General features: G+C 38.9%; 2 protein-coding genes across 2 annotated transcripts; one reads left to right on the top strand and one right to left on the bottom strand.

Annotated features, from left to right (window-relative positions):
• Positions 1–62216: 62216 nt before the first annotated feature.
• EIF3H (eukaryotic translation initiation factor 3 subunit H) lies at positions 62217–138578 on the bottom strand. The gene is made up of 8 exons (XM_007422448.3): positions 138415–138578; positions 130071–130227; positions 83749–83916; positions 81391–81490; positions 74751–74900; positions 70327–70447; positions 66895–67027; positions 62217–62495 (listed from the first exon to the last, which is right to left on the bottom strand). Exons 1-8 carry the CDS (start codon positions 138529–138531, stop codon positions 62398–62400), a joined length of 1044 nt encoding a protein of 347 aa, XP_007422510.1. The 5' UTR covers positions 138532–138578; the 3' UTR covers positions 62217–62397.
• An 860-nt stretch (positions 138579–139438) lies between these two features.
• On the top strand, positions 139439–143843 carry UTP23 (UTP23 small subunit processome component). Its single transcript, XM_007422447.3, has 3 exons — positions 139439–139737; positions 142737–142911; positions 143365–143843. Exons 1-3 carry the CDS (start codon positions 139550–139552, stop codon positions 143755–143757), a joined length of 756 nt encoding a protein of 251 aa, XP_007422509.1. The 5' UTR covers positions 139439–139549; the 3' UTR covers positions 143758–143843.
• The last annotated feature ends 336 nt before the right edge of the window (positions 143844–144179 follow it).

Raw genomic sequence — 144179 nt, 5'->3', positions numbered from 1 at the left:
AAATCAGGAGCAAGAAAGCCACTGTTACTTAGACAAAATCCCAATCCAAATAGAGAACTCTTGATAGAACTTTCTGTCTGGTCAATATCCAGAAGAAGTCCATAAAAGCTCCATATATATCTGTGATGCCTCCCAATGAAGGGGAAAATAAATCCAACAAGAGCGAGAAGTTCCTAACAGTAGCTAAGTAGCAGAACTATAACCCAAGTAGCCTCCAGTTTATATGACACTTCTTCCCTAAACTTACTAGAAGACTTGAATCCAGTCATCATCCTCTCAGCTCCAACTCCTCACTCAGCAACTTTTACTCAGTTCTTCACAGAACTTAATGTTAAAAGAACACTATAGTGCTTGTGGGTGGAAGACCTCTTTCTTACTGTGATGGATCCTGAGTTTCTTGGACCAAGAGCCTGCTACACAAGTCCATCAAGAAGAGAAAAACATGTCAATCTTCCATGGTTGTAAGAATGGAATTGGAAGGCGTCCTGATGCTTATAATGGCTTTAAGTGATATTCTTCCTGGCAGAGTAATCCCTCTTCTTGACTGAAATCTAGGTCAATAAAGGGTTAACATACAAAACAGAAATGCAACACATAATCTCATATGGAGCAGTAGGTTAAACAAAGATTGAGAGAAGGCCTTATCTTCAGGCTGTAGAGCAAATAATTAGATTGAAGTCATGATTCCTTTGAAAAGAAATGTAGCTAGCATGCAAAAGGAGTTTCCTGGAGTGAAGTCTGGGAAAAGCGAAACCTCACCATGACAAGGGGAGGTCAGTGTTATCCTGTCCTGGATTCTTGTAGCATCCTGATCCACTTTCCTCATGAAAATATTGATCCTTTTAGGGTATGGGAAGTGGATCCCTTTGGTGATCACCCTGCCTCCTGTGCCAGGATACCCTGCCTGGGGCTCCTGGGTTTCATGCAGTCCCACCTAGCTATGGCTGTGGTCCCTGAAGCCTTCGAAGTTGAAGTAATTTGTCACCAAATTACTATTTTAGTGTAACTGAAAGGGGAACATATTATGTACAAGGGGAATAACCTTATCATCTATTCCTAGTTACTGAATTATTACATTAAGTACATATTCAATCAAGTGTAGTACTTGCTTTGATTTTATGTTTTTTCTTATCTTACTCCCATCTATTATGTGGCAGATTCCTCCCTAGCATTCTCAAAGAGCAAGGGCACACCCTTTGGTGTACAAATTATTATGTACTTCTGCCCTATAGCATTTCACATTTTGGCTGTTGAGTAAAGATGCAGGTTCTCCTTAATCTGGTTGATTAGTACAGCAGCCATTTAGGAATCCAGCATCTTCCTGTAGGATGGATGGCATCTGTGATCATTATGAATTCAATCAGTAGGGTTAAAGGAAAGTATTCCTTCAGTTTTTTCCCCTGCTACAAATTCTTGCTTCTTTTCATTTTATGATCAATTCAATTAATATTATCTAAAAAGCATCTCTATATTTCAAACTAAACTATTGTATTGTTCTCTGTATGAATGACACGAACCATCATATCACTGGGAGGTATCTTTAAATGTTTCAGCTGCAGACTTTCATTACTAAATGGCTATAAATGTTGAAAATGGATTATTTCATCAGCATGTGGTATAAATAACTTGCCTCTTTGACAATATGAAAAGTACAGTGAAAACTGTTTCTACTTCATCATTTTCCTAAGCTACTTTATTTGTGTTCACAAAGACCACTTGGAAGAACAACAAGGATTCTTGACGGTCTCCTGATCTCAAATTAACAATTACTACTTTGCAAAAAGCCAAATATTAACTATCTTACAATAAGAACACAAGGACTCCTAGCTCTTAGGAGAAATCAGCAAAAGAAAATACAGTTCCAGGTAAAGCATCAGTCAAAGAATATTCAGTTGCCATAAACGAAAGAGTTAATGAGAGTATTAATGGAGATTTAAGGCAAGCTAACTATGGAAGATGTCTAGCAGATGTTAATGGCTTTACTGACTGATGCTAATATGCAGGCCTTTAGTAAAGACCTATTGCTTTTTTGATATGCCCAATTGTATTGTTTGAGATTAAGAAAGCATTACTTCAAGTGGGAATTAAATAAAGGTAGAATAGCAGGCAACCTTGACATCAAACTATTTAAAATAATTGCTTTGTCCATAAAAAAAATAAATTGTTGATTAATGCTACCTATCTTTCTTGGTTGGTGAATTATAATAATCACTTCATCATAAAATGTACTGGAACAGAGGCAGAGAACAAAAAAAAATTGCTCTGTTCCAATTATCCCCAGAAGAGTGATTATTTCACAAGCCATGTCACTTCTATTCTACTAGGTTTAGTAGCACAAGGATGCTTTTAAGGTTATGGGACTTCCTACTGTGTTAATGTAGCTGTCCTCATCATGGACAGCTTTCAACCCTAAAAGCATGAAGGAAGTAAGGCTTTAAGATTTGTTACACATCACAAAGTGAAAAATCTGACTCCTCCTTTCAGGCAGATCATTTTCGCATGGGCTTTGTTATCCAATTTGCTTTTAATTTTCCAACATATTTTTCTGCCAGTTCTAATTCAGTTTCCTGAAACAGAATTTAATGCCAAAATTTGTTGAAAATGAGGAAAAGATTTCAGCAAAATTCTCATGAGTGGTTGGCGTGTGGTGTTCTTGCAGTGGTGGCCAAGAGGCAGATGTGAATGTTCACTCTTGAATTGTTAAACCATCTCTTTAGAAGTCTGGAACTTCTCACCCTTCAATTAAATCCAAAGAGAAATTACTCCCATAGTGGTGGTGATGTTTTCAGCCTGGCTTACATGGGGAGCCAGGAAGGTTTCAGAATGATGGAAAGATGTATAACAGAACATAACCAAATCAGTAGCAATACTGGTCATCATCTCCAAAAATAAGCATGCTCAAAAATATCACCACGAAAAATGCAGAATAAAATCTCAGATATTCTGGTGTAGGTTTAGTTTGGAGATGGTGACAGGCTCAGGCATGAGGCAATATAACTCTTGTGAACAAGGACTTTCCATTATCAAAATGTTCCCAGATAAAGGTTTGAAAGTAAAATTGAGATTCCAGCCTCTTTACTTCTAGAAACTTTTCCCTACATTTGCTTATTTTCAGAGCTCCACCCTATTTTCTATCCTCCTTATCATTTTTCACCTAACACAGTCACACGCTGTTCTATTTTCTTTATAGTTCTATTTTCTATTTTAAATCTCTATCTTATCACTACTTCTAAATCCTATCACTTAACCTATACCTTAAATGACACCCAACTTTTATTTTAACTTATGTTTCTTGTCCTACCTTCCCCCTTCCCAGCCCTCCCAACTCAGACCCAGGGAATTTGTGTCCCCAACTTGCATGGCCTTGTAGCACTTGAACTTCAGCATTGGAGGCTGATGCTCAGGCTCACAGCTGAGTGGAAGCATTGAGGTGTTGGCAAATTCTCTTTTTGGGACTGCAACTTCATGTTCAAGGACTTTCTGGCTGCTGCTGGCACCCTGAGTCTCCAAACATTTATTGTCAACCTCTAATTGCTTCTAGCCAACACCCTCACCATCTTCAGAGTACCTGGCAGTGTCCCACACTCCAGTGTAGCATGGCTGGTGCTCTGAACTCTTCCTGGGACATTGCCATTGGTGCCATTCTTGTCCAGCTTCCATGGCCAGTCTTGATTATTGCTGCCACTTGTTCCTCAAACTGCCCATCACTGGTGTTCCATGGTTATTACTCTGCCCCACCTCTGATGCTGCTCTGGACCATACCTCTCTGCTCCAACCTGCCACTGCTGCCTAGGCTGTTGCACTTCTTCCTTCACTGCCCAGCAATACTGCAGTCTGTCAACCTCCCATCCTCCCTGGTGCCATCAGAACTTCAACTAGATACCCCATTTCTTCATTCTTCACTCCTTCCCTTCCAGCTCTCTTCTTTTTCCTTCTATTTTTCCAATGACAATATCATTCTGTCCTTCAGCCAAGCCTCTTTTTAAAGGCCAGTTCATTTTGCAGCAAGGCAGGACCTTTGAAAGGTGCCAGTTGGAGGAAGGACTTTGGTGCTTTTGCCACCATGCCTCTGTCTTCCCACATTCCTTGAGAATAAGATAGAAAAATGGAAGCCTCTTTCGCAAGACTAAAACATTTTTGAGAAATTCCAAGAGAGATTTCAGCACAGCATAAGTTTTGAAATGTGAGATATCACCACTTCTGGGAGTTGTATTTTAAGAAAGACATTCGTCTTGTTAGGTTATTATTAAAACCAAAATGTTCATCACATGAACCTTCCAGAGAAGCTCCACCTCCTGCCAAAATTGCTCAAATGTAGTTTGGCTGCTGGAGAATTTTCATATTCAGCATGACTGCACTCAGGAAGAAAATCTCCCAATGAATGGTAATAGGTACGTTGGCTCCCACTACAAGCCAATCCCCTGTAATCAGGATCCAGGCTCACATAGAAGCCAATGCATAATGAATGTTATCTTGTTCTGGACTTAAAAAATGCTTCAGTTCCTTTTGCCTAGATAACAGTTCCTGAATATCTCCATCAAGGTAATCTTCCATACTCTCTGGAATGGCCAAGGTGTACAAAATCATGGGAAGTATGAAGAAAATGGACAGGGGCGGACAATACATGCGGAGGCTTTCTTATTTCAGATGGTCCCACTGAACCTGCAATTCTCATTGGCAAACTGACATCATTTGTGTCTCATTGGCAGAGCCAACCTTACTCAGAAAGCTCACATCTTGGATCATAATGCTCAAACAGAGGCACTGACAAAATAGACTTATGACAAGAACATAAGAGCAGCCTTGTGGATTAAACCAAGATCATTTCAGTCCAACTTTTTGTTTCTTACCATGAATTTAATACTATCCAAGTTAGTGCCATCACCCATATCTTGCAGTAATAGATTCCACAGTTTAATGGTGTGAAGAAGTGTTTGTGTTAACTGTTTTAAATTTCTTTCCCCCTATCTTAACTATATGGTCCTTGATACTAGTATTTTTGAGAGAGGAAGAAAAACACGCCCCTGTCCATTTTCTTCATACTTCCCATGATTTTGTACACCTTGGCCATTCCAGAGAGTATGGAAGATTACCTTGATGGAGATATTCAGGAACCGTTATCTAGGCAAAAGGAACTGAAGCATTTTTTAAGTCCAGAACAAGATAACATTCAGAAGCAGCTAAGCAGCTAAGGAGGATGTAGAGCACAATCAGACTTACAAGATTCTCTTATTATAGCCAATCTCAATAAAAGTAGTTTTTGCCTTCCTGTGAAGTTGATTTCCTGGTCTGGTCTACCTAGTGGGGCTGACATCAATCATGCAAATCTGATTGTGCTGCACCTTCTCTTCCTTTTTAGGGTTCAGTGAATTAGAGCTTAAGAGATCAAAACTATCTTCAGATATTTATATTACATGCTGCTATACCCATGCAAATAAAACATCTCCACTGGATATCAAAATTATATCAAAGTCACTTTGAACCTTACAGGGTCTTACAATGAGAGCATCTGTAAATGAAAATAGGGCTGTCTGCATTTTGAAAAACTTTTAGTGAATTGATTGGTTACATTCACTCATTCTGTTGTGCTCTGAAAATTATGCATTAAATATTGGTCTGTTATCCATAATCTATCAAGTATTATTTGTATGCATATAATTGCCATAGAATATTAGAGTAGACTACTAATGAATAAAAACAATCTGCTTTTAAAAAAATCAATGGTACCATCATTTACAGGTTAGCTTAATCTTATAAACACATAATTTTCATCTAACCTGAATTCCAGAATGCTGGCAGTGCTATAGTTCAGTTTTCATCAGTAAGATATTTTCCCAAAGAAAAGGAAAGAGCATAAATGCATCTAGGCTGAAGCACTGAAGATCCTTTAAAAAGCCACAAATTCTGCTGCTGGGGAAGTTTCTTTTCCAGAAGATACAATTTCTTTCATAACACAATTTTGTGGCTGGGATATATTTCTTAGAAGGAACTGATCCTTTTGCAACATGGCTTAATAGCTAGCCTTTTTATTGTGTTTGTCTTTAAAACAATTAAAATCCTTTGCAGAAATAAACATTACTGAAGATCCTATGAACCTTGGACGGTGTTTCTCAGTCACCAGAAAATCAGGAGTGATGTTAGAGGGACTGTCAACATTTTCATCTTTGAGTAAGAACCACAGCTATAAACATCAGGGGGAAAAGCTGACAGTTTGCAAGAACAATAGAAGAAAAAGAATCTACCAAATCTTTGTGGTAGCATTTTCAGAAGTTACTGTGGGAATCATTCACCAGGACCATTTTTGCGTTATATGGCTCACATCTTTAACATCACACCTTACTGTTCATTTGTTGGCTTTAAGAATCTGATGGAGAACAGAATGGCTCCTAAGAGCTCCTCCACTTGCAGTTTTAAAAGATTATCCTCTATCACTGTGCAATAATATGCAAAGCAGCTTCTCTCAATAATGCATTTTCATAACTACCCAGTTTCCTTTGGGAAGGAGGACTGGAGAAAATCCATTCCATTTAATAGAACTCTTAGTACTAAAAACTAAGCTCCAGGACTGCAAGACTGCAAGACTTTGAGTACTTAAGATTTAAAAAACATATATTTCCCTCCCCTCCCAGGGAAAAAAACCCACACAGACATTGCATCCAATTAACCGTGAAGTCATCTCTATCAAAGTAGAGGTTATGCTCAAATTCATCTTCCAGTTCATCTTTCCCTATGACAGGATGCTTTTGGTGGAGTTTTTGAGCTTTATTACGGGAAGGTAGTGGAAGGTTATTACCCTGTTCCCTTAAGATTTCTGCGTGGACCCTCTCTGACTCTTGCGATTTACACTGAACAATGTCTGATAACACAGAATGCCTCCGCCCTGCAGGAGATGCTATGGGATCACTTGCCCTTCCTTCAGTCCCTGAGAAATTCAGTGAAAAATAGAAGACTATCTAGTTTCTTAGGGCTTCAAAAAAGGATTCAGTCCCTTTTGCCTAGTAACGGTTCCTGCATAATTCCATCAAGGTAATCTTCCTTACTTTTTATACCAGTTTTCCCTTATAGATTGGGCAGTCTTAAAGGCCCAGCATAGATTAAAAGCAGAGTAGAGGTTAAACCAACTTCCTTGGCCAAACACATCCAAACTGTTCTTGAACTGAATCCTCCATGTTTCTCCTCATGATGCGGAGAAGTCACTGAGTCACCAAGCCATGTGCTGGCATTGCCAGCTCTGAATTCTGTTTCCCCACTCTCCAGTCCTGATCATCTAGGTGTGCTTTCTTTTCCATGAACTCTGGTGGTTGACTCCACTGCTGTACCCCTTTGGCCAACTTCTACTTCCCTGTGCCTTATTTGGTCCTTCTTTCTTTCACTTCAGAGAGTGAAATCCTTGTCTGGCTACTCTTGTTTCTTCTTTTTTCCTCTTGCTTACTTATGAGTTGCCTTTCCTCCTCTCCCATTTTAGAAAATGTCCCCTGCTGGTTCCAGCCTCTCTTTCTTTCTCTTCTTCTTTGCCATAACACCATTTGCCTGACTGGATTTCTGCTCCACACCTGTCCTCTCATGCTGCCCTCACCTCATCTCCAACTATCTCCATCTGCAGCTTCATCTCCCCCTGCTTAAAAAAATGCTGTGACAGGAGTTTCACCAAGTCATCATGTTTTCTTTGGGGACTGAACTTAAACTATAGGAAATCAGGGAAGCTGTAGATTGGTTCAAATAAATAACTGTAGAATGAAAGGCAGGCTGATCATGCAAGTCCTCAGCAATTATGCAACCAAGTAAGGCATGTATAGGAACCATATTCCTTTGAACATAACACTGATATATTGGGAGAAAATAAAAAGGAAAGCAATTTGTTTTTAAACAAAATCATCAAATGGAAATGATAAAAAATGTGGAATTTTTTTTGGAACAACACTAAAAACAATAATTAGGTATCAGAAAGATATATAAGAGAGATAGGGCTTTTCCACAATGTAGCCTTAGACTGTTCAACTAAACCAGCTGAAAATGAAGATTGCAACCCCTTCCTTTGGCCACAGTGTTGACCTGGTGTTTCGTCCTGATCATGCTTACCATGGGTCCTGATTGATAGATTCCCATACTTCTTTACCTCTCCCACCTATACCTGGGTTATTGGAGACATGTGTCATCCATTGATAGATCTTTCATATGAGCTCCCTCCTATTGATTTCCCTTTTTATTTGATACTTTTCCATCTCCTGTGTCCATTGGTGGATCAGGAGGAGGAGACAGTTTTTCTGTTTTTCCTGTCACTTGGGTTATAAGGGGAAACTGGTAGAACTCTTGTTGGTTATTGGTTAAATAGTTGTCACTGATTAAATAATAGTAATAGTAATAAAGGGAGAGCTGGTTTGGTGTAGAGGTTAAAGGCACCAGACTAGAAACAGGGAGACCATGAGTTCTAGTCCCATCTTAGGCATGAAGGTGCCTGGGTGACTTTGCACCAATTACTCTGTAGTGAAAAGCTAGTCTGTTTTTACAAGTTTGCAATGAAAGCGTGGGTTTTCTTCCTTTTTAACCAAGTGAAATTGAGAGTTCTGCCACTTTCCCCTTCTAGCCCAAAAGACAGGAAAAAAGGTTAAACAATAGTGCCTTTCTTTCTTTCTTTCTTTCTTTCTTTCTTTCTTTCTTTCTTTCTTTCTTTCTTTCTTTCTTTCTTTCTTTCTTTCTTTCTTTCTTTGATAAAGCATCAGGGAAATCCACCAATCAGGGACCATGATAAACATGTTCTGAATAGTGATCAAAGCAGAGGGAGGGGTTTGAATCTGGAAAGATATTGCTTAAGCCAGTTTTTATTTACAGCTGGTTTATGCATGGGAAACAGGTTTATGGCTGCAACGCAGAAAATCCCTGGGACTGGTAAACTAGTCTAAACCTTACATTTTGAACAAATATCTTTCTAAGGCAGCTCTTCCTGTAACTTTTCACAGTAATCCAACCTTGAGGTTAAAATGCTGTTATATATACTCTCAACCCAATTCTTGTTATTTACCACCTCAATACACTGGGATTTTAAATGATTTTCATGTTTCCCAACAGAAAACACATGCTTCTACAAGCTGCAGTGTCTGCCACCTTGTTTCACATAACGTATTGGAAAGGACTTGGAAGGGAATCTGCTTCAGATTAATTTCTCAGCCACCTCCACCTCTCAGCTTTTGTTATCTCTTATATTTAACATGTTCTGCTGTTCCCTTATAATGCTCTTTTTTTCCATTGCTGATAGGCTCCTGGTCAAATAGGAATCGACTGCAAGGAGAAAGCTTTGAAAAATGATATATTTTTTTCATTCCTTATTTTTCTGTGTAGTGTTTCAAAGCTAATCAAAGGCAAGGATAAGTTATTAGGAAAACAGGAGTGTGGGCTCCTTTTAAACAAAAGGAGAAGGGAAACCAATTTCACTGAGCAAAAATAGGCTTATGCTTATATGTTGCAACAACCTAGCTGGGATCTTCTTGCAATGAGTGTAATAGTAGACAATCTCAAGAAGCAATGGGCCAGATTTCTAGTCACATTCCTGAGAGCTTATATCGCCAGTTAGCACATCAGCCTCAATAACTGATCCAAGCAATCACATTGATTTGGGACACCATGCGTGAATGCTGAAATCATAAATGCCTTTGTTTAAAAAGAATGGAAAAGAGAAAACAATAGCTGATAACTCCCACACATGCTCTGAACCCACATTTCATTTCAAACGTATGTATAGCCAAGTCTTCGGAACTTGCCCTGAATTTTCTCCTGCCCTTCCAAGAAATTTAAAATGGATCTTCTTGTCTCTGAAGGACCACATCTAAATGTGTGCATGTCAGTTTTACAATGAGTTGAACAATGATTGCGGCATTCAGTAATGCAGGCCTTTTAGATCTAGACCGGCTTGCCAGAACAAGCTGTAGAAGACACACTGCAAGACTATCCAAAGCCATTCTTCAGTGATCTGACCTGTGTGGCTGAGTCCTCTCCAGCATTGGGAGCCTCCCTGCCTACCTGGGTGTTCCCATCCCACAGACATTGCTACCCAAACCATTGTTTTCTCTGGCAGCAGCGGATGAGTTTGAGAAGCACACTCCCCATTGTTTTAATTTCCTAAACTTCATACCAAAATCATCATCAAAAGTGGCCTTGATCTATCTGACAAAAAGCTAAGCAGGCACTGGTTAGTACCTGGGAGTACTATCCAATATGTGAATGGGATACCACCAGAACATTCTAGAACTGTAAGCAGATGGGAAAATGGGGGTGGGGGGGGGACAGCCATTAGGCAACAATGGCAAATTACTTCTCCATTTTTGCCAAGAAAGCTACATGATGTATCTATGTAGTCAAAGTCAAGACTGGCTTAAAGAAATCTTTATCTTTCTGTCCCCAGTGTCATGTCAGGTGATTCCAGGTGGGTATCTTTCTAAACTCTGTCATCAGATTGTCCATGACCAGAAGGCCAGACAAATTTATGATCATTGGGAAACCCTGCCAAGATACTTTGCCTCCTGAAGCTGTTCAAGCTTTCAACCCCATCTGGATAGCATTTTGAGCTATGAGGAATAGAGGGCCCAAAATGTTTGCAGTGGGATCATGTCAGGCTATAACCTCCTTCTAGACAATTCAATGTTGCCTGCTCCCAAGCTCAAAAATCTAAAAGAAAATTAGAGCTGTGCAGAAAAAATTCTACTGCCTAATTTCCTACCAATGTGATTAAAGAGAACTTGCTTTCACAATTTATTTCAAAAGAGAAGAAAATTTCAGTGAAATTCTTGTAGATGGAGTGTTGCATTTTTGAACTTACTAATTATGAGTTGGTCAAGAAATATCTGTGAATGTTCTGTGTTTCACTGTTCATTTCTCTGGCCAGATGTTTCCAGACTTTCTGCCTTTCTACACTTCCTTTAAATCCCAAGAGATTTCATGAAGAAACTCATCCCATGAAGCTTTTTCAGATAGGAAAAAGGGCAACATCTGATTGAAGGCTGTTTCACAGAAGTGAAAGCAGAAGTGTTGATGGAACATGAGCATGCATGCATGGGGGATTGTGGAAGGCCTTGAAGTAGCTAGTTCATGGTGGCTGAACCACATCAAGTGTTCAGTAAATACTGGGTGCTGATTCATTTTGCACAGTTCCCTCAAAAAGGATGCTTTAATCAAAGCAAAACACCCCTTTGAGACGTTGCACAGTCCTAGATTCTAATGCAATATATCTGAAAAGTTATCAGGTTGAAGTAGGCCGGCTTTGAGACATGGCAAATAGATATATAATCCAGATGTCGTGTCTGTTACATCTTCAACTTAGTGCCAATGTGCTCCTCATAGAGATTCTCATGAAATTTAACTGTTGAACTGCTCAGCACCCAACACCACTTCCACTGTGTGTTCTTTTAGGCACTGTGATATCGTGTGTAGCTCACTTTATGTTTTGAGAATCAGCTGGTCCCTTAAAGGGACTCTCATAAACTTAAATTCATTACATTAAAAAGGGTAATGAAGCAATTAAAATTTAGCTGAACTGCTTCAAACAAAAACACTTCTCGTTATTAGATAAAATTTTAGCCACTGAAATGATTTCGAAGTCGATGCCAGGCAGTGCATCTGGGAAATCATCCCATGACTTGAAAGCTCACCACTGCTGAACTCAGGTGGAGCTTGGACATGGAAGATCCATACATGATTGATATTGGATTAAGGGATGCTCATAAGTTTATTTATGAAATTTAGAGGCCACTCAAAGCAGCTTACATTAAAAATAATTGGAAAAGAGTTGGAAAATGTTTCTTAAGATACTTAGGTCTTAAACTATTAGTATCACAACTCTGGACCAGAAGAATTGTGTTGAAGACCCACTTAACCCATGAACCAGGTGACTCTGGGGCAATCAAGGCTGGGTTCACGCACTGAGTAAAGGCATAAAGTGCTTTCTTTAATTGATACTTTAGCACATTACTTAAATCAGATATGTTTCCCAGTAAACTATATTCTAGAAAACCAAGGCTTAGCATAATCTGTTAATCCAGTTTCAAATCTTTCAGCCCAACCCACTTCACAGGACTACTATACTGAAGCAAAAAATAAAGAGATTTCCATGTGGGCCATCTTCAGCTCTCACAAAAAAAATGTAGGATATAAATCTAATAACAGTTAATGAAATAACTCTAAAACACTGCAACTTTGGGGGAAGGAGGGAACCACAAGTCATATTGCAAGATGGCTATCTATAGACTGCAGATAGGATCTGAAGCTGAAAAAATTATAGCTTTGATTATCTAGAAATGAACTGGTGTTTAAAAAAAGGTATTGACAAACAGAAGTGTATCCAAGGAGCATGATCACAATAGTAAGAGGTCTGATGAAGTCATTGAGTAGGTGCATTTAGTCTGAAAAATAGTTGATTAAGGGGATATATTAATTGTGGCTTTGAGAACTGTGAAAATATTTCCCATGTTCTCAGCTGCTCCAGAAAGCAGGGCTGGAACCAATAAGTGGAAACTGTAGGGAAGCAATTTTTAGATAAATAGGAGAAGTAATTTACTAGCAGCAAGAGTGGTTTGATAGTGGAAAGTATCAAACTGGACTGCTGGATTCTCCTTAACTTGATCTATGTAAGTCAAGGGTTGGTGGTCATCTGATAGAGATACCCCATTAATATTCTGCATTGAGCAGAAGACAAGATATCTATCAAACTCTAGGATTATATGAAGTCCATGAGGCAAGAGCTCTTACTCTTTGTGTCTTCACTTCTAACACATGTTCAGTTTTACAGAAATTTGTCTGTAGAGTGAAGATGTCCCCCAGAATTCCCCTCAGAACCAAGTTAAACATCATTTGTCATTTACATATGTTTTCACTTGATAGAATAGTTTTAAAGTCCCCACATTTCATTTCATTTCATTCCAACAATAAACAATAAACAGAGTCACATATATCTCCTGGGTTTGGCTGAAAAAAAGCCTCTACTACAGATCTTGGGGCCTTTAAAAAAACTGATATGTTTTCAATGTTGAAGGGTTAACAGAGGACACTCTGGGTTCATCTGGAAATCATTAACGTTACAAAGCTCCGAGAAGATAAAAGTTTCCATTTTCTAAAATGTAAATCAAAAACATATTCATTAGTATTGCAAAATAAACATGCAAATCTTTGCCACTTCAAGAGCCTGGCTAAATATGTACAAGGGCAAAACCCAAAAATACATCTGGTCCTCGGTTAAGAAACTTGCCTTTTCAGTTTTATCTAAAGAGCTTGTCTGTCTTCCACGGTTGGTTTCTTGGAATATAACAGTTCATAATAAGCATTTGAACGAAATGATGGAATAAACAATGATAAAGTCTGTGTCCTGGTATATGTGTATGCCTGCTTTTTGTTTTGTTTTTCCTTTTTAACAGTCCCAATGAGCTTATTCTTCCATGGGCCTTCACACACTCCAAATGTTTATGAAATATCTCATGCAGCATTTTTGACAGTCTCCAGAGGATAAGTTATATGGTTTGTGTATAATTACCACACACCTTTTTAATCTTGCATTAGCCCAATGTTCAGCTTGTGAGCATGTTATAAGGCAAAGAAGTTTCCCCCAACTGTGCCCAAATTTGGATACAATATCGGGCATAGGGAATGTCTTACATCATAACAATGACAATAAGAGGAAGGGTTGGCAGCAGTTGACTCGTTCCCTTTACAATGATTTACTTACTGTCTGGCAATCAGCTCCTTGCATGATGTTTGCTTCTCATAAACAGTTTCAGCACAAAGGACTATGGTGTCAAGATAACAGGAATCTCATCCATCAGGGCAGAATACCAACCCGAGCTGGCGAGAAAGCAATACCCTGAAAAGCCTTGGCTTTTCAGTCAGTATCAGTAAGAACAAATGTTTCTTTACATCTGAATGTCACCTTTTAGACCAAAGGGCATAATTTTGTGTGGCCAAAGACCACATTGAACTTTGAATAATCTAATGCAGGAAAACATGCCAAGAAATGGGCAAAGCTAAGATAAAGAAGTGAATAGAGACAGGTCAAGAGCTATGTGTGATTTAGTTTAATTTTAATTTAAGCTTCATTAGAATTAAATTGAATTAATGCAGTTAATATTTATTTATTTATTTATTTATTTATTTATTTATTTATCTGCAGCCTAGAATTTTCACAGACAGAGGAGAGCTTGGCTTGCTTCTAGTTTCTGAAGCAATAACAATAATAATAACAACAATAACTTGAACATTAATAAACAAAGCTGCAAGAGGCTAAAATTGAGGGATGCTTTGAGCTTATGGCCCAAGCCTGGCTCACCTCTGTTTGGCTTCCTGTTGCTGTAAGAGAATAGTGCTAAAATGAGAGGTGACCAAAAAAAAAAAAAGCAAACATAATCCAATAGTTCTAAAAATGATGAGATGGTTGATATTAGAACTAGCTAGAAGGAAGCATCCTCTGGGATGTGTAAGGGTGTATTGCTACTTTTGTGAACTTGATGTTGTGTTATACACATACTTTTGGCTTTGACTGGAGCCATCTGCAGCCCAGCATGTTTTACAAGATGCACATGTAACTGTTGAATCAAAAAAGCTTGATTAGAGTCTAACCATTTATTAATATTTGACTGCGTGCAATATACCATTAGCGTTAAATACATTTGAAGTATAGTATGTCTGATTTCCAAGGAAAAAGAACTTCAGGAGCTGGAAACAGTCAGCAGCAGTAGCCATAGTGTTGGTCTCCTATTCATTGTTGATATGAGAAAATGAATATTGGCAACTAATCTTGGCGAACTGTATCAGGATCTAAGGGGAGCTGAAGACAATTATATTCAAATCTTGACTTTAAAAGTATATTCTTCAACCAAGGCTCTTTCTGTTGGCAAGACAAAAAATAAAACAGGTTCCTGGTCAATGCAATTGATTTAGATGATCTTCCAGTCAGAGAGGTTGATATTTTGCAGAACATTTTCTTTTATATCTAAGGATTCCAAGGCCTAAGTTCCCACCCTCCACCATAACTCACCAACTTTAGTTAGGCTAGATCTCATGTCTGAGGACCACTGGTAGCTGTGGTATTCTAGATCATCTATTTGTCTGCCAAACCCATCTGGCTTCATCAATAGCAGAGTGGGATAATGGATGCTGGCAGCAGATGTCAGGTATCAAGAAAGAATATTATTGGTGGTTATTGCGTTTGGATTGATGGTTAGAGAGAAGTGCTTGTCAGATTTGTTTCTTCGGGTGCCAAAATAATTTGTCTGGCTTCAGAAACGGTACACCAGAACTTGGATGTCAATCTTTTGCTCCATTTTTTGTATCAATATGTCTCGAATCTTTTTGACTGGCAATGATTCTCCAATTTCATGGCAGAGGTTTATTCCACATCACCAGCTTCCTATTCTTTATAGAAGAGGTGTCAAGATTGATTCTGGGACCTTTTGTGTGGGGGGGAAAAAGAAGTGTTCTGCCTTTGAGTTGCAAATCCTGCTCCTCTAGACATATTGCTACATATGCAGAAGGACCCAAGTAATTATCCCGCTCTACTCTGCCTTAGTCATGCCTCACTTAGAATACTGCATTCAGTTCTACGCACCCCAGTTTAAAAAAGATATTGATAAATTGGAGCAAGTTCTGAGAAGGTCTACCAAGTTGGTGAAAGAATTGGAAACCAAGCCCCAAGGAGGAACAGTTAAAAGACCTAGCCGTGTTTAGCTTGCAGAAGGGAAGGTTGAGAGGGGACATGATAGCTGTCTTCAAATATCTGAAGGGCAGTCACATTGTAGAGGGTTCAGATTTATTCTCACTTGCTTCAGAGGGTAAGACTAGATAGAACTAATGAGATGAAACTTCAAGGATGTAGGTATAGATTGGACATGAGGAAGAACAGTAAGAGTTATCAGTCAATGGAACAGGATACTGCATGGAGTGTTTTCTTCTCCTTCACTGGAGGTTTTCAAATAGATGCTGGATAGTGTATAGGGATGGTGTAGTGAATCTTGCAGTGTGCTGGGTGTTGGACTTAACAACCTCTTAGGTCCCTTCCAGTTCTATGTTTCTATGATGTCCACCAGAAATAACAAAGAGAATGAGGCAGAAAATAAGATCCAGCTTTCCCTAACAACATCATGTTAATTAGGATTTTTGGGGGTGAACCAGGTTGGAGAAAGCTATTTTCAGTAAGCCTATGAGAAATCCATGGTTACAAATATCTGTGTAAACCTGGGTGGTCTTGCCATTCTTCTGAAAAGAGCTCCTGATGTTCATGTTCCCTCCTAGTTCAGGCTTTGAAAGAGGAAAACTATGGAATAGATTCATTCAGTGTGTGTGTGTACACACACACACATAGACATACAGTGTGTATAGTATGTATATATAGTATCTCATCCATGGCTTACGACAAAGCACCCACAGAAGACCATATGTGCACACAGTTTTAATTTAATGTAATTTAATCAAGTTAATCTTTTCTTTTTCTTTTTCTTTTCTTTTTTTTAGGAACAGACTGCCCAATCATTTGGGGACTTTTGACATTTCTGCTTAAAATTCCTTGGCAACATATTGGCATCACAATTTACTTCATAAATCCTCATAATCTTTCCCAGGGACTAAATATCTAAGCCTCATAGGATACTGAATACGATAGCTTCACATATGACAGCCAATAACACTTTTTGCAACAGAAAAGGGGGAGAGACAGGCTCACATCTTTGAAAAAATTAAAAGGTGAGTGAAAATCATGGACATGTGAAATATTTCTGCTTTGTTCTTCTTCATGAAGATAATGCCAACAGATTGAATTGGGCCTAGAAATCTACTAACAGCCAATGCAGCAATCTCAGGAGAAAAGTTAGATGGTACAGCACATTATAGTAATCTAAGCACAAGACGTTAAAAGCATGAGTCACTCTCACAAGGGCTTTTGGTCCAAAATGTGTCACAGCTGGTGAAACCACCAATGCTGGGCAAAAGCTTCCACAGCCATGGCTTCCATCTGCTGCTCAAGCAAGAACGGCAAGTCCAGGAGAACCTCCAGGTCTTGGGCCTGCTCCTTCAGGGAAAGTGCAACCCCATCCAGAAGTAGCCTTGGACCTGCTAGATAGATAAACTATGAATAATACCTCCATTTTGTTACAGTTCAATATGGCCCCATTGCTTTTCATGCTATCACCATATGCACATAAAGATGGCAAGAACAGCCTAGAAACTATCAGTGGTAGATAGGTAGGTAGGTATTTATATTTATAGGTAGGTATTTATATTTCTTTCCAGTCCAAACTTATCAGATAGAAAGAAAGACATTCTCAGGATCAAAGATAGATAAAAGGAATAAATATTTCATAGGCTAATTATGATATGTGCTCCACAAGGTCTAATAATGGCCACAAGCTTGGATGGCTTTAGAAGGAATGAGGCCAGGAGTGGGGAAACTTTGGCAATCAGGAAGCTGGGAGTCTGCAATATGGATGGGTCATATCAGACATGTAAGCATGGCTTGTTTTTCATGGAGTTTGAGGATATTTTTTAACTGTGATATGCGAGTTTTCATGCTTCTGCTGTAATTTGCATCTGTTACCCACATCCAAATGGTAGGAAATGTTGCCATCATTTTTCAACAATTGTGGAATTTAACAACATGTGCAGCCTTGAAGCCACAGGAGGGATCAATTCATGGAGGATAAAGTTACTAACAGCTGCTATTTTGATGGCTATCTATTATCTCCAGTATCAGATGCAGCGTACAGTACCTGTTAATACCTCTTGTTGGGGCAAAATAAATATGCTACCAGTCTGGCCAAGATGATGATTCTTATGTCCCTATGATGGAAATTGGAGTGACATATATATTTAAGGGCTGAAAATAAGAATCCCTTACACTTTCTGTAATCTCTTTTTTGCAGTTTTACATGTTGTTGCTATATGGTCTTGCTTTACCTTAAAAAGTTAAAGTCTTCTTCAGGATAAGTTCAGTTCCTGGTGACTTCATGGACACATCCATGTAGTCTTCCTGGCAGCAATATAATAACAAGCATAGTTGGTCATTTAATGCCCATCACATAAAGCAATGTTATTCCTTTAAATACTTAGGGTTTTTTCCACCAGCCCCTTGGCTGAAAAATACACATATCCACTGTTTTAGCAATTGCACAACACCTAGTGGGGCTTATCCTGAAGGTTTATTTTTATTTTTTTTTAACTGCAAAGGAGTGCAGTTAGTAGCACCTGCATTCAAAATATTTCTACTAAGGAGATAGCTCAGATGTTATATGGGGCTGAGATGTGGGGGTGGGATAAGAAGGTCATATCCAGTTGGAAGTACTCCAGAACAGTTTTTAAGGAAGATTCTGGGCCTCCCACAGGGTACTCCTGCTGCCTCTCAGGATGGAAGTGGAATCACCCTCAATCTGTGTTAGAATTCACCTTGCATTGCTTAGGAAATTTAAGAAATTAGAAAGCCCCCAAGATCCCCACTGTTTTTTCTCTTATATGAGTGCATATCATTGGAGCAAATTCCTACCATTGTATTCCTTCCTCTTTTGGAGGAACTTAGTTCATGGAACAGTGAAAACCCCAGATGAACTTTTTGCATGGGATCCCTATAGAGATGCTATTGTGGTACCCTCCTCCAAGTTTCCATCTTGATACCTCCATTATAAGAAACATCAAAGCCTCTCCCAATAACCGCTCAAGATTGCTAACGCTTCACCGAGGAAGGCTTTTACATCTCTCCACTTTCAGACCATACCTGTTGCATACTTTGAGGGGAGATTTTACAAATGCCCAGTGAAACAATCCCTGTCCTTGTGGTGTTGGCCAAGTGGAGGACATTATTCTTTACATCCCCTACTGTCCTCTCTACTATGAAATTGGGGGAAGTATAGTCAAATTTAAGGGGGTCAGATGCTAAACAACTGAACTACCTCCTTTATCCATAAACACATCATATATCCTTGTCTTACTCCTCACTCAGTGCTGAACCATTTGCTAAGCATTCCATTTATCTTCACACAAGTCCCATCACATATACAGTCCATATCACATTCAGCAACCAACCTTCAATTTCATATTCCTGCAAAACATTCCATAATTGAAGCCTGTTCAATTTTATCATATGCTTTCCCTAGATCAACAAATACGCAATCAGTGTTCTTCCTTACATTCAATTATATAATCTGTGAGGTCAGAGAGATGCCTACTCTTTTAGCCTTCCAGAGAGCTGTGAAAACCTGGCTCTTCCCCCAAGTATTGGGCTAGGATGGGGGTTGAGATGTGAGGATGTTTGGTCTGGGGCCTGGGGGGAAGGGTAACTTTGTTTTTGACCTTGTTTTATGGATTGCTATGAGCTGCCTAGAGTCATTGTATGAGATAGGCAGCCACATAAGTCCCGTAAATAAATAAATAAATAACCTGTTGAAAAATGAAAATTAAAAATATCTGCACAACCCCTACCTGTCCTACAGTTCCCAAATATTGCTCATTGTCACTTCTTGTATCCTTTTAATCAGAATTCTGCCACTTTTCCAGGCTCACTTAATAAACTTACAGTTTTGCATTGATTCTTGATATTTTTTCCCTTTATATACTGACAACAGTATTTTTCCAATCCTTAGGGACTGATACAGTCTTTACACACACATTAAAGAAGTCACATGGCTATTTCATAAGCCAATCACATCCATATTTTAACATTTCTCCAATTACACCATCTAGACTTGCATTCTGATCATCTTCAACATTCTTTCAGCACTTGTGACTTCCTTCTTGCCATTTTTTCTTGGTCTCTTCATTGCTGGCTTTTGTTTCAGTTCAACCCTTCAACATATCCATATCATTCCCATATATATTTATAAAATACTTCTTCCGGGATTCTCACTTTAGTTTCCTCACAATTCATGTCACTGATTTTATTTTTAATTCAATTCATTCTACTGATGGCTCCTTGTTTAGCCCTTTTTATTCATGTCTAATACTAAAAAAAAAAAAAAAATTAACAAATTCACTTTGCATTTTCTCTACCCCTTTAATCTTAACCGTTCTTTGCTTACTTTCAATTCTTTGTGACTCTTTTTGCAGTGTTTCTAGACACATTGTACAATTTGTTGTTGTTGTTCAGTCGTTAAGTTGTGTCCAACTCTTCATGACCCCATGAACCACATCGCACCAGGACTTCCTGTCCTTCACTGCCTCCCTGAGTTTGCTCAGTTTCATGCTCATTGCTTCAGTGATGCTATCTAACCATCTCATCCTCTGCCATGCCCTTCTCCTTTTGCCTTCCATCTTTCTCAGCATCAGGGTCTTTTCCAAAGAGTCCTCTCTTCACATGAGGTGGCCAAAGTATCTGAGCCTGAGCTTCAGTATCAATCCTTCCAATGAGCAATCAGGGTTGATTTCCTTTAAGATTGACTGGTTTGACCTCCTAGCAGTCCAGGGGACTCCTAAGAGTCTTTTCCAGCATCACAATTCAAAGGCATCAATTCTTCGGCGCTCAGCCTTCCTTATGGTCCAGCACTCACAGCCATACATTGCTACTGGAAAAACCATAGATTTGATTATGTGGATCTTTGTCGGCAAGGTGATGTCTCTGCTTTTTAATATGTTGTCTAGGTTTGCCACAGCTTTCCTGCCAAGGAGCAAGCATCTTTTAATTTCATGGCTGCAGTCTCCATCTGCAGTGATCTTGGAGCCCAAATAAATGAAGTCTGTTACTGCTTCCATTTCCACCCCTTCTATTTGCCAGGAATTTATGGGTCCAGATGCCATGATCTTAGTTTTTTTAATGTTGAGTTTCAAGCCAACTTTTGCACTCTCCTCTTTCACCTTCATCAAGAGGCTGTTTAGTTCTTCTTCACTTTCTGCCATTAGGATGGTATCATCTGCATATCTGAGGTTGTTGACATTTCTTCCTGCAATCTTAATTCCAGCTTGTGATTCTTCTAGCCTGGCATTTCTCATGATGTACCCTGCATATTAGTTAAATAAGCAGGGAGATAGCATACAGCCGTGTCGTACTCCTTTCCCTATTGTGAACCAATAGGTTGTTCCATGACCTGTTCTAACTGTTGTTTCTTGGCCCACATACAGATTTCTTAGGAGACAGGTAAGGTGGTCTGGTACCCCCATCTCTTTAAGAATTTGCCAAAGTTTGTTGTGTTCCACACAATCGAAGGCTTTTGCATAGTCAATGAAGCAGAAGTAGATGTTTTTCTGGAACTCTCATCCTTTCTCCATGATCCAGCGAATGTCGGCAATTTGATCTCTAGTTCCTCTGCCTCTTTGAAACCCAGCTTGTACAATCGGTAGTTCTCAGTTGCTGAAGCCTAGCTTGTAGGATTTTGAGCATAACCTTGCTAGCATGTGAAATGAGTGCAATTGTGCAATAGTTTGAGCATTCTTTGGCATTGCCCTTCTTTGGAATTGGAACGTAAACTGACCTTTTCCAATCCTGTGGCCACTGCTGCGTTTTCCAAACTTGCTGGCATATTGAGTGCAGCACTTTAACAGCATCGTCTTTTAGTATTTTAAATAACTCAGCTGGAATACTGTCATCTCCACTAGCTTTGTTGTTAGTAATGCTTCCTAAGGCCCACTTGACTTCACTCTCTAGGATGTCTGGCTCAAGGTCAGTGACCACACCAGTGTGGACATCAGGGACATTAAGATCTTTCTTGTAGTGTTCTTCTGTGTATTCTTGCCACCTCTTCTTAATCTCTTCTGCTTCTGTTAGGTCCCTGCCTTTTTTGTCCTTTATCATGCCCATCTTTACACAAAATATTCCCTTGATATCTCCAGTTTTCTTGAAGAGATCTCTAGTCTTCCCCATTCTATTGTTTTCCTCGATTTCTTTGCATTGTTCATTTAAGAAGGCCTTCTTATCTCACCTTGCTATTCTCTGGAAATCTGCATTCAGTTGTTTATATCTTTCCCTTTCACCCTTGCTTTTTGTATTCCTTCTTTCCACAGCTATTTGTAAAGCCTCATCAGACAGCCACTTTGCCTTCTTGCATTTCTTTTTCTTTGGGATGGTTTTAGTTGCTGCCTCCTGTACAATGTTACAAACCTCTGTCCATAGTTCTTCAGGCACTCTGTCTACCAAATCTAATCCTCTAAATCTATTCATCACCTTCACTGTGTACTCACAAGGAATTTGATTTAAGTCATACCTAAGTGGTCTAGTGGTTTTCCCTACATTCTTCAATTTAAGCCTAAATTTTGCAGTAAGAAGCTCATGATCTGAGCCACAGTCAGCTCCTGATCTAGTTTTTACTAACTGTATAGAACTTCTCCATCTTTGGCTGCAAAGTACATAATCAATCTGGTTTCGGTATTGACCATCTGGTGATGTCCATGTGTAGAGTCGTCTCTTGTGTTGTTGGAAAAGAGTGTTTGCTATGACCAGCTTGTTCTCTTGACAAAAGTCTTTTAGCCTTTGCCCTGCTTCATTTTATACTCCAAGGCCAAACTTGCCTGTTATTCCAGTTACTCCTTGACTTCCTACTTTAGCATTCCAATTCCCTATGATGAAAAGGGCATCTTTTTTTGGTGCTAGTTCTAGAAGGTGTTGTAGGTCTTCATAGAACCAGTCAACCTCAGCTTCTTCGGTATCAGTGGCTGGGGCATAGACTTGGATTACTGTGCTTATCAGTTGTCCTTCCTGTACATGAATTTTCTCATCCACACCCTCTTACACATCATCATTCCATCAAATACCCTTTTTCATATTTCCCATTAGAATAATTCCACACTCTACTGTGGCCCTCAGTAACATTATTTTTACCCTGTTCCAACATCTTCCATATCTTTTTTCCTTATATTCATGCACCATTCATACATTCTGTTGGATGTAATTTGTCTTCTATACCCATTCATACAGACCACATATTTTCTCTTCCTGGAGCTCTTTTATTTTCACTCTAATTTCTTTAACTTCTTTTCCTTTCTTGCTTGTCCATTTATTCCCAAAACCCATCCTTGGCACTATGAAAAAATAGTGTGTGTCACATTCAGAACCTTGTATCTTTGACATATTCTCTGTCTCTCATCATAAACAATCAAATCAATCATGCTTTTAGATTAATATTCTTTCCTTTCCCATGTGTATGTATGATTAGACTTATGTTTAAACCAGATATTTGAAAAAAACAGACTTTTTCTAAGCACATATTCACTTTTTCACTTTTTGAAATATTCATATTTCACTTTTTCTAAGCACAGTCACTGTTCTTATACATTCCTGGGCCTCTGAAAAAGAATAGTTTTCTGTTCCAACCCATCCATTCATGTCATCTAGAAGAATGATTTTTCCAGTACATGATGCCAGAGAAATTATCTAGAATGTATTAAGGGCACTCCAAATGTATGTTGGAAATGTGAACAACATGAAGAGACATTTTATCATGCTTGGTGGACATGTAAAAAAGCTAAAAAAAAATTGGATTCAAATACATACATTGATACAGAGTATTTTAAAGATTAATATTCAATGGAAGCCATAACTTTTCCTTTTAGGTTTGATGGATATACAGTTAGAAAAGAGTCATGGAAGATTATTTCAATATATGATTACTGTGCCAAGATTATTATATGCACAAAGATGGAAAGATTCAGCGCTTCCCACTATGGAGTAACGGTTGGTGAAATTCACAGATCTTGGCGAGCTCTTTAAACTGACTTCTTTGATAAGAGAATAGACAATTTCTACATTTATTGGTGACTGGCAACCCCTTATGGACTTTTTGCATAAAAATGAAAAAAAATGAACTTGTGATTTATGATTTTGATGATTAGGCAGGATAGATTATAGAAATAAAAGAGTCATGATGTAACTTTAGAGAGAGAGGTTAAAATATAATTGTACTTAAAACTGCTGTGAAGAATATCAGAAACCACTTCTTTATGTCTTTTTATTTTTCTTTATATCTTGCTCTTTTTTCTATTTTCTTTTTCTATTGCACTTTTAGCTTTTTCTATTATTCTTTCTTTTTCCATTTTTCTGCTCTAATTTAGTTTGTTATAGTTCTTATTGTTTTTTAAACTTTTAATAAAAATTATAAAAAATGGAAAAATAATTTTTCCCTCGATTACATATATTTGGAATGTAGCATAATTTTTCACAAATCTCATCTCTTATCTCTGTTCACTGGAATGTAACATGCAGCTATCACCAGACAATGGATTTCTACTTTCATATACATCTACAACCTAGATGACACCAATTTGTCCTTTCTGACATACATTTTGGCCCTTTCATTCATAATTAAGCCTACACCTTCACTTCCCTGCATGTATTCATGTATTCTTCTCTATAAAATAATCAGATTATCTTCATTCAGACCTATTACATCTTTTTCCTTTCTCTTATTTTAGCAGACAAACAACATTCCTATTTCCATTCTTTCATTCATTCATTCAGATCTTTACAAATTACTGCTGTTACATTTCAAGTCACAATCTTCATATGCCATGGTCATCACCAGATGGTCATCAGTTCCATAGAGATATAGAACATAATATCTTATGGAGTATAGTTTTCCATGTAAAACATAACTTTCAAATCTCATTGTTCCCAGCCCAAATCATACAAACCCACATTCTAATATGCAACCTGCAATCTGCACATCTTAAATTTAATGCTAGCCCTCTGATGCTTGGCCAAAGAAATGTTTCCTTTAGGCAACTGTGCCTTTATCTTTGACTTGAATGAATCTCACTCTATTCATTCCTTCCTGCCAATAATACCTCCAATTTAAAACATATCTGATTGCTATCAGGAACAATTGTCAGTTTGCATGCAATCTGGGCTCTTAGTGTTGCTGCTGGCTTACAAAATAATCCCTGTGGCATCCTTAGATTGATAATAAGCAGAAGAAGCTAATCTTTTTCAGATAAAATTAGTAAACTTCTCCTTCCCACCCCACCTCCCTAATGCTGCTATGGGGGTCATTTGCCTTCCTTCCTACTCTTTCCCAGATATAGAGCCCACCATGACTCTGAAGGCATATTTATATTATTATCCCATCCTTATCCAACTTGGTGCGCTCCAGGTGTCTTGGATTTGAACTCCCATAATCTCCAGTTAGCATAAATACTGCCCACATTGGCTAGAGATTCTAAGAATTGAAGTGTAATATATTTGGCCAAGTTGGGGAACTTTGAAGTAACTCAATGTAAAGCATCTAATTGAACTTTCCCCTCAGTCACAAACACATGTACTTTATCATCTATCTATCTATCTATCTATCTATCTATCTAAAAAAGTATATATACAGTGCATTTGGAAAGTATTCAGACCCCCTTCACTTTTTTCAATTTTGTTATGTTGCAGCCTGATACAATCATTCAAATTCATTTTTTTTTCTCATTAATCTACACTCAGTACTGCATAATGACAAAGTGAAAACAGAATTTTAGAAATGTCTGTAAATTTATTAAAAAGAAAAAACTGAAATATCACATTGGCATAAGTATTCAGACCCTTTACTCAGTACTTTGTTGAAACACCTTTGGCAGCAATTACAGCCTCGAGTCTTTTTCGGTATGACACAACAAGCTTTGCACACCCGGATTGGGGGATTTTCTGCCATTCTTCTTTGCAAATCCTCTCAAGCTCAATCAGGTTGGATGGGGACCATCAGTGGACAGCCATTTTCAGGTCTTTCCAGAGATGTTCAATAGGGTTCAAGTCAGGGCTCTGGCTGGGCCACTTTAGGACATTCACAGAGTTGTCTGTAAGCCATTCCTGTGTTGTCTTGGCTGTGTGCTTAGGATCGTTGTCATGTTGGAAGGTGAACCTTCGGCCCAGTCTGAGGTCCTGAGCGCTGTGGAACAGGTTTTTATTGAGGATATCTCTGTACTTTGTTCCATTCAGCTTCCCTCAACCCTGACCAGTCTCCCAGTCCCTGCTGCTGAAAAACACCCCCACAGCATGATGCTGCCACCATGCTTCACTCTTGGGATGGTATTGGGCAGGTGATGAGTGATACCTGGTTTCCTCCAGATATAATGTTTAGAATTAAGGACAAGCAGTTTGATCTTGGTTTCATCAGACCAGAGAATCTTGTTCGTCACAATCTAAGAGTCCTTCAGGTGCTCTTTTGCAAACTCCAAGTGGGCTTTCATGTGTTTTGCACTGAGGAGAGGCTTCCGTCTAGCCACTCTGCCATAAAGCCCAGATCGGTGGAGGGCTGCATTGATGGTTGTACTTCTGGAACTTTGTCCCATCTGCACACAGGATCTCTGGAGCTCAGACAGAGTGACCATCAGGTTCTTGGTCACCTCTCTTACTATGGCTCTTCTCCCCCAATTGCTCAGTTTGGCGAGGCAACCAGCTCTTGGAAAAGTCCTGGTTGTGCCAAACTTCTTCCATTTGAGAATTATGAAGGCCACTGTGCTCTTGGGAACCTTCAGTGCAGCAGAAATTTTTTTGTAGCCTTCCCAGATCTGTGCCTTGCGATAATCCTGTCTCTGAGCTCTGTAGGCAGTTCCTTTGACCTCATGGCTTTTGCTCTGATACAGTATGGATTGTCAGCTGTGAGGTCTTCTATAAAGAGGTGTGTGCCTTTCTAAATCATGTCCAGTCAATTTAATTTACCACACATGGACTCCAATCAAGGTGTAGAAACAGCTCAGCAACAATCAAGAAAAATGGGAGGCACCTGAGCTAAATTTCAAGTGTTGTTGCAAAGGGTCTGAATACTTATGCCAATGTGATATTTCAGTTTTTTCTTTTTAATAAATTTACAGACATTTCTAAAATTCTGTTTTCACTTTGTCATTATGCAGTACTGAGTGTAGATTAATGAGAAAAATAATGAATTTGAACTATTGTAGTATCAGGCTGCAACATAACAAAATTGAAAAAAGTGAAGTGGGTCTGAATACTTTCCGAATGCACTTAAAAAACAAGTGACAGGTTTAATTGCCGTGTCTCCTTTTTTCCCCAGAACTCTGGAAACCATGGTTCTGATAATTATTTATTTTTCTTATTTATTTAATGAGAATGAGATGTCTTCATTAGACACCAAGCTACAATTCCCTGAATTCTATCAAGTTCAAAAGCCATAATATTTGTTTTCATGAAGTTTTCTTGGCAAGGTTTCAGAAGTGGTTTGCCCTTGCCTTCTTCCTAGGCTGAGAGAGAGTATCTGGCCCATAATCACCCAGTTGGCTTCCATGCCTGAGACAAAATGGGAACTCATGGTATCTCAGCTTCTCCACCAGCATCTTTAACTACTGCACCAAACTGACTCTCATAAACTATATACATGTCTGCATATTGGCAAATGATCTATATAATATTTGTGCTGAAGACATGTTTTCTCTGGCAAGCTGTCACTATTTACCATCTTACTAAATATGGAAGTGATATTATCCCAGCTCAAAAAAACAAACTAGATGAAGCCTCCCTGCCAATTTACTGGCCACTTTCTAATTTTAGCTTTATGGTGCAGATGTAAGGCAGGTGTAGGCAGTCTTCTGGCAATCATGGGACATACTGAATATTTAGGAGAAAGGGCTAAGGACTGCATGGGAATGACCTATATGTGGATGTGACTGAGTCTTTAGAGGGATTTCCCCCTCCCCCCACTTTTTTTTTTTTGATATGCATATTTTAAGGCTTACAATACAGTTTTCAGCTACTTCCCAGCTTGAAATGACAGGAAATCATGCTGTCAGTTTTCACAGTACTTAGAAGGGTTCCAAAGATCATAAAAAGGATGTTTAGGTCCATGGGTTGCCTACTCTTGTTGTAAATAATATACCTCAGGAAAACAGATGATGTTCTGGTCCAGAAACCTCTGTAGCAGGTTTGAGTGGTTCTACACTAGCATTCCTCTGCCTTCCATATGTATGGACTTCTTCTCCCAGAATTTCTTAACAAGCATGGCTGTTACAGAGAATTTGGGGAGTAATGTCCACACATCTGGAGAGCATTCAGGCTTGGGGAGGCTCTTTTTCTATGTCAGCCACTGTGGCAAAGCTGATCTAAGAATTTTTCTATTAACCTAAACCAAGATTAGTTCCTCTTCTTCCCACTCCAGGTATAGAAGCAAACTATACTGGCACTTGAATCTTACCTGAAAGTTGGCAATTTCTTCATGATAGCTTTCCTTGTACTTTAACAGAAGCATAGGAAGTCACAGACCTTTGGAAAAATTATTCACATCTTTGACACTTCCTATCTAAAGAGTTGCAACAGTATGATGTGTTGCCCATTCAACAATGTTCTGTGCCCCGCTGAAAGTTTCTCTTTCATCAAATCAGGAGGAAAAATTACAGTAGAACATCTCTGCCCAAAACTAGCTAATGTTGGACTAGGACTAGGGAGAGTCAGATTCCAATTCCTGCTAAGTCACAAAGCTCAGTGGGTCAATTCCTTAACCAAATCTACCTTAGAGAGGTATGCGGGGAAATGCGAATGAGGAAAAGAATCATGCACATTGACCTGACTTCCTTTGAGGAAAGATAGGATAGAAGCAAAATAATAATAATAATAATAATAATAATAATAATAATAATAATAATAATAAAAAAAAAAATTGGGGGAAAGAGGAAAACATCCAATTTTCAGATGTTTTCATTCTTGCTCACCTAGAAGAAGTTTATTTATTTTATTTTATTGTATTTATTTATATTAAATTCTTATTTGCCTATGTTACAGAGCAAAAGTTCCTCTCAAGTTGAGCTTGACTTTTGGCAATTACATGGGCTCATCCATGTTGTTTTCTTGGTAACAATACAAAATGCTACTGCTTCTTTTGGGATGTTTTTCAACTTCCTAGTCTAGCCAGCAGCTGTGGGATTTCCTAGTCCCCTTTGTTCCAAGTGTTTAGCAGATTCAATCCTGCTGAATCTCAAAGCTCATAAAGGTCTGCACTGTATACAGATTCATTCTGTGTCTATGTTTTCAATCTATTTTCATGCAACCTTTCACGGTCAAGGACACCATTGGAAGCAATTCACAACTAAAACATAAAATAAACATAATTAAGAACATAAAACAATTATCCATCTAACATAGTATTGTAAATAAAGCCGTCACAGGAGAGAACACTATCAATTCTTTACTCTGTTAAAAGCAGCTTAAAGGAAAAACAGGCTATTTTGTCAAGAGCGCATAGCCACCCCTAAAAAAGCTGCCAGCCTATAGATCTTATTAAGATAGCTCTTAAGAGCAGTTTTCTTAATCTGGTCTTGAATCAGTGGCATAGAAGAAACATTATTTAAGACAGAATGTGTGCAAATAGGGAATAAGTAAATAAAGCAACAAAGATACATTTGGAGGCGCTTTGTTAAAAAAAAGAAAAATATTGTAGATGACAAGGTTCAAAGCATCGGGGGGAAAGAGCAAATGGATTAAAATATAGGCTCTTTGAGAAATCTTGCTTTGCAGTATTCTTGAAACTATGAAGTTTTTGTAGGAAATATTTCCTGGTGAATTCCAGTTGAAATATGGCCAAAGATAGAGGGTACACATCGGGAAAGCAAAAATTACAGCAAAACAGGAAATGGATTAAAATAATGCCTTATGCAAAACTATCCTCTTAAACTCCCCCCATTTTTTCCGACCATAAAACAAAGGGATTTCTTTTAATTTTCACCATGCTTCAGAATAGCCTTTGAATTTCTTTCAATGCTGTCCTGAACCTACATTACCCCTGTAAGGAAGAAGATAGCTACTGTTCCCCTAGCTGCCAATGGGAAGCGTTTCTTCCTGACATCTTCTCTTGGGTCTACAGGAAGATGTGGGGAGGCAGGATGGCTGTAGACTGCTTGGGTTAAAAGAAAGTAGGTGCTCACAGACGCTCCATGGCCCCCGCATAAGTTCAAAAAACACCTGCAAGAATTGAACAAAGAAAAAAATTAATCAAACTTAAAGAAGATGGGGGGGGGTTAGACAATGCATAAGAAATGCTTGGCAAAGCAAGAGTGTAAAGTGGCCACAATTTTGACCGATTTTAGTTTACTTAGGGCCAGAGGGATCCACAAGAATGTGAAAAAAAGTTAAGATGGCAGCCACAGCTATGTATGCTGCATTAAAGAAGAGGGACTTTGCTCACATGATTGTGGCACTATCCTGAATTTTTTTATTCCCTCTGATGGTGTGATGGAATGGTGTTATGAAAGCCACGCTCAGGGAGATAAGCATTTCCTTAGCCCTCAACGGGAGCGTGGGAAGTTTAAGAAGATGAGACTGGCACCACCCTAAGGAATTCACGGTGTTGTGGCTTGCTGGCTTGGGAACTTAGGTTCAGTCTGGAGAGATTTCTCTCTTGAGGTGGAAGCTAATAAATGCAACAGAACTATATTTGTACTGTCTCGTGGAGTTCTTTGGGCTGAACCTGACAGATGGCCCTAGTAAGCTTGGCCTGGAGCAAGGTTTACATCACACCTTTAGCACAGAATGTTGTTTATTTGGGGCTCATTGTGATGTACAAACCCAGCCACGATGGCTTGAACAAAATCAAGCCAAATCATAGCTTAGTAGGATGCGTGAATTGTACCCATTAAGCCATGATTTATTTAACTTGAGTAGGTTAGTGACAACTGGTCATTTGAAAACATTCCAAGTCAAAACTAAAGAAATCACGTATGGACTTAATCTGGTACATGGTTCTGCTAAATTTCTAAACATAAAACCTATCCAGACATTGAAAGGAAGAATATTGGAAAAGATTTGCCTATGAACATCTTCCTAGCCCCAATTCCTGGAGCAGAGGAAAAATTCTGCTACATCTTGTTCTAATGAGCCATGACCTTCTCATCACATGACATACTTGTGAGCAAGTGTTATAATGATATGATAATGCAAATTATCTGAATTATGCCATATGTGTCATTTGCATGATGCTTATTCCAAATGCTTAGAGTTTCATATCAACATAGAAAAGTAATTGTAACTAGAGAAGAAGAGAAACTTTACAAATGAAGGAGGCTAACAAATGAAGAAGAGAACCAAAACACATTCCTTGGAGCTGAGAGAGTGGACATTCCTCCTAGGAAAGTGTTTTGCCACTCATAAATTCTCTGTATATAGATTTAAATGTAATTCATATACAGGACATTTTGAAATATAGATCTCAACAGACTTACTGCCTAAACAGATACTCTGTCTGCCTACGTGCTATGTGGATAGGGAATTTAGGCCCATTATAGCACAGGCTGATATTGTGGACATCACTGCTGACCTGACATTGTGATAGCCCTGCAGTTTCCAAATCTGTCCAGGTCATGAACATCCATTTCTACAACAGTGGCCTCAAACAGACTTTGAATCCCCACAATTTCTGTGTTTCCAATGAGTCAAGCAGACAGCCAACTTGCAGCTGTAGAAGCTACATTACAACACATGTGTTCAGCTATGCACTACTGCGTATAGGTTGCAGTCATGCTCTGATATGCATAAGTGTAAATCCTGCCCCTCCCAGTCAATAGAACATAGCTGCATGGAATCTGAAACAACCATGAAGAATCTTAAATGTCCTAATGGCAATGGTGTGGTGGGGAGTGCAGAACAGAGAATAATGTCAACCGTGATGCAGACCATATGATCTGCCTGTGGAAAAAGGGGTTTCCTTCAAGGAGGTACAGCAGTAATGTGAAACATGTTCTTCCCCATCCTGATGGTTAATGAACTAACCACAAAAATACTGAGATTTTTGTTTCCCCCTCATTAATATTCTATTAGTTAAATGTACACCAGAGACAGGCCGTTTTGGAAGATTCCTCCCCGTGCTCCTGCGGCCTCTTGGAATGAAAGCAGCCCCAGAGATACCTTTTTTTTTTTTTAATCTGCACTCAATCAGTACCGATTCTGCGGCGACTGCCTGGATGAGTCCCTGCAAGTTTTCAAGGCAAGGTGTTTTGGAAGTGGTTTGCCAGTGCCTCCTTCCTAGAGCAGAGCCCAGCTGGTGAGCGCAGGAGGCGGGGTTTCCGTTGCTTCGTGCCTTTTTCGGGCCTGCGCGGCTTCCGCGTTACCGGCAACTTGGTCCCGTCTCCCATGCAAGTGCCACCAGCATTTTTCCTCCCACCGGGGTGAGAGTACCCATTTATCTACTCACGTACGTTTTCGAGCTGCTGGGTTGACAGGAGCTGGGGAAGAAGCAGGAGCTCGCTCTGCTGCGCGGAGCTGGGCTCAAACCGCTGAAATGTCCACCATTTCTGGCTGGCAACTTTCAGCGTCATTAAATCACTGTGCCACTGTGTCCCCAGAGATACCATAGTCAGTGGCAAGTATACATTTTGCATATATAAGGCCCTGGCTTTGCATTGGTTGCAAAGAGATGCCATCACTGAACTGAGATAGATGCTCCAGGAGTGTTCATGCAACATCCTAAATGGACTTAAATGAGGTAGGGTAGGTTGTGGGAACTCAGCCATTGTCTTAGCATGCTGTCCTGATCCAGGCTTTTATATTTTGCCCTAAGTTCCTTTGTTTGGCTATAGTATCTTATGTAAGCACAGGACCTGTGCTTTGGTAACAAGGATTTAGAATATGGTGTGTTGTATGAACCAGCCAGTATGAGGCAGCCTTGCAGGTTCAAACTTGAAAAAGTTGGCATGGACATGTGTTTAATTCAGAGCCTTGTAGATATCAGATGGAATTTGCATGTCCCACATAAGCAAACTGGATCAAATTTTATTTCATGTACTCAATAATCATACAACCAGTGCATGAAAAGAAAGCACAGCCTTCTCCAACCTGGTCCCTTCTGGAGAGGTTTGGATTAGAACTCCCAGAATTCCTAATGAAACCCAGTGGCCTTTGATCTTTGGCTGTGTTGGCTGAGAATTCTCTCAGTACCAACATTTGAGGAATGGATCCAGTTGGTGGAGGCCAAAATCAGATTTACCTAAAATAAAAAATGTTTCTTTTCTGTCATCTAGTGAATATACAGATATAGTACCCCTGTCCTCAAGGAACCTTGGAAATTATAATTTAGGTGCAACAGGAAATTTAAAATTTAAAATTCCTAACACTGTTATTACAAATTCGAGGATTCTTAGAAGGAAGTTGTAAAGTACAGCTGGCATGATATCTGTACAAAATCATGAAATATAGGAATGCCTACAAAGGCAAAGTAACTAGTGAGCCCAGAGCCTTATTCAGTTACTATACTTCTGAGTAAATCCAGCAGATGAGTAGAGTTACATTAGGTAGCCTCACCACTAACATCGCATTGCTCATTAGATCTTCTCTGTAGTATAAAAATTCTGACCAAATTCTCAAATGTTCAGAGAGGAGCTCCTTGACTCATACAACATGAATCATAGAATGTATTGTAAAGGTTGGAAGAGATCTCAGAGATCATTTTGTCCAATCGCATGCCCAGTGCAGGAATCCACTATTACAGGATCCTTGAAGGATGGCCATCCAACCTCTTTTTAAGTACTTCCAAGTGAATGAAAGCCTATGATCTCTCAAGGGAGTCTGTTCCATTGTTGAACAGTTCCTATTGTTGGGATTTTTTTTCCCTAAGGTCCAACCAAAATCAACATCCTTGGAATTTCAATCCATTGTTTCTTGTTCTAGTGTGTGGAACAATTCTGAACAATTCTGTCCATCTTTTACAAGATACCCTTCAGATATTTGAAGATAGCTGTCACATCTCTCTACAATCTCTCTCTTCTCCAGGCTAACCCCAGGATCTCCAGCCATTCCTCATAATTTTTTCCTTCTGGCTCTCCTTATCTTCTTGGTTGTTCTCTTCTGGACATGCTCTAATTTGTCTATGCTCTTCCTAAAATGCAGTGCCCACACCTGGATGCAATACAGTATAACCAGTGTAGAATAGAAAGGAACAGTGATCCTTCTTGATCGTGACACACTAGAAAGAGACAAAGAGATTAGGGTCACTGACCAGCAAATTAAACAGTTGAGTTCTTAAAGGAATAAAAGGATAGAGTACAAGAGATCATGTCATAGGAAGAGAAAACATCAACATCATCTAGAAAAAATAGTAAAATCCCCAAAATGTAAAATGCTTCTAAAACATCAGTAACAGTGCATATAGCAATTTATAACAATGAAATGAGTCCAAGAATAGATCCTAGATAATAGAAACAAAGTGACAAATTAATTGTCTACCTATTAATTGATAGAAGTTCTACCTATGAAATATTGAGCTATTAAGTGTGTGTGTGTGTATTTACATGAGTTTATCTGAATGTAAATGTATATACATAAAATTATGACAAAATAAAACAGGAGAAATAAAATTGAGATGCAATAAAAGAGACTTAAAAGAACAGAATGAGATTATATATTAATAAAATCAGAAAAAGTATTAAGAGACCAGTTTCTTCCATAGAGCAATGGCAGCTGAAATAAATTTTGTGACTGTTCTGGTAGTGTTGGGGTTCTGGTCTGACAGCAAGGAACAAATAAGATTGTCCTCAGGACAAAAGTAACATCTGTTACAGAAGTAGGAGGATGGAGTGTAAGTTATTCTAAAAAGAGCATTGAAGGAACATCTGGGCTGGAATCTCAAGGGGTGCAAAAGGGATACTATTAAATCTTGCCTTCAGTATTGCAGAAGGCACGGCATTAAAGCGGGCTAAAGAAAAAGCTCTATTGGGTGATGGGCAGGTGATGTTGAGTAAATAATTTGCTGGCATGAAAAGTCTCCTATTTATATACTGCCAGTTTTGGGGGACCAATATACCTGAAGCGCTATATTGATTGTGACACTGCATATCTGTCAATACAGCCAAGGACTGTATCTGCTGTTTTTTGCAGATGCATTACAGTGATGGCTCATGATACACTTGTGATCTACCAAGACACTCAGACCCTTTTAACATGTACTGCTGCCCAGTAAGTTTCCTCTATCCTATATTCATGTTTTGATTTTTCTTACCCAAATGTAAGAATTTGCATTTGTCCCTATTGAAATCAATCTTGGTAGTTTTTGCCCAATAATCCAGCTTTAAAGATCCACCTGAATCTTCATAGTGTCCTCTAAGGTGTTTGATATCCCCCCATCAATGTGTTATCAGCACATTTATAATTGTATTTTCTAACTTCTCATCCAAGTTCTATCATAAACAGAGCCTTGCACTAAACCACTCAGTGCTTCCTTCCAGTTTGACCTGGAGCCATTGAAGTTCACTCACTCAGAACAGAAACAACTCTGCATCCATCTAATAGTAACATTGTCCAAGCCACATTTTGCCATCTTGTCTACTAAAATCTCATGGGAGAGTTCTCTGAATGCTTTGCCGAAGTTAAGGAACACTGTATCTACCACTTTCCCATAGTAAACTAAACTGGTCATTCTGTCAAAAAGACAAAAATAAAAGCAACCAAGTTGGTTTGGCACGATTTATTCCTGATAAATCCATACAAGCTGTTCCTGCCAAGCAATGCATTCTTTTTTAAATGCTTACAAACTGACTGCTTAATAATCTGTTCCAGAGTTTTGTGCCCTGTTAAGCTGAGTAGCTTTTAGTTACCGTGGTCCTTTTTTTCTCCTTTTTGAAGATGTGAATGATATCTGCCCTTCTCTAGCCCTTCGGCACTCTGCCTATCCTCCATGATTTCTCAAAGATCACAGAAAGGTCCTCTGAACTGACCTTAGCAAGCTCCTTCAAGGCTCTGGATGCAATTGATCTGGTCTTGGAGACAGACTTATTCATGGTAGCCAGGTGCTCCCTACCCATTACAGGGAGGTTATACCTCTCTCATTTGGTCAGTTCTACTAAGTTTAATCTGAACACAGTTCCTCTTTGGGGGAAGACCAAGGCAAAGTAGGATTTGAGGAGTTGTACCCTCTCCACATCATCTATTAGTATCCTGACCTCTTTTCTCAACAGCAGAACTCTCCTTCCTTTTTTTTAACTGACATAATAAAAAAGCGCTTTTTGTTGCTTCTGACTTCCCTTGCAAGTCTAAATGGCTTCTACAGTTTAGCTATTTGTGCTTTCTGTTGGCATTAGCTACTTTCTTTTTGATAATTCCACCCTCCTCCATTTCCCATATGTTCCCCTTTTAACCCTTAGCTTGGTCAAAAACTCCCCATGCATATATATTTTACATTTCTCACTGAAATAGGTGTGCAATTGTGTTTCCATATTTTTCAGAAATTCCACACCTGTTCTGCCTTTGACCTGAGGATTTCTGTCCATGGGATCCCATCTAATACTTATCTAAGCTTCTTGAAATTGGCCTTCCTGAAATCTAGAGTGTGTGCATGATTCTCTTTTTCTGGTATCTCGAACCACAAGATAATATGGTTACTTCCTCCCAAAGTGCTCCCATCTTTTACCTCTTCAACCAGCAGTTCTCGGAGAATTGATCTCAGAGAATTGATTCCATTGTCTCTTCTTCAACTTTCTGGAAAATGAAACAGTCAGCAAGACCATTGAGGAATATTGGGGAAATTGCATCATGGCTGAACTGGTTTTCATCAGATGTCTGGGTAGTTAAAGCCTTCCATTCTTACTATGTTTTCCCTGAAATTTCTGTAATCTGGTCCAGGAAAGCACTATCCAGATCTATACAACCCCACAATAATATATTTGTTGTTTCCCTTTGTGTTCTTCTCCCAATATTCTTAACTGGAGCCTTGTGATCATGAGGGTCCAGTCAATGGTTGGAATATTAGCATAGCCTCACCCCGTCAGATTTAATTATAGATATAATGCCTAAATACAGTCAGTGTGAATGGCTGAACTGTGAATACTAAAATAAACAGTGAGAGATCAGTAGTTAGCTAATGAAGAAAGGCTACCTCTTAAGTTGTCTCTCAGTTTGAAAGATTCTCCATGATTTACACATCCTTTTCTTGGATCTCATTCACTTCCCTAGTCAAACAGGTGCTGCAGATTTTCCTTGACTTGAAGTAAAAAATTGAATGAGTCTTACAGTTGTTTTTTTAAGGAATGTGTGTGTGTGTGTGTGTGTGTGTGGATCTAGAGAGAGAGAGAGAGAGATGCACACATACACAGACCCATAGACTCTCACATATAGTGAGCAATTTCATGGTGGGGGTGGAGGAAAAATGTTCTGTCCTCAGAGAATCAGGATGGTGAATATTTCCATTCAAAACAGACCCATTTTAATGAAAAAAGCCTTACGTCCAACAAGCTCTTCAGCAATTTCACATTGGCACCAGGCCACGGATCACATTTTAGCAAATAATTGTGAAATATTTTTTAAATGAAACCTGCATGCAGCTTTTCTCTTTGAGAAAGCCCAAGACTTCATGTTCCAGACTAATACATCAGTTCAAAAGGAAAATGAAATGTGGAAACAAATGCTTGGTTAAGACAGCAGTGGGAAATTACAAATAGCATAGAGGAAGGGAAAGGGGAATGGGAAGTAATTATTGAGTTAATGTTAATAAAATTCTGTTGCTTGAGCTTTCAAAAGGTGCCCACTCAGGATCACATAACGTGCATTAATTATCACGTAGCACATTTTAACCAGTAAACACACACACACATAGACACACACTGGCCTCCTTCTAGCCACAAAATCTTGTCATAGATGATGGTGCTTACATACAGTGCTACACTGCTATACAAATGGAGTGGGGTGAAGGAAACGTTGAGGTCTCTTTGACCCTGGTAATCATCTACTGGCGTGAGAAGAAAGGGAACATCCAGGATTAGTCCTTGGCATGGGAAGAAGCAAATGCATCTGGAATGCAACAATCTAGATGTTAGCAGAGCATGGAGTACTGTGGACAAGCTATCTCGGTCTGGGAAGAGAAGCAGCTTGCACACAACAGTTGGAAGGCATTTCATGGCCCTCTAGTGACAAATCTTTGCCCCCAACTTGAAAACTGATTTTTGTGGAGGAGGCATCTATTGTAAGTTGCCTCCATCTTGCTTAGAGTGGCCTCTCTGAAGGTTCCCAGACAACAGACAGTTTATCCTATCTTTAAAGCAGGAGTAGAAAACATTTAAGGGATCAGAGACTACAACTCAGCTTCCTAATTTTGCAAAAAGCTGCAAGGGAATTGGGTGACATTGTGTGATATCCCCCAGAAGGATCAAAGATGGACATTTTTGGCCCTTTCTTTGCCCTTCTTGAGAATATCATTAAGGGGAAGGGATAGAAGAGGTTTGGGTGACATCATCATCATCATCATCTCCAAAATCCAAATTCAATCAGTTTCAGCTGCATGCTCTCAGATGCTGAATTCACAGATGGAGTGTTGGGGACTATATGTTCACAAGATCATGGGCTTCCTTCAGAGATATGCAATTTGGTCCCCCTCAAAGTTTTTGGACTTCAACTCCCATCAGCTTGTACCAAAAGGTCAAGGGTAAGGAACTGTGGGATCAGAAGTCTAAATATCTGCAGGGAATCAGACACCCTATTCATAGTTTCCCTCCCTTGCTTTAAAGGACTACCCAGTCCACATGTCATTTAAAGATAGAGAACCAAAGAAATAAAAATTAGGCCATCACCGGCTGATGCTTTAACAGCACCTAGAGCAGACACGCCAGTTACTTATAAGTCTTTCCAGTTATGCATTTTATGTCTATTCATTTTTTTTGTTTGTTTCTATGTATCCATATAAAGTAGCATGTGCATCTTTTATGTAAAATTTCTCAAGGGACCCTACTGTGTTCTGGCAATGCAGACTCGATTACAGTGATTTTCAGGATGGACTTTTCCCTTTTGGTACCATCAAATGCATTAGAAAAGAAAAACTTTATCAAATAGGAAGTTCAAACGATGATATTTGGGATCAAATGTTGCATAAGACCTGGGGGCTACTTATAATCTCTGGGTATTCTACCTTACCCTCTGCAAAAAAAAAAAAAAAAAGTCTTTGAACTGGGCCAGGGCACTGTTCCTTCCATCTCTAACAAGAAAGACTTGTGGATATGCAGTTTAGGAGTTATGAAAGACGGAGCCCAACTGAGTTGATGGAAGCTGGTGCACCCAGTTCCCTAGGAAATAAAGTTACTTACTTCTGAAAAAAGATATAGAGGAGTGCACTGTTAAAAGCTCATGTTTATACCCTTGTGTCCTCCACCATTTCAACAAGGCATACGTCTATACAGAGCAGAAGTGGATACTTGCCTTTGTCCCAATGTATCTCTGAGGATCAGTTGGCCTGCTGGCTGGGGACATTAGGAATTGTAGTGCAACAGGGCCCTGCCCAACCAGCTGTAACCAATAGCTTAAATTTCCTACTGCAACAGTGGTAGCCTTCTCATCTTCTTTTCCTTCTCCTCTCCACACCAGGTCTTTTCCTAGAAGAGAGATGAAAAGGGAACAGCATCAATTTTCCATTGCTGGCCTCACCTCCCTGTGTGTCAGAATGCTATGAATATCAAGCTCGATTGAGGCTTTGATGGATGGAAAGAAAAGATCATTTTGTACACATTGCCACTGAAACATGAGCTTTGAAGAGCATAGGTTATTTTATCAGGAAATAAATCAAAGCTCGCTTTCACTACTAGAGTGATGGATTTTTTTCCCCTAGCTCATCTTTGTGATGATTAGGGTGGGTGTTTAGACCACAGGAATCTGAGAAGTCACCCAACCTTTCCACTCATGCTTACCAGATTCATGGTTGAAATAGTACCATATCCTCCAGAAGACTCCCATTTTTTTCCCCTTATTTGGTCTCTTGGCGGTGTACTTGTTTGGATGTTCTCTCATTTTTATAACCTGGGTGATTACAGCTTTCTTTAAAAACTTAGAGCCAAGATATCCCTGGTTTTCCTTCCAACACTCCCTGTTGCTAAAATGGGCACAACTAGCATTCTGAGTTTCTTTTGGCTTGTTCACTGGTGCCCAGAGTTGGCAAAGATGAGATCCCTTGTTTCTGTTTACTAAGTGGTCTTGATCATATTATCCATATTTAATAGGGCTGCCCATTATTATTGATCCGTTTGATTAATTTAATGCAGAGCAACAAAGTCCATGAGACACAGGCTGAATGTAGCTTCCCCAAATCTATAATCTAAGTCCCCTCAAAAAATTCTGCCAAATTGTGGCAGTGGGTTCCATCAAATTGAAGTGGTATAAATCACGTCAACTGGTTTCTCACTCTGCCTCTCTTTCCTCCTCTCCCCATAACCAAATTCTACTACCGTGGCATATTATCACAAAACCATGTGTGAACTCCTATATTTCCTTGCAAAATCTCACTTCTACTGCCATTCTTGGGGGAGAGTAATCTCTGATTCAGCCTAGTTAAGACATGAATGATACAAATATTCAGTAAATACCTTTTATAGTATGAGGGTCTCCTCCTTTGTTCTCCAGCAGAAACATACAACTGCAGTGCCAAAGAGATGCATGAAATGCTATGCCAGGCCATGAACCAGTGGAAAAAGCATGCCAGTGTAAAATCCGACTGCCCTCATTGTCCATTTCTGTTCTAATAAGACTGACAAGTGAAAATCTCCTTACTCTTTTAATGCAGGACACGTTAAGGAAAGCATTTGCTTCATCTCCTACTGAAGTGGCACCTGTCATCAGTCGCTGTTCTTAACATGTGATAGAGCGGGAATGGGCAAGCACAGGCAGATGCTTAATCTGGCAAGTTGCCCAACTAACACATTGCAGGAGCACTGGTGCTCTGCTATTCTTACCTGTCAGCCAAGCTATTTCTGAACATGGGTCTAATGCTCTTCTGAACAAGTGCTAAATGTGTGTTCAAAAATAGCCCAACTAAGAAGTCACAGCAGGGATGAGGAGTGCAGGACGAAGGAGGAGGAAGTAATCAATTGAGAATGAGTGAGGCCCGGTTTAGTTCTGCAAAGGAATGGCATTTCTAGCAGCCAGGTTGTGGGCAGAAGCAACTGGAAGTAGCCAAAACAACATAGGAGAAGACAAAATGGTGCCACCCTCCCTCCAGGTAATAAAAACAATAAAAACAATGTATGGTCACCCATAACTCCTTGTTGGCAGAAGCAGCAGAAAACCCATAATGCACTTATTAGTAACAAAACTAGTCACAGAGAGAGGGAAGAGCCCAGCCCTATTCCTCAGATTTAACTTGGGCTGTGCAGCACATGACTGTTTTCAAGCCCACATATTGAACTCTTTCCAAAAAGTGCTAAACCTTTGTATATATGGAGCCTTTGGAAAGTGCTAGTCAACATTACACAGGCAGATTCTTCTGCAGAAACCAGGTGTCTGGTCTGTTCTATAGCCCAAGCCAGAAGGACCATGGAAGGTAACTCCCGTTAACCACGAAAAGGGTGTATATATGAACCACAACCCACTGTGGCCAATAGGAGCCAGACAGATCCCACCCCTGACCATATTAGCAACCAGGTTGTTGATGAAATGTGCTAGATTATGTTAGGAGAAGAGGGAACACACTACTTTGAAACTGAAACAGCTAAAGATGATTTAGCTGTGAGCTGAGGATGAAATGAAAGCAACATGATGACTTGTTCTATAAAAATAGTTATTGGGCACCTAATTGTGCAATCAAGTCCTAACCTGACAATAAAGTTGGTAACTGTTTTTGAAAACTATTATGTACAGATTTATGCCGATCTTGTTAACTACATTATTAGATGTAATCAAGTGACACAGGCTACTAATATTTAAGATACACTAGCCTTGGGCAATGGATGGTTATATTAAGGTTATGAGGAGACCAAGTGATGGTCGATTTGAAAATGGGTCCCATCCATTACCAATTGCTTCCAGGGAAGTCCAGTTTGACTTGGGGTTCTGAACCAGAGCAAGATTTAGAAAACAGATTCCTCTTTTTCATAGCTTAGCATAGAAGAACTATAAATGTTTGCAACATACTAGGTTGGAAGAACTTTACAGAGAGATTAAACAAGTTAAAATTTCATAGAAATGTCAGAGATACAGGTGTTTTTTTTAAAAACCATTTTCCTTTAAAAATCTATTATATTGTGTGTGTGTGTGTGTGTGTGTGTGTGTGTGTTTTAAGTCCCTCTGGGTTTGTTGTTTGAGACAAAAGCTGGCAATAATGAGGCCAAGCCATGTGAAGTAAATGATAAAACCAAGAAGTACTCATACTATTTCTGCCTTCCCAGGTGGTCTGATCACAGGAAGCACACAGATTTGAGGGTATATCTATCACTCTTTGAATCTAATGTTCCCCCTCCTCTCCCTTCCACGATATTTTACATAAAGAAGTGTTCTCTCCTTGGGGGGCTACAGCTACTACACATGGTTATGTCTGTCAAACTGCCTAGACAAGGACTTGAAGTCCCCTGACTTCACACAGCTTAACTTGGCTGCTAGGCCTAGACTCGGCTGAAGTGTCTGACAGACACAGAACAGTTCAGGTTAGTAAGAATCTTTATTGAAAACTAGAACGCAGTCACATCTCATACCTCACAGCTGTTTTAACCCACTGTTTTGTTCCTACATTTCACTGCACTCATTCCCCTGGGGTTCATGGCCTTGAAGCTGAGTAGTTGCTGGATGTTGACATAACAGATGTTTCTGCCTTGAGAACTGCTGGCTTGCAACTTATCTCTCACAATGCCTTTTGAGGGATTATTTTTGCTACATTGCCAACCTGCACAGTGCTCTGAAGCAACAGAGAAACAAATTAGGACCAATTTATTCCTCTCTGAGAAAAGGAACTGCACTCAGAAACAGACTGGTAGACCATGAAGCTCCCACAGCAAAGATGCAACATGGCAGGAATGAAATTGTGGAGATCTTGGGGCTATCAGCTTGATTGCTTGATTGCTTGTTTGTTTCATGACCCAGCTAGGTAACATCATCAGTGCAGGTGGGTGTAGGGTTTGCTGCCTGTTTATATACAGTCGCTTGTATACTCAGGGCACTTCAAACGAGAACTCTTCTTGTTGGGACTAATGGATAGACAATCAGAAAAGAGTTATGGAAGATTGTTTTTATATATGATAACAGCTGCAAGATTATTATATACACAAAAATGGAAAGACTCTGAAATATCCACAATGGAGGAATGGATGGTGAAGATGACAGAATTAGCAGAGATGGCAAAATTGACTTGTCTGATTAGGGAAAGGAGAATAACTACATTTAGTAGTGACTGGAAACCCCTTAAGGACTTTTGCTGAAGAAAGAAAAAAATGAACTTGTGTTTTATGGGTTTGATGATTAGAAAGGGTGGAGTATGGAAAGAAGGAAATTATGTTGTACGATCTTAGAGAGAAAGGGTAAAACATAAATGTACTTCTTAACTGCTTTAAAGAAGACCAGAAGCCGCTGCTTTATAACTTTTCTTTTCTTTCTCTGCTGTATTTCTTTCTTTGTACTTTTTTTCCCACTTACTTATTACTTTTCTTTACTTTCCTTATTTTTCTCTTTCAAAATTTGCATTGTTTTGAATCTTTTAAAAATTTATTTAATAAAAATTATATTTAAAAAAAAGGAAGTACACAGGGCACCGATTTTGCACCAGTTGAAATTTCCGAGTGGACTTCCAACAGTAGCCCTGGGTAACGCAAGTCACAATGATTCCTTTGGTTTTTCTGCAGGTTGCATAATTTACTTATTCTGAAATAGAATCGTGTGATGAGTATGTCTGTATTTACAGGTGTATTATCTTTCCTAATCTTGGGGTCCTGGTCTTAACCAAATCCAGTATTCATGCCCAGTTAACACTGAACGTAGTCTAAGATGATTGGTCAAAGTGACTGGTATCCATATTAGAAAGACTGTGTGGAATCAATTGCTGGTCTGCCATAAGGTGAATTGCTTCAGTTGGTAGAACCAGGAAGAGGAACTGGAGCAGGTTTTGGGATCACAGATGGCAACAACGAATATCCCCCCCAGAAGCCAATCTATTATTGGAAGTGTAACTAGTGATTCTATTTTCTTTTCCTACTTACAAGAACATACATAAATTTACCATTGCATAGACAACCCCCGTTCATTCTGGGGTAACAAACCATGGAAAGAAAACATATCAAGACTGTTCACTTTATTTTTCAAAACAGAGTTTCAATTACCAACAGCAGGAAGCACAGAAAAGGTATAATGCAACTATTCTGTGCATAATGCTCTGGAAAGAGTGTGTAACTGTTACTGTCTCAGTTTTGGAGTTTTCTCTTCAACACAGAGTTGTTTTTAAGATGATTAATCTTAATGCTTGGGAATGCAGAGCTGGGAATTAGAAAAGTCAATAGATTTCTCTTTCTCCGTGTTCTGCCCCAGCACACAGCGTTAGCTGAAACCGTGGAATAAATGCGGATGCTACACCTTCCAGAAAAGATACAGCTATTTATGGACTTTCCAGCATTCACTTTGAAGCTATTTCAAACCCATAAGATATAATTTACTTTAAGGGTGAAAAAAATGAAAGTAAATGAGAGAGAGTGGGAGAAAAAGAAACCCATAGGCTCATAAACAAGACTAAAGTCATACGATGACTGTAGCAAATGCCGAAAGCCAGTTCTTTCTCAGCCACCTCAGTGAATAATTCTTCTGCATTTCAAGCTACAATGCCCTGATTTCTAAGGAAAATGTAAAATGGATTTTTGTGAGCAGATGTCTTTTACAAAAGTTTCTTTCAAACAAAATAAAACATGGACTTTATTGAGCATTAAGCTTTGGAACAATAGCTTTCTATCTCTGCATTTTATGTTATGTTTTCAGTGCTCTGATTTCTTATGAAAAATTGAAATTGTTTTCCAAGTAGATGTACTTTGAAGAAGTTTCTTTACAACCAAACCAAATGTTCAATTTATTGAGCATTAAGCTTTGGAACAATAGCTCTATATCAACCACCACAACCCTAGCTTTCTTCCAATGTGTTTGGTCACAACTCACCAACAGTAATGGTTGTGTAGTTTGGGAATTATGGGACTCACAGTTCAAACAAATTGGACAGCTAAAGCTGGGAAAGATGACCTTATGCGGCTAATGAACACATGTATCTTTTATCACTGGATGCTTGGGCTTGGAGGGCCCGTACTTAACTATATTGGAAGACAACATCAGAAGCAGTTTGTGAAGAGGAAAAACTTTAGATGAGATTTACTAGTCTGTTTTAGGTCACTAAAACTGCATAGATCTTTCATGCAAACATTTTCCCCAGGCTAAACGGTATATGCTTTAAGTACAGTATTATTACTTCCCAATACAGATTAGGATGTCTCAACTTTCCAAGCCTATTCCAGGAAAAGCACCATCTATTTTAGCAAATGGCACACAAAGAATATTTTTCTTGTCAATTCTCATTCAATGTGATGAATGAAAGCGTGTTTTGGAATTTTAGTGAAATTCCCATTGGTGGAACAAAATGATCTTACATGTATTTAGTTCCAAAATGGCCAAAGGATATGTGAGAATATCCTATTTTTTCTTGCCCAATCATCTCTCCAGCAGTCTACAGCCTCCCTGGCTTGCCACACTTCAATTAAATACCAGAGAAATTCACTATAAGAAAATCACTATATCGTTAGTAAGGTGGCCATTGAAATTCCCCAAGATGGCAGTGATCTAAGAGGATGCAATGAAAGAAAAAAAATTAATGATAAGTAGTCTCTTTTTTCCCCCAACTTGGTATATTTCCTACTAAAAAAGCATGGTTAGTTGTGTACTCACAAACCTATACAGCCCATTGTTGATATTTGGACCCTTTCCTGGCACTATTATCTAGCAAAGTTTTGAACAGAGAACTTACGTTTGTCATTAACATCTGGATCACAGTGCCACGGGGTGCCTCCTGTTCATACGCACGCCCTTCTCTGTAAAACATACATAACTTTTTTTCTGTTTGCTTTTCCCTCTCCTCTTCTTGTTCTCTCTCTCTCACATACACACGCGCAGACACTGTATATAGGGTTTGGGCCTTTTCTCACCAGGCCTGTCATATATGAGTTGCAAAGATCTAGATCACCACTAGATGACAGCAAAATGTTTTCTGTGTCTTTTTACTGACATCTAGTGGTTCCCTGGAGTTTTGCAGACGAGATGCAGGAACTCTAAGCTCCAAAATCTGACCAAAATCTCACAAGAGGGATAGACTAAAAGGGCAGACCAAAGTTGTATTCACCAGAGAATAGAGATGGATAGAGGGCAAACTTTACAAAATGTAGACTCGGCATAATTCTGAACATCTACACTCTGAGGCATTTTTAGCAGCGATACTACAGTTTCTGCTTACAGTTCCTGCCTTGAGAAATGATTGGATAACTGCTCCTTCCCCTAGAGAACTGAAGGAAAAAAGCACTCGCCAAACTCCTCTGCCCACAAATTTCCAAAGGAGAATTTCGAAGACCTATGTGTGCCCAGGTTTACATTTTGTCCCTTTTGCTAGCTAAAGAAGTAAGGAACCTAGGACTATGTAGATGTGTCTGAAGTGTCTCACCTTGCTGGCCATGCAACATCTGAAGGTGCTGAAAGTCCAAAGCTTTTCTACTTCTGGTCAAGAGAGTATTCAGAGATAGAACTCAGTAAGAATGACTGATATCAGTTTGGTTAATGGGTGGGAAGGAGCACAATTCACTAGTACACTGGACTACAATTTCCATTATCCAATAATGGTTTAAGTTGAGTGAAGTTGTAATCTACATATTTGGATATTGGATTGGGGGAAGGTGGGCTCTAGAAATAGATATTACTGCTTTCAGAGTTACAGTAACAGGCAGTGTTGAACAAATATATTAAATAAATAAAATACTAGCTAATTTTTTTTTCCTGAAAAGATTCCAACCACATTAGAGTCTGCGGTAAATGATATTCCAGTCTGTAGGCTAAAGTATCTGAAAAGCATCAAACCAGGGGAGGCTGCCATAGAAAATCTGGAAGTCCAACTTCCTCTCCTCTTAGCCCAGACTTTAGCTTAGCTACTCTTCTTCAGACAGTGTAAAAATATAATCCAACATCTTACTAAGCTTCCATATTTTATCCATGAAGAGAGGCTAAGAAATACCTTGAGGCTTAAGAAGAGTCCAAAAATCAATTAAAACTGGCTTTTCCTCCAAACCCTGGGATAGGGTGAGATTGGCATGGGACAAATCAGAAGGTTTTGGAGGCTGCATCAGAAAGTCTAGCTGTGGTGCCATGTCTTTTTTTGTGTTTCATTTTTACTGTTTTTCTTTTATTGGTGGTATATATTGTTTTATCCTTGAGTCATGAGCTGCCCAGATTTTAGCTTAAGATGGGTTGCCATATAAAGTTATAAATAAATTAAAAAATAAGAAATGGCCTCTGTCTCCAGTTCTACCAATGATTGTTTTTATCCCCTATAGTACAGAGGACTATTAAACTGCAGTCTTGACCTGGATGAAGAGCTCAATTTATAGAGCAAGAGAACAAATTATACACTGCATTCAAAATAAGGTGGAAAACTTGAGTATGTAGTCTCTGTGTTAAAACAGAGGCTGCTTTGGGTTTGAAGCTGGGGCTCCCTGGGACTCCTATGTGAAATTACCTGTTGTACTTTGACACAGAGTAATGCCTCCACCCCACAAGAGGTGCTAATGGATCGCTTCCCCCCTCCCAATCAACAAAATTAAATAGAAACAGCAACAACCATCTAAAAGCCTCTGTTGTTAACAGTAACATTTATACAGCTTTCCCAGGTTTATCAGGATTGTGGCAATAGATAATTGCATAAATAAAATAAGAAGCAGTAACTCTATTGAAGGCCATATCTTGGGAACCAAAGTTATGGAAGGAGGATGAATCAAAAAGGGTATGGCTGCATCACAGCTATAAAGTGAGCTAGGAGGGGGGAGGTTTCCCCCTCCTCTTGAGAAGTCCCATTGCATTGTTGTGTTTTAGACAAACTTGTGTTAGACCTTTCACTATGGTATTTCCCCACCGCCACCCCCCACCCCTTTAACATGATGAGAAACCAATCTGCCAGTTTCTGGCAACCGAACCACCAAAATTTAGTCTTATGCTCAGAGAAGCTTCACACTGTTTGTCAGCAAAAATGAGATTTTGGGTCTAACTGGAGCTGCATATTGACCTGTTCTATTGGGACCAATTGCATTACTTCTACGGCTTGTCCAAGCCATCTGAAATTATACTGCTGTAGTATAAAAGCTGGATAACAATGGGGAAGATTGTGCTCTGCTTCCCTCCTCTACATTAACACCTAAACCCACTACTAATTAAATAGGCCAGTTGCCAGTTATTTCCTAGCCATGCTAATTAAGCTAGTAGGGAAGCAGATGTATTCTGCTGCAAGAGCCTTATTCTACCATCAGTCTTCTAATCATTTTTCCCTTCATACTGGCTGTGTTCACATAATACATAATCTGATTATTGAATTAACCCTTTTTCTGACTTTGCACTGTACCCTGAACCAAAACTAATAAACCGTGCTGGGTTCAGTTCATGGAGCATACAAATCCCTAAACAAACCAACCAAACAAATCAAGCTTAACACGTTGTGTAAATGCATCTGCTCGATTGTTCCGTGATTTGGTTAAGACTGCGACATGAATCTAGCCAGGCGTATTTTACAACACAAACTCTCCCAGGTGTATTAAAGGTACCACAAGGAGTAGCAACAGTGAAACAGCCCAATTATTTTTTATTTTAAAAAGGATCCAAAGCAACATCGTATTTCTTCTCCACACCAACATCGGATGTTTAATCATTCTAAGTCCTATATTTTATTCCCATTAGCCAGAGGCAAGGGAGTGTAGAGCGTCCTGCACCGCTACTTTATTGCTCTGTATACATTGGCTGGTAAGTAGAAGGATTAAAATCTGACATGCTGGGAGGAATTAGGAAGTGCTAGTTTTCATAACTGCTATAATTTGTGAAGACCAAAATGGAGGGGGGAAATCCTAGTGGAATTAATCTATTTCTTATACTCTTTCCAGCTGTACCTAATTTATCCTTGGTTATTTCTCTTTCCTGATCAAGGGAGATTCTGCTTACACTGATTTTCCTCTTGCTCTGATCCCCCTGTTGAGCTGAGCTTTTAATAATTGCTTTAATATGCAACTTTCCAAAGCAAGGGACCCACTACAGCAGGATGGGTCCGTTTTCTCTCCCCCTTCTGTCTTAGGGTCCAGCGAGTATGTGCTGTAGTATATTTCATATAATGATGGGATTACTTTAAAAAAACAGAGAGAGAGAGAGAGAGAGAGAGAGAGAGAAAACATTTAATCTGCATGCCTGCTTGCTTTAAAAAAAAGCCAAAGGGCTAATCTTTTCATTTGCTTTGCCTCTTGCTTGCTAAAAGGATACAATAGCCCTTCTTTTGATTAATTTGAAGGCTAGCTAGCTAAAGAGGAGGGGTCCTCTTTAGCTAGCTCTCCTCTGCCTGGCCCTTTCCCACTGCACGATTGCATTGCTTTCGATGTGTAGAAAAGCAACCAGCTTACTCTCTTGAAATCTCTTCATCTCCAATCTCTGCACTCTGTAAAGTGGGGGGGATGGTCAGCCAAAGGAGAGATTGCCTACAGAAATTGTTTGCTTCTACCCCCCTCCCTCCGCTGACAAACCACAGAGATCGGACAGGAGATTTTAAGAGAGTAGTGTAAGCTGTTTGTGTAGAGTGCCCGTGGCTCCCAGCTCCAGGCATTGCTTCTGATGTGTAGAAGAGCAAACAGATTACTTTCTTGCAATCCCTTTCTCTCCAATCTCTCTGCACTGCAAGGGGGAAAAAAAACACACAGGTGAGGCACAGCACAACACATGCTGACCATAATGGTGATCACGTGACTAAGGGACACTGTAAAGGTCTTAAGTGGTTGTAAATGGGCTGTAAAGTTATTTTTTTCAGCACCGTCCTAACTTTGAATGGCTGCTGAACGAATGGTCAGTAAGCAAGGACTACCTGTATACTAGAAACATGAAATTAAAAAAAAAAATTAAATAACTTTTGCAAAATTTTCCTGCATGGAAATAATTTATTTGTTTTAGACAGAGAGCTATTATAAGCAAATCTTCATCTGATTTTCAGCTACTTGAAATTGCTCACTATAAACAATTGAGTGAGGGGCTTAACTTTCTAAGGAAAGTACTTTCTGATCTGTTTGCAAAAGGTTTTCTTTTTTAATGAATACCTGGTGAACATTAGGCAAACCTTTTCTGCCCCAGTAACCCCATTTTGCTGCCCATTTTTTGGGGTGGGTGAGAGAAATGATCATTCTTAATATTTTTTATACATATTGTAATCTTTTGGAAAGAAGAATGGCTTTTTCCTTCATGGTCTCCAGTCATTATCTCTTAACTCATTGTTACCTTCTCCTACCAATCTGAGCAGTGCCATTTTCTTTAATATTAACTAAGCTGAAATATCTCAGAACAGAGTCTTCTGTTGTCCATCTCCTTGTTGAAGTTCCCTCATTACCCAGAGTTCTTTTAGCTAAGAAGCCCCTTCAATTTTACTATGCATAAATAGAGTGGGATGATTGTATATTACAAGGACTACTGTAATAAAAATGTATCTGAAGGCATTAATATTGTAAGCCAAGGATAAGCAGTGTGATGCTAATGGGGTATTTTGTTCTCTACTGACATTGCCCTTTGTGCCTGCCCCACCTGTTTTTATTCATTTATTTAAAAACTTTTTAACTTAAGATGGAAGAGAAGAAGACAACCAGAAGCAAGGTGGATGGACTGAGTTACAGTGGCAATGGGTGCACCATTGGAAGACCTGAAGGACCAGGTTAGGAACTGATCATCATAGAGAAAATCTATCTGTGTAATCACTAAAAGTCAACCCTGACTTGATGACACACGATTAAAACAATGAATTTTAACTTAAGGAAAGGCCAGCTAGATGACAATCTAGCTTACCTTGTTTGACCTAGAAAGCTAAGAGGATTGCTCCTGGTTCATTTTTGTATGGGAGATTGTGAAGACCAGGCTTCTAGAAAGAAGGCCACTTCCATAATGTTGCCAACAAAATGACATGGATACGTCCATAAAACGATCATGAGAAGCTTGACTTGAGGTTGACGTTCATTTAAAAAAAAAGAAACCTGAAGTGCTACAAACCCTGCACCAGTTCCTAACATTAAGTTTATTTATTAAAATAGTTCTGAGCTTAACATAGGCTCCATAAGCATTATTAGAAAACAAAAATGATGGGTGAATGTGGTCAAATGGTATGTTTGGAAATGTAGAAAACTTCCACTAGAAAAGGAAGGGAGAGTGGTAGAGAACATCAGGGGAAGGAAGAAAAGAGATGATAGCAAAGAAATTACCTCACCAATTGCCTTTCAGTAAAGTGGTATTTTCTGGCTGTCCAAGCCCACTTTCAGACATTTTCTAAGCAGGCAGGTTCTTATTTGACAGCATGTCAGGGTCTTGCTCTGCAAATGCCTATGACAGTGTTGTCCAAACTTGGCCAAGTTTGGACAACACTGGCCTATGACATGCTCTCAAGGTGCCAAATGAACCAACCCTAGTTTGGGCCTACTATAGCTCAATGAGGTGTGTTCCATGCTGTGAAATTACTTTGATGAAATTGTTCAGGATCAAGCAAAAAAAAATCCCTGAAAAGTATTGGAAGAACAGTAATATGTGCTATTTACTGATAGAAAGCCAATTAATAAATAATTTGCATATTTCCAGAGAAAGAGAGTAAAGAGAACCAGTGGGATAGAGTCATTTAAGTGGGCAAGAAGGACAGCCATACGGCAAGTGTATCACTAAAATAGTTTGTCACACAAAAAGTGGTTCGAACGAAGAGGATTTTTGCTAAAGTGGACATAAAAACATCAAATACAGATTGGTGTAAGCAGTATTACAGAAATGTATATTGAACATCTCCCCTCCCACCTGAGAAATATTTACTTATAATGACTTCCGGTGAGGACATGGCAAGTTAAATGTCCCTGAAGGAACAGGGATGGCATTTATGGCGGAGATTGGCAGCTGGATGCTGGATCGTGGTTGATAAAATCTCTCCTGAGAAAGGAGAGAGTGTGAGATTGCTCACATGCACTCTGGACAGCTGCTTCTCATGAGTACACTGCAGGAACCAAGGTTTTAGTGGTTTGGCATGTGCAAATGGCTGGGAGTTGAGGGATTCCATCTAAGCTCACAGTCATAATGTGGCCTATATGGACATAAAACTCAACTAAGCCTCATTTCTTAACTACTTCTGGAATTATTTTTTTACTGCTTTTAAATATTAAGAACCTTTGGAATGGCAAGTTTTTAACCACATTCACTGGATGAAACTCCTCCTTAGCAAAAGAAGTTTCAAGTAAGAGTTAAGGATTTAGGGAAAAAAACTTTGAAATAAACAGCAAAAGGGTGTTTAGAGTGTTTATTCTGGAAAGTTAAAAATGGACTAAGGGTCCAGATGGATTTGAAATAAGACTTTGAAATTAATTATAAGAATTAATTATTTTCCATGGGAAATTGCTGCTGTTTGGATTCTTTAGAAAAAAATAAACATGATAGGATGAAACTGTGAAGGTTGGTCTCTAGAGGGAGCTAGAAGAAACTAAAGATTACAACTGAAGGAGAAGAATACTTAAAGTCAACTTGTTAATACAGAATGGAACAAAATACTTCATCATTGGACATTTTCAAGGATATTTGTAAACAATGCTCAGAAGTTAATTTTAAGAATGTATGTTATCATAGATGTGTAAATGATCTTACAGAAGAGGAACAAGCTCTACTAAATAAGACTGAAATGTCTTGACTTGAATGTGAATTTAAAAATGAAAAGCTACAAGAATGATATGGAAAAAGATGATATACTGGATATACAAATGAAATTGGTTGATGTGTTAGTAATTAAAAGGGACATACAAATAACAAACCAGAACAGTGATTTGGGTAACTTTCCTATACTGGATTTACAAAAGAGACCTGTTAAAGTTTTGAAGGAAGGGATAAAGAAAAAAATGAAAAGAAATCAAGTTCTAGGACATTATTTGAAGGGATTAAAAACCAAGATTGTTAAAAGTACAGGGAAGGAATATAAAGTTGGTTTATTTGATCAAGGTTAAAATAGATAGGTTGTTATCTCTGGTAACCCTTAATGGACTTTTGCTGACCAGGACTGAACAACAAGGCTTTAAGATTTTGTTTATAGTTAAGAGATGAGATATGAGAAGAAGAGAGCATTTGTTGTATTTTAGAAGAAGGTGATAAATTTCTAAAATTGTTTATACTTGTGGTGATGAAGGGGGAAGTTAGTTCTTTATATATTTCTTTTTTAAATTATTTTTATTTTTTATTTTTCTTTCTTTTTTCTTTTCTGCACTTTCTCATTTTTCTTTTCACCCTTATATTTCTTTTAGTTTGTATTAGTTTTTATCGTTTCAATTATAATCTTTAATAAAATTATTATAAAAACACTACTATATAAAAAAGAAATATTTATTTACTTATCAATAGAAGAGAATCTATGTAGCTCAGGGTTGAACTGTGGAGTCCTTGGTGCTCTCTGAGCTTGGTTGTTTGATTAGAGTATTGATTTTCTAATTGGAAATTTTCTAATTTTCAACCACGGAGAAAACCACACCCCCACCAACACTGGCAGGGCAAGCTACTGTATATAAACAGGGAGAAAACCCCACACTCCCTCACACTGATCATGTTGTCTGGTTGGGAATGAAACTTCTGCAAGCAAACAACTGAGCTCAGAGAGCACCAAGGACTCCACAGTTACTTACTTATTATTTCTATTTATATGCTGCTTCATTTCTGGAGACTCTGAGTAGCTTGCTACATATATACAAAATGGCTAAGTGCAAAACAACAAAAACTAGTGATCAGCTAATGCACCACCATGTGGAAGTAGTCTGATCACCTGATTCCTGTCCAAACAGGGGATCCTGTGATGGTGGCCAGGATGCAATCAAGATGTTGATTCAGCGTGTGGTGGCACGAAAAAAACAGATCCCTTTCCAGGGATCATTACAAAAGGAGCAAAAGTGAAACTACCGATAATGCCCCTAGTTATGATCTTTCTGTTTTCTTGTAAAGAATATTGCAGAGGAATATTCCATCCTTCGCCTAAGTAAATGAAAGTAAAATATGCACAGGAGGAAAACAAACCAGCTTTGTAAACCTTTCCTGCCTGGAGAAATTCCTTACTTGTAATAGATAGCCAACCACTGCAAAATTGTTCCACCATCTGGCCTTAAGCAAAAAAACCTTTTACCTGAACTAGCATAATATCATCACATTTTTTAAAAAATCCGATATCGTTTTTTTAAGAAAACCTCTAAAAAAAGAACAAAAGCAAAACACCTCTACTTCCCAGCTTGAACGGGGGCGTCCCCTTCATATTGAATTAACGGAGAGCAGCGTTGCTGCTGTCAGATGCCGCCCCACCCAAATGCCCATCAATGCCACAATGCCCACGATCAAGCCAACGCCAGCTTCCCGTCTCCTTTGGCCACAGGTATGTTTCACCACCGTCTGGCTGGCTGCTGCTGTTTATTCTTGGCTGTTCTAAAATTGTGCCGTTGAGGTTGTAAGCCAAACCCACTGCCAGACCCCTTGCTTTATTAAAAGTAACAACTCAGAGTGATTGAAAAATCACCAGCCGTTTGGAAGCCTGCTGAATTCTTTACAGGAGGGGGAAATAATCACATAGACAAGCTGTTGTTAGTTTAAAGCCTTAATTTTTAGACACCCTCGTGACTCAAGAGCACTTCCTGTTCTAGAATTCCAGCAGGGATACAGGTGGTCTCTGTTCCCTATCTCTGTCTTCTGTAAATTTAAAAATGCATTTCTGACTATGCTTAAACATTTCTGAGATCTCCAGTTTATGTCTAGACTATTTTAATCAGCTAAATGTCATAATAAGCCATATGCCGCTCTTGATGGCTTACATACACCAGCCCTGCTCATAAAGCATAAGGGGAAGGGTTTTTTTCTCTCACTCTCTCTTTTTTAAAAGGGAGCAGTGTTTGCCTGGACACGAAAATGGTCCTTTTACCCTGTAATATCAAACATGTAAGCAGAATTGGAAAGCTCCTTATGTAACAACTGGCAATCAGCCCAAATTGGAAATGAATCAACCTGTCCCAGTTTAGGCTCTGGGGCTCACTCAGGCTATACAAGTGTATAAAGATATGAGATCTCTGCTGGAGCAGATGGAAGAATTATGTTCAGTTCAACATCTTGTTTCCCACCAGGGCTAAGTAGAAGTTCCTCAAGCCTTGTCTGCCACTGCTATTATTCCCCTGCACCTGGAAAGTACAGGCATGGCTCCCTTGATTCATGGAAGTAGCAAACAGCGATTATAGCTAACCCTTGATAGCTACTTGTTCCATGGATTTATCTCATCTTTTAAAGCCATTGCAAACTCTGTTTAAGCCACTGCTTTGGCAACATCTGCCTTACCATTTCTCAAAAGCCTCCTTCTCTTTCTGTTAGACTACTTTATTCTTAGGGTACTTGAGAATTTATTTCAATTTATCCTGCTAGTGATTTAAGCTTACTTTATTGTTGGAGAACTTAAGACATTTCTACTGCTAGTAGTGTTTTGCTTCACATCTTTCCATCTGAAGCTTCTCCAGTTGCTCCTCTTCTTCTTGTTCTTGATAAAGGTGTACCAGGACCGGAAGGTCTCACTAATGCCATTAACTAGAAAACAGCAGATAAAATTACAATATTTCATGGAGATGGGATGATTGAAGGAATTTGGTTGCTCACTTTCCTAACCTGAATAAAGATTTAAGGAGACTCTCTCCTGCAACATTTCCTAGGAATTTTTTCTTAAGTGTACGAAGTTCTACATGCTTAACTATAATCTCTTTCTTGTATGATAAACTTAAAGTTAACAAACCTGAGTTCCTGAAGCTGTTTTTGTGCCAATGTGCCTTTGGGGTGATAGGAGCTAGAATTCAACACATTTGAAGGCTACAGATAAGGAAAGGCTGCACCAAACCATAACTTATTTGATGTCATAAGAACAACCATAGTGAGCCTCAAGATGATGCATTCTGCTCCTCCTCTTCTTCTGACAGCACCATTAGGAGTTAGTAGCTGTTGCTTCCATTTTATAACTACAATCCTGTATGATATCATCCAAATCCAATAAACTATGGGTTTGCTAGAAACAAGCCAATTTCAAATCATAGGATCAGAAGCTGGCATTGTAAAAGAAACATAGATAATGTTAATCACTGTCCAAGGCTTGAACAACTTGCTGAAATGTGCGTGGTTTAAAACGAAAAAGGTCATCTGATACCTTACTTGGAGCTGAAAGGAGGGAGAGAAGAATATTAGCCCAAGGGTGGCCAAATGTAGAAACTTGCTTTTGGCTGCACAGTGATCCCAGTTTGATGCACGGATCCCCCATTTTACCCTGGACCACAATTTTAATTAACAAGTCAAAATCCCAAAGCATTGAGAACAGAATAATTGTAGTCCTTTCATTCCTTTTGCAAAGAAGTTGAATTTTTGCTAACATCACTCAGCTAAAAAAATCTGCCCATGGCTACCTGGGTAAGATTTTACACGTATTTTTCCCCTTCTTAAACAAATACAATACCATACAGTATTCTCATCTAAACTGAAGAACGTAAGGGCTGGAATTTCTCTTTTGACTCTGAAATTAGATGTGTTTATTAATTTAAAATACTGCTAATATTATCTGCTAAAAATGTTAAATAGATATTTAAGAATTTGTAAATCCTTCTGGTTTCCTATTTCATAACAATGAAATTTCTAATATTGCTAAAAGGAACAAATTTTATGCAGGACAGTCCTTGTTTTCTACAGGATGATCGGTATATCTGAAGTTACAGTTCTTCAGAGATTGCAATGTAATAGGCAAAGTTATATAACATTTAATGTTTTAGTATTCTATGTTTCTCTTGTAGCTGCAACAACTTTGGTAGGATAGTTGCAGTGGAGGGATGAAGCAGTTGGCCTTGCGAAGGACTGATGGAAAAATTAAATGCAAAATACTTATGAACAGAGCATTGTATTCATTGTGCATTCTATATTTAATTTAGATACATATTCTTATATTCCTAGGTTCTTCCAAGTACCCGCAGATACTTTGCTTGGTGCCTACCAAGCTCCTTCACTCCACATAACTTTTAACATTTTAAAAATGTGTTTAATTTTTTTAAAAAAATGGAAAAATGGTATGTTCTAATCAGTTTCCAACATCATTTTCCAAACATGCCTCCAAGCCCCATATGCTTCTATAGATAACTAGACAACCAGTGACTCTTTGGGTCATTTTTTCAGAGATATTTCCATACCTAAACAAAAAAACAGAATGATCAAGGGCAAAAAAGTAGTGTGAGTGTGAGCAACTTGTGAATTGCTGCTGGCTTCCCCATTGATTTTACTAGTGGGAAGCTGGTAGAAGTCTTCCTTCCTTCCCAAATTTCAATCCCATGGGAGTAATGGGTCCCGGAATTTGGATGCATTCTGTACATTAGCCCATTTGAGATACCTTGGTTCAAAAATTGTTGCCCTATGACACACTGTTTCACCCAGTTCAATGTTACAGACACGAGAGTTTTAGTAGTATATAGATGAAAATGACGGATGGATCTACCCAAAGCTTTCTTTATAAAGGTGTGTGTTCTGTTAAATCAGTATTTATGTCTCTTTGACGTTTTATGAATGGACAAGCCTGCTTCCAGCAATCATTTGGTTAGAACAGTGTTTCTCAACCTTGGCAACTTTAAGAGATGTGGACTTCAACTCCCAGAATTCCCCACCCAGCCCGTTTAAAGTTGCTAAGGCTGAGAAACACTGGATTAGAGTGCCCATGAGTTCTAAAAATTCCAGATGTGGCACCAAGTTTCCCTAATGAATATATTTTTGCAAGTCTTTTCCCTAATACGAAGTTTTTTTTTTCCCTTTCTATGTTCTCAAAGTTACACACTTTGTATATCTACTGTAATGGACACATTTTTGTAATATGTTTTCATACTATATACAGTTTTCTGTGCACAATTTTCAGTTAGTATTTTTGAGTCCATTTCTTTGGTACACTTTCCCTTAATATGTATTTGTTTACGTCTTTTTTTTAGTTGCAAACTGCATTGCAGAATTAGGAAAATTATATTTGTATATAATTCCATATTTGTATATATTTGCATTCTGACTGAGATGCATCTAAGGATATTTTTGCAAGTTCACTCTAACATATAAACCATACAACAGCCCAGTTTTACCCCAATCAGTTTTGCATTTAAAAGACAAAAAGCCCAAACATTCATATATATTTTGGTGTACATTTCTCCTAAAGTGTGTATTTGAAGCACATACTTTGCCCAATATGTGAATTTTGGTAGGCATTTCTGATTGTAAATTATTTCACATAATTTGTAAAAGGCTGAACTTCATGACATAAATGTGTTCTGATTTGTATAGAAGCACAGGACTTGCAAACTAGGAAAATCTCCCTTTTCATCTGTGAAACTCTGTGTTCACCAGCATTGCAATGAAAACTGACAACACTTCACAATTTCATATCTTCTGGCAAGTGTTCATGATGTTCAGCTGAGCTGGCCATTAGAGCTGTTTGAGGTTCAACTGTTTCTTGTCCTGAGGGATAAATTCTCATCTCTTGCACTGCATGTAGAGCTTTAATTGTGCACATCCTATTAGAGCTAATGGAACTTATGCACCTAAAAGTCCTCTGTGTGAAATGAGTCTAATAAATCCAGGGTTACAACCTCATTAAAGACCGATGACTTGTTTCATGGGAGAGGGCCTTCAGCCTCCATGATCTGGTAATTCATAGTTTCATTTGTGCCTAAGTTAGAATTCTTCACTAATAAGTTTTTTTTTCCCCCTTTGCAATTCTTCCAAATGCGGTCAATCTTACCCCATCCTAGCTTGACAATGCTTGCACCAGCTAATATAAATGGCTTCCATTGGGTCAGCCCACAATTTGCAGTATCAGGTCTGAGGGATAACTGAGCATCAAGCATCACCAACTTCCAATTTCCCCTTTGAAATGGCTGGGAAGCCACTGAATCATTCAATGCAACTGATGAGGCCAGCTCATTCTCCTATCTCCTTTTTTTTCTTTTTTTTCCCTGAAGTCCTCTAGTGCTATTAGTTACCACCCTTGGAAGTCTTCAGCATTTCACTCCTTTGCAGAGATGTTGAAGTAAGACTTCGTCTTCTTACCGAAGGAATGGATTAAATCAGGAAGCAAAAAATCTCAACCGTCTCTGCAAAAATAGAAAGCAGCGATGTGAATGTAAATCGAGGCCAAAATGAAGAATGAAAAATGTACCGGAAAAACAGTGCTCTCCTCTTGGGTGCAGTACTATTAACACCTACCAGCCATTGCATAGTATCCCAACAGTACACCCACAGATCATGTCCACACACCTTAGCAATCTCCCTGCTGCCCGGCTCATAGACTCAGCTATATAAATTGCAATCAAGTGGACGGGAAGCTTATCAATTTGTCATGGAACCGCAATACCATCAAGCAGCTCAGATTTAGCATGCATAATACCAAAATTCAGCCCAGGAGTCAGTATCTTACTAGGTAATACTGGAGTGCTTTACCCTTTTCTACTGGTTAGAGAAGCAGGAGACCTTGCTAAGTTTCTCTTTCCCCCACCCATCTCATGTAGCCTGTGTGATTTCTCAAAGACGTCTAGGGTGTATGTGAGCTCTTACGTACCAAGGTTCCTGCATCTGGGCACTCTCCAAATTCATGGCTTCAACGCTTAGAATTCTCAGCAATGGTCGAATTCTACAAATCGAAGTCCAAACTTCTGGAGGCCGCTTGCTATAAACTTCAGATTGGAGAAGTTTATATCAAACTGTAAATGTTAGGCAGTTTGGATGCCCCGAAAGTGCTGCAGCTGATGTCACGGGCAGGGAAGTAGTGACACTTTCTTCCAAGGTTGAATTTTCCCTTTCTGAAATGCATTGTCTCATTGGTACATTGCACAGCATGACTGAGATTGTGGAATATGTGGTTATGACAGCCTACTGAGTTCAAATGTGCTTTAATTTGCACGATTTTACTAGTGGAAATTTTACAGCTTTACAAAAGACAAGACCAGCCTCAGAATATGTTGGAAATGAAAGCTAAATAACATTCCCCAACTTTCTTCTTGTGTTTATGCTTGCATCTAATACAGGTATGCTAACTGCTGGACTACACTTCTTCACTTCCAAGGTCTTGTTATCCTAGTTAGACCCACCTGTGTTCATAAGGCTTTCTTCCTACTTTCATTCCCTCCTTGACTGTGACTTACAGTATTGCAGCTTTTAAGCATGCCAGGTCCATATAAACACAAGAAGCCCACATCAGAATCATGGCCACTTATTAATGTATCTCAGTCTAGGGGCCCACAGTGCTTATCTTTCAATGGGAAAAATCATCTTCATTTGAGATTATAATTTATGAGATGTATATTCTGCCTTCCAGGAGCTCAAGGTGGCTCATCCTAGATTTAAACTAAAGCCACCTTGATTTAATTTTATTATGGTCAATAGTAGTTATGTCTGTAAATATACTTAAAGGAGTAAATCCACTGTGCATAGGACTGCAATGTAGATCTAGACAAGCTCCAAATTGGATTTCACACAATTCCTCCCAAAATCTTCACACCCTAATCAAACTAAAGATAATGGGAAGAAAACCTGTTTTTGATTTGCTGCCTCAGAGAAACCCTCAATCTGGCCAACTGTTGCTTATTTGGATGGCACAAACTTTGATCACTCTTAAACCTGACAATGTGGAGGAAAAGTCTTAGATCTTGTAATTCTTAAACTTGAGGACACAGAGGAAACAAACAGATCTTATAAACTGTTTTATGGAACCCTTCCTTGCCATTGTCTTCATTGCTCTGCTGTTAAGCTGTGTAGCTATCAGATTTGAATCAATACATTTTTCTGGAGTACTTGTCTGGTTAACTCAAACCTCCTTATAACTTCCTAATAAGGTCTGCTCCAGACATTACTTTGCTCATATGTGGACTGCAAGACTCGTGAATCTGAAACAGGATGCATGCTAATTTCAGGTCAATGTCTGTGTGATATATAATGGTTTCTTGCAATTGGGTTTAAAAAGCAGTTTCTTTTAAAGCCAAAACAAAACTCTCCATACAGACCCTAGAACACAGTTTTGCTATCACAATAAATGTTTTTATTCCTTGCTAGATAAAAAGCAAGTTAGTTGAAGATTTCTGGATGTGCTTTTCTGCAGAACGTGGCTCTCAAACTGGTGCATCATGCAATGTGACAGGATACATCAGATTCAAGGGTTTAAATAAGGAGATTATAGGAGTAATTCACAAAAGAGCATAGTGCAGTTGGAAATACCATGGCTGGATTTGATATTTGCCAAATGCCTGAGGTTTGCAAACTATTTGCATATTCATTTACATAATGTGACCAATGTCTAAAGTAGAGGCTGGGGAGAAAAAGGGAGACAAATGTTTCCATTCTGACAACTCTATTTCACACGCTTGCAATTTCATCTCTTAAACTCCTGCCCCCCCACCTCCTTTCAACCAAACTGTTTCCCCACCCAAGGATAATTTTCACATTTTCAGCTGAACATAATACTCTTAATTTCCCAGTTTAAAAGACTTCTGTCCTTGTAGAAAATAATGCAATCGCAAGCACACACTAATTCTTTCTCCTGATAGAACTGGTTCTTTTGCTGATGTGTGTATCATGAGAGTGATTTAGACACCTCTAACTACAGTCAATTCATTTTTATTAAAATGTCACCTTAATTGTTTGAGATTTTTGCCCAAGTAGAGATTCTCAAATGTTCAATATCCTTTTGCCATTTACCTTATTCATACTTTTAAAAACAGTTTTGGGGAAGAGCTAGCAAAAACGCTAAGTGTGAATCTCCATAGATATTGGAAACCTCCCATCTTAGAGGAAACTCAGACATGATCAGAAGTTCAGAATGATAAACGCAAGGGCAGACCCATTGGGCTGGCAATACAGACTGGAGCCATCTAGTCTCAAAACAACCAGTCACCTTCCTCATCTAGTGCTATAGCACTGATGCAAACTGGACTTTCTTTATTGTTTGAAAATAATTTTAAATACAAGAGATGGAAAAATCAGTTGTGCAATCTTCCTTGGTACTACAATGGATTTGCCCCTATGCTTCGCTATGGAAAATATAGGCTCACTCAGCCCTTTTAGGACAGACTTCCTATGTGTTTTTAAAATGCAACATGGGAAATGCAGTGTAGCCTCAACTGAGTAATTCTTCAAAAAGGCTCTGCATTGTGTGTGTTTAAAAACAAAACCTCTCCATGAAGAGAGGCCTTTTTTTCTTATTGGAAATGGCAAGTTAAGGTATTTTGAGGGAGTGATCTGTTAGATCAAACATTCATGAGCAAGTTGGTGTTCGCAGCAAATAACAATCTGGAGATAGCTGTCCAGCAGTCAATAAGCACATGCTAAAAAGTTTTAAATCTTTTATTATGCTTTTTTTCCCTGTAGAAGAGGGATAATTCTACTCAAAACACACAAGAGTCTAATTCACGGTTCATTTTGCAATGAGCAATAGAAGTAAAAATGTGCTGAGATTCCAAGCGTCTGGACTCTTTGGGCAGGCTAGAAGAAGCAGCACTTTATTTTCCTCCCTAATTGTTGTGTTCTTGAAGTGACTGAGCCATGAAAAGCTTGCCCAGATTCTGGGCTGTGAATTCCTTGATGTTCCGGCTGTAAGTGTTAATTTGACCTACAAAGAAATTAAAAAGGGGGGGGGGGGAGAGGAAAAAAACCAAAACACTTCAATGAGAAATCAGACAAACATGTTAATATAAAACTATCAACCTAAAAGGTAGTTTCTGACTCCATTTTTTTTCACATTGATGAGGTTCATATAATACACTATGCCCAAACAAGTAAACTGTATGTGGTTTAATTTGATAATTTGATTGTTTCACACACAATTTATATAACTAATGAAACAGCCAGGATCCGACAGTGCACTGAATCTCCAGCTACCTGATCCCTACTTAGCCTAGTCTAGTAAGTTGTGTGAACACAGCCACTCTGCCACCCTTTGGCACAGAGGTGTACAATCTGAAGCACTCTTACTCCCAAAAGGTTTGGTTTGCAGTGCCCCTCCAAAGGTTGCTAGTGAATTGCAATGCTTTAGGAGACAGAATGGGGAAATTATTAAATAAATGAAGAATAATTGTGCAAGGAAGATTTAACTGAGTTTGAGCTATATTCAAACTAAATCCATTTTACTTAGGTACTGGCCTCACCAAGAATGGCTTCTCAGGGCCCCCCAAGTTACACAACTCTACTTCATTGTGACATTAGCATGCAGTTTGTCAGGACAAAAATGTTGAACTCTGAGGGCCTTCTGTAGAGGTTTACCTTTCCCCTGCCTGACATTTTGTCCGGCCTTTCCGTCTTCCCACCTCTACGTGGTTAATCAGCATTTGTGAATCAGGCAAAATCTGACTTGAGTTGTTGATTTGATTTGAAAAATGGACCCAATTTTCAACGGCTTTTCCTAAATTGGTTTGGAAAAGGACATATCTGCACAAATAATGGAGTGGTCTGAATCAGCTGGGAGGTACAGTCAGGTCCAGAAATATTGGGACATCGACACAATTCTAACATCTTTGGCTCTATACACCACCACAATGGATTTGGAATGAAACAAACACAATGTGTGTTAACTGCAGACTGCCAGCTTTAATTTGAGGGTATGTACATCCAACTCAGGTGAATGGTGTAGGAATTACAACAGTTTGCATATGTGCCTCCCACTTGTTAAGGGACCAAAAGTAATGGCTTCTCAGCTGTTCCATGGCCAGGTGTGTGATATCCCCTCAGTACCCCAATTACAATGTGCAGATAAAAGGCCCAGAGTTCAGTTCAAGTGTGCTATTTGCATTTGGAATCTGTTGCTGTCAACTCTCAAGATGAGATCCAAAGAGCTGTCACTATCAGTGAAGCAAGCCATCATTAGGCTGAAGAAACAAAACAAACCCATCAGAGAGATAGCAAGAACATTAGGCGTGGCCAAAACAACTGTTTGGAACATTCTCAAAAAGAAGGAACGCACCGGTGAGCTCAGCAACACCAAAAGACCCGGGAGACAATGGAAAACAACTGTGGTGGATGACCGAAGAATTCGTTCCCTGGTGAAGAAAACACCCTTCACAACAGTTGGCCAGATCAAGAACACTCTCCAGGAGGTAGGTGTATGTGTGTCAAAGTCAACAATCAAAAGAAGACTTCAGCAGAGTGAATACAGAGGGTTCACCACAAGATGTAAACCATTGGTGAGCCTCAAAAACAGGAAGGCCAGATTAGAGTTTGCCAAACGACATCTAAAAAAGCCTTCACAGTTCTGGAACAACATCCTATGGACAGATAAGACCAAGATCAACTTGTACCAGAGTGATGGGAAGAGAAGCGTATGGAGAAGGAAAGGAACTGCTCATGATCCTAAGCATACCACCTCATCAGTGAAGCATGGTGGTGGTAGTGTCATGGCGTGGGCATGTATGGCTGCCAATGGAACTGGTTCTCTTGTATTTATTGATGATGTGACTGCTGACAAAAGCAGCAGGATGAATTCTGCAGTGTTTCGGGCAATATTATCTGCTCACATTCAGCCAAATGCTGCAGAACTTATTGGATGGCGCTTCACAGTACAGATGGACAATGACCCAAAGCATATTGCAAAAGCAACCAAAGAGTTTTTGAAGGGACAGAAGTGGAATGTTATGCAATGGCCAAGTCAATCACCTGACCTGAATCCCATTGAGCATGCATTTCACTTGTTGAAGACAAAACTGAAGGGAAAATGCCCCAAGAACAAGCAGGAACTGAAGACAGTTGCAGTAGAGGCCTGGCAGAGCATCACCAGGGATGAAACCCAGCGTCTGGTGATGTCTATGCGTTCCAGACTTCAGGCTGTGATTGACTGCAACGGATTTGCAACCAAGTATTAAAAAGGGAAAGTTTGATGTATGATTATTATTCTGTCCCATTACTTTTGGTCCCTTAACAAGTGGGAGGCACATATGCAAACTGTTGTAATTCCTACACCATTCACCTGAGTTGGATGTACATACCCTCAAATTAAAGCTGACAGTCTGCAGTTAACACACATTGTGTTTGTTTCATTCCAAATCCATTGTGGTGGTGTATAGAGCCAAAGATGTTAGAATTGTGTCGATGTCCCAATATTCCTGGACCTGACTGTATGCAACGTGTTTCATTTTCTGATTATATTGGGGAAGCTGATTTCATTTTGCATTCTGAGTGATTCAGAAATAAAATTAGGTTTAGCCATTCAGGCCGTGGATCACATCAGCACAAAATTAAGTGGACCCCCTTTTAGCTTTAGGAACTTGTATATTGCCTCTGGCTTATATGACTCAAACTTGTTTTCAAAGTTGTTCAGAAATCAACTCCTGAAAAATCTGTGATAGATAAATCCTATAAAAAATAGAGAAAAAGGAGGACTAGAAACAGTACTATGGCATATTCACAGGACTGCATCATTTCTAAATGATGTGCTATATTTCTTACTTCTAATTTCTGGAAAGCTAACGGAAACACACACCTCCATTTCTTCTGCTCTGTCTTTAACAGTGCTGCTCTCCTCAGCCAGCTGACATTTTATAGGTCATGTTTTTGTTAGCTACCTCATGTTATTAGCAATTTTTCAAGCCAGCAGTCTGTGAAGGGTTTGTCTGAAGTGTTATACAAATCAAAAAAGTGTCACATTGCCCCTGCCCCCTCTTTTTGTACATAGTCCACTCTTATAATTTATTTCCTCTACTAATCAGGAAGAGCAAAAAGACAAAGCCAGATTATCAAAATTAAAACTGCTTAGCAGACCAATACGTTTTCATTTTCACGTTCCACTTCAAAAAGTTTTTAAAATGCCCAAGACAAAAGCCGCCACATTTCAGCTTTGATCCACAACTTAATTCTGCATGAATTAAAAAAGTGAAGGCTTTTAGTTCTTTCCCAGACTGCTAAAAAGAAAAAGAAAAAAAAATTGGCTGAAGGCTGTTGCAGCATAAATCAGTTGTCCTTTCTCCTAACTGAAGTATAATACATTAGAGCAGAAGTAAATGGAAACATAATTGAAAAAAGTGAAAAAAAGTTTAATGAAGGGGTTTCCCCTTCAAAAAGCACTGAGTTGCAGGAGAATGATCAGAATTTAAGCCATACCTATTTGCAGCTAGCCAAAGAGGCTAACATTAATACAGTTATACATGACATTTTATAATATCCTATCCATCTACAAATTATTTGAAGAGTTGTATTTTCAGGGAACGCTAAATTATATTTGAAATTTTGTAATCCACCCATTATCTTTGGCTCTTGAACTACCATGGTACAAGGGACCGGAAACAAGAACATCAGGATGTTTTAAGTGTGGTTTTCAAGCAGTTGCAGTATTTCAGATCACAAAAACATTTCTCTAGTCCAGCTTTCTGCCAACATGGTGCTCTCCCGATATGTTAAAGTATAATGCCCAGAGTTCCCAGCCAGCATGGACAATAAGTCAGGAATTCTGGGAACTGCAGTTCAACAAAGGTGATGGCTGTTGAATTGGACAAGAGCACTCAACATTTCCTGTCCACTGTGTCTTCACTTCATAGTGTATATTCTTTCTGGTTTTGTGCCTTGATTTCTGTCCTTTTCTTCCACCATGCCAAGAGAGGAAATCTGAATTTGCCTCTCATTGAAGATGTTGTAGTTCTGGGACATGGCCTGAAGATACAGGATGCAATCACCTTACAGAAATGAAGTTCTAGATCTCACAAGTGCCTTAATCCACATTCATTGAGAAGCTGTTTTCATGTTGCCTTTTGTTGGGGTATAAACGACATAACATAGATACACAATGCATCCACCTTTAGGACCAACTTGAATCAAATCCACCTTAATACCAACTTGAATCAAAACAGCAAGATTTGCTGTCCAATGTTACATCTGATTTACAGTATTTCCTTAAAATACCTGAAAGTAAAGTTCAAAGTGGCAGCGAAACCAGAACAGGGCATATAGGGGAGTTTTATTTTCCACATCACACCGGAAACAAGCAGCAGAGATATAAAAATGAATGGGTTTTCCCTCTGGATCATTACCTGCGATCAAGAGGGAGTCCATCCTGGGAGGAGGTTGTGGTGGCTTGAAGAGTTTGTTCAAGTCCTCCTCTGGAAGGGGAGCCTCCCCCCTACTCTGACGCTGTAGGTTTTCTTGCTGACGTCTCTGCTGGTACTAAAGAAGAAAGGGAGAGAGATAGGGTGGGTTCAACTGATGCCCTGATCCAAAGGCCATCCTTGAAAATCATCTGAAGAAAATGTAGGGATGCCCTTTATGGAGCTTATACTATGACACTGATCTAGTTCAAAACACTGAATGATTTGTGATACAGCCGAGCCTTTTTAAATCTCCAAGAGGCCAGCAACTGAGTATTAATTTGAGCTGTCCATTCCTGTCCTTTCTTCTCAATGAATTCTACCATCAGTGTAATTCCTCCCCCCATTATTATTTGTCCACTGGTCCAATAATGGGAATGTGTGTGGCAACCTTCAATATAGTAATAATTTGGGGATTTTATCTTAAGTGATTAATATTCTTGTCTTGAATGATAAGGTATTGATTCATCCAAATGCTTCTCTGGAATAGCTTGCTACCTGATGCAAGAGTGGCTCTGACTATGATACCTTTCTTGATGCACGTTAAAACTTGGCCTTTCCAGAGGCCTTGGGAGGCTGAATTGGAGTTACTGGCACCAGATAGCTATATATGATAGGTTCATGTTTTCTTCCTCATAGTCTTTTATTACTTTTATTATTCCCTACATTGTATGTTTTTATATTGTGACTCATTCTGTACACTGTTCAAAGCTTTTTAGTACTGAAGCAGTATACAAACTCTATCAAATTTCCCCCCAAATCTTGAGTCATGCTTTAAATGGGTGGCCTCCAATGTAAGGGTCTTGGAGCAATGAACATAAAGGTAGTCCTCGCTTAGTGACCCTAATTGGGATGGGAAAATCCACTGCTAAGTGAAGCAGTTGCTAAGTGGGAAATCATGCGACCGTGACTGTGCTTTCTGGCTGGACAGAGACAAGACTAGCCAGTTTCACACCTTTGGCTTTTGTTTGCCTCCTAACCACCCCCCACCCTTTGGAATGCTCGAGTGCCTGCTTAACCTTTTTGTATACATCGAAAGCAGTGCGACTGCACTGGCAGCCCAGGGCTGGGAACCACAGGTGCACTGTACAAACAGCTTACTCTCTTGAAATCCCTTTGTCTCCAATCTTTCCACTCTGCTGGGGGGAAGTGAGAGATTGGAGAGGGAGTACGCTGTTTGCTCTTCTACACATCGAAAGCAATGAGATCATGCCAGCAGCAGGAAGGGTCAGGCAAAGGAGAGATTGCCTACAAAAATTGCTTGCTCCACCCTCTCCCCCAGAGCAGAGAGACTGGAGGGAAAGCAATTTCAAGAGAGTACTGTATAGCGCGTCTGTGGCTCCCAGCGCAATCACATTGCTTCTGATGTGCAGAAGAGCAAACAGCTTACTTTCTTGCAATCCCTTTCTCTCCAATCTCTGCTCTGCAAGGGGGGAGAAAGGGGGGGAAAAACACACAGGTCAGGCACAGGAAAATCCGTACTGACTCTAATGGCAATCATGTGACTGAGGGATGCTGCAAAGGTCTTAAATGGGCTGTAAAGTTATTTTTGGTCGCTGAATGAATGGTAACTGAGGACTACCTGTAACCTCTTTCTTTCTGGCCTAACAAGGGTCCCGAGTTCAGCAAAGGCAATACTACATTTTATATAGTACATCTGGATTTCAAAACACAGAGTTATATTCCTTAGGAAGGAAAAAATAACCTTTAATCCACCCATCTCCTCTTAACACTGTGCAACCTATAGCCACTATTAAAGACCCACAGCTCTTTAATTGCTCATAGAAAAATGGACGGCCTCAGACTTAAAGGAGAGAATGTGGGGAGATTCCAAACCTTACATCTGAATTGTCCAGCAGATAATTTCTTAGGAGAAACTGACATAGTTTGAGAGACCACTTTGAGGTGGAAAACATGAAAATTATAGTGTAAGCTCTAAAGTGGGCTTAGCATAGTAGGTGATGCAATTCCAATCATTTGGCATCACATCCTGCCTACTATAGCTCTCTTCTTCCACCAAAATGTTGTCACTTTGAGTGCCCAACAGAAAACTGCCCACTCTTGCTCTTCACGAAGTTCCCTAAGATCTTCACATCTCAACAGCCATAGTAACTAAACCAGTGCTCCTCAACCTTGGCCATTTTAAGATGTGTGGACTTCAACTCACAGAATTCTAGGAATTGAAATTCACACATCTTAAAGTGGTCAAGGTTGAGGAACACTGGACTAAATGGCTCATTTGTACAACATGTGCAAGTAAATCAGTCAAAGTCCTCATTGGTGAATTTACACATGTTAATAGTTGGGGGTAGGTGGGCTGGCTTAGCCTGTTGCGCAAAACTCACCCATTATCTTAGTTTATGACTTTATGGACCCAGAGGCTATGTTCAGTGACCAATTTCAGCTTTTGTTGCACGAAGTCAGAAAGGGCACAGCGAGAAAAAAGGAGCAGTGTGGCTAGGTTATAATGTTAATTTAAAATGAACCCAGTCTCATTTTCAATTCAGCATAAGCTTAGTAAAAGAGAGAAGGCAGCCTGCAAATACTCCTAATATTCTCATCTTTAAGAGAAAGTTACATATGATTATGAGTTACACAGACACACAAGAGGTGTATACAACTTTAAGTGGATCACACAATCTTAAACTGGAAAAACAGCATGTTTTATTCTCTGCCCCCACCTTCCTCTTTACTCAAATGGCAAACATTTAAAATTTCAGCAGTACAGGTTTTCTTAAGCTTCTGGCTGGTAAGTCAAGAAATGTTTGATGACATTTTGCTGCTTGATAGCAGAACACAAAATGCATCCAGATTTAGAAAACATTAGTGAATAAGAGCATAGAGCCCCATATGAGAGAGAATGAAAGTGCAAAGAAACAGGAAGGGGGGGGGGAGCTGGGAAGGAAAGAGAAAAAGAGGGGAAAAAGACATCTAGTAAATGTATTTTTATACTTCATATCAAATAGGTACATTTCTTCCCAAAATTGCTTGCTCTTGCATTCAACTGTATAGCTAAATAAAATGAGCAAGTCTGGCAATGGTGCATGAAACCAGGCTACAGCAATTAGACGTTGAGCAACAACTAGTAGGTGACTATCCTGGATTTTCCCCCCTTCAAATCAGTTTTTCCATCTTTAAAATCGTCTCATAAATTTGCCCCTGCAGATTTACATTGGCAAGCCAAGGAGCACTCAGCAGCAAAGCCCATGCTTTACGTGTAATAAATGCCAAGGATAGAAAGATCAGCTTTCTGAACTGGCTTGAATATTTAGGAGATGCAATAAAACAAAGTTCCTGCAATTTGCATCTTATCAAAATCACATCATGAAATGCTTCATCCTCAAACAGATGAGAGGTGGCCTATCCCAAAAACCTTACTTGGTGTTTTTGCTGTTGCTGCTTGCTGGTATTCCTTAGGTAGGTGTTGTATTTTACAATATCTTGACTCATTTCATCCACTCGGTCCATCAATAGTTGTAAAGTCTTGCCAAGGTGATTACTGGAACAGACAAGGAGATGCCCTGATGAAGATATGCAACTGTTCTGTAGAAAGAAGATGCTGTCTGCTAATCATATTGAGCTGAACCTTCCTTGTGAACTCACAATATGTCCCTATTTCCTTAAAGTTCACTGTATTGGTACCTACTGGCTATATGTTTCTTGCTGTAATGAGGAGTTGAGAATGACTGAGAGAAATAGTCTGATATACCAAATTGGTCAATCTCCATTCTAGCTAACACTGTATGTCAATTATCAGGCACAGAAACCAGTAGAAACCTTAAATCACCACTACCTTGTTAATATTATGGAGACATGTCTGTACCATGACACCTCCTAGACTGCTCCCCATATATATGCAAAGGCCCTATTTCATATTACTTAGAGTAGCACTACAATCAGGTATAAACATTAGGGCCAGAAGAGTTTGGAGTAAATCAGGTCTAGGAGACCAGGGATAGATAACCTTATTTGGAATTCTGAGGCATCTGACTAACATCATCACAAAATGTTTGACATGGGAGACTCATCCAAAACCCAGCTGCAATGCCCATTTATCAAAAAGCAAGCTTGTCTCCCCAGATGTTTTCTATTCTTTTTCAGTAGGGCCACTGTGGGACCCAAAGCCATTTCAGTAAATAAATAGGATGCTAGAGGCTGGTGAGCATGCCAAATTTTTAAGTATCAAGTAGGACAGGGAGCCTGGTGAGCATCAAGACATCAGGGAGCTCATGGGCATGATACCTACTTCCTGGGGTAGACCTTTCACAAACAGTACTTTATGTCTGTATGGGCTCCTAACTCTAATCCTAACCTCTTTAAGAAGGTAAGACAAACTCTCCTAAACCAAAGTGAAGTCTTGCCTAGCTCAGCAGCCTACTTTTAAAAGCAGCTAACCAATTACTTTTCAGGCAGGCCACAAATGTTGCAACCTTCTGTCACAGCGGGAGCAGGGAGCACTGGATCACTGAGGCAGCACTTCTTTTCTCGCTAGCACCCATGGGCTGCAGTGGGAGGGCAGCAATCCCATGTCATCTACAAAGGCGACAGGGACAGGGTTTGGGGCCTATTTACAGTGTATATATTTTCCACAATTTTCAGGATGTATTACTTTTCTTAGTTATCAGCCAATAGGAAATTATGCCACCATTTTGGCAGATGGATCTTAGAGGGGGTCTGTGGGCTGAAAGTGGAGCCAAGGGCTACAGGCAACCTGCAGATTATGAATTCCTGCTCTTGTCTGTACGATTCAGCAGATCTTGGAACCAAGAGATTCCATGTTGCTAAGAACCACCAGAGAGTCTTAATTAACATTCCACGAATTTATCTCACCTCCATTTAAAGGAATCTAGGCCACTGCCCTCTTTCAATCAGATATTCTACCTTAATCAGGTCCTCCTTATGCACCTTGGTTCCTGAGGACAGTTTTCTCCAATGTGGGTCTCTCTGAAGAAGAGGTAGGGATCGATCCATACAGTAGGGTCTACTTATCTCTGTATACATGTATGCACACTCATGCATTTAATAAAGACACAATCACGTTCCTATTCCCAACTGAACATACCTTTCCTATACAGCAATACACAAATTCAACTGCTGTGATCAAAAATAGCACTGAGCATTATCACTATTTTTGTCAATGCTATAAATTTGCTCTGCACCCATTCCCTCACGTGGGTCTATTTCTTTTCTGGTTCTCCCTCCCTTTTCATGGTAAAGGAAAGAGTTAGATAACACAGTTATCTAGCAGGGGAACTGCTGTCACCAAGGAGAATGAAGAAACTAAATGAACTGAAATGGAACAAAATAATGTTTCAAAATCAAAAACTTAATCCAAGGTACTACTTTGTATCAGCATGGCTATTTTATATGATTTCAGTTTGTGCTTCCACTAGGATTTGGATGAACAGAGAAAATAAAACCATCAGAAAAAGATAAATTGGCTGCTGAAAAAAAATTACCAATAATTACGGAAGCACATGATTATGTCTGTCCTGCTGAAATCAGTATGACCTGGAAGTTCTTCGTGTGGACGGTACTCTAGGTTTAGGTTGCTGGACTGAGAGCTAAAAGTTTTTTGGCAGTGAAACAAAGCAAGGTACACAATAACCATGTGAAAGTTCTCATTGTTTTTACATGGAAGTAATCTGAAAATAGGAGACAATTTCCTGTTCAAACACTTGAGAATTTATGACACTGCTTCAGCTAAGAATGGATTTTCTAATGACAATTCTAGTCTCAGGAGGATGCAGATAAACAGCAAACCTTCACTAAAAATGAAATTCCCATGGAGAATTATCTACACAAAACATTAGTTTCTTGGGTAACGTTTCCCATTTTTAATTGTTTATTTCTTTAACAAAACAGATAAGATTATGGGTAGGGCTTCTCCTGTACAGCTGGAACAGGACCGTATGAAGCTGAATTCTGCATGAAGTTGGATTCCCAATCCCATTAGCCCCAACCACAATGACCAAGCAGCTATAGTCCCCCTTCTGTACACTATTCAAGACAAGCATGCTCAACAATTAATACTGTTTTGAAACAAAATCTCAAAGAGGACATTGTCTCTTGTATTGTATTACAGGCCTTTCTCAAGGAACTCTTCTTAGAACAAAATACAGTGGGTGCTACAAGACAGAAGGTCTTCCCAGTTAGGGGGCTGCGACTTGCAGAAAGCCTTCCAAGGCAGCCTTTCCTGGTACTCACTCATTTATTTTTGCAATGCCAGAGAAGTGGATTGTAGGATGTAGAATATTGCATTTCATAGACAAATCAGAACTGAATTTTGTGGAGTGTTTTTAATATATCTATTTCTTGTGTTACTTATTATACTTGCAATTGATCATGCTATTTTTAAAATACGGGCTTATATATATGCAACTCAAGAGAACATGTGTTATTGGACAAATTCAAAATACCAATAAATAGCAAATATACATAGCAGTGGTGCCCCAAATCATCAGGATGTAAACTGTATTATCGCTGATTTAAATGTGTAACTTTATGCATGATTAAATCTAGAAGTAATCTATGATTATGATGATTGACTGATAATTTTAAGGGGCATATCTAAGAATTTACAGAGAAAGCCACTACCATTCTAGAATGGAACTTAAGGCAACCAACATGTTTATAATATTGAAGTCTCTCGTGAGTGTCACTTTATTTCATAGACAGTAATGTTGAGAAAAAGATTTGGTAATAAACAATATTTCCATAGGATTTTCTCTGGGATGGGTTTTGGAATGCAAGAATGTAGACTGGAGTACTGTAGCTTAAAACTAGATACCTCTTGCAAGGAAACCAAATAATAAAACCTGTAAAGGCAATACTGTAGAGATAATGTGATAAGAAGGCATTAACTACAGAAAGAGGCTTTTAATAGGTTTCTCAACAGGCCCATTTCTGTGGTTTCCTTCTTCCTAATAATAAAATGGGTTGACAAGAGCTAAAGTATATAGAATGAATGTTAAGCCAAGATTTGCATACACTACTCAAGTTCTTCTATAAAACAGTTTTTCCCATACTGGTGACCTCTACATATATTGGACTTTCTCATAATCCAGAGTTAGTACTGCCAATGGCCAGGCTGTTTGAGTGATTATCTAACTGGAAATCCATTACATATGGACACACAAAATTGGAGATAGGTGCCATAGAACATTCCCCAAATCCTGTTTCTAATAAAAAATACAGAAACACGAGAAAGGCAAGAAAACTATTTATTCTCAATGAAAAGATCTCTTGCATAGAAACTGATTTGAAAACCTGAGATCTAAAAAAAAAGTATTTTAGCCATTCTAATACAGAAGTGGCAGGACAAACATTGAAGCAATCTGTCTCAATCCGAAGGAAAATTAATGTGTTGAGAAGGATGGAGAGGCACAATTAATATAAATTAAAGATAGAGAAACTGTAACCTAAGGTGTGAGTTGAATCATTTTGTGCATAATTCTTTTACATACAAAGGCCAACTTGAATTTGAAAATCCTAAATGATGTGTTACCCCTATCTTTTAAATCAAGCTGAAATCAAATCAGCTTCCCCCAGTTTGCTACCCTCTGAAAGAGATGAATGATAATTCCATCTCTGAGTTAGTATGAAACTGATAGAAAATGTAGTCCAAATGCCTCTCTTGCAATAACCTGGTGACTTCCAGGTATTTGGACTACATTTTCCATCAACTTCATATTAACTCAAAATGATGAAATTGCTGAAATGATTATCCTCTCAATTCTACAATGATTTCCAGCTAAAGTCTAGAAGTACACATTGTATTTTGATTTCAAATCAACACTTACTTGCTTGCGAGACTGAGCAATTCATGTCTATCTGTTATCACTGACTTCTTTTCTAGCTCCCAAAGAAGGACATTGATCAGGTAGGAGTTCCTGATGTTAATGGGGACTTCCTCAAACATGTTTTCAAAGGCAATTCCTGCTTTTTTCAACCTGAAAAGAGAAGCACATTTATGTTTCTTACAGTTTCAACAGGAACTAGCAAAATTCTCAGCTAGTCATTATGGAGACTACATTGCCCCATTCTTCCAATTCGTGAAAGACAAATGTTTGTACCAGATGGAGAGCCAGGATAGAAAACTGTTTCATTCCAAGAATTTGTGAAATTTTTAGGGGAAAACAGACCAAAATAAACTGACTTAGGTTACGAGTTCCATAGAGTTGAGAAACTATTATCATATCAAGATCTGGGGAACGTTGGGGTTCATTTTAAGCTTAGCAAGGGTCTCTTACTGAAAAAAAATTGGTGGACAAGTAGCATACCCATCACTAAGTTAGCCTAACAATATGAAGAAACATTGATGTCTTTGGCATACCAGAGGTGACAGTCACTGTCAATATGGACCACAGTAAAGTAGACCAGACAGAGCCAGTTTGGTGTAGTGGTTAAGGCATCAGGCTAGAAATTGGGAGACCATGAGTTCTAGTCTCGCCTTAGGCACGAAGCTAGCTGAGTGACCTTGAGCCAGTCACTCTCTCTTAGCCCTGGGAAGGAGGCAATGGCAAACCATTCCCAAAAAAACTTGCAAAGAAAACTGCAGTGACTAGTCCAGGCAGGAGTCAAAAACTGACTTGAAGGCACAGGAAAAAAAAAAAAAAAAGAGTAAACCAGGCCTAGCCAGTACTAATTATGCCCCCATGCCTTATAATTTTCCACAATAGTGGTGCTGCCTTCATTTTTGAATTCCCTCTACAAAGAACTCCACTGGTGCCAAGAACAGGTAGTCCTTGCTTAACAATCATTCATTTAGTGATTGTTTGAAGTTACGACCATGCTAAAAAGCTACTTACAATCACTCCTCACACTTACAACCATTGCAGTGCCCCCATGGTCATGTGATTGCGATCCAGGTGCTTGGCAACCAGCTCACACTTAAGACAGCTGCAGCATCCGAGGGTCATGTGATTGCCATTTGCGACCTTCCCAGCTGGCTTCCAGCAAGCAAAATCAGTGGGGAACTGCATGATTTGCTTAACGACTGTGGTGATTCGCTTAACGACCACCACAAAAAATGTTGTAAAATTGGGTGCAGTCATGTGATGCCTCACTTAACGATTGTCCCACTTAATGATGAATTTTCCGGTCCCTATTGTGGTCATTAAGCAAGGACTAACTGTATGCCATTGATTTGCTTCTGTGCAAAAAGCACATCTACCTACCACCTCCTAGACTTTTCAGAGCATAAATTTGAACTTGGCTTTTCTCCAGGCAAGTCTGCTATACCAGTTACTTTTAAATAATTATTTATGCATTAGAAACCGCATGGGAAAATACCAGAACAATAATTTTTTGAAAGTCCTACATGCTTAACTCAGTATAAAAAGAATAGAGTCATAATCCTGGCACTTTTCCTTTGACAAGAATTATTGGCTAGATTCACACAACATTCTTACCATTAAAGTAACTCATACTGGGTGGGTTCAATGACATGGTAAACTATAAATTACTGTTTACAAGCTATAATGACTGGACACGCTAAATCAAAATCAAGCAACCATATTATGACATCATCTGTTCTGAGAATTAGATCAATACAGAATGGGATTCTTGGATTTTCAGTGTTGGTATACTGCAGAGTACCATTGTGGTCCTTCATTGTTCTTTACCAACTACCATGTTCTCATTTATAATTTAAAACTATGGGTGAGTTTTAAAGGCTTCCAAATTATACAACTGTTGCATCTGTCCTTTGTGGCCACAATCCAACAAAAAACATGTGGCATGCAGGTACTGTGTGTGTGTGTGTGAGAAAGGTGGGGGGAGCACAGTACTTAAGTTGCTCTCAGCCCTGTTGAAGACAAGAACTTTTCCACTGTAATTAAAAAAAAAATTATACTGATACAGAAATGCAGGTACTGAAAAGTCCTGTTGGCCATCCAGTGCACAATTCTAACTTTAAGTTCTTTCACTAGCAAACAGCAAGAAAACTTTTCTCTTAAATCAGTCTTCTCCGAACTGAAGCCCTCCAGATGTGTTAGGACTTCAACTTCCAAAATATGCAGTCAGCAGGATCAACAACCATATTGACTAGAAATTCTAGGAACTGAAGTCAACCATATCTGGAGGGATTGAGCCTGAGAAGATGCAGACAATGATAATGCAGAAGGATAGGTTATCCCATTACACCATCACAGAGCAGGATCACTGTTTCCAGTAATATAGGTGCCTACCATATTCATTATTCATTGTTTGAAAGGGATAGGAATAGTTTTTAGGTGGGTGGATGCTCTACTTTTTGAGCATCTTTTTCAGGAAAATACAGACTTCAGCACCTCTGTGTTAAATTGCAGGAGGACATTCTTGAAGGTTCTTCTTTTTTAATCAGTCTTCTACTTTAAGATGCACAAAATGAGCTAACCATTAGAGGAAAAATAAAACCCTTCATCTTAAGAAAAATATTGAAAAATAAATCCCATATAAACCATGTTTGCAAATATGGGATCCACCACATTTTTCCCCTTCTACAAAAATCAGGGCAAAACCTAAGGAGCATAACAGTTTTTGTTCTTCCTGTTTCATAACCTTTACTGTTAGATGCAACTTTTGATTTAAAAAGTGACATTTTCCTTCTTAATTTTGTTTTGCTCAAACTTTCAAAGGGATCTCTTTTAGTTTCACAAGGAAACCCAATTATTATTCTTGCTGCTTACTATCTAAATATATTTTCCTTCTTCAAATACAAACTGATGATTTTTGCATTTTTCAAAAGATGGAACCAACACTTCATTCTCCAAATTGTGAAATAAATATTTACACAGCACCCTGCCCACCTCCAAATCCAACAGACTGTCCCCTTCTTTCCTAGTCTGAGCATTACCCAGGGATTTCTTATTTTTTAACAAAATTGAAAAGCTGAAATATTTTTTTAAAAAAGCAAATGGCAAAAGAGGAAAGAAAGGATCATTTACAGAAAGCTTTTCTTTTTTTCTTTTTTACTCTGCAGTTTTAGGAAGAAACCATGCCATCTAGAATTTCTTTCCCCCAAACTTTAGTCAATCTTGATATAAATGTTATAGAAAAAAACACAAATAAAACCCCTAGAAAATAGTTCGTGCAACCCAGAATTTACTTGATATCCATAGCTAAAACCTGGAGCCCAATAAACTGACAAAAGCCAATTGGACATACTGGGTCTTGAATACAATGGACTGCAATTTATACTGCTAACTTATATCTATGTCAGAAATCAAATGTAGTCCAATGAATATCCAGATCTTGTCCTCTAGCTGCCACCTGGGGCGGTGATTATACCAACACCTCCTAGAGAAGAGGGTGTCATAATTTTGGTCACTCATTTCAACTTTTTCCTTCAATTAGACCTTCAGAGAACAAGCTGATAATCAAGTTATGTGCACCATGCATTCTGGTGTTCTAGTTCTCTTTAATTATTTGATACCTGTAGATATAAAACACAGGAAGAAATGGAGAATGTGCCCAGCTAATCTTGTTCCCTAGATACAGATGTGTGTGCTGTGATTAGCATCAAACTGAATGCAAAGAAAGTCGATTTAACTAAATGCATTATTAGAAGCTCTTCACATCTTCAATGACCGTGGGTATCTTATATATTTTTTTCCAGAGGAAGATGGGGAATCCAGCCCACAGTGATTCCAACCTAGTACACAGCCATTGGCCATCCTTGCAAGAATTTAACCCTTAGACCATGAGCAGTGGCCCTCAACCACTGATTTTATGCAGGCCACCAAGTGTCACTGAAAGATTTTGTAGGCCACAATGTGGGCTGAGAGTTGGCAACATTTGGGCACGATACTGCAAATTAACCCATCTAGATGGCATTTGTGAGATCCCAAAATTAAATAAAAATTAGCTCTTTTCCTAATGTTAAATCAAACGCAATCTTACATCTGCAAATGTTAATCTTCTTCATCTTCTTCTTCTTTTGGAGGGAGACATACCAAAACCTCATGAAATTTTGAGTGAGAATGCCAAAGTCTCCGTATCACTGATTCCCTGCAGTATTCTCACAGACCACCAGTGATCCATGGTTCAAAGGTTGGGCTAAAGCATCTCCACTGAATACTTGTGAATTGCTGGCTTCTTTGCTACATATATTTCACCATTTTCTAATGCAATTCATTTCTATTCTATCTTATTCATAGAAACAGGGAATTGTTCTTTATAATTAGCTTAGATCTACCTCCCAGTTGCTTATTTGTTAATAATTTCATCACAATCTAGAGAGACTTACAAGCACAATCAGGACTTATACACCTTCATCTGTGGATGACTTCATATGCTGCACTGCAAGCTATTTTTAAAGTATCAAGACTTCAAAATGGTGTATCACATAGCACAGGGGATCCTGGATTAAAGTTCTGCTTAAACCAATGTGCAGGATTAGGGGTGATTATCTAAGACAGCTTTTCCCAGCTGGTATACTGTAGATACATTGGATCTGAATTCTCAGAATTGCCAACTGCTGTAGTGAATCACAATGTAACACTTTCTCATATACCTTGAGGACAGGACAATCTTTGTTTTGTTTTGTTTTTTGGTCCAAGATCCTTTTAAACAATGAGAACCTGTCAAATTATTCTGTCTTAAAACATTTATTCTTATACTAAACATATTCAATAGTTTCTAGGCCCACTGGAACTCCTCTGTTCTTATTCTTGAGTCATGAAAGACACTGAACTATAATAAGGTGCCCTTGGTTGACTAAAGATGATCGGAGACGAAACACAGTGCTTTGGGCTCAGGCAATTTAGGGGCAACATTCCTTCATTGCTCTGGACCAGAATTCAATTTTGTTAATGTTCATGTCAAAAGCTATCTTATGGCAAATCAAGATGAAACACACATTAAAAGACATTCAGAGAAAATCCCACTAGTTCTAATACAACAGATTTACAGAACCATGGCTCTAAAACACATTAAAAAAGGTTAATCAATATTTGTCCCAAATGCAGCCTTAAGATAATTTTGTTCTGCAGCTAGAACAAGTGTGGCAGTCCTTGTCATTTAAAAGATACTTGTTTTTGCTCTGGTACCCACAGAAACAATTTGCTGGAAATGGAAGGCAATCCCTTCATTTTAAAGACTAGATAAGAAATAAGTGTGCAGAATAGTACATCCTCAATATTTTCAGAATAAGAGACTGGATTTATACACCAAACTATGCATAATATCATTTGTTTGGTGTATTACGCTAACTTGGCCATGGTGGTTTTCAAAACATGGTCTACAATTTAACACAGAGGTGTGTAACCTCAGGCAAGAGCCTACAGCCTCTAGAGACCTCTAAAATATGTTCTAGAATTGTAACTGATAGTGTGACAGAAACAGAAAACACAAAACTAGGAAGTAATTGTATTATAAAGTCAAGTCTCAACTCCCAATGACTTCAGGACACATTCATACAGTTTTATAGTAGTAATTTGTCTCTGCTTATTTTACACTTCTAAATTTCCCCGAAATTCTATCACCCCAGTACTAACTAGGTCTGACCTTGCTTACCTTCTGAGCCCAAACAAAATCAGCCAGATGCTGCTGTCATACCACATACATTTAATTTTAATACAAGGTAAACATAAATCAAAGAGCCAGTTTGGTGTAGTATTTAAGGCATCAGGCTAGAAATGAGGAGACTGTGAGTTCTAGTCCCACCTTAGGCATGAAGCCAGGTGGGTGACCTTGGGCCAATCACTCTCTCTCAGCCCTAGGCAATGGCAAACTACTTCTAAAATCTTGAAGAAATCTTAAAATCTTCAAGAAAACTGCAGGAACTAGTCCAGGAAGTTGCCAGGAGTCCTGACTCAAAGGCACAAAAAACAAAAATCAAATGGGTTGATTTAGTGCTTTCTGGAATTAGCCCACAGAAAACCTTTAAAAAAACAATTGTCATCTTCAGACCAGAAAAGGTTATGAACCTCTGCCTTAGTGTGATGTGTGAACCCAGACTATTGTGTTTTATTCAAACAACAAATAATGGCCTAGCACACTGTGCAAACTAGGCCATGAACATTCAAGGTTACATTTCTGGATTGTGGTCTTCAAGCTCCTATCTATGTAGGCCTTGTTACTTGTGTTAAGAATTGGAATAGAAACTATTATATGCAAGGGAACACTCAGAAGTAAAAGAAGCTAAGAAAATATTCTTGATATTCACATTTTTATAAGTGACGAATTCAAGTCTTACATTTTCTGTCTATTCTGCTCAACTTCATTTGCCTTTAGCATTTGTCCTCTGTCTGGAATGACAGAGGCAACACATCTTTCCTCAGTGAAGCAAATGTTGCTTCTTTACTCCTATCAGTTGTGAAGGCTCTCAGTACTTTTAGCTATCGAGAAAGCACATATATCATTCCTCTGCAGGTTTCTACAGAGTTTCACAGCAAATGATTTGACTATTTTATGCTATCTATCTGCCACCCACATTTCAAAATTTCCCCTTGCACTTACGCTTCTGGAGAGAAATCCTTCTCTTTGCAAACGTCCATCAATTTAGGTGTCAGACGGTATGCTTTTAGGGAGAGATAGCCTTGAGCAGTTTTTATAGGATCTGATAGAAAACAAGAGAAAGTAATGGAATTTCATCTGAGCACTTTATACTAAGCAACTTTTGGTTGTTTTAACTTTCAGCAAAAAAAGGTCTTGTTTTGTTTAAAATCATTTGATGAAACCACAATTTGTGGAGCAAAGAAACACAAATTGCATGCATTATTACTATTAGTATTAGCATTATTAAGCTTTTTAAAAGCTGCATATCAAAGTATTATGCAATAATGAAAATACATTATCTCTAAAGGAACATCTTACTGATTTAATTTCAAAATCATATGCAATAGTGGAAATAGATCCTCCCTAAAAACATCTTACTGATTTAATTCCATGTCTATATAGAGTTCAGAAACAAAAAAAAATTCTGGGCTATTTAGAAAGGTAAGAATATAACAGCTTAGAAGGTTCAGTCTAGAATTCTATCCCCATAGCTCACAAAAAGGATATGAGATAATTGAGAATTTTTTATTCTATCGCTCAAAAGAGTAGGAAGAAATCAAAGCATTGTAACAAGGATGTATTTGGGAAGACAATTCCATGGGGGGGGGTGCATTAATTATAAAAAGCTTAGTTTCTTAAATTTTTGCCCCTCTTTTTTGGCAGGAGTTAAAAGGTAAATATTGGAATGGGAGTTCTCTTAAAGGAGCTGAAAATAACCAATTGCATGATTTCAGACCCTCAGATGTGGGGTAGGTGTTTAAGGATAGAAACAAGATGAATTTGCTTCTGGGAGGCTCCCTGCTCCTATTCTTATTTTTGGAAGAAGAAAAAGAGACAAAGACAACTCTATCGTCAAAAATAGCCTATTTCGCTGCCATATTTCAATGGTGCAATCTTAAACTGCTGGAAAGCCACATGCAGTCCACAGATAGCCCACTCTGGACCAGGATTTCAAAAAGTGACAGCCAATATTTTGAAATAGTTCCAGAAACAAACTGGGAATCAACACAGAAGGGAGGAAGGGAAAGAGGGAATGAAATTTCTAAAACAATACTAGAAAAATGAACTTTAAAGATTTTTTTTTTTTACATTGCCCAATTGCAAATAAACCAGAACTGGGGTCCACACACTCATCAACAGCATTACATCTTACCACATGTCAGGCTCAGGGGAGCTATGTGATGCAGTACAGTATGCAGACTCAGTATTGGGGGAAAAAAAATTGTTTAGGTAAATGTTTCCAGTTGCCTTATTTTTTTTAATGTGTACATACTTTTCATGTTGACAAGCCATCATTAAGAATGGAAAATTTTATGAATTTAAAAACGAAAACTATTTAGTCTCTAGGACAAAGGAGCTTAACATCTGTGGCAAGATAACAGCTGAGGCAGACTTGCCAAGCAGCAATTTAAAAAAAAAAATCAAACAAAAATATATTTATATTGGTCGTCTAAAACCAAACCCAACAAAACCTTTAGCAATCAGTGATAAAATGAAAACCCAAATAGAGTGAAACAAGTGGAAAATTCATCAAGATCTGATGATGCAATGTTTCCAGCCAGAATAAGTATACTTTAACAACTTGTTCTTTACTGTAATCCAATTGTTAACATACTGAAACAATTTGGGGGCAGCTTGTAAGATTGATCGTATTCATTAGTATTTTTTCTGACAGACACTCAGGACGTTACATTTACTTCTCAGCTGGAAACTATACGTGAGCTTGCCAGATATGGCAAAACTGTGAGTGTTCAGGGAGGGGACAGCTATAAAACTGTTAAATTGCCTACGGTTCTGATACAGCGCAGAACATCTGGTCTGGAGAGCTTAGGAAACGCCATTAAAAAAAATCAGCAGAAAGGGGGGGGGGATCTTCGTGCAACGAAACAGTCCAGGTTTTGTATGCTTCTGTCAGATGCATAAAAATTGGGGGGGAAATACTTGGCAAACTGCTTTATGATTGGTCAGTCTTATGCTGAGCCAGACGCTCCAGCAAGCTGGGTTTGTTAAGACATCTGGTGTAGTTCCACTAGCCCCTTCCATGAGGGATGGGAATTGGGAGGAATAAAAATGAAGCAGCTACTCTGGCATTCCAAAACATACACATCAGGGCTCTGATAGCAAGAAAAATAAACAAAAAGAAGGAAACCCTGTCTAGACTTCGCTGCTGCTGAGGCTGCTGCAGACACAGAGTTGGTATTTACTTGGAAAAGGTCTGCCAAGGCAGCTCTTGAGGCAGGGAGTTCATAGGCAATGTATATAATAATATTGAAGAATGGGGGTGGGGGAGGAATAATACAGAAAGCCACACACGCTAACCGTAAATGAGAACGACAGATTCCTCTATTGCATGCTGGTAACTGAATTGGGAATCCAGGAGAGCACGGGTAACAAAGGAGCCGTAGTACGTAGACTGATACCAGCCGACATGGAGATGGTCAATATTGACGTGGCGAAGACTACGCATCATTTCCATCTGATACTGAACTGGAGAGGAGAGAAAAAGGGAGAAGGGCAATAAGCATTTTGTAGGATAAGATTACATCTGAATCTCGGCCATTTCTGAAGGATGCCCCCAGTGAAATAAGGGTGAGAATCTGCTGTTGCTATTTGGATCTGAGGAATCTCATGAAGTTGCCGAGCTCAGAGACAGGAAGCAGAGTCATTCTAGTCATTCCTGATGCCTTTGAAGGTAAAACCTTTCCAGGCTTTGAAGTGGGTCTGAAGATGTCTACTGCCTGGACTTTGGAGATACAACCACAATGGATGATGGTTTTAAAGCTTGTGATTCTAAAAAGGAGGGAATAGTGAAGCGCGCAAAGCTTTGCTTGCAGGAGGTCCCAGGTTCTCTGGTATGTTCAGGTAAAGGCAGCAGGTAAAGAGAGTTAAGATTTCTATTTGTCTTCGGAGAGTCCACTGCCAGAGCTGATGTGCAAATTATCCAACCTTTGAATAAAGCAGTCACTCTCACTGGTGGTAGCAGCTGAAGAGATGGACACCTGGCAGCTCCATTCAGCTCTTCAAGTATCACTTTTTCACAAGTACTATTACCAAGCTAAATATTCCCCATTCTGTATCTGTGCATCTGATTGTTATTTCTCAGTGACAAACTTAGTAACTATTTCTCTTAAATACTATACCATTTCTCTAAACTATTACGATTGGTTAGGATTGGCATGGGTGTTATATCAATCTTCTAAGGCATTAGCTCGTCCAATTATGTGTCATCTGCAAATCTGATAAAGCATCCCCTTCATCTTTTCATTCAAATCACTTGTAAAAAGTTGAACAGCACAAGAACCAGAACTGAATTGTTTGCCTCTCAATAATTTTTTAGTTTGAACTATTTATAAGCACTCTTTGAATATAAATATAAATTGGTCTAATAAATATAATAAATAGTAAATATGATTTTGGATCCAGCTAAGTAACCATTTAATTGTCATCCCATCCAACTGTATAACTAGCTTGCTAATCAGAATGCCACAAGGTACTTTGTCAAATTCTTTGCTTTGTTTTTAAAATATTTATAGATCAATTGCTTTATAATTTCTTTTGAATGTCTTAAATATTGATGCCAAAATGACTAATCAATAGTTCTCTGGATCCTTTCTCCTCCCCCACTATTGTTTTTTTAACCTACAGATAACATTTGCACTCCTCCAGTAATCTGACACTTCACTTGCTCTCCAGGATTTCACAAAGGTAATATGTGAGAATTTGGCCAGACCGTCAGCTTTCTTCATCATCCTTCAGTTTCTAGGATGCAATTCACCTGGCCCAGAATATTTAAACCCATTCATAGTAAATAGATATTCACTATCCCTATTAATATTAAACTGCAACCTTGTCCGTTCATCCTGCACTTCACAGTTGCCTGGTGGAACATGTATTCTTGTTGAAGACTGAGATCAAATAGAAGTAGAATAGTTCTGCCTTTTCCTTGTTGCCTGTTAACATTTTCCATCTTCACTTAGCAGTTGGCATACTAATTCATTTCTTTTCTAATGTATTGGAGGACATCCTTTTTGTTGTTCTTACCCCCTTTGTCAACCTCAGCTCGTTCTTTTAAAAATATATTTATTTTATCACGCTAAAATAATCAACCAAATAAAAATATGTGTAACAGCATGAAAGGACCTCAAAATTGATAAACAAATTAATCAAAACAGAAAAAAAGGGGGAAGAACCTGGACATTATGTTGCTAAAAGAACAACTCTAAAAAGTTTGATCATATTGCTCAAAGGTTTTATTCCTTGCCCTTTAGTAAAACAAACAAACTAACCAGTATTAATTCTGATCTTTAGCCTTTCTAATAAGGCTATGCAGTACTTTGAATATGAACACAAAATTGTGCTTCTATCAATTTCTTCCCAGCAAGTTGGAATAGAAAAGATAAAACAGCTACACAAGCCCACAAATAGTTCGGATTTATTGTAGAAAAGCTAAAAAACCATTATAAAAGAATTCCAGCAACTGCAGTGCATCAAATGTGAGCTCCATACCGCAATCATGGTTCTAATTCCTTCCTTCCTTCCTTCCTTCCTTCCTTCCTTCCTTCCTTCCTTCCTTCCTTCCTTCCTTCCTTCCTTCGAGCATTCTTTATTCTCATATTTTCACTGAGCTTTTTGTGTTTCTGCTATCATACATTTTTCCCTTATTGAAATTGTTTGCAGTAGCTCATTTTTTAGGAATACCCACCTGCCTTGGGTTCCTTTTCCTATCAGCTTCTTCTGCCTACTTATCACTGCTCCAAGATTGTTAAAATCTTTTTTCTTTAAAATCTAAGATATGCATTTGACTATACACCACTTCACCTCAAAATCACAAAATCTAACGCTATATTTACTACACTGACTATGTCTTTTTTGGGGGGGGGGGTTGTATCAAGTCAAGACCAGCTGATCCTCTTGTATTGTTCTGCACTCCTGAAAGAAAAGCTATGAACAAGACATGTCAATGATTTCATGAAAGGACTATGCTTAGCACAATTTGTCTTTCAAAGGATGTTGGGAGTGCCCCATCACTACCATTTCATGCCTTTCTTAACAATCCACAATATACAATTGTAAGATCTACAGTTAGGTTCTGTAAAGCATAATCCACATTTTCTCCTACTGTTTTCATCCCTCCTCATTATTCTGCAGCTTTGTTTTTAGCTTAGCCCCATCTGTCCTGGTTCCTCCCAAAAACTGGATTAACTCCCATTTCTCCCAAGACAAGGTTTACCTATTTATCTTTGCAACAGCAGGGCTCTAGATCTGCTGATAAATCAGTCTTTCCCAACAACTATTAATAAAACAATTGATTATTTAGGAAATCATATTTTGGGTGTAACTACTCATTCCAGACATAATTCCTTCCAAGGTGTCACTGTGGTTAAGTAACTTCTGTGTTCCAACACTCAATGCCTCTTTCCAGTCAGTCAAACTACTGTAATGCAGATAATATCTAATTATTTATAGCATGCTTTCAAAATTCTGGCATGAACAAAAGAAATCTTGTTTTATCACAGAAAAGGCCTATTTAGTTGGGTCTCTTATATCATAGAGTGGCCAGCAAGATGCATTTGGATAGTTTGCTTCTGTTCACAAGAAGAGTTCATACATATATAGTACCTAAATACATCTTCAATAACCTGTATGACAGGACTGTATTAAACTTTTATGTTCTTTGAGGGGGAAGGGAGATGGGCGTTTCAAAACAGGTTGCCTACACTACCTAGGAATTTCATTTCAGAACAATATGCAGACTATTAATCCCTGATTTATCCTTAAAAGACTGAGATGATGTGGAGAAGTAACAAGATATGGACCACTGCATATGGAAAAGGATTTCAATCTGTCACCACTACTCCCAACACTCTATTTTGACTTTTCCCCAACCTGGATGCTGACTTAGAATTCAGGACAGTTGGAAAGCACCTCAGTTCATGAAAATTATTCTATAGCATCCTTATAAAAAGCAGCAGGGTGGGAAGAAGTGGGAGTTCAGTGTCCTCTTCTCTTTCCAGCATATTTGTTGGCTTTACATTCAGCAATATGCCTTGAATGGAATGGAGCAAATTTCATTGTTTCAATGCAATCACTGACTCAGTTCTCTCTCCAATGGCTTCTGAGTCTTCTTTCAAAATGGAATGTACTTTTATCATTTAAATAAATACATTTACAGCAGAAACAAGAATGTGTGGCACAGGCCATCAGCTTCTTGCTGACATAAACAGGATCCAGACACAGAATGGAGACAATTAATACATTTTTATATAATCTTTGCATACACACATACACACATGCCCTTCCAAAAAGCTAATTGAATTATTGTTAACTATTTCCAGAGTACAAATGAAGACAAGATTTTGTGTGTTGTAAAATATGCAGAAAGTTAACCATGTTAAATATAGACCCATAGCGAAAAAAGTAGTTTATGAAACAGTCTGTAGTACCAGAAAATACTTTTAAACTTTTGATGTAGTTCATATTTTACATAAAGGCATTTATAAAACAATAGGGGTGGTTGGAGAAATTGGGGGTGGTTTATTGTTGGCTCTTTAATTCATTTTGAGAGTGGCCTAGAGACCCAATGTCTGGACCACTTGGGGGGGGAGGGGGAACACTTTTTCTCAAGATTTTATCCTTACAGTTTACAGGCTAACAGCAGATAGAGATGCTCAATTCTGTCATTACAGCAAAGACAGGAATTGGGATCAAGCCACAGAATCATACAACCCTCTCTCACTGCTATACAGATGAAAAACGTCTGGAAACGTTGAAGCCATGAACACGGAAGCAGGGGAGTTCCTACCCTTAGGGATTTTTCAGAGGAAAATTGGATATTTTGTGAAATATATGTAATGTGTATTTGAATCCTAATTTAATTTGGGATTCTAGTTGAACAGAAAGATTGATATAAATCGAGTAAATAAATAAGTAAATATTACTGTTTTTGCTTCACCAGCTGAAAAAACACAATTTATAATATCATTTGGCATACTTAGAGAGCAATTCCACGTAAGCTCCTTCAGAAGAAAAACTCAGGTTAGTGGAATTTATTTATACGCCTACAAAATAAGCCTGACTGAGTTCAGGTGGTGTATTCCATTAAGTATGTATGTATGTGTGTGTGTGTGTGTGTGTGTGTGTGTGTGTGTAAAAAAAATAAATAAAATGGCAACTGGTCCCTTCCCTATACTTTTAGATTACTGCTCCAATTACCCTAGCTACAAACCATACCAAATACAGTTGACTACCTTTTATACCATTCTTAGATTTTGTTTTGAGTGTGTAAAGCCTTCTCTTTTTAAGTATTTCGTTCATTCCAAAAGAGAAAACATTTTTTTTTCTTCGCTACCCCAGGTGTCCCCAATATTTCTAATTTTTCAGTTTGTTCTTATAAAAAAATAAATTGGGGGGGAAGGGGAAATATGTTTCGAACAGCCATAATTTTCTTGGCTATTTATTTTAGTCAAAGGATGTGGCCCTCCAGATGCTGCTGAGTTACAAACCCAGTATTTCTTACCATTACCTCACCCATGATTTAACCTCTCAGTACATCACAGATGATTAATATGCTTGTGAGGCACCAAAGGCTAATAGATATTTTAGTAGGCTAGTGCTCTGCATATGTCAAATTTAAAATTCTTAGCTAGTGCTATAGTATTTTGGCCAATTTGACAGAGGTCCACACATTTTTATTACCCAGATGAGATTTCTATCTACCGTGATCCTATCTTGGGAATGTAGGGTCTTCTCCTTGATGCTGCGTTGAGCTTTAGGGGTGTGGGGTTATCCAGAAAGTCTTTCCATCAGCAGAGTTTCAAACTCAGAAGGCAGTCTTCTCTTTGTGTTAAGTTTCTAGGCATCTTTAAAATCCTGTACAACATTCCTCCCTCCAGGTTTGTTTTATCTCCCTATTATAATTTTAATTTAATTTTCTCTCTAAGCTGGGGGGGGGGGATTGTTTGTCTCCAGAGAGAACATCAGAAGCCTTTTTACATGCTGCCTATGTACAGATGACAAACCTGGATTGTAGCCTAGCTTTGAATGTAGCCTGAGATTCTCCCCTTCTCAGTGGCCCTGATGCAAACCACCAGTCCATTGGTTGCTGACAATCATACGTGTAAGATTTGGCCAAATAGTTCCTAGGAGAGATGGAGTGAGCAGACTATTTCTATTTTACTCAGTTTTTACACATGCTCCCATTTCTCTACTCATCTATCATTTTCTTCCAATCCTGATAAAAAAGACATTTAGCATTTTTAACCACAAATTACGCATTTCTAAATATATTTTATCTCAAAGTACACATTTCTAAGCATATTTTACTCCAAATGTATATTTTGTACACTCTTTAGTAGGTTTTCCATGCCAAAAATTGCATCACAAAATTCAGAGAAGCATGAAATCTAAAAAAAATGATTGAGTTCCCATCCATAGATTTGTCTGGGGTCGCAGATGAACTTGGCTTGATCTGAACTGTGGGTTGGATTAAATCCTCATGCTTTCCTATTTATCAGTGAACCATGATTGGCTGTGGCTTAATAACAGTATATTTCATGATAAAGATGAACTTATTGCTATTATTTTCAAAATAATAGAGACATGAAGCATATAATGTATCTATACTATAATTTTTTCAAAGCGGGAAATTTTCAGCTCCATTGTATGTTTTAAAATGTGCCAGAGCACCATCCTGCAAAATTAAGCATTCCTAATCCAAAATTAAGCATTCCTAAGCAATCCTATTGATATCAATAGGGGCAATATTAAACAAAGGAGTAACAAATCTGTCAAATATAATAAGGATGGCTTGTGATCATTATACCTTTTCAAGGAACCTTCTTAAAAAACTGAACACAAGTTTTAAGCCCACAACATCATACCACCTTCAGATTTAAAAAAAAAAAAATAACTTTTTTATACACAAACAACTCTTTAAAAAATCATTTAAAACCTTTTTTTATTTTTAAAACAAAACTAAAGCTTGGCTTGCCAATTCTATTATTTTATTTTATTGTAAACTGCCCAGAGTCACTTCCTCATGAGATGGGCGGTGTCTAAATTTGAAATATAGATAAATGGATGGACAAATAAATTAATAAATAAATAACCCTACCTCCACTAAATTTATTCAGGATTACACACTATTATCTTCAACAACAATGGATTACAAATATTCCACATCAAATTATAAAATACGTTATACCAAAATGGCAATAAGGGGCCTTATTTCATTTAAAACATCTGATAAGATTTTAATATAAAAGTGGAAATATGCATAGCATAAAATCCTGAGAATATATAAAAACTGACTTCTGAACAGGGGTTATGGGATGGCAGCTAATCAGATCTACTTGGTAACTATACATGTTCCACAGGATATAATCCAAAAGCTATTGAGACTTCTATCCAGCAAAAACATAACATTTTAAAGCACAAGATTTATCTTCCTTAATTTAATTTGCTAAATATTGACAAAAGCACTTGTTTTGCCACAGACTGCCAACCTTCGATCATGAACACTGTAAAACAAGCTTTTGCTTTAGCCTATTTAAGCAATATCTCTTAGCTAAATTGAGAGTGATTCTTCATCTTGTAGAGGACCATCTATAGCTTAATACTCCCAGAATAAGTAAAAATGAAATTGATCCAGCTCAAAAAAGGTGTACAGCTATGAGGCTGCAATGTGTTATGTTGCTTTTTTCTTTCAAGCATAGGAATTTGCAACAGAATTAAGAGGTGAACTATGTACCCACGTACTTGGCAGTCATCTGAAGATTACGAAAACAAAAGATATGCCAAGATGCAGTATGGTGCATTCGCTATCTCAAGAAATACACTTGATGTTGCTGTCCAAATGCCCTAGGACAGCTGTTCAAAAAAATCAAAACATGACCCTGTTTTTAACATGCCAAATGCTTATTGATCACTTCTATATAGGACTCGATGATGACGATGTGTCATCAAGTTGGTTTCCTAGTGAGTGCACAGATAGATCACCCCCCCCACACCCCCCAGGATGATCTATCCTCAACCTGGTCTTTCAGATGTTCCAACAGTGCATCCATCGCTGATTTTTTTGATGATCTTGCTGTTGGTAGTCCTGTTTCTCTTTCCTTATACCAGGCCTGTACAACAGGCAGCCTGCCTAGGAACCTTGTGTGGCCCACCGATGTTTTTTAAAAAGCCGATAAATTCCAACTTTCACTTCTGTAAAGTATTACAGGGAAAAGTATTGTCTACATGATTCTGATCTTTGTAGGTACAGTCAGGTGAAAAGGTAAGTATATCCCATGTAAAGTTTTTTTCTTTTTTAACATTGGTGCACATATCAATATTTTCTCTTCATTCTAACAGTATAAAAAGATAAAGGTGATGTAACTGAACAAAAAGCCTATGAAAAATTGACTTTGTAATCATTTATTCAACAAAAAAATTAACAGATATGCCATTTCCTTCTGTGGAAAAAGTACGCCCTTGGCTCTATTACCTGGTATTGCCCCCTCAAGTAGGCATTTCTTATAACTGTCCACCAGTCTCTGACATCGACTGAGCAATGTTGGAGGGGTTTCTTGCATGCACAGCCCATTTCAAATCACCCCACAGCATCTCGATGGGATTAGACCTGGGCTTTAACTGGGCCATTCCAGAACCCTCCATGTCTTTTTCTTTCTTTTTCTTTCCAGTCATTCGTTGGTGGATTTACTGGAATATTGAGGATCATTGTCATGTTGCAAGGTCCACTTCTGGTTGAGCTTCAATCTTCTGACGGATGGTCTCACATTACAGGTAGTCTTCGTTTAGTGACTGCCTTGTATAGTAACCGTTCAGAGTTACAATGGTGTTGAAAAAGCAAGTTTGCAACCAGTGCTCACATTTATGGCATTTGCAGGTCAGTAAAGTAAAGGAAAGCTGTAGTAAGATCATTTCTTAGTGATTTCACTTAGCAACTCCGCTTAACGACTGAGTTGCCGGTCCCAATTGTGGTTGCTAAATGAGAACTACCTGTATCCTCAAGCACCCTCTGCTACAATGAAGAATTCACAGTAGATTCTATGATGGTGGGTTGCCAAGGCCCTGATGCAGCCAAACAGCCCCAAATCATAACATTTCCACCATCATGTTTTACAGTTGGCGTCAGGCTCTTTTGGAGAAATGCTGTCTATGGTTTTCACCTAACATGTTTCTGGTACTGTGGCCAAATAACAGATCTTTTTCTCATCTGTCCAGAGCACACTGTTCCACAGGTCCTCATCTTTGTTTAGGTGTTCATGAGCAAACTTTAGTCTTGCCCAGATGTTCTTTCTGGACAGCATAGGTTTCCTCCTGGCACACCTTCCATGTAGATCTAATTTGTGCAGCTTCTTTCTAATTAACATTATGCACTTTGACATCAGTAGTGGTGAAAGCTACCTGTAGTTCACATGATGAAATTCTGGGGTTAAGAGACTTCTTTCAGCATCTTACATTCTGCTTTTGGGCTGCATTTGCTGGGACAGCCTGGCCTGGGCAAGTTGACAGTTGTTTGAAACCTTCTCTACTTGTAGATGATCTTCCAGACAGTGGAATGATTGATGTCAGTGATCTTTTTTAAATCCCTTCCATAGGGAAAGCCATAAGGTCATCTATAACCTTCTTTCTGAAGGCCTCAGAAAGTTCTTTTGATCTAGGCATGGTGATACCACATACTTCAACAACAAATAGCAAATCAAACTAAATGTCTGAGGTTTAAATAAGACAGGTTCCTCCCAGATCCTCTCTAACAACATTCTAATCATTTGCATCTGATCTGGTGCACCTGATTCTAATTTTAGGCATTTGAAGTAGTGTAGGGGTGTACTTACTTTTTCCACATGCAAAATTTGCATTTATGTTTATTTAAATTATACAGTGGACTACAAAATGTAAATGGTGCATGATATTTATATGGTGCATGATATTATATCCTCTTTATCAATATTGTTGAAATGAAGATCAAATATCTATATGTTGAAACCATGTTGAAAAAGTAAAAAAATTCAGTGGGGTGTACTTATTTTTTCATATGACTGTATAGACACATTACAGCATCTGAATATCTTTTCCAAGGCCTTCACAGCTGCCCTATTTCTTGATTGCTGGTTCTTTATACTGTTGATAGTTGATCCTAAAAGGCAGAAGTTATGCACCATTTCAATATATTCGTTGGCAAGTCTAAGGCTGGTTGCTGTACCTGTTGTACTTTAGTTTGGCCTTCATTACATTTAATCTTAGTCCTATTTTTTTCATTGTGCTCCTTGACTTTCATTACTAGAGTTTGCCAATTACCTTTATTGATTCTTCTGTTGCTTGTCATATTTTTTTAAATAATCCATCAAATCCTATTGGCTTCTGAATAAATCTTTATTTATTTAAAAGACTTATATGGCCATCCATCTTGTAAAACACAACTCTGGGTGGCTCACAACAATAATAAAACCAAAGACAACAACATCAAGAAAACGAGGTGTTTGACCCATTATTTCCAATCTATCAAACCATACAGTCCTTAGGTTCCTACTCTACCTTATCCCAATGCTTAGAGGGAAAACCAATTCTTTATGGCTTTACAGCTTTACAGAAGGCTTAAAGGATGGGAACCTGCTGGATCCCGGGGGAAGGATGTCCCCCAGGGCAGGGGCTGCTACGGAAAAGGCAATGAATGGAGTGCTGATATAACTTCACCTTATAGTACCAGAGGTTCTTGTAAATGGAGGTTCCTGGATGTTGAGATCTCTATATAAAATTTCAGTATACTCATTCCATCTTTGTTTGATCTTCTTTGAATCAGTCACTATCTGTCCACAGGACTCATGAGGCCCTCATAAATGATACAAAGAAGAAAATCACTGACCTCCTTATAATAGCAGAGGATGATCATTAACTACATCTCAATGCTGGTTAAGTTTAGTATGTCATATACAAGGTGATCAGATGTGGGTTGCAAAATTGCCTGACCACTAGACAGTGGGAAATAGGATTTTTCTGCATATCTTTGCTCCCACTTAGTGATCATCAAGACTCCTGCAGCCCAGATCTGGTAGTCCTGTCACACAACAAAATTTGATACAAAAATAAATACCTTGCAACAGAACAGCCATAGCACTGGCTTACAAACAGATAGTATAAAGAACACTGTACTGAATCAAATCAGCAACTGGTACTGAGAAGCATTCACCCCATGTTCAATGACTGCTTCAGACCTTTTGCAGTTAGAGACCCAGAAGAGCACCATGCCCACTGTAAATCTGGCCTATATTATTTCACAACACCATCTATTTCCCAAGCAGTGTTGAGTCTAATTTGAGTGTTGTGTTGGAGCTTGGGAAACCCTGAGCTCAAATCCCTGTAGAGCCTTGAATCGTTCTCTGCTTGCCCTCACGCATTGACTGTACTATGTTAAAGAGTCATTGTGTGAACAGCAGGGAATAGTCCAATGAAAGACACTCTGAACTCTTTTGAAAAAAGAGTGGGATATGATAAAAAGCCAATTTGCGCATGTCTACCTCAGTTTAATGAATGCCCTTAATGACCTTATTCTGCCACTTTTTTCTCTTGGAAGTTGTACATGGCAAGCAGTGCAGAAACATTTTAAATCAGCAAAGAACAAGTAGGAAATTCTCAGTTAACCATAGTTTCCTTTAGAAGAGGTAAGTTATTAAACTGAAGTTGGTACATCCAAATGGAGTCAGAGACTCTGTTCCTACAGCATGCTTAACTCAACTGGTGAGGGGGTTAATGTGCTATGGAAACATCAAGAAGGTAATCTAAGTCCTGGGGATTAAACTGAGTCCTAAATTGCCCAATTATGAAGAGGGATAACTCTATCATGTTGGTCATATTGTAGAAACATCTAAACCTGAACTCACTGCCAAGCCCAGGCAGCAAAGAACACACCTTCCAAATGTTGATTGGCTGCTGGGGCCAAGCTATGACTACTACTGTCTGCTTAGCCAGTGGGGAAAGGGCTAGTGAGGTCAGGAAGCCTTCTCAGTATTCTTCTGGTTCAAGAATTCATGGGATATTAAGCATTTCCTAGAGGAACTGGGTGGGGATTCTGTATTCCCTCAATTTGCAGCTCTTAGCCCTGGTAATGTGACTGTGACCTGCAGGAGCACCAGTAAGTAGATGTGACCAAGCCAGTGGTAATTAGGAGGCTGAGTTGGTTAAGCCTGTGTGGGAACAGGGTTACTGTGTCATCATGATACTCTCTCAACAGAGAAATGACTCTCTTTCCTATCACTTGATGCAGAATAGCTAAAATATGGAGCTGATTAAATGAAAGAAATTTAGGTTTCAGAAATTAAATAAAGAAGTCTAATCATTCAGATTTATAATATATGCAGTATCAGAAAAGGTTAGGTAGAAAGCTTCCAAAATGCATCCATAGAACGGAGGGGGGAGTAGGCATCTAATAACATTGTGTAAGATAATGGCTACCAAGAAAATCCACCAGGGACAAAATTGAGCTGAATGAGTGTAGTGCAAGGCACTTTTGTTTACATAACATTCAACGTATTTATTATTTTTAATAATCAATTTATATGACTGCTCACTAGACATGGATACAAAATAATAAAGATGGTAAATCTTTTACATGCGAGGGTACACAAAGGGAAACATCAGTGTACCTTGTATTCTCTTTTTTCCCCCACACCATTTAACATAAGTAGCAAATTAGGATGTTAACCTCAAGAAAAATTAAACATCTGGCAAAATATAATCTAGAACATCACAGCTGCTACTGCATTTAATTTCTCTGCTTTGTGACTGCAAAGGTTGTTCACAACTCAAAATGTATTTCTCAGTTTCAAGAGGTTGGAGCCAAGGGGAGGTTAAGAAGGCAGAGGCCAAATAGGAGATGGGGGTGGGGGGTCCGGGTCCTAACTAGTTCTCACATAAAAAGGAATTAATCTTCTCCTGTTTACTCCACTGCTCTGTGGGTGTGAACTAGAATAAAAACATCTCACAATCTAAAGTGTACCCACAACCAAACCAAGTCACTATATGAAATGTCCTAAAAAGGTCTTTCATTCTATATACATATTACTACGTCAAAAGCAGGCAAGCTACCTTATATCATAGTGACTTCTAAGACTGCTGCATTAATGTAATCCAATGCGTTAAACAATTCTTATTATACATCTTATTTGAACATACAGTATTTTTAGGAATGATAAAATTTATCACTGTACACATTTCTATACTGAGTAGACTAATTATGTGATACATATCTAAATCTGCAGGCAAGATGTGTTTCTCCAGGTATTCTTGGAATGTATTTCCCACTGGCCATGCTGGCTAAAGCTGGTGGGAACTGGAATTCAATAATATCTGAAGGAACATACCTTACCTATTCCTGCTGAACACCAGGAAAAGCACAAAGGGGATTTATTTTTTTCATTTTATCCTTGCCTGGAAAACTGCTTAGTGTACACTGGTGGCATGCAAGCAAGCAACCATGGAATTTTAACCAATTATTCTAAAATTAAAAGTACAAGCTTTAAATCAGTAACATTTTCACAAAAGTTCACCTTGAAACTCTAAATGGACCTTAAACTGACTTGATATGTGTCTGTAGAGAAGCAATATAAATGTTATGTCCCCTGCATTTACAACCTAGCACCCTACAGTGGTGTTAGGACTTCAACTCCCAAAATTCCCAGCTGTCGCAGTAAAAAAAATTGCAGTCCTGACACATTTGGAGGTTGGAAATATTGGCATCAGAAAGTTACCTCCACCCACCCACACACCTGACCATTGAAGTTTTCCTCTGTTTCATATCCCTTTTCAAGAAAAAAAAAGTGCAGATGGGAAAGCAGATATGTATCGTCGAAGGCTTTCATGGCCGGCATACGATGGCTGGTGTGGGTCTTCCGGGCTGTGTGGCTGTGTTCTGGAAGTTTTGTTTCCTAACGTTTCGCCAGCACCTGTGACCGGCATCTTCAGAGTGCAGGAGCACAGACAGGAGCAGTTCTGAGAGAGCTGCTCCTGTCTGTGCTCCTGCACTCTGAAGATGCCGGTCACAGGTGCTGGCGAAACGTTAGGAAACAAAACTTCAAGAACACGGCCACACAGCCCGGAAGACCCACACCAGCCATGGAAAGCAGATAGTTGAACAGATTGGGGATATGCGTATGGTCTAGATCAGGGTTCCTCAACCTTGGCAACTTGAAGATGTGTGGACTACAATTCCCAGAATTCTGGCTGGCTGGCGAATTCTGGGAGTTGAAATCCACACATCTTCAAGTCGCCAAGGTTGAGGAACCCTGGTCTAGATGATGTACTTAGTTAGGAAGATGCAGTAAAGTCCTCTTGTACATTGGGTTAAGGAAAATGTGAGTAGGCTTCCATTCTACAGTTCAGTCAATGGTACAAAATTAATGCATTTAGCCAGCAGACAAAATCCCTGCCAACACAGCAAAACTGCGTTATTCATAAATCATTTTAACTGTCAAAAACTTCTGGAAATGATAGTTTGGGCAAGATGTTGAGAAATATGTTAGCAATTGTACTAGATGGCTGAGCCTGTGAAGTAGAAGGCTGGAGGTTCCAAACCTCTCTCCCAGAAGCCCTCTGGGTCTCTACCCCCTGCTCCTGCCTCCTGTTTTAAGGTCCTGGCTTGACCCTACTGCCATCACCTATCTTCCAGGGGTTGTTTCACTTGGTAGCCATCCCCTAACTTGGTATGTGATAGTGATAGGGCTCTCATAATCTTGTGATCTGACAGTCAAAAGGTCAAAATGCAGAAGGGAGGGAGGGAGGGAGGGAGGGAGGGAGGGAGGGAGGGAAGGAAGGAAGGAAGGAAGGAAGGAAGGAAGGAAGGAAGGAAGGAAGGAAGGAAGGAAGGAAGGAAGGAAGGAAGGAAGGAAGGAAGGAAGGAAGGAAGGAAGGAAGGAAGGAAGGAAGGAAGGAAGGAAGCAACCTCCCTCTTGGCCTTGTAGCGCATAGGGACAGTATCTAGAGGATTCAACTCCTCTTTCTGTTCTTGGGATACAGACTAATCTCACAAGAAATTAACAAAAATCAAACTTTATTTTTAAAAAATAAAAAATAACATGTAAAAAAACCTTTAAACTTTAAATATTAAAATGCAAATATTCAGTGTTGAAGGAGAAAGGTTAGTATGCTGCCCAAATCATGATCAATTAGGTCCCAATTAGCCAATGCACTAGTTAAATCATGATAGCACTGAGCTGCTACAAATAGAGATTTCTTTGAGATTCTCCAGATTGATACTGGAGAGAGTTCCCAATATTATTGCAATGCATAAGTAGATTCTAAAGAAAATATATATTTGAACCCAGCCTTACACACAAATTCTGTAATTTCTACAGAGAAATAAAAGCATGAGGCAATGAGACTTGACACCATACAGAAAACAGAAATAAAAGTCATTATACAAATTTTTGACTAAATGTTTGCCTATTTCCATGGGAAGACTCTTAAAATAGATGTTTTCTCTGCTTCAATTATCTGTGCATCATCCAGATTTCTAGGAATCCCAAACTTTCATCAGAAATTGTCAGGATTGATGGTAATTCTATGCTTTTCCCACCCTAGGTACAAAGACTTTCATGGAGTTTTTCCTTCAAATTTTATCTCTATAATCAAACTTTTTTTCTATCTCCATCACATAGAAGAATGGAGTTAATCTCATTCTGTGCATGAACATGTAAATCTCTCCTTCCTGGGGATGCGCATTACGATCAGCCTGGAGTCTAGCAAGCAAGCTACAGTCATAATGGTAATCTAGAACTTGAATTTTCAAATTGTTTTTGTGTTGAGGAAAGAACCATAATCCTCACTTTCAAATTAATTTTAAGTAAAAATGGACTAAAAATAATTAAAAATAGCAAATTCGCATATCCATTTGCTTATGATGTAACTTCCTCCTTGATATTAGAACCCAAGATTTCTTTATGGAAACTAAATCTAAGTCAGACAGGTAGAACAGTGTTCAAGGTTCTTTTATGTGTCATTTACAAGACATCAATTTAAAATTTATTTTCCATTTTCTGTCTAAAACACACACCGTACTAAAAATATATCCAATTCTCAGTTCTTGAGGCAAGAGAGTATCTAAAGTGATTCCCTGATCCACTTCCTGCTAATATGACCAAATTATATAATTGTGAGATTTTCATTGTTGTTGTGTACCATGTCAAAATCTCTCTTAAAACCTTAAATGGAATCATAGTGTGTGTGTGTACACACACAGAGACATTTTTTCTAGCATTCCTTTTAAAAACCTAAGTCATAAACATGTTTCAGTTTTGTAAAATTATCTGTATTTTCCCTTAGGCAAATCAAGGGTTACCAGCCTATTTTTCTTAGCACATTTCTTCTCAAGAGATTATAACACAAGCCACCATTTTTCAGAACTCTGGCATATTGGCTCTCTCAGTAATAAATTACACATTGTTAGCAATTCAGCTACTTTTACTTCTTTTGTTCTTTATTAACTTGGATCAATGCCATCTGGTTCTACTGATTTATTACTAGTTACCTTCATTTTCACCTGTAAGGCCTCCTATATCAACCAGTCTGGACACCTGAACTTCTGCTTATATTCCTAGAAAAACAACCCAGTAACCCACCCGGGGATGGAATCCAATTATGGTTGATTACCTCAAGGTCCATTCCCTCACAGTTTGGATTTCACCAGATGCAATGAGAAGACCAACTGACTCTATAAAGCCTACCTTCCAAACAAAGAGCATTTACTTGGTGCTAATTCTAAATACTCCTCAGTTGCTGAAGTAAATTGCCCCAAAATAACTTTAGCATAAATAAAACACTGTAATAGAAGTGCGAAAATCTCTGCATGTTCAATCATCTGGGCCTAAAGAAAATATAATTTGCAATACTGTCAGTAGCAAAACATATATCTCTTTTACCATTTCGTCTCTTGAAACATCTATGTTTGGAGTTAACAGCTCTGAAACCTGGTGTATTTGATTATTTATTTTCTGAAAGCAGGAGCAGTGCCATGTGTGATACAGAGCCCCCCTCCCCCCAATAGCCCTGGACTGAATATGGCCTGCAGGGGCTCCCCATCTGACCCATCAAGCTTCTCCCCAAATGTCTTCCCCTCACACAGCTCAAAAAAGATAGGAAGGAAAGAAGAGCTGATCAATCTATTTCCGCAGCCTCTGCTTGCTACTCAGTGGTGGGATGGGGGAAGGCAGTCCCTTTCTTTGTATGCCAAAGGAAGCCTGGGAACAATTGTTCCTTTCTTATCTCAGAGCTGTCTTTCTTGGCTCAGAAGACATTGTCCCCAGCCTCTGAATGACAACTTACTGGGGTATGATAGGGAAGAGGGCTATTGTTGTTGTTCAGTCATTGTCGTGTCCGACTCTTTGTGACCCTATGAACCATATTGTGCCAGGCCTTCCTGTCCTTCACTGCCTCCCAGAGTTTGCTCAATTTCATGTTCATTGCTTCAGTGATGCTATCTAACCATCTCATCCTCTGCCATCCCCTTCTCCTTTTGCCTTCAATCTTTCCCAGCATCAGGGTCTTTTCCAAAGAGTCCTCTCTTCGCATGAGGTGGCCAAAGTATCTGAGCTTGAGCTTCAGTATCAATCCTTCCAATGAGCAGTCAGGGTTGATTTCCTTTAGGATTAACTGGTTTGACCTCCTAACAGTCCAAGGGACATTTAAGAGTCTTCTCCAGCACTACAGTTCAAAGGCATCGATTCTTCAGCGCTCAGCCTTCTTTATGGTCCAGCTCTCACAGCCATACATTGCTACTGGGAAAACCATAGCTTTGATTATGCGGATCTTTGTTGGCAAGGTGATGTCTCTGCTTTTTAATATGCTATCTAGGTTTGCCATAGCTTTCCTCCCAAGGAGCAAGCGTCTTTTAATTTCATGGCTGCAGTCTCTGTCTGTGGTGATCTTGGAGCCCAAATAAATAAAGTCTGTTACTGCTTCCATTTCTACCCCATCTATTTGCCAGGAATTGAACGGTCCAGAGGGCTATAGAAAAAGGCAATTGCTACTCTTTGTAGCAAACAGCTTCTCTTTGTAGCAATGCCATGACATCACTGGCCAAGGTGGGGGGAGGGGGAGGCAAAAGAGAACCTACCTGTTGGCCTGTTGACTTCCTACAAGTCCTATTGTTTTTGAATCACAGCTTTCTCTAAGCTCCACAGATCAGCACATCCTCTCCGTCATTTTTACTAGGAGGCATTTAGGTTTCTCTGACACCATCACATATGTGTGATTGCCCAAGAAAAGCACTTGCTGCCACTATTTTTTACATTTTAAAAATATTTTTTACTGGATTAATGCCTATCATAGGGTCCATTAAAAAGTTATTAGCTCCTGACACAAGTCTCTTTTCAATGCAGTAGTTTTGTTTAACAATCCAGTGATTATGGAGGTAGAATCCAATAGGCCTGGGGAATATCAAAGTGGAGAAGCTACTAAGTTCCACTTAATTCCGGCATGCTGATTTTCAAAACTGGGGGGTGGGCTTATCATTCCTCTCTCCTATTAACATTTAAATGTGCCCACAGAAATCAGAAGCAGCTAATTCTTTACTCAGTGTGGTATTCACAGGCATTAAATTTAATAAAATGACCCCAATAAAAGTTAATCAGAAGTGTTTAAATGTATCGGCAATAAAACAAATTTTATGGCTAGCAGAGTCAGTTATCTTCTGTGACAAATTAACTGAGCACTCAAAATGAGATGCATCAGTACCATTTTAGTAATGAAAAATGAATGTGAGTCAAACATAACAGAAGGGACCAACTCATTACTTCCCAAATAGAAACCTCATTTGGACAGGGGAAGAATTTCTCTATTTTGATGGTCTTTCATGGCGTAAAGAGCCTGCTTAATTCTCCCAGGGGATGGCATTTTGCCCCTTGCACTGAATCAGGAACAATGCTCTGGTTTTTCTCCCCAAATTCAAGTTTCAAGCATGTGCTGTTACAGCACATTTCACAGATTTTGAAGGCAAGCCCAGTCTTTAGTTCCAATCACCATCCTTTAGTTCCAAGAAGAACAGAAACTAGGAACACAGTAGTGAAAAAACACCAGTTCTCCCTAGCTCCAAGGAAAAGACCAGACTGCCAGATTTGGTCCTGCACTTCCTAAGCTCTTTGAATGTTTCAAAAATCCAGAAGCCAACTCATGTATGTAATTTTTCCATTCTAGGGATGATTTTAGCTCAGTTCTAGTACTGAAAGCACATCTGGTCTCAGAATTTCTTCATTCTAACATGTGTCATTTGTGCCAGTCTTTGACTGAAGAAGCTTAAGTTTTTTGTAAAAAAGAAATTGAACCTGCCCATCCCTTATTTAACATAGAAACAGCCCTCCTCATGAACATCTCCCATTTGTGATTGTTTGAGTAGGCTTATTAAAAAATCTCACCTGGTTCCTAAACTTCTAATGATAAGCCAGCCATTCCCAACCTGATGTGTTCTACTTAATCTTCTATAGCCAGCACGACTAGTTGAAATTAAACTCTTCTAGAAGGCACCAGGGTGAAAAAGGGTATGGTAAATGATTTGACAGCTTCAAACAGTGCTTCATATTTAAAGGCAAAATGGTGCTTTGGAACGTGCATATAACACTTGTTTGCAAATCAAACTAAACACATATTTCCAACCATTTATAAAAAGGGTTTCATAGGAAGAAATATGATAGGATTCTTCTTGGAAACCTATTTTATTTCTTGACTCTAGGGAGTCTGTGATACATGGCACATAATTTTTTAAAAAATCAGTTCAAGCCGGCCTCTCCCAAAACCAGAACCTGCCTCAGTGAAAAGATAATCAAATATAAAAAATTATATTTCTTTCTTACATTAAAATTAATTATTGCTAATTTGGATGTTCAAGCCAACAGATACCTATTGTACCCTTATTCCAAGGAGTCCAAGGAAAACATACAGCACTTGCCCACATTATCTCCTCACAAACACAGGTAAATATTGGGGGAACAGATTCTTCTGTGCCAGGCTGGAGTTTTGTGGATCTTCAGATATCCGCAGAAGTCAATATCTATGAATTCCAGCTACAAGGGCTAAGAGATGGTGTGAGAATGGTAGCCCACAACATTCTGAGAGTAACTGATTCCTACCACAGTCTATATTAAGCCAGAAAAAAATAGGAAAACACCCTAGTAATTTGAAGGATAACTGATGTAAGTAACAGCCACAATCACTGGGTAGTCTCAGTGATTCAGCTAAGATGTTTTGAAGCTCATTTGCAGGATGCATTAAGCCACAATAGAGATTGTTTAGTTCTGAGCTTATCACAATGCATGGAGCAACCATGGTAAGCCAGGTCACAGTTTCCTTCTAGTTCTTTCTTCTCTGAAAATCCTGGACCGTATGTAATCTACCCAGCCACCTGCCAATTACAAATTCCATTAACAAAGGGACAGCTTTGCATCTTTGAGAACACTTCATTTAAAAAGGATTTTCATTGGCAAGTTAACTACATATCACATTGTGCTAAGAACAGATCATAGGAGAAAAACCACACAACCCCAAGTGAAAAACTAGTCACTTGCATACCCAACCTGATGATTACCCTTGGCAGCTTGATCTGCATCACTGCTTGACAAGAAACAAAGAAAACTCATTTCAGGAAGTGTGCAACAGTGGCCAAACTGAATGATTTAACCCAAATACCCATTTTCTCAAGTTTGCAGGAACTTTAAAGAAGGTTCCATTCATTTCTCTTCACTCTAGTCCTCAATTCCTATAGCACTTCTAAACTGAAAGTTAAAATTTAATTTTGAATAGACTGTGCATTCCAAGTGTGATTTGCCAATGTTCTCTTTTGCTCATCTTATATTAGAAACTCGAGCAGAAGAGTTGGTATACAATTTATCTAAAAAAAATTGGGAAAGTTGAGGATTAGTTGTTACTCAGATTGAATTGTTCCAATAAAATTGCAATAAATAGCTTTTCTCTGTATTAGGAATGTTCATGTCTCTTCCATTAGAGCCTCTCAAATGAGAACACAGCCAATAAATATCACAGACACATAAGAAGAATGAAAATCTGTTTCACAAAATTATTACTTTTCCATGGTAAAGAAATCAACCAAAGTGCTCAAATGCATTCTTTATTAAGGAGATTATTTATACCTTGCATCGTCAAACAAAGATACTCGCTGTAATACAACTTTATGGCTGGGCTTCTGTCAGCAGACTATGCTAATGAAGTCTGTACTAAAGCTCTTCATGGACACTCCCACATCAGACATGTTGTAGTAGTCCAACTTCATAATAACAAAGCATGCATAACTTCCAGGACCAGCACTCTCTAGAAATACCTGCATATTCAATAGCAAAGCTGGTTCTAGGACAGAATTAAAAAAAAGGGCCCTCTTCATACTTATTCTTAAAGCGTAATGGGGTTAATTAGTCTGTACATGCTGGCTTCACTGAGAACATCCATATGCTTTTAAAAGAGGATCAGATAAATACATGAAGAACAGGCCTGTCAAGAGCTACTGGTTTTGAGGACTCGTGTCCAGGTTGGAAGCAGCATGCTTCTAAATACTAGGTGTAAGGGAGCAATGGTGAGAGAGAGAGGTATGTCTGTCTGTTTTGTTTGTTTGTTTACTTATTTATCAAATGTATCCCCGCCCATCTCCCCCCAATGGGGGACTCTGGGCAGCTTACAACAGATTAAAACAATAAATAAATATACAGTTAAAATTTATAAAAAAACACATTTACACAGAGTAGAAGGAAGAGGAAAAATCCATACAAGTTTCTTGCTTGTAAGCACTCCAGAGGTAATCTGGTTGGCTAGACTGCAAGAAATAAAATGCTGGACTAAGATGGGGCTTGGTCTGATCCATCAAAGTTGTTCTTATACCTCCCACTCCCTATCTTCCAGCAACAGAAGGGAATGTGCCCTTGAAGTTGTAAGTATCACCTACACCCAGCAAGCTTTTGTACAAGAAAATTAATACTAAAACAATCTGTAACAGAAGTATGAAATCTACAGTGTTCCTGATGTTGCTGAATTACAGTCCCGAGCAACCTCATCCAGCCTAGCCTCTTGAGGAATATTGGAAGACTGTATTAAGACAGGAGATCCCTCAAGCCAGGCCTTATGTCATAAAGGGTTTTATAGGTGATATCCAGTACCCTGAATTACACCTGGTAGCCGAATGGAAACCAGTGCAGCTCACGAAACAGCTGGAACATGTGCACATACTGAGACAAGCTCATCACTGCCTGCACTACTGCATTCTGGACCAGCTGTTGCTTCCAAGTAGTCTTCAAAGGCAGCCCCATGTAGAGCACATTACAGTAGTCCAATCACGAGGTGATCAAGGCTTGAGTAACCATCTGAAGGGCCTCCTGGTTGAGGAACTGGTGCAACTGGTGCACCATATGTACCCATGCAGATCCTCTTGGCCACAGCTGTCATCTGCTCTTCGAGCATGAGCTGTGAGTCCAGGAGGACCCCCAAATTACACACCAGGCTTGCATGGGGAAGTGCAGCCCCATTAAAAACTAAAGATGGAATCTCTCCAGAACCAGGGGGAGTAAACAAACAAAGCCACTTGGCCTTCTCAGGATTAAGCCTAAGCCTGTTCCTCCCCATCCAGGCCTTCAAAGCCTCCCGGTCAGGACTTCGACAGAGTCACATGACTGATCCAAGGTCAACCAAGTATAAGTGGGTATCATCATCATACTAGTGATACCAGACCCAAACTGACAAATGTTCTTGATGAGCAGTTTCACGTAGATGTTAAACAGAAGGGACAGAGCTGAGCTCTGTGGCACCCCACAAGTGAAATGCTGATTTCACAATATAAAAAGAGCTTTGAACTCAAACAGGCAAGCCATTAACCTGCCAAGGTACACATGCCACCCATGAGCAGGAAATAACAAGGACTTCTAGGATGGGTGGAAATATGCAAGAAATGTCATATCTTTTCAGCCTCGACACCAGGGGCATGCAAAATTTTCCAGGATGAAAGCTGAAGTTACCCCTTGAATAGTGTGTTTGGAACTACATTCCAAAAATGTAAATACAGCTTGGAGAAAAATTTGATTTCATTTATACTGAAATTACATTCATTAAATTAAATGAAAGGATTCCTTGCCAGTCTTGCGTTTAATCATTTTTTCTTCTGTGTATTCAAAATTAGAATTTTGTGTCCAGTTTAGGAGGTCCTCTGGGGGCAGTGCTCAGAGTCCCCTTGTGGCCCTGGGTCTTCAGGCTTTGCGTCATTGCTCAATACCATCTACAGTTACTATGAAATTTGCCTGTCTTAACAATTTGGTTTGTTTGGGGTTAGCTCCACTGCTGAACTTGCACCTCATCAGTACATACATTGGCTTTAAAATATTACTTTGCCTTTCATGGGCCTCTGTTGAATTATATTAAACTAAGGTCTAAATCACAAGAATGACAAGGAATTGTAGTAGTTTAACACAAACAAGCCTTGAAATAATATTGTGATCAAAGCAGAAGGCAGCTTAATAAAACCCAGGTGGTTCTGGCTTATCATATATGGTCCTCATTACTTCAATTGCTCCGTTTAATAGATTGCCTGGTGTCAGCAGAAGGAGGTCTCTGCTATTAATTCCTCCAGTTATAACCCTACATGTGTTTTTTGAAGCTCTCTGATAAATCAGCTTTGTCCAGGAAAAATGTAAAGGGGGAAAAATCTATTTTAGAAGTCAAACCTTTTGCCACTGCTGGCAAAACCGCAGAAACCACTGAGAGTTTGCTTTATTCACTATTAACATAGGACTAAACTAGTTTCTTGGGAGGTTCCAGATGACTCAAACTTGCCAGAGTTTTGTGTGGCTTGATGTGTTTCTCTCCCCCATATCCCCCCAAAGCCACACAAAAATATGAACTTTGTTGCAAGACTTGTTCTATAAATTCCAGATAAAGGTGGTCTGTTATTTTTACTTTTTTCCTTTCATTAAGTTTTCAGTTTTAGATAGCCACCAAATTACTCTGCAGCTATAAAAAGTCAAATCCAAGAAAGCAAACCTTGAATTGTTTGCAGATATTCTTTAAAAATTACTCTTGCCTATACTTTTCATCTAAACAATAAATAATTATTTTAAAAGTTGCATAATTAATTTACATTAAAATATTACAGCAGTCACAGGTTTCAGTGAAAAACAAACACGTATATCTCTGTACAAATGGATAACAAAACAACCCAGGGTTCTCACTAGAGGCACAAATTACCAGGCTCAAATTATCATACTTTGAACACACCATGTGAAAACCTAGTTCTCTGGAGAAGGCTCTAATACTGGGAAAGGTAGAAGAAAAGAGAAGAGGACAATCTGCAGCAAGGCAGATGGGCTCAGTTATAGTAGTGATGAGTACACTGTTGGAAGACCAGAAGGACCCAAAAATCTACGTATGTGGTCACTAAGGGTCAACACCAACATGATGGTCCATAAACTAATCAATCAATCAATCAGTCAATCAATCAATCAAAATCAAATCTCTATATAATATAGATATAAATCAACATGTCTGAATACACACATACACACGTGTTTAATTTGACAAACACTAAGTACTGTTCATCACTAGAAGCACCACAGCTGTACCAATGGGGTGGGGGTACTTTCTTCCACTTCCATCTTAGGATAGTGCAGTAAATCTTCAGTATGGGGCTGTATAACCAACACCAGGTCTTGGTCATGTCATATGACAATGACTTCAAACAAAAAACACTTTATCTAACTTTGTATTCTGCAGTAATGGAACTAAGTGAGGACTTTTGGAGGAAACAAGCATGATTCTGCCACTTTAGCACTGTTGTTGTATCTTCACACTTCCTTCCAGTGCTTCTAATAGGCAGAAGCCTTGCAAGTAGACAGAAAGTTCAGATTAAATGTTTTTATCTCTTATTTCTGTTCTACATAAACCTGTATGGATTTAAGAATGCAAGATTTGATGGAGATGACAGCAGATCTGGGGCCTTTGGGGACACTGCTTAGCTGCCAACATTCCCTATAAACCACAACTTTATAAATACTTTTTTCCCCCAGCTAAGCATAACCACCATTTTCATGTGCTATAACCAGTGGTTACCTTAGCAGAGCTCTCACTCCCCAAGCAATGTGGTATTTGAAAAAAAGTTCCAATGCACCTGAACAATTCCACATGGACTACTTTACAGTGTATAAGAAAGAAGTAGTGAGATAAAATATGAAGAGCTATCAAAAAACTGGAAGCTGAAAAACAAAATAAAAAGGACTGCCAAGACATGTAAGTCAACTGATCCAATTACTCCCTTCTGGGATTTTGTGGTTTATTATTTTTTTTCCCAATCATGCATGGCACTGCACCCACGGATGAACCATTTCCAAAGTCATCCAAATAACAAGGCTGCCATTTTCAAGGTTTTTCTTCCTAACGGTTGTAAAAGAGCAGCTCTCAGTCTGGCTCAGAGTGTTTCAGGAGTGGCACCCAGCGACCAAACAGATTCCTTACAACAAATTTACTTGCTCTGAACAACTCTCTCATTCTGTTCCAGCTTCTCTCGCTACATTGCCAGCTAGGAACAAGGCTGCACATCAGATCTGTATGTCTCAGAAAACAATTAATAATAGTTTTCACTCATGACAGGCAATTGTAAGGAAGAAGGGTTAAGTATTGGTTAGTTTAAATAATGAACTCCTGGCTATTTTGCTCACAATGAGTTCAAAGTATTCCTAATATGAAATTCAGGAATAAACTTTTGTTTTAATATTAAAAAACTATATTCCCCTACACAAGTTACACACACAACTACACCCATATAGTTTTAACCTTCCCCAAACTGGGCCTTTCCAAGTGTGTTTGGATTGTAATTTCCGTGCTCCTCAGCCAGAATAGAGACACTGAAGATGATGAAAATTGTAGTACAATGTATCTATGGGGTACAGAGTTGGGAAAGGCAGATGTAAATTTATAATGTAATTGGAGCTTCCTTTGATGAGTGAGAAAACTGTATGGAAGACACAAGTTTGGACTTCTGTAAAGCTTTGCTTACGCAGAATGTTTTAACTAACTCTTATACAATTATGTTTCATACTTTAACATTTTCTGCTACAAAATCACAGTTGGTAACAGCTGGCACCAGAGTCAGGAGGCCAAAGCCCATGTGGAAATCTTGAAAATCTCACTTGAATGGGCATTCATGTTAATAAATATAAAATACATCCTACCAGTATCCCCAGGGTACTTTAAATGACAGCTGAAAATGATACCAACTTTTTTTAAAAAAGGAAAATTTTACAGGGACCCAAATGTTAAATATGGCAGACTATTATCTTTCTAAAATCTATTTTAACATCAGCCTTTCCCAAACCTTATACTTCTGTTATATATCCACACATTCTATAGGTTCATAATAGACAAACTAGAAGATTAAACAGGATGCTTTTGCCAAAATATAATTTCAAATTGCACAGCCAGATTGGGTCATGCATCAAAGATTCTACACTGAAACAGAAGGATTTAAATGAAATATGTCTTTGAGAATAGAACATTATTTTTTTTTTTTAATCTGCGCTCAGTCGTTATAGATTTTCATTTTTCAAGGCTTTTCTTTGGCTTAACCTACTCACTCTGCCACAACTTTCTGGGGTAAGGCATAGTCATGTTAAACTAGCAATCACACACAAAATCAGCATACCTGTGGATGAGATTAAAAAATGGCAAAATCTACACAATAAGAAGTCACTGACTGGAAGAGGGCAGACCTGAGAAAAGAAATGACAAAGGCTGATTTCAACCCTCAATTAGCTGAGCTAAAATTAATTAGGAAAATTAACATCATTTCTCACTGATTAAATAGACACCAATTAATGGACTAACTCCTTCATAAAAAATGTCTAATATACACTAGAGATGTTGGGTTAATGGCCACTAGCTCCCTTTCAATGTTTGCTTGACTGTTGGAAGGCTTGAACATGAGTAGAGAAGAGAGAGCAAACATCCTGCCTCTTTTCCTTATTCAATCCAATCTCATCATGTTGAGGTGGGAGGAGTAAAGGAAAGCTCCATTCACCTTTATCTACCTTGAGTACAACGCTCTACATGACCTGTGACCCTGTTTCAGATTGTATAAGCTATATTCAAGCAAATTAAGTACACTTACCTTTAGATCCCCTGGCCCCTACCACGGATGGATGGATGGATGGATGGATGGATGGATGGATGGATGGATGGACAGATATAAAACACTCCTTTCTCAAGACTATATTTCATGCATCTGATGAATCAGACTGTGATTCAGGAATGCTTATGTAATAAATAAGTCTGTTGGTCTTCAAGGTGCAATAAAACTCGCTTTTGCAGCAACAGACTAACAAGGCCATATCCCTGGGTGTGCATGATTTACAGCACAATCTTAAGCATGTTTGCTTAGAATTAAGCCCCACTGTGCCATATGAGGTTTGTTCTTAGGTAACAATGCACAGGACTGAAGCCACACTGCTGAGTAAAGCAGAATGTGCTGGAACTGCATTAACACAGCCCCTCGCCAACTCGGATGACAAGTGAGGGAATGCTATACTAAGGCAACAGAGAAAGATGCTCATGACAATACAATTAAAATTGCCTCTGCATACACAAACACTGGTTACTGGCAAGTAGGAATTTAAGGACCATGCTTGAGATTTTTTTCCCCAGAAGCCATGGATAAAAGTATATTCTCATGTTAACAGAATCAAACTGAGTCTTGGACAAAGAGAAAAGCTAGTTAAAATAAACCTGATAACATCAAAAATTACATGCTTAGAACCATTAGGGGATACTCAGAGCCTTATCGGCAAGCTGCCAGGTCAAGAATTGTCTTGCCAATTTTACACTCTCCATGTAGACTGTATTTGCTGGTATTTGATTTACCTCCAACATTTTATTAACCAGAATCAATACTGGCATTTACCTGCATAATCTGATTTTATGTCTTATCCGAACACATTCAACTACTGCCTTGTTTATGTATAATGCATTTCTACTTGTTGGCCTTGCTTTAAACAATATTGCTGACAATTTAAATGAATAGCTAGATGGAGTTGCACAATGCTTTCTGCCAGGATCCGCCATCTTTTGCAATGATAAAGACACGGCATCTCTGCCTTGGGCACAATGAAGTGTGGACAGTGAAGAAAGACCAGCCAGAGAAGGTGTTTTTTAAGATAGATTGCAAACTCTTAACCTTAATTAGCTATTTGGAATAAGTTACCAAATGAGAATTATTGCTGTATTTTGTAATACAGTAACTCACTGATACAGTAAAAGGAGCATATAAATATTGTATGCTAGTTCATTTTATTTAAAACAAAAAAAAGAAAGCTATAAGGTATATATACAATTCCCTCCTGTCCCAAAGAGCTTGTTCCAAAAAGTTGAGAGTTGCATTAAAAAAACAAAACACAAAAGATCATGTCATGTCAAAGCTATTTCCTTGATTGTCATGCTTGGCTAATTAAGGTTTTCTTCTGTTCAAATTTCTCCTGCCCTAAATCCTAGAGATGTGCACAGAACAGCTAGTTTTAACTGGTCTGTGCCTGATCCAAAATGTACATTTCAGATATATTGTTCTGGACAGAGACCAAGATGGGTCCCTTATGTTTCAGATATGGACTGAAACATAAATGTTCTTGGTAGAAGGGTTGAAGGTGTTCCAGTCTATTTTGTGGCTGTGAGAGTTAGCTGTCTTGCTTCTTGCAACTGGGTGTTATCTTTTGAATTCTTCTGCCTGGGCCACCATCAGTCCTATAAGATAGGCCAGACTAAGAAACTAATGTCACATAGGTCTAGAACTTCTTTTATTGTAACAGTTATAGTAACAGAATCTTGCAAGTCTAAATGTGCTTCCTTCCTCCTTCATTTTATCTTTGTGTGAATTAGGGAGGGGATGTTTACTCAAATTAGTTTCTTGGAATGGGCTCAAGCCACACTTGTCTGATCATTGCCTTGGTAGTGGCTCTTCCTCCTGTGCTTCAAGGCCATTCCTTATTCCTTCTACAGCCAGTCCAGTAGGAGGGGCTAATCATATCCTTACTGCTACTGGCTTAGGCTGGGGAGAATGACCTGGATAGGGGTTTGGAGCAAAACAGCAGACGCTTAGGGAGCACACAGCACTGTGAAATTTATTCTGGATCTAACTGCCACTGGGGAAAGACTGAGTGCTAAGTATCTGGGGCAGATGAGCGATGGTGGATTTAGTTAAATAGAAAGAAGGAAGGCATTTGTTTATTTCTTTGTGTTTTTATGCCTGTCAATTCCTAAATGCTCTAAGCAGCTTCTATCTACCAATAATGTAGGATTAAAAACTATCATGATGTACAACAAACATCCACTGGATGCCCCTGCCCCCCCCACAACAACTATAGGTGGTGCTGGGGCTTCAGGCAGATAGTCCACCCCACTCTGTTAATAACTCAGGGACCGAAGACAAGAGGAGGATGAGAAGGTACCCTCTTCTGAACCTGAGTCCATGCCCCATAGTGGTAATGTTGACCAAGATGAGCCAGAAGACTGCACACAACCCACAGAATGGGTATCCTGTTGGTCCAAGAAGAGCATAATATGGGAATGCCTCAAGCTTGCACCTGAAGACCTACCCGGGTTGTCTGCAACCACTGTAAGACATGGCTCAGCAGGGGAAGGACACCAAACATCTTTCAATCTGGAGAGCCACTTTTGGCATTATCCATGCATCCTTCCTAGACAGCCATATCAGTTCAAACAGTCCAGGATGAAGAAAAAGAGTGGTATCCTTGTATGAAAGTGTGCCAAGTGTTTTTTGTTTAAAAAAAAAAAAATCTGTGGGAAAGCTGGGCTTCATGGGGCGGGTTAACATCAACGCTTTCAAAAGAAAAGCAGATGGAATGCTGGTGGCAACATGAAAGATGTGTATTTTTCTATGAGCACACACTACCATGCTTAAGTAGAAGTGATGCAGATGCAAAAAGGACTAGAACATGTTGGTTTGGTTGGTCTGTTGCTTATTTGTGTTAGTGTACTGCGCATGATCTAGGTTTCTACTGATGGTGAGATTCAGGATGCCTTTATATATGCAGTGAGGTGGTCTTCCTCTTCAAAGGCACTCTGAAAGCTCCACAATCAACAAGAAAACTGAGCACACGCACACACTTTAACTATCTCCACCTTCATCCCCCCCCCCCCCCGCAAATGATGGCTTGCTCTGGTTTGGCTATACTCCACCCACTGCATTCTCTTGCGCATTTTGTATTTGTGGAGATATTAAAGGGCATTTAAAATGCAAACCACTACAGTGTTGGCCTAATAAACGGTGGAAAGGGGAGGGGGAGGGAGATACACTCTGTTCATGCCCTTATCCATGAGTCCTTTTTGAACTTGTTGGTTTCACCTATTTTTTTGCAATCTTTCTCTCCCTTTAGTACAGCAATAAAAAGAACATAATGCAAGAATTTGTGGTTTTATTTTGTTTTTTGCTTTGTGTGCCATTGTATACTGCAGATGTAAATGACGGAAGCCAGGCAGAGAAAGACTTTTTCTGTTTTTTTTTTTTCCTGGGCTGCTTTTCTTTCTCATTCTCTCAGGTAGAAACCATTATTCCCCCACCTAGGCAGGAAAAAAATAAGTAGGGGAGGAGGTGGCATATCTGCACGACAGCCTTTAAATCCTAGTGCGAAGGGAGAGACAGGCCACGTCCCAGATTGTCTGCAAGGTTACGTTTAGCCATAGCAAACAAGTTTAGAAGAGGTTTATTTTAAAACACTTTTAAAGTAACCCTTTAACGGACTGATTGGGATTAATTTAATATTTTCTGCCAGGACATCCTCATGGCTTGTGGGAGATAATTAATCAGAAGTGCAGTATCTCATGTGAAAGTTCAAAAGCCAGCCTTTCTCTCATCACTGTTCCTTTCCATCAGAATGCCTATGACCTCTGGGCACGTGGTTGCCCTAAGTTCAAGGAAGGCTGGGGTTAGGTCTACCTGATGGGGACTGCAACACTTGGACAGCCGCTAAATGGCTGGAAACAGTATTTTCTGCATCTCTTTGCTGCTATCTAGAGATTGTCCCAAAAGGCTTCTTCTGAATCCCACTGTTTTCCATGGCCAATATATTCAACACTTGGATTTTTATTTCAGCCAAACTGCAGCTGGCCAGAAACGGATCTTCCAGAACACAAAGCTTTATTTTGAGTTTGAAACAACACACATTTTTGTTTTATGCACACTACAAAATCTGAAAAAACTATTTCCCTTAATGCATAGTTTCAAAAGTGCCATCTCCTGCCCCTATAAATAAGCTAGCCATGCCAGAAAAAATTATCTGTACATTTCCTCAATTATTTTTTGCAGAAACCAAGGGCTTTACATTCGCTGGCTTTTTTATATATTCTACTTCATTCACCACAAATTTTTACTATATTTAAAAAGAAGACTGCTTCCGTCACAGGTTGCATGAGATCCAGCTGATCAGTAGTTACTTGTTTTGTTGCAGAGACTTAAGTGGAAACCAAATCTTTGGACTGATTCTGTATGGGCACCATATATTTTTTTATTCCTGAATGCAAATGTGATTTTATTGTGAATATTCTTTGTAAATCTCTTTATGAGGTCTTTGGAGCTATTTAAATGCTGTAAATAAATCAATCTTTAAGCTAATTATTCAACCTGTGTGTTTTATTATAACTCCCAGAATGAGCAGGTTACTAGCCTTTGGCTATGCTGACTGTATTTGGAGTTGTAAGTAAACTAATTATGAAAAAGTTGACTTATACACTCAGATTATTCCACATAATAAAGTTCTTGTTTATCAAAAACTATTATCCTGATAGTTTTAGAAGCATATATGAAGTTACAACTGCAATAAACATGAAAGATTTCACATTCTCCTTCTCACAAAAAGGAGAATGTGTGCATTATAATAGGAAGCTTACAGAGCTAACAATATTACCTTGAAACTAAAACCAATTTAACCTTTTAAAAAATTGATGTCAAGCAATCAACAAGCAGAAAATACTTCGTTGGATATTCAAATTTCCTACCTAGCCACTGATGCAACTTCTCCCTTGCTATTCTTACATTTATGACATTTTAAAATCTTGGTCTTCCTCCAAGAAGGTAAATAAAGATCTGGATCGATTCATTGCAATAGCTAAATCTCAGGCGAAAGTCAACTGTAGGAGTGGGAGGAAAGGTACAAAGGTGTTGGGAGAATGAATACAAAGTAAGGACCACATAAAAACAACACCACCAACAACAAAAGATTAGCTTTTTATGAGACAGCTTGGGGAGTATCTGTAACAATAAAGAAAAACCTGCTTACAAAGTGAGGCAGTACAGAACATTAAGTCTAATAAAACTGCTCGGCACTCCAAGAAGGCATTCCAAGCAAGTACAAAAGCAAGACCAAATCAAACCAAAAACAACCAGCTGTTGGAAATAAATGGAGAAAACATGGAACATTTTCAGCAACAAAAACAATTACTTAATTTAGGCTTACTCCAATTGATTTCAAAGTAAACTTACGTTAAACTGATATAAAGTAGTTTAAACTTCTTTAAACTTATTTTATGTTACAATTACTTTTTTTTCAGTCATTAGATGGAGATCTGTTCTATGTACAAACAATTGCCATCTAGAATTCACTGATCTTTGTTACGTTAACTGATTCTGTATTTTTTCTAGAAAGTTTACTGTTAAAACCATAAGATTTATCCATTACAAAAAAACAACTTTTGGACTTCAACCTCTGTATGCTAACTGTATGGTAATGATGCCAAATATAAAAGAATTTTACATCCACTTAAAAACTGGATATTTCATACAACCTAATTTTAAATACTTGTTATATATGTTAAGTTTGAAAAAGCAAGTACTTTATAAAAGAAAACAAATAAACTATGCCCTTTTATATGTTATAAAAAAAACATTAAAACACTTAAACTGTGTTTCAGAATGAAAGTAATATTTTAATGTTCCTAATGTTTAAATACATGTCAACTATATAAAAATTCACAACTCTTTTAACATATCTGCAGCTCAAATACAAAGGAAGTTAAAAGTAAAGCTCTTAATTCTACTTTCAAATATCAGATTTTAGCTTTATTCCTCATACTTCAATTTAAAAGTTTTCTCAGCTGTCCAGGCTAAAAGGATTTTAATATATATATAATCTTTGGTTAAAGCCTTTCCACAACTTATCAGAATAACTTACAAATGGAACATTCAGCACATTTATTACCACAAATATTTAAACTCTAGCTCAATGCACTCTCACAAGTTAATGTTTAAAATACATCATCATACATATACAGAATATCTACATCTGATTCATGCCTATATCATTCTTGAAAAAGAAAAGTTAAATTCTCCATTCTTGTACTTTTTTTCTCTAGGGAGACATCCTTTTTCAATTTAGGAAAGTTTTTTTTTTTAAAGTAAAGATTAATAGCACATTATTTTCCCCCCACAAACAACAGCCATTAAAAGTTGGTGATGGTTTGAATTAACATTTTAGGCCACAGGAAATAAAAGGATTGTTAAATACCTGTTTGTCTCATAAGTTATAAAATGTGTTGCTCTCTCTGTACAGTATATCAATCATAGAGTATACCACTGGCTTGCATGTAATTATGACTAATGGAGAGAAATTTAACTTAGTTGGGACAAGCAGGCTACTAAGGCAAGACTTACAGACTAATTAGAGGAAAAACAAGCATGCATTACAATGAAGGCAAAGAAAAGATATTAAAAATAAGAAGGTTGGAGCACATAAATAACCTTTTTCAGGGCTATGATAATTTTTAGCCTTTCTTCTCAAATCAATCAACAAGGGCACTCTTTTGCTTGCCAAAAACAAATGTCATAATATTTTAGCACCCTCTTCAAAAAGAGACAGCATAACATTCTATGGTTCTCCTCAGTTACATAAAGAAAGAGAATGGCAAGTGATAACCACAATTCACAGTTATTTTAGGTGTGCCCGCTAGAGAAATTCTTTTTTGTGTTTTTTTTTTCTTTTTCAAGACTCAAAGTGTTCCTTTGCATATAACCCTAGCAATCAAATTAACAGAAATCAGTTGTAATACCATTAAACATTTAACATAACCTTATAACAGAAATAAATACATTATATAAATAACAAAACCCTTTCTCTTACTTTATCACTTAATGGATTTCTACAATGAAATGTGACCTGGAAAATAAATACCTGTAGAGAAATAATAAGACAGATTGAGAGGAAAAAGAAAAAGAAGAAAAGAAAAATTGAATCTTGAAAATTAAACTGAGCACAGTAGGAAACAATGACTAAAAAAGAAATCGGCAGGTCATATATAAAACTTTCAATCAAGAAAAACTAGATGCTTCTTCTCGTGTAAACTTTTAAAGAGAATTTCATAAATAGGCTAACAATATAAAAAGATTATTAATTAGAGTAATTTTATGCATTGCAGCTGTTAAATATGAGCCCTAAAAGGGTTTAATTATATACATAACATATCCACATCCCATGATGTTTGCATTAAAGCATTAAAAGAAAAAAATGGAATTTTTATGCCATGTCAAATTGCTTTTGTACCCTCCTCAAAAGCAATCTGTCATTTAGTTTAGAAACAGTGGTGAAAGAAAAAAAAGGACAAAATTTGGGGCCTTGTCACCCTGACTGGCAGCATTTTCAATCCATAGAATATGAACAAACTGTGTTTGTAAGCGTTCTTTTCCATGCAGACACAATTTCTTACTTTCAGATTTCATTTTCTGAAGAGATTATCGCATTCTTACTGCTATAATTTAAACACACTTTACATATTCTGGCAATATCTGGAAAGCAACTTTGGAAAATATATACAGTCTAAGAAAGGGAAAACTGAAAACTCAAAGATGTTTCCAACACAGTCTAAAAATAAGAATTAGCCAGCATGTTGTACAGAACAGTGGGGATTAAATGTTAAAAGACAACTTTGAAGTTATCTCAGAGATACGATCTCACAATAAAATGTAATGTCACTGTAGGTCTCCTCATAACATGAATTTGTCTCTGTTTTTCCACAGTGAGTAAGTTGACAGAATTGCCATCTGTTCACCCCCAAATGTTATATACGTAGCAAAGCTGACAGGAGATCATGGGCACTGTAGTCTATCTAAGACATCAGGAGGGAAAAGAGAGATTCCTGACATAATGCATCGTTTGAAATATTTGTAATTTTTTTTTAAAAAAAGAAAGATATGGGCACTAATAAGATCCAAACAAGGTTTTCTAAATGATACAGAAGCCCTGCGACTTCTCCATCATAAAAGCTGATATGTAATGTGACATCAATCAGCAATCAGGAAGTGGCAGTAAGGACAGAAAAGTCTGTGTGATGTCATACTAGGGCTAACATTACAAGACTACAGCTTGAAGGTGAGTTAATCCAATTCTCCAAATCAGCTTGACTTTCTAAATAAAAAAGTCTGTCTGAACCATCCGCATATGCACAGAAATAGTTTTTTCCAAACTGAACTGGGAATCAAAGTCAATTGACTGAAATGTCAACTTTGAACCAATTCTCCAAACTGACTTGAATCATCAAATTAATTTTCCAGACAGATTTAGATTGTACTTTGTCTAGATCTGCACAGGCCTAAATCATTCATCCTTTGTCTAAATATTAGTGGAAAAAATTGGGTTGTTGTTCTGAGCCACAGCCTCCATCACATTGAAAAGACAACATCTCCTTGAATTTGATATGGAAATCAGAGGAAACACATACTGGTCAATAAAGCTCATTTCTGTACTTTACCTTTAAAACTAGTGGAATCTGCTTGAAGAGACTGACAATAAATTGTTAGATTTGAAGTTAATACAATGGGCTTATTATACTATTTACTGAATGTGATAACATAAAAAATGTCTGAACCTTAATAAATGAAAATCGCCTAGTCTTCCTTCTGCATGTTATTTCCTGGTTAACAGCACAAATGAAGAGTAATTGCCTTTAAGCTGGGTAACAATGCCCCCTAATGGGTATTTCAATAACTACCTCACTTAAAAAATAATAATACTGTACCCAGTCATGGTGTTTATTATAATTCTGTTACAGCCTTGCTTAATTACCTGAAACAGATTTATTTTGTACCTCATCAAGTAAAAGGTGTACAGCAGATGAGCCCAACTCACAGAAGAAAATCTAATGGAAGTACATGAGAAAATAAGTCCACTTAAAACCTTTTCCAGCCTAAAGGAACAACTAGAGAATTAAATGAGAATTTATTCCAGATGTAGTGTCTATTCTTTTTGAAGTAATTCAGAGTGGGTAAACATATGCATTTTTAAAAAATGCACAGTGAAAAATGAATCTTTGTTCCTTAACGACTGCAATTTCATTCTTTACCTGCAGAAGTTGAAGAAGGAGAAAAAGAAGGAGAAAAAGAACTGAGCTGGTATCTTGCCACTTGTTCTTATATTCAGGTTTATCATTACTGAATCAAAGGAACATTACATGCTACCTAATAACATGTTAGACTAACTTATTTAACAAGACCAGCATTGCCTATTAATGAGCAAGCTGTCTTGATTTTGGTGAGTCACTTCATCCCATTTCCAGCGTAGTTCAGCCCCACAACTGGCTCAGGTGGGCTGAAATGTTCTCAAATCTCCAACATCATTGTTCATCTTGCCTATTATTGTTTTGCTTTGCAATTCTTTGCATTAGCTGCTACTTGACCTTTTTAAATAGATGAGATCTTTGTCATGTTAGGCATTTGCATTATCACTTAGTTATGGTCACTTCTCCAACCAGTCCTTCTCTTCCCAACTCATGCAGAGCTAAGCAGATGACAGAGCATCATCAACATCTGTCTAAGCAACATGACAACAGATGTGAAAATGAAGAGAGTATGATCCATCAATCACTCCCAAGAAGAGGCACAAAGAATCAGCAATAAGGCATCAAAATCAGTGCTGCATAGCATGTATGCTTGTTCAGAAGAGCCTGCCCGCAAAACCTATTAAACATCATTTTCTTTTGAGAGCTATGAGGCAAGTTTGAACAAGATATACTGGGAAACTTCATACAGTGCTGAGATTCTTTTCAGAACAATGTGAGAGAATGGACAGGCATGCATCAAGGTGCCTCTGCAAACTTACAAACAGGAACAAAGGTTAGGACAGATTACATGCTCAAAAATAGATTGCCTTTGATCATGGGAGTTTCACTTCATTATCATGGCTAAGTAGCTGTTGAGAGGCCCGTCCTCCATAAATAAAGTATCTCTAATTCAGCACATAGTACACAGAGCATTTACAAGATACTAATTATTCAATGCCAGGAGCTGCTAAATGCATCATCGATCTCTGAAATCAAAATCTAAGAGTAAATTTCACCAGTTATCTGACTCAGCAACTCTATGTATAGCTACTTAAAGGCAAGAACTATCTTCAATTATGCTGATTCTCAGATACGTCATGCAAGATGATGCTGAATTTACAAAAGAAATGGCATTTGGGTGTGGAGAGACTGGAATAGAGATGCTTTGTTCTATGTTCCATCAATCTAACCCTTATGTTGGAACTACAATTCCAAGAATTGCAGTTTGGCTGGGAATTCTAGATTGTGTTGCAATCGCAATCCACTTTCTGACATCAATTTTGTAAATTGGAATTTATATCCAGTGATATTTGCTGCTGCTTATTGCATTCCCTTTCTCAGGATGGTGGAATGGCAGAAATTTGATTTTATGAGAACTCTTTTTTCTCATTGTCATACAGTTTGTTTGGGGAACATATATATCCTCATGAATCATCACCTCTTAATTCTTAAGGAAGTGTAACTAAGAAGCATAGTCATGATAGCTTTTGCACATGTATATATTATGTAGGTCTATTCACATCACTCTAATGCATACTGTGTGTTTAAACATTTTTTGGCTAGGCAGGAGACTCATACCAGTAAAAGTCAAAATATATCTCATTGACCAGTGTTCAATTTATGTAATTTATTCAAAGATCCTGTCGTACAGTACTGCACAAAGATAGAGTATGGTGAATAAATTCAAATGTGATCCTAACAATTAAATCACCATGTCAGCCAGATAATTCACAAATCATCCTTGGTAGAAAGCCAAGTCCAATCCTGAAGTATCCCCATCCTAAAATAGATCAATGGATTACATCAACATAGAGGCATCTCTCAGAATCTTTCTGCTTTGTCATCAATGACTTTTTGGAAATACTGTGTCCTTAACAGGTTCGCTTTAATTCAATCTACTTGTCTGGAACTATCCTCAGTTCCCTCTCATTTCCAGTAGTCAAGCTATGAATGTATAAAAGGAGTAAAAAAAAATCTAATAAATAAAAAATCAATCCATCCAGAGTTATTATCCATTTGTTTGGAGCTTATAAGTGTCCTTGAGTTCAAAAACATTTCAAAATTGTTTTTTTGATCACAGAATTCCAAGAATTGCCTGGGATCAGCTTGGCTGTTAAGCCTGCTCTTTTAATCCTATCCAGCATGCTCCCTCTTCTATTCTGGTATGTAGCCTTCACTTCCACAGCTAGTTTCCTTCTCTCCCTTTTGTGGGATGACACATTGCTTTGTGGGACCAAAAGGACTTGTTCCCTTCTATGCAGCAAGAGAACATCACTTGCCGGTGAAGCACCCACTGAATTTTCTAGTCAGGTGTCCCTTAATGTGTAATCAAATCATCCTGTGAGCCCTTGTTCTTAGAAGTGTTTTTCCCATTTCATGGCAAAAACTGTGGTAATAGATCTCTACAGATGCAGGCTGCTTGGAAATATACATATTCATGAAAGCTCACATATGTAAGCAAGGACATATGGCAAAACCAGAAGGGAAATGAAATAAGATGCTATGGCATGGTCACGAAGATCAGTAAATATAATATATGATCTCATTCGAGATCATGACTGGATTGCTTTTTCAGACAAAGTAGTTTCTCCCTTTTTTAAAAAAGAAAAAAAAAATACTGAGTTCAGAGAGTAGCAAGAAATCTGGCTATCATATCATTAAAGGGAAAGGCTAGAATTTTCAATTGTTTTTGGTAAAAGTTGGAGGATTCCTTTTACTCAAATACATGTGCTACCAGAATTTTAACACACCCATGTTGCTGCTGAAAATCTTATTTATGCTGCAGAATTGCAGTGTAGATACTGCCATTAAATGGATGCCATACTGGGTTACAGTTGAGCAAGGAGTCTGTGTTTAAGCAGCATACAAATATTACTTATAGGGACTGTTATTTAAACTTTTACAATCTGAAAGTAAAGGTGTCAACAACAACTTTTTTCCACTGAGTTCCAATTGCTCACAGGATATTTCTCAGGACAGATTTTTTTAAGGAGAGAAAAACTGGAATTTCTTCTAGGAATTTTCTAAAGTGTTGAAATTAGAAGTATTCCCCCAATAATCATGTCAAGTTGCCTTTGTTGACCTGGACTGCATTGCCAGAGTATGATTAGATGTTTCATTTCAATAGACGATTCATTTCTCAAAGATATTAGTTTTGACAGTACAGTGCCTAAAATAAATTATCAAACAGTAGAGGATTTTCCTTGCAAAGATTAATCTCCATTTAGATTCAAACTTCACAGCTCTTTCTTTAAGGGTAGCCTGAGTAGCACACACATGGAATTTCAATTATCAAATTAGCACCATAAAGAATTTGTACTCACAAACGATCAAGTTCACCACTGCTGATGTTTTGAAGAGCTATGGGAGAGATAGGAAGGAGAGATTCGCAAATCTCAGCAGGATTTGGCAGGATTCTGAGAGGTTTATTAAACTTCCTTGCCACAGATCTCTTCTAGCAATCACTGGCCTTTCAATCTTCTTCTGTAGAGCTCAAATTAGGCTTAATCCTGGTATCTTCCTATTTTACATTCTCAAAGCAGAACTAAGGTGCCCTACACAACATCACGTTCCTCCCTTGGTCTTTATCCCTTTATCTCCTCTTCTTTGCTTCTCCTCCACTGAGCCCAGGTCTTTCAGGGATGGGAAGAAATGTTCCTGCCAGAGATCTACGTGGATCACTACCAGAAAGCTCATGAAATTAGACTAAAAGCTGCTAACAGCCCTAGGAGTTAATATCACAAGCGGAAAATATGCCAGTCTCATGACTCATCCTTCTATATGTGCTATTTCTAAGTTTCATGCTGAGACCTTTCACTCATCTTCTATAATATCCTAAAGGTAGCATTAGGGTAAGACACTAGGAGCTAAGCAAGCAGTTGGTTTCTCACCTAAACCAACAGGCCTGAAGTAATATCACTGCTGAGAGAAGCTGAAAGGGGAGATCTGCAAAGGAAGGAACTATATAGCAAGAACCAAAATGACAGCAATGTGACACAAGCAAATACCGGATTCCTCTATGTGTGCTATTCTCAGACCTGGACTGGGCTTCCAAGACAGTCAGTCTCAAGGGAGAATGAATTAGATAAAAGATGGCCTGCAAGAATTCAATCTGAACGTTATATCCTTGGAAGAGGGATGCTCCTTCAAGAAGGTTCTAGAAGGAAGCAACCTACAAGATTCCCCATCTTATGAATGAACAAGGAGAAGAATCCACGGGCAACATCCATCCAGGCTGGGCTCTGATGCCCCCAACTTCTCTAGCTGTGGAATGTTTATGGCTCCAAACTTACCTATACAATCAACCTCTTATAAGCCAAGAGGTACCTTATGTATGGATAAGGCAGTAATAGGAATTGGCTAATATAACATCTAGATTTATTTAAACTTTCTTGAATTTCTTTCTGCTATTGATAGGCAATTAAATAAAAGTTAATGTACGTAAATAATGATTAAACATACATCTAACCATCAACAATCTTCTTCTGTATAGCACCCACATAACTTATAGTAATGCACAGACTGCCACCCATTTTCTGCTGGTATAATCTGCTACTTAAATATAAGATAACCCTCTACAATACTTCCAAATTCATCTTCCCAAACAGATCCTACCTTTAATCCCTGCCTTGCCAGTTCTTTCTCCATTATTACATTCAAATCCCTCTTTAAGATTCTTTAATTTACCAACAATTTTTCTTCTCCTTTTCACACCTTTAACTTAACACCTGTGCACTATTTCATTAGCTACTTGTGCAAAGTCCTTAGAGACGTTAGGTACCTTCACTTATTCCAAATTATTTATTAACAGAATGAGAGATCACACCAAATATGCACAACAATCTGGAACACACAAAAAAGGGATTTTCACAAACTATGACTGAGATATCTAAAGCTAAGCCTAGATAAATCATTTTGTATATGATTCTGAGCAATTGGGAAGCAGGCTTATGGCTCTTCAGTTAGGCCTATAAATCCAAGCTAGAATACAGCATTCATTTTTAAGATGTCAAAGATCCTCCTAAATGCAGATATACATTTTAAGTGACTGTAAATTTTGTGGTCTAATTCTCAGGATAAACAAGCTGACTAGCCCTCATTTTACAGTATTTGTACAAACCATTTTTTAAACATTTCTAATTTCAGAATTTGTCAGAACCTAGGAGAAAAAAAAAATCAAGATCGAGGACAGGGCACTGCTGTGAAATTAGAATCACAATAATTATCTGTATATAACAGGAGTTAACAGATCAAAATCCTTTATTACAGTCAATGACCAGATGTCAGTACAATTCAGCAACTATATTACAAGGGGAAAGAGGAGTGAGATACAGGTAAGTGTGCAATTTACAGAAAAGAGAGGAGAAAAAGGAAGAAAAGCTGGTAAGTGCTGGTGTATCAGAACTTAAAGTATGTAAGGCAGTGGGAATTGCAAGAAGTGTTTAATTGTTAAGTACAGTGCTACATTAATGCATGACCGTATAGTAAAGTATTAAGATATTGATACATTAAAACATTTAAATAAATAAAAATGTGGTAATAAAATACAAAAGTATGCACTTAAATAATACAATGCTACCTAGAATACTTTGAGTATAATTGATGATGCTTACCTAGTACCTACTTAGTGGTTTATTATAATAATAATTTATAGTTATATAAGAGGAGGAGAGAAAGGAAGAGAAAGGAAAGAAAAATAAACCGGTCCAAGGACTTTGAGTTATCAGATTGAGTTTGAAGTTAACTGTTGCCTGGTTTTAACTGCTGTGGTGGCAAATTTAGCTACTGTGTGGGTAAGGTCACAATCTGAGTCTGAATGGAGGCAATGGGTACAGACATCATCTCTTTTCCGTGGGACCTTCAGTAAAAGGGGAGTTATAGTGATGTTTCAAAGGTCCTTGAAGAAGTTACAGTAAAGGAGGATGTGTTGTATCATGTCAATTTTCCCAAAGTTGCAAGGGCACGTATGCTGAGAAATGGGGATTTTGCATACCTGCCATATAAAAGCGCCAACAGGAGTACACTGTGCCTAACCCTGAAAAATCCTTTCCACAACTTAGAGGAAGTAAAACTGTACAAGAAATTTGCTGGTCAGGAGTTGCCCAATTTTGAGACCCTAAAAAGATAAATGACCCCTAAGGATTTCATTGGGGTTGGAAGTGGGCAAGAAACAAACAAATAAAGCGCTTTTTAACCTCTATATTTAAAAAAAAAATTAAAAAATCACACTTTGCAGTACCACAACCAACCACTGAGGCTTTCACAGGCAAAGCAAAGAGCAAGTTCTTTTTTAATCTTTTCCTGCTTTTAATTAAACAAAACAAGGGAAAACATAGAAAAATCATTTTAAAAATGTAAAGAACAGAACAATAACAACAAATTACATATAGAAGGGCTCCTCATATATCTATAAACATCTATAAAATTTTACAACAGTTTTAATAAGTGAGCACATTTTTTGAAATCTCTCACAATGCCTGTGCAAAGCTTATTTTAAAAATTGTGACTGTCCCCTCTAAGTAGCCTGTGATCCCCTGCAGTGGTCAAGACCCACAGTTTGAGAACTCTTGGTACAGAGGTTAAACATCAATTGAGACATTAAGAATATCAAAATACTTTGCAATATAACCCCAAAATAAAACATGCTAATTGTTTACATCAGGGAGGGGAGCCCAACTTTTCCTCTGAGGTCATAGGCCAGTGATGAGGAAACTGAAGCAAATGATGGTAGCAACAGAGCATTAATCAGGCAGGGATAACCATTCACTACCCCCCCCCCCACTTTCCCTGACATCCCCTTTTCTCATTCTTTCTCTTTTCCCCTCACCTTCTGCTTAGGGGGGCAGCTAGAAAAGGGGTGAAAAGGAACTGAAAGCTGCATGAAATTAAACCATGGTCCTCAGGTAAGCTGTCCACTTCACAAGGCAGAAGCAACATTAAATAACTCTCTAAAATAGCAAAATTTCAAAAAAGACCATTTGTCCTTTTTAGACAGATACAGTGGGGCAAAAAAGTATTTAGTCAGCCACCAATTGTGCAAGTTCTCCCACTTAAAAAGATGAGAGAGGCCTGTAATTTTCATCATAGGTATACCTCAACTATGAGAGACAAAATGAGAAAAAAAATCCAGAAAATCACATTGTCTGATTTTTAAAGAATTTATTTGCAAATCATGGTGGAAAATAAGTATTTGGTCACCTACAAACAAGCAAGATGTCTGGCTCTCACAGACTGTAACTACTTCTTTAAGAGGATCCTCTGTCCTCCACCCGTTACCTGTAGTAATGGCACCTGTTTGACCTTGTTATCAGTATAAAAGACACCTGTCCACAACCTCAAACAGTCACACTCCAAACTCCACTATGGCCAAGACCAAAGAGCTGTCGAAGGACACCAGAAACAAAATTGTAGACCTGCACCAGGCTGGGAAGACTGAATCTGCAATAGGCAAGCAGCTTGGTGTGAAGAAATCAACTGTGGGAGCAACTTTGAGGACTGGTTGTATCACTCACACATATCTATACACATATACAAAAGTACATATACATCCACATCCCTGGACAGAACACCTCTAACATCACAAGCATTTTTATTTTTTTTCAAATAATTTTATTAAGATAACAATTGGAAAAGTAAAAACTAATACAAACTACAAAAATATAAAAAGAAAAAGAAAAAGTGCAAGGGGAAAAAAGGAGAAATAAAAATAGATTTTTTTTTAAAAAAAGAGAAAATAAGTAACTTCCCCCTTTATCACAAGTACAAACAATTTTTGTAAATTATCACCATCGCTTAACAAATGCACTCTTCCCATAACTCATCTCTTAACTACAGTGGGGCAACAAAGTATTTAGTCAGCCACCAATTGTGCAAGTTCTCCCACTTAAAAAGATGAGAGAGGCCTGTAATTTTCATCATAGGTATACCTCAACTATGAGAGACAAAATGGGGAAAAAAATCCAGAAAATCACATTGTCTGATTTTTAAAGAATTTATTTGCAAATCATGGTGGAAAATAAGTATTTGGTCACCTACAAACAAGCAAGATGTCTGGCTCTCACAGACCTGTAACGACTTCTTTAAGAGGCTCCTCTGTCCTCCACTCGTTACCTGTAGTAATGGCACCTGTTTGACCTTGCTACCAGTATAAAACACACCTGTCCACAACCTCAAACAGTCACACTCCAAACTCCACTATGGCCAAGACCAAAGAGCTGTTGAAGGACACCAGAAACAAAATTGTAGACCTGCACCAGGCTGGGAAGACTGAATCTGCAATAGGCAAGCAGCTTGGTGTGAAGAAATCAACTGTGGGAGCAATAATTAGAAAATGGAAGACATATAAGACCACTGATAATCTCCCTTGATCTGGGGCTCCACGCAAGATCTCACCCCGTGGGATCAAAATGATCACAAGAATGGTGAGCAAAAATTCCAGAACCACATGGGGGGACCTAGTGAACGACCTGCAGAGAGCTGGGACCAAAGTAACAAAGGCTACCATCAGTAACACACTACGGCGCCAGGGACTCAAATCCTGCAGTGCCAGATGTGTCCCCCTGCTTAAGCCAGTACATGTCTGGGCCTGTCTGAAGTTTGCTAGAGAGCATTTGGATGATCCAGAAGAGGATTGGGAGAATGTCATATGGTCAGATGAAACCAAAGTAGAATGTTTTGGTCTAAACTCAGCTCGTCGTGTTTGGAGGAGAGAGAATGCTGAGTTGCATCCAAAGAACACCATACCTACTGTGAAGCATGGGAGTGGAAACATCATGCTTTGGGGCTGTTTTTCTGCAAAGGGACCAGGACGACTGATCCGTGTAAAGGAAAGAATGAATGGGGCTATGTATCGTGAGATTTTGAGTGAACACCTCCTTCCATCAGCAAGGGCATTGAAGACGAAACGTGGCTGGGTCTTTCAGCATGACAATGATTCCAAACACACAAAGATCCTGGAGTGGCCTAGCCAGTCTCCAGATCTCAACCCCATGGAAAACCTTTGGAGGGAGTTGAAAGTCCGTGTTGCCCAGCGACAGCCCCAAAACATCACTGCTCTAGAGGAGATCTGCATGGAGGAATGGGCCCAAATACCAGCAACAGTGTGTGAAAACCTTGTGAAGACTTACAGAAAACGTTTGACCTCTGTCATTGCCAACAAAGGAGATATAACAAAGTATTGAGATGAACTTTTGATATTGACTAAATACTTATTTTCCACCATGATTTGCAAATAAATTCTTTAAAAATCAGACAATGTGATTTTCTGGATTTTTTCCCCCCATTTTGTCTCTCATAGTTGAGGTATACCTATGATGAAAATTACAGGCCTCTCTCATCTTTTTAAGTGGGAGAACTTGCACAATTGGTGGCTGACTAAATACTTTGTTGCCCCACTGTATATGCCATTAACAAAAATGATGATGATGATATTAATAATAATAGGTACAGCACATTTACTTTCACACTCCAGCATAATTATCCCATATTACAGATGGGATGCAGCAAACATTTAGATTTACTCAAGATTACTGTGAGTTCACAGCTATTCTGGAATTTAAACCAAAGACTTTATCAAGTTTTAAAGCAAGCTGGTTCCCTCTAAATGAGCTAGATTACAATTTCCACTATTCCAGGGCAGGATAGACACTAGGCTGGGGGAGGAATTATTCAAAATTATCCAACAGACGAACTATGAACCACTGTGTTAATTTTGCAAGGTGAATAACTAAGGGAGCCTACTTCGTAATCCCTCTCCCCTTCAAATGCAGAATGTTCTCCCTAAGGCACTTGGATAGCTTATCTTAGTGCCTGCGTCGATGTCATTTCAACATGAAATTTTAATCCTGAAAACATCATCCTTAATCTTTTTGTTCGAAATCCACAGCATTGTACATGTATTTATTTATTTATTTATTTTTATGAACCCTCCCCTTGATGAGCAGGATATAAATCCCTAAAATACAATGCGCCCACTAGGCATTCCTCACATTCCATCTAACCCTCCATACCCAGCAACTAGAAGGTACTAGAACAGAACACACCAATGATGCACCCGCAGACAATGATCTAACTTCTCCCTAAGCATACCTGTATTCCACGACACCATCTCTCATAAGAACAGCCCAGGATATTGAACAGGGGCTGCTACATGTCCAAACAAGACATGCACTAGGGCAGATGCAGCTTTTGCCCTCCAGATGTTTGGAGAGCAACACCTCCAATTCCTTGCCATTGGCCATGAGACCTGGACCTGACGAGGGCAATAGGCTGTTTACCATTTTTGTACACAGGTTATCTTAAATGATTACCTTCATCAAAGTCAGCATCATCTTCTGTATGCTGAGGGAATGGGAAGCAGTTGGTGATTTCAAGTCTGTCATCCACCACTAAGCCTAGCAGCACACCTTGAACCACTTCATTGCCTTGGCCTTCTTCCTGATAATGCTTGATGATCTTCAGCACCACCTGAAATATAAACTTTAAGTTAGGACAACCACATTTAAGATGCAAGGGCTAGCTCACTTAGCACTCAGTTTTCCAACAACTGTTTAAAAAAAAACTTGCTCAACTATGAATTATTGAACATTATATTCTTCCAAGACTGGCCATGTATCATCATAGCATGCTAAAATCTATCCTTATAGATTGAAATTTGGGAAATTTGTGTCTGCTTCACCACTGCTGTGCTGCTTTGCCGCTGTTGTCAGTCCAGGTCAAGTGATCATGATGGGCATATCCCCGACCTCTTTCTTGCCTCCCTCTGTCCCCTGCACCCAATTGGCTGGTGGCGAGGCCCAACTGGCGAGCAGTGATTGGCTGCTTTGGAAACAAGGCAGAAACTTGAAATCTCTTAATGGCTGTGGGCATTGAGAGAAGGGTGAGGGAGCAACTTGGATGCCTGCTGGTGAGGTACGGCTGGCTGGGGGGTGCTGGTGGTCAATGGGTGAGCCCTCTTCCTCCCTTGAGGGAGGGGCCCTTGGGGACACGCTAGAATGTGGGGGTGCAGTTTTCCTCATGTTCCACAGCTCCATTTGTTCTAACTCCCCCCAGCAAAGTGGCAGGCAGTTCTGCTGGTCAGCTGTGGAGGAAGAGGAGGAGGAGGGTTCACCGGGGCTCTCCTGAGGTCGTGAGGGGAGGACAAATGGCACAAGCCTTTATTATATGTGGAAATGAAGGAAGGGAAGGAGAGAGAGGGGAGGGGAGGGGAGGGGAGGGGAGGGGAGGGGAGGGGAGGGGAGGGGAGGGAGGGAGGAAGGAAGGGAGGAAGGGAGGAAGGGAGGAAGGAAGGAAGGAAGGAAGGAAGGAAGGAAGGAAGGAAGGAAGGAAGGAAGGAAGGAAGGAAGGAAGGAAGGAAGGAAGGAAGGAAGGAAGGAAGGAAGGTTTCTGATGCTCCCTGCTAGCTTCTCACAAGCAAAATCAATGGGGAAGCCAGCAGCAAGTTGCAAGTCACTCTCACTCCCACTCTTTTTTTGCCCTTGGCCATTCTGTTTCTCTGATTAGGTAAGGAAATATCTCTGAAACAATGACCCAATGGGTCACGGGTTGTCTAGCGAGTACTAAAAACAAGGTAATGTTTTAAGAATCATAGAAATGTTGCTTTGGTATTAGATGTATTTATCCCTGCATATTTGTATTGAAAAAAATTGGCAGGGCACTTCCAGAGAAGAAATGGTGGACTGAAGGCGACGACCACAGCAGAATGAAGAGCCAGCGAGTAGACCGGCTCTTTGATAATTCCTCTCTGGACAAGAAGACTTGAGATCGCCCACAAGTGCTCCAGACAGCAGCTCCTCACAAGGAGACTGCAAGATAGCGAACTCTGGCAGATTTAGAGCTCTGGGAGATGAAAGCATAACCATCTTGTTCAAACAGCAGTCAGCACCTTTGAAAAGACACTAAGTTTGCATACTTTGTTTTCTAATCACTTTCAGAAGTTGGAAGTGGGAAAGAAGAAACATTATCTTGACACTGCACCTTTTTCCTGGTCGTCCATGAAAGGTTTTCTTTTCTGTGGGGGGGGGGCGGGGGAGAGGTGTTGCCCCAAGCCTCTGTTTGCAAGCTGTACAGCATGCAACATGACAGTGGTAAGGCAATTTTACATTCTCCAAGCTGCATTGCCATCAATCACTTTTACACATCTCCTATAAGTATCCAAGTCTGCAGGAAACAAAGCTATGGTATTGAGCTTTGTACCACTACAACATGTGCTATTAATCTTGTGTAAGCAGCAATACTGACATCTTATTATCTGTCACAGAAACCAGGTGCCTAGGAAGAAAGTTTTTTGGGTTTTTTTGTTTAATGACCTTAACACTGCACTATCATAATCTCTGACCTGTTAGAACAGCAATCTGTATTGTAAGAGGTATGGATGGTTAAACCCAAATGAAGTTCTAGATTTCAGTAGGCAGCACTGAAGTTATCTGACTTTAAGGTGAGAAAATGAGAAATGTCAGAGTGTACATCCTGCAAGAGTTTAATCCTCACAGAAATTGCTGAAGACAGTTTCTGGAGCATGTATCCTGGGAAGTTAGTTCTTTGAGCTATTAGGAAAATGAGGATTCAATATCATTATCACACAGTCGTCAAAATGAACATGTTACAGCAGCTTTGTCCAATCCGATGCCACTAGATGGAAAGCACCAGAGAGTTCTGCAATCATAGAATCATTGAACTGGAAGGAGCTATCAAATCCTCAAGCCCAACACCCTCTACCCCCAAGCAGTTATTCAGATTAAGAACATGTTACAGATGATCTTCGGGCTCTGTTTGAAGGCATCCAGTGATGGAAACTCTACTACCTTTCTAGGTAACTGGTTCCACCAATTATAATTCTCATTTACAGTCCCAATCATTCTGAGCTACATGTTTAGTGGAAGGCTGAGTCAGAACAGTAAAATTAAGAACTTCCTGTTGAACTAGGAGACCTTTTTTTATTGCTTTTCTCTTTGTTACCTTGAACCCAGCAGATTATAGAATTAAGAATTTGCACTTTTTTCAGTATTACTGTTCAAAATATCTGACAAATATTTATTGTACTGATTTACTATTCTCTGTCTCTAAGAACTGGATTGGATATGTGATTAACCCAGTCCACCATTTTAACCTCAAACATGCATCTTAAATTAAGATGACAAATAGGTTGTTGTCAGACAACTCTACCAGATCAGAATACTTCAGGACAAAACATGACCATAAGTCCCTCTCTGTGATCAGGGACTCTCCATGATACAATATATTTGCATAAACCTGGAGGGAAAATAATCCATTTTAATTTCTGAAACTAACAGGCAGACAACAAAGAAATATACAGCAAAGACTCTTGTTATCACAAAGCTGAGGAATGCATACAACCCACTTTGGCAACCCACTTAGCTTTCAGAAAGTCTATAGCGGCTTTCTTTGCAGCCCACACTTCACTGCCAATTCTCCCTTGCTATCAGCCATCAGCCAGGCATGGAAGCTGAATAGGTCTGTCTCCTAGCATCATGATAAGGACTGCCAGAGAGGCAGAGAGAGGTTTAACTTGGTTCCCCTTATCAAGATTTTCAGGGGCTGCACAGGTTCCTTAATAATTAATGCAGTCCTTCCAGAAGGGATCATAGCAAAAAGGAGCCCATTAAACATTCTGATATTAACCAGCAAATGTAAAAGGCTTGAAATGCACTTGCAATAAAATGAGCTTGTTGACAATGGCAAGCAAATATGAGAGGCTAATATTTCAATATGTAATCAGCTGACCCATCTCCAATTAGCTTTTTTGCTGCTTTTTACAGTTTGTTACAAGCATCAGCCTATAATACCTCCAAAAGCTGGATGGATACAAGTTATAGGAAAGCAGATTGCAATGTAATATTAGAAATATTTCTTAACAGTAAGAGCAGTTTGACAGTGGATCCAGTTACCCAAAGGAGTGGTGGGTTTCCCTTTGCTGAATGCGCTCAGGTAGAGGCTGGAGGGCCATTCATCAGGGATGCTTTAATTCAGATTCCTGCACTTAACAGAGAGATGGATTTGATGACTTCAATGGCGTTTTCTAACTCTATGATGCTAGGAAGGTTAAAAAATGCAACAGAGAAGTCTGTCCTAAATGCTATCTACAAGTAAGCTTTGGGAGAAAAAATGAAATTTAAATCTACCCAACCACAGGATTCCACTACTTTAAAGCTTCTCTCAACTACAGGAGGAAGTGGTGCCAATGCAGCATTTGTCTTAGTCAGGAGGCACCCATAAATGTCATGTCACTAGCCATGTCTGGAACCATATTCAAGAAACCAGCATGGAATGTCTCTAACATACTCTGCTCAAGTGTAGCAAAAAATGGCTAGCAACAAAGACACAAAATACACTTCTTTCAAGATCGCACTAATGTCCTTCCTAGTCATCAATATTCTCCTACAAGGCAGGGGGTTCTGTCCCCTCCACAATTATGGTCTGGGAATGTCTCCATGTGATTATGCCAACTAACAAATAGGAATGATAGGAACTTGCTTTACAAATTGAGGAAGCCCTTAGATAAATATTATATATAAATAAAATATATACATATGTAATTATGTGGTAGTCCGTTATTATCATGCTCATATTACATAGGAATGTTGAAGCAAGAGAAGATTAGTTCACTCACTTCGCTAAGCTCTCTTTTTAAGACTTGTTGAACAAACATCAATTAAGTTCAATTAAAGTTTAGACTTCAAGGAATGCACAAAATATGGTTTACAAATCACACATGAAGCCAAAAACATTATTCTGGCTTAGTGTGATATATGTACCTAGAAAGAAGAAATTTGGTCCAGCAAATTCAGGGATAAGTTAAAAGCAGTGTTTCTCAATCTTGGGAACTTTAAGAAGTGTGGACTGCAATTCCCAGAATTCCCCAGCCAGCATGCTGGCTAAGGAATTCTGGGAGTTGGAGTCCAAACATCTTAAAGTTCCCAAGGTTGAGGAACATGGAGTTAAGCTATAATTGGAAATTCCTAGTTTGTATCCATAACTGTCAAGCAACAGCAGCTATATCACCCAAGAGACACAAGCGATAGCATGCTCATCTCTTCAAACCACCAAGCCTCTACTTTACCATCTAATGAAGACATGCACAACATTTCAGTTGAGAGTAACATATTTCTACTTAGCAATGAAGAATCAAAATTTCAGCCACCAGCAGCTGCATTCTGCTATACTACTGGAACGCCACGTTCTGTATCCATGAGTGACTGCTACTTGCCCATTAAAACATTACTCTCCTGATTCCCAGCAGCTCCATATGTAACTATTTCAAAAAGACAGCTAAGTGCAGTAGCAGTTAACCTTATCATCATTCAACAAGACATTTTTCACATGGATTCTAGCTGAATTTCTAGTGTCATTTTAAATTTAGAGGAGAGAGCCTGAACAGGGGAATAATAAATCTTGTACACATATTTGATCTTCAGAAATTACTGGTCTGAGGGGGAATAAGAGCAAGTGACTTATATCTGAAGTATCCACTTTATGAATCTTAAATGTGAATATCCCATTCTCATCACAGGCATTTTTCAAAACTTGGAAAATATGGTTAAGACGTTAGCTATGCTATTCTTCCTTAAACCTAACTTCAACCTAAATTCTGAAAAAGTTGCAAAAATATTATGTTAGGATGAAGCAACGTCTTCTTAATTTCTGTATTCAACCCTCTTCCCTATATATTCCTAAACCAGCATCCCCCAGTCTAGATGCCCTCTAGATGTGTGAATTCCCCACGGCACAAGGAATTCTTCTTTTATTAACTAAAGCAAATAAATATCAGCATACAGGCAGAAAGAACAGACACCTTAAGATTTAGTTCACATGCAACACAAAATCAATGTTTCGATGATACATGAATATGCTGCAGTAATTTATCTAAAATATTTATAGGCTGCTTTTTAGAGTCAAACTCTACTGGCAGCTTCCAATATATGCAATTCAATGCAATTTTTAAAGTAATGCATCACAAAAGTACAGTTAAATACACAAGTATGATGAGCTATAATAAAAGGGTGATTAACTTTACAATCAAATCAATCATTATAACCTATAATCATACCCCATACAATAATCCAGGAAGATTCTCATCCAATATAAAGCAAATGTAAATAAATGGGTCTTTACAGCTTGCTTAACTGCCTACAATGTTGCAGAAATGTGTATGCCAACTATGGCCATTTTAACACTAATGACCATAGCATCTTCACAACACAATCCAGCCGTCACTGATGTGATTTAAAATCTGTTCTCAGTAATTTTTTTTTTTTTTTTTTTTGCACAATGATAGCTGGGTGACTCTAGAAAGTACTTAAGTCGCTAGGGGGAAAATGATATAGAAAAAGGTCTAGAGATCACAGCCTGAAAGATTCTGTCTGTTATGCCCTGGCAGCCTAAAAGCTGCCATCATTGACAAGGGAGCATTACTTCATCACTCTAATCAGTATAGTTTAGACTCCCTTGTTCTATGTTGGCATACAGAGAGACGGGCAACTTGTGATCCTACAGATATACATGGTTACTGAACCTCTTCTTTGTGTCCAGAGGCCCTTCTATCATGCTGCTAAGTTGCAGCAGCACCACTACTGAAAATCAATGCAATGGTTTCCTACAATTTAAAGACAGGCAAACATGAAAGTGCAGTGTAAGTGTTAGAAAAAGTTTAATGTAGGAAAAAGAAGCCTTAAACCTGCTTCCCAACACAGAAACAATGGAAAATTCTGACCCGTCCATCTATGTCCCCACTTATTTTGCATCATTATCATTTCACCAGCAGCAGCCTTTGCTCCCTTCCAGATGTTTAGTTTAGCCTGCCCCCCTCAAAAAAAAGTTAACCAAACCTATGCTAAATTACCACCCAGCATCTTGCTTTTGGCTTAACACAATGTGTAATCACAGACATGAAGCTTGTTCAGTAAACCATCATTTAAAATTCCTGGTTTAGAATAATTGATGACACCCTTGCAGTCACCCAGAGGGTTCAGTTACAGGAAATTTAATTCTGGTCCTTCTAATCCTAAAAGCCCTGTTAACACCATAATGGTCTTATTAACAAAAGCACACAATGAACAGCTTAGTGAAAACAGCATCCTGACAGAAGTATACCTTCCTTGGGTAACAGAGGGCACAATCTTGTAAAAGCTATGTTTTCACCAAACCATCCTATACATGGCTACCAAAAAATAGCATCCTAGCAGTATGGTTTACTTTTGCTGTATTTATATCATTGTTATTTATTCCCTCTGTCACCTATAGAATCCCCAAGTGGCTTTCAGCAGTATCGCTTGTTATATTCTGCTGGTTTGGCATTGAATTATTTATGCACCAATTAATGTATTTATCTACACAACCCTATATACAGATCTGTGTTTAAAGTCTAGTTAGGTTACTGGACTACAGGTGGAAAGACCTAGGTTCATATCCAGTATCAGCCATGAAAACTCACTGGGTTATATTTGACCAATTACCATTGTCACCTGGTGAGTGGGTGGCCTTATCAACTGAACAAACAAATAAATAACTCAGCCAGTCTACCTCACAGGATTGTTGTTTTGACAATAACACTGGAGTAAGGAGTACTGCATACACCACCTTTACCTCCTAGTGAAAATGCAGGATACAAATCTAAATTAATTGTTGTGATCAGTCTAAATGACATATTTTCCCCACAATTAATTCTCTTTCTGTTAAAGGTAAGAGAGCTAACAGCAACTACTGTTAGGGAAAAATAAATGCGCTGCCTTTACTTCACGACATCTCAACAAAATTAGACCTCTGTTTTTGAGGAAAAAAAAATAAACATTTTAAAGGTACTAAATTAAATTATGTGCCAAATCCTGAAATCTGTACTTGTCAAACAGCAAAGTGTTAATATTAGCGTACTATATATAAAATCTGATTAGTTCAACAGAAGCTCCAGTGCTACTCACCGGGCTGTGCAGTGTTGCAGACTCAAAGGCAAAAAGATGCTTTGGAGTGCCTTGTGCAACTCCTTAAAAACTGCTGTACCTTTTCCCAGCTGCCCTCTGCAACCAACATGTAAGCCCACATAAAGACATGTTGGCTTTAAGAACTTGCATTACAGTAGTCAAGATGTAGTTACTTTAAAGAACCAAGTTCACACCAATGAACCTTTTGCCTGAGTTCATTATGCCTACACATGCTTTATCATAGTTTTCTGAGTAACCTATAATTGACTGAGTTCACACAACACTCTAAGTCAGTGTTTCTCAACCCTTGGCGACTTTAAGGTGGGTGGACTTCAACTCCCAGAATTCCCCAGCCAGTAATGGCTGGGGAATTCTGGGAGTTGAAGTCCACCCACCTTAAAGTCGCCAAGGGTTGAGAAACACTGCCCTACGTCATCAACCATGCTTGATAAGCTACAGTGGTTCACACGGTATGCTACAAGGCCAAACAAGCAAACCACATTTAGGCTTAGTGAGGCGGGTGAATCCTGCAGCTCACTCAAAATCAAGAGCCCGACTGTAGCATCCCCTGTGAACGAACACGAACTGCTGCAAAGGAGGGCTGCTGCCTCTTAACCGAGTTAGTGAGGCTCTCACACCAGGATGCTGAAGCAGATGGCTGAAACAAGGGAGCCGGCGACCTCCCGCGTCCCATCCCTGCCCGGTTCCCCATTTCGCTTACCAGCCCGTCGATCTGCACTTGCTTCACCGCGGAGTCCCCCGGGCCCGACTTGCCTTTGGCTTTCCCGCTACCGACTGCGGAACCCCCGGCGCCGGTTCCTTCCTTACGAGACGCCATGGCGAATAGATGCGGCGAGCACACCGTGCAGGGAGGAAAGAGGGCGGAAGCGTGCGGCGTGCCGGATCTTCCGGGTACCGGACTGGAAACACGATCCCCGGAAACAAGGTTCCGCTTGCAGGTGCTCTAGCGTTAGTAAGCCGGCGCTCGAAGCTACAGGAGAGGAGGAATCGTGCCAACGGAAGGTGGCTGATTGCTCAGTAAGCATGCGATAGGACCGGGTTGCGCGTCACAACTGGTAATATTACTAATGCGGGATGCGAGAAAATCTGCCTATGTGGTCGATAAGAATAGAAACTCACTTGATGGCAATCAATTTGGACTACAGCGTGTAGGTTACACGATTCTGGTACTTCACTTCACCCATAAGAGCTTTAAAAAGGGTTTTGAAATAAGGTAAAGCTTCAAGGGACTTGAACCTTCCAACTTGGTCCTTCCTCGTATGTTGGGATTCCAAGTCCCCGAATTCTCTTCTAGCATGGCCATGATTATTTTATTCATTTTTGAAATACACAAGACTCTTTGCTTTTGCTGCAGCAGGGGGTTACCACTACTCTTCAGAGATGAATCCAACCGGCCATCCTTGCAATGTCACAGCCGAATGAATAGTCTAGTTTTACATAAGGTATCTGCTCCCAACTGCCTGGACGACAATGTACAATAGAATCAACAATGCCACCCACTAAAAATAATAAAATAAAAAGTGCTCTGCTTTCATTAACAGCAGGATTTTACTTTTTAAATTTTATTTTATTGCAGATAGAATGCCTTGCGGATTTTTTACGAGCATATTAAAACTTCCTGAATCCCACGGCTGCTATCCGGATTTCTGCAGCCTAGTTCTTAATTATGTGTCACCAGATCTATCCCCCACGTGTTTCAGGCAGGCGCACTGCGCATGCGTCAGCGTAGTCGCTCCTTCCGTTAAGCCGACCAAACTTCCGGTTAAACGGAGAACAGGGCGCCCGCTCTGTGAAGTATTTTCTCTTCGTATGTTTATTATCCTTCGGCGTCTGTTATGAAGATCACCCGGCAGAAGCACGCCAAGAAGAACATGGGCTTCTACAAGTACAATTTTGGCTTCCGGGAACCTTTCCAGGTGCTGCTGGACGGCACCTTTTGCCAGGCTGCGCTGCGCAACAAGATCCAGATCCGCGAGCAGTTGCCGGGTTACCTGGCCGGAGCCACGCAACTCTGTACGACGCGGTGAGGCAGGGACGGGGGGGGGCAGTTGGGGGATCGCGCCTCGATTGGCTGAGTGGAGCAACTGACGGGAGCGCGAGGCGTGCTGCAGGAACGCGCGTGCGCTCTGTTCCCTGGATGGAGGGGACCGACAGGGGCGCGCGAGCCCTTCCAAGCAACGTGGCCTGGGATTGGCTGATGGAAGAGATCCACGCGACAGGGGCGGGGCAGTGGTTGCCCGCCAAGGGTTAAAGGCAAGCGGGCCACTCTTAGAAGTCCCTGCAGGGCGGGGAGAGGGTTCGCGGGTCATAGGTCATGCCCTGGTTCAGTAGCAGTCACTTTTGGGAGTCTGTGTTGGATTACGGCCGAATAGACTAATGGGGTTAGAATAACAGCCCAACATGATCTCAAGGGCTTAAGTCTAGAGAAGGCTCTGGCCTGGGGAGTTCTAGGTCCAGATTGCCAAGCCAGTGACCAAATGTGCTCCAGCTGCTCCCTCAGCCAAAGGGTAAGCTGCGTCTTGATTAGGATTACCAGATTCCTGAACAAGCAGAGGAGAACACGGAGGATTGGAGAGGAGAAATGGGAGGAAAGGAGGATGTATTAACTGTTCAACTTTCTTGGCATCCACATCAAAAATTACAGTGAAAAATGGGAAGAGGAGTGTTCAGACCTACATGTATATGAAATTACTTTTTCCAGCATCAGAAAGACTATCACAATATTTTGCCAACCAACAAATCTTTATTTTCAAAAACCTGTGCTAGCCATGATATACAATTGATGACAATGTGCTATTCAAATTTAGCATAGAAATGTATGACGAATCATGATCCGTAGACTGTGGTAATCATAGATTTGAAGGAGATGCATTGAAGCCAATTGCTGGAATCAGAGAATAAATTAAATAACGTAAATCTAGGAAGTCTGTTGACAGATGAGGAAAGAAAGAAGCAGCCAGTTTACAAGGTCATGGTACACAAATGTTTGAATGACTACTGTTGTGAAAATGATCCCCCCACAAACACCCAAGTCATTCTAAAAGCCGGACAATATTTGATTTTAAGGCTTTGCCTGCCAGACAGAGGACATGAGGACGAAAAGGAGGACATGTTCTCCTTTTGCTGGATGTCTTATCTTCAAGGGTAGGCAGAATATAGATGTCAGTAAGGGGACGCGGTGGCGCAGCGGCTTAATGACGCTGAAAGTTGCCGGCCAGAAATGGTCGACGCTTCAGCGGTTCGAGTCCAGCCTTCGCGTTAAACAGGGTGAGCTCCTGTTTCCTCCCCAGTTCCTGTCAACCCAACAGTTCGAAAACTTACGTGAGTAGATAAATGGGTACTCTCACTCCGGTGGGAGGAAAAATGCTGGCGGCGCCTTGCAAAAAAGGAGTTGGGAGCAGTTGCCGGTAAGCGTGAAAAACCGCGCGCGCCCGAAAAGGGCACGAAGCAATGGAAACCCCGCCTCCTGTGCTCGCCAGCTGGGCTCTGCCCTAGGAAGGAGGCTCTGGCAAACCACTTCCGAAAAACAGTTGCCTTGAAAACTGCAAGGACTCGTTCAAGCAGTCACTGCAGGGTCAGCAATGACTGAGCGCAGACAAAAAAAAAAAAAAAGGTGTCTATGATGGGGAAACAGAACAGAAAAAAGATGGGAGAAGCAGTGTCAGGATGCAAAAGCAAAAGGGCTTGCCATCTGGCACTGCTTCCACCTTGCCTGTTTTGACACCTGGCCCCCCTGTCACATGGGGATCGCTGGTCAATAATCTCTTACTGTCCCATCCTGCTTTGTGGAGCATACTGGGAGTGGGTGGTATTTTGAATTTATTTATTGGATTTATATCCCACTATTCAGGAGCTCAAGATGGTGTACAAACACTCCCTCCTCCCATTTTCCCCACAGCAAAACACTTTGTCCTTATAACAACAATCCTGTGAGATAAGTTGGGCTGAAAGGGTGACTGGCCCAAAGTCACCCAGTGACCAGTATATAGTATTATGCTATGTTACTGTCATACTGATTTCATATCAATTATTTGATGTCCATTGGACTTGGGCAGCTTGTAAATTCAAATAAATAATTAATTTCTTGATATATCTAGTATTTATTTATTTAAACATTTACATGCCACTCATCTTAAACCAAACTAGATGGTTCACAAACCAAGGATAAAAACATTATATACAGACAATAAAACAAAAGCAGTAAAACCAAAAACAGGTGAAACAGGTTGCTTGATGAAATCATACTTTTCATCTCTTGATATATTTCTGTCTTTCAGTGTATGCGTATGTATTTAACTTCCTGGGAATATATTTAACTTCATTTATATTTTAAGAAATTCCATTCCATCTTAAAGTATAAGAAACACAGGTAGTCCTTGCTTAGTGACCACTTATTCAGCAACTTCTAAGTTCTGACAGTGTTGAACGAGATTTATGGCAGATCCTTGAAGTTGTGGCTGTCATGACATCCTGGTGGTCACATGATTGTGATTCGGGCACTTGGCAACTGGCACGCAATTATGACGGTTGCAGCATCCTGCGGTCATGTCATCACAATTTGAGTGCTTGGCAACCGGCACGCAGTTATGACAGTTGGAGCATCCCACTATCACATGATCACCATTTGCGACCTTCACTGCTAGTTTCTGACAAGCAAAGTCAATGGGAAAGTTTGCAGGAAATTGCAAGTCGCAGTCACATGACATTGCCCTTAACGACCGCGGGTGAGTCACTTAATGACTGCAACCAGAACTGCTGTCATAAGTCGGTATGGTCATGATGCTTTTCACTTTATGATTCTGGCCCCCATTATGGTTGTTAGCTGAGGACTACCTGTATTAGACTGTAATCCTCCTACTTATGCTTAATCACATTGAACTTAGTTGGACTTGATTCTAAATAGACATTGGGTTCTTAGTCTCACCTCACCAATTCCATGTTCAATTCGGATATAACTGGGCTTCTTGTTAAAAATACAAAATAAGGTTTTGTGCTTCTTTTTCTTACCTTATTTTCCTTTAGATGTGTGTTAAAAGAATTGGAATGCTTGGGGAAGGAATTGTATGGCGCAAAACTAATTGCACAGAGATTTCAAGTTCGCAACTGCTCTCACTTCAAAAACCCAGTGAGTGGTTCAGATTGCCTGTTGTCCATGGTTGAGGATGGTAATCCACACCATTATTTCATAGCTACACAGGTAAATTTATTTCACCTGAACGTATTTGAACAAAATGCTTTATCTGTGATCTGTACTAAAGATATTCATTCATTCATTCATTCATTCATTCATTCATTCATTCATTCATTCTCTTCTATATGATTTTGAACAACTATTAGATTTTGTTCAGATTTCAAGAAAAAAATCTTGCTATAATGAATTCACCACTTCCCAACTTTTTTAATTAACATAATTTGCAATCCTGCTTTTGTTACTTTTACATACAGTGATAGCTACTCTCCAGCTATTACATTTACAATATTAGTTTAATTCTATACTTTTACAGAGTTTAATTATGTTATAGCAAATCATGTGATGAGGGAAGAGAATCAGTTTCTTATTCCTTTGTGAAGTGTACTCTGTAGCCTGCACTCACTCGCTTTTTGTAACTGGCTCTTTTTGTTGTTTTGTTTTGCTTTTTTAAAAATATAGGACCAGCATCTGGCAACTAAAATAAAGAAAAAGCCTGGAATTCCTCTCCTATTTATAATTCAGAATACAATGGTTCTGGACAAGCCTTCAGCCAAATCTTTGGCCTCAATACAAGCAATACAGACAAATCGGCTTATTCCAGAGTACCATAAACAGACCATTGCATTTCTCAAAGAGGAAAAGGGCCTTGTGAAAACTTTGGAACCCAAAAGAAGGAAGCGGAAAAGGGCTGCTGGGCCTAATCCTCTCAGCTGTCTGAAGAAAAAGAGAAAAACTGAAGAAACTTTACAGTCTTCAACACCTAAGAAAAAGGGAAACCGGAAGCGCGGTAAAAGGAAATCAGACACTATGACTGGGGCTGTCCAGTCAGGGCTACAGGATATGAAAGCGTAATATTCCAGAAATTTGATGTGCATAACTGTTTTGCGAACTTTGAATATATAGCTAATGCTGTTTGAAAAATAAATTATACTTCCTTACTTTGCTTTTTACTCCTTTTTGCTAGCAAAATGTTTTTAAAATGCTTTTTTCTTCAAATTCTTTGCTTAAAAAGGTGTTTCATGATTAAAATTAATTAATTAATGAAATTAATTCTCGCGTCCTTTTCAGTTTCCTTGCTTCGTGAACAGCTTTGACTAGATGGGCAGAACCACCCTACCTTCCACTGTCACATAGATGAACATGATACGTATTGTCAAAGGCTTTCACGGCCGGTATACTATGGCTGGTGTGGGTCTTCCAGGCTGTGTGGCCCAGAACACGGCCACACAGCCCGGAAGACCCACACCAAACATGATATGCATCAGTAATTCCTT

The sequence above is a fragment of the Python bivittatus genome, unplaced genomic scaffold (genome assembly GCF_059951505.1).
Source record: "Python bivittatus isolate LINGU-HERP-01145 unplaced genomic scaffold, Pbiv_v1 ctg000590_np1212, whole genome shotgun sequence".
Lineage (NCBI taxonomy): Eukaryota > Metazoa > Chordata > Lepidosauria > Squamata > Pythonidae > Python > Python bivittatus.
The sequence above is the reverse complement of the archived record's forward strand: the minus strand, read 5'-3'. Positions and strand labels throughout refer to the sequence as shown.

What these genes read in the sequence shown, in the direction of transcription:
- EIF3H (XM_007422448.3), bottom strand. Translation starts at nt 138,531, where the DNA reads ATGGCGTCTCGTAAGGAAGGAACCGGCGCCGGGGGTTCCGCAGTCGGT. An exon ending in AAGTGCAGATCGACGGGCTG is followed by an intron (nt 130,228 to 138,414) that starts GTAAGCGAAATG and finishes TTTATATTTCAG; the next exon opens with GTGGTGCTGAAGATCATCAA. An exon ending in AGCAACAGCAAAAACACCAA is followed by an intron (nt 67,028 to 70,326) that starts GTAAGGTTTTTG and finishes TTTCTTCTTTAG; the next exon opens with TACCAGCAGAGACGTCAGCA.
- UTP23 (XM_007422447.3), top strand. Translation starts at nt 139,550, where the DNA reads ATGAAGATCACCCGGCAGAAGCACGCCAAGAAGAACATGGGCTTCTAC. An exon ending in ACGCAACTCTGTACGACGCG is followed by an intron (nt 139,738 to 142,736) that starts GTGAGGCAGGGA and finishes ATTTTCCTTTAG; the next exon opens with ATGTGTGTTAAAAGAATTGG. An exon ending in ATTATTTCATAGCTACACAG is followed by an intron (nt 142,912 to 143,364) that starts GTAAATTTATTT and finishes TTAAAAATATAG; the next exon opens with GACCAGCATCTGGCAACTAA.